The 114,217-nt window shown below is 49.0% G+C and overlaps 1 protein-coding gene and 1 long non-coding RNA gene across 7 annotated transcripts; both read right to left on the bottom strand.

The window, feature by feature from the left end:
- Positions 1–44,269: 44,269 nt before the first annotated feature.
- ST8SIA5 (ST8 alpha-N-acetyl-neuraminide alpha-2,8-sialyltransferase 5) lies at positions 44,270–94,515 on the bottom strand. 2 transcript variants are annotated; one of them, XM_045527640.1, is made up of 8 exons: positions 94,078–94,515; positions 74,300–74,407; positions 60,288–60,380; positions 53,012–53,098; positions 50,370–50,514; positions 47,987–48,099; positions 46,598–46,690; positions 44,270–45,474 (listed from the first exon to the last, which is right to left on the bottom strand). In XM_045527640.1, exons 1-8 carry the CDS (start codon positions 94,206–94,208, stop codon positions 45,006–45,008), a joined length of 1,239 nt encoding a protein of 412 aa, XP_045383596.1. In that variant the 5' UTR covers positions 94,209–94,515; the 3' UTR covers positions 44,270–45,005. The 2 variants fall into 2 exon arrangements, with proteins under 2 accessions (XP_045383596.1, XP_045383597.1); XM_045527641.1 differs by lacking the exon at positions 74,300–74,407.
- Positions 94,516–96,431: 1,916 nt separating this feature from the next.
- On the bottom strand, positions 96,432–113,372 carry LOC123621744. 5 transcript variants are annotated; one of them, XR_006729226.1, is made up of 9 exons: positions 113,044–113,372; positions 109,409–109,529; positions 107,902–108,052; positions 105,136–105,188; positions 105,006–105,055; positions 104,462–104,567; positions 103,589–103,667; positions 97,390–97,489; positions 96,432–97,060 (listed from the first exon to the last, which is right to left on the bottom strand). It is a non-coding gene; the product is annotated as an uncharacterized LOC123621744 (long non-coding RNA). The 5 variants fall into 5 exon arrangements; XR_006729225.1 differs by lacking the exon at positions 113,044–113,372 and adding an exon at positions 110,997–111,324; XR_006729228.1 differs by lacking the exon at positions 113,044–113,372 and adding an exon at positions 100,730–100,848 and having other exon boundaries at positions 109,409–110,318.
- Between the last annotated feature and the right edge of the window lie 845 nt (positions 113,373–114,217).

Here is a 114,217-nt window from a genome sequence, read left to right on the forward strand (position 1 = left end):
GGGAACCCCTGCTGCACTCTGCAACCCTCTGGGGCCAGGGCCAGACCCACACCACTGCTGCAAGATCAACACCTCACACTTAAACTGTGCACTCATTTTGCTGAAAAAGAGCCCAAGGACAGGGGGACAGGCCCAGGTCACACCAGAGCCTGGCCCAAAGCCTCCGGACACCCATTCTGTGATCAGCATAGCACACTGATGCCTCCTGGATGTGGCCTTCGGCAGAGCCTGCACCTGGCTCTCGGCTTCCTCCCACCCTCTACACAACGTAGCTGTGGCCAGCCCTCACCTCCTACACCCCTTGGGCACTGGCATTTCAGTCTCAGAATAAGCCACCCTAGGGCTGGGTATGCAGAGCTTTGCAGGGGGTCTCTCTTTGGCAGGGGAACTGATTTCCCTCTCTTGGACCCCTTGGAGCTTGTTCTGTTTACTGCGGACACCTTCCTTTGTCAGGGCATGAGTATAATTAGAGCCTTGTGCACTTCCCAGGGAGCGAGGCAAGACTGCCCTGGGTTCTTAGAGACAGCAGAACTCACTCCAGCCTGGCTAGGCGAGCAGGAGGCATTAGGAATCTCCCGAAGAAGCCTTCCAGAAGTGTTGGGAAGGCTGAAGACACGTGCCCTAGACCCACTTTCACACACAACTCCCAGAATCACAGCACAGAACTGGCCTGGGGAAAGTTGCTGCCACCAGCCACCCCAGGGCCGCGTCATCTCTGCCATGACCAAAACACAGTCACCATTGCCTCTCCCTCCTGCTGCTTCTCACGTCTCCAAAATAAATGCCTTGTCCTCAGCCCATTTCATTATGAGGCTCACTTCTGAGTCAGTCTTGCACTGCAACAGCTAATTCGGGGAACCTGAGGCACATGTCTGCAGCAGGGGAGGCCGAGCAAAGCAAAATCACCCCATGCTGGGAAGACGGATTTCACAACATGGGGGGCCGGCAAAATGTGGGGAGGGTATTTGAAATATTTGGGGCATATTACAGATGTCCACCACTTCATGGGATTGTATTAATACCAATAATTAATAACTACAGCAACAAACACTGTTGATTGATTGCTTACTTTTTACCCTGAGCTAAGGGCTTTATACATATGACTACACTTGATTATCAGAGCAAACCTATAGTTCCTAATTCCAGCCTTTTCAGGCAGGTCCCCAGCCAGTTACTGAGTATATTTGAGCTGCTCAAAGAGGCCCAGCTGATTAGGAAGATATTTTGAAGTTAGACATTTGTTATTCAAACATATCAATTCAGAATCCATTACATAGGTTTGTCCTGGGTGCAAATGGCCGCATAAGGTATGGGGGGCTGAGGAATATTAATAACTTTGAGCACCTCTTGTGTTCAAGGCATCATGGCAGGTGTTTTACAGCAGCACACCCAGGAGCCAGTAGGGGTTGGTGGAAAGTACTGGACCTCCGTGCTACAGAGATCTGGTACAGCCACTGTCTTCCTCCACTCAGAGCAGGTGACCCTTTTTTGACAAGTTCCCACCTCTCTGAAAAACTTGGACAATAATACCTGGTTTGCAGGGCATTCTGGGGATTAGAGATGATGTATATCTGGCATATAAAAGATTCAATAAATAATAGCCTGATTTTTAAACTATTGTTGTTTAAACAGAAGACCCGATTTCAGCTGTGGGAACTAAGAACTTGTTCCTTGGCAGATAGGCTGTTAGCTCAACTAACACGCACATGATGCACATATACTCCAGAAGCCCTGATTCTCATGTGCTCTGTCCAGGCCTGTGAGGCACCAGGAACAGGAATGGTTGGGCTGTGAGTGCACCTTGGGTTCTGATGAAGGTCCCTGTCGAGGCACCATGACGGGGAGAAAGGAAGCAGCACCTTTGCACAGCTCCTTGTCTCTTATGATGACCAGATCTTAATTCTTCACAGTCCATGTCACAGGGGAGCCTGATCCTCAACCAACCCCTGGAGCCCACCTCCTGGCGCTGCTGAGCACAGACCCGGGGCCTGAAGTGTTGCCACCGCACCTTGCACATACTCAGGGCATTTCCAAACCAAATGTCCACAGAAGAATGCCCAGCCTGGTGGAAATCCTAAAGCCACATCACATGCAAGGAGCCAAAGAGGCCTGGGATGCTTGGTTTAGAGAAAAGGAGAGCTGGGAGACAGGAGAGGGATGAGAAAACTACCTCAATAGTTGATTCAGGGTACACAGCTACTTCTTCAGTAGGACAATAACCGTGAAAACCCTGAGAAATCAGACTTAATTAAAATTAAGACCATAAGAGTGACGTGGCAACCCACAGACTGGGAAAGATATGTGGAATGCATATGTCCAATAAAGGACTTATAGCCAGAAAAATACAAAAAATTCACGTAAATCAATAAGAGAAAGAGGGACCACACGATTTTTTCTATGGGCAACAGGTTTGTTTGTTTTTTTTAAAGATAAGCATATATTTAATATAATACCCAGAAATTTCACTTTTAAGTATTCTATTTCCAAGAGAAATAAAAACATGTCCACACAAAGACCTGCACACAAATGTTCATAGCAGCTTTATTCCTAACAGACCCACACTGCAAACAACCGGGATGTTCACCCACAGGTGAATGGATAAACAAACTGTATTATATTCATATAACGGAGTACTACTCACAAGTAACAAGGAATGAACTACTGACATGTACAATACAAACAGAACTCAACTATGTTATTCTAAGCAAAAGTCAGACACAAAATTCTACATCCTTTGTAATGCCATTTCTATGAAACTCTAGAAAAGACAAATCTAATCTATCATAATAGGAAGCAGAAAAGTGGTTGCCTGGGGTTGGGAGCAGGGGAAATTGACTGGCAAGGGACACAGAGAACCCTTTGGAGCTAATGTAAATGTTCTATATATTATTGGTATTGGCTAGTGATTACACAGACGTAACACTCATCAAATAGGACATTTAAAACAGATGCATTTTATTATAAGTAAATTATACTTTAATAAAGTTGAAAAATGAACAAAAGACTTAAACAGGCATGTCATCAAAGAGGATATTCAAATGGCCAACATACACAGGGAAAAGTTCTCAGCACCATTATTCATCAGGGAAGTGCAGCTTAAACACTGCCTCATACCCACCAGAATGGCTAAAATTAAGAAGACTGACAATGCCAAGTACTGGCAAGAATGTGGAGCCACTATCCCTCTCGTACATGACGGTGGGCATGCAAAGTGACACAGCACTGGTAGCTAAACATATGCTCACCCTGTGACCCACAACTCTACTTCCAACTATCAATCCAAGAGGAGTGCATGAGTCCAGCAGAATACGTGAACAAGATTTGTAGCAGCTATACATCTAACAGAAAAAAAAAAAAAACAGAAATAACCTAAATTTCATCAATAATAGAATGATTATGATAAATGGTGATGTATGTATGTATAAAATGCAATGGTACTCAACAGTAAAAAGGAACAAACTATATAATGTGTCACAACATGGATAAATCTCTCAGACATAATATTGAAAGAGAAGCTAGACACAAAAAAGTGTGCACTGTATGATTCCATTTATGCAAAGTTCAACAACAGGAAAAACTAATCTAGGGTGACAGAATCGGGAGAGTTGTTACCTCTGGGAAGGGGTGTGAAGGAGCTTTCCGGGAGCTGGAAATGTTCCATATTCTGATCTGAATGGTGGTTACACAAGCATGTACATACATAAAATTTCATCACTCTGTAGCTTCATGAGTTTTGTGCTGTATGTACATTCCTCAATTTAAAACTTCTACTTAAGAAAAAAAACTTAATTCAGATAGCTGAAGAACTATTAACAGCTTGTGGAAGACACAGAGTTCTGTTTGACCCCATAGAGGAGGATCCAGCTAATAAAGTCCCCCGGTCAACACAAAGTATGGCCAACGGCAACATAGCATCGCTCCCAGCACAGAGCTTGGTGCTGGGAGGGGCTCAGTAAATATTTACCTGGATGAATGAATGAGCGAACGTATGAATGCATGAAACAATCGATGAAATGAATATGGACTATGGAACTAAATTGACCAGGCTTTGAATCTCAATTCTGCCATGGCTGGCTATGTGATTTCAACTGGCTATTTTACTAAGCTTCAATTTCCTCATTTCTGAATCAGGGAGAGATTTTTCCTTGAAAGATTGCGGTAAGGATTAAATCAAATAAAACAGTGTTCTCAACATTCATACTCATTGGCCTGGCATTTCCACTTCTGAAAATTTATCTTACAGACACTATTCCACAGTTGCATGGAAAGATACCCATTCCATAAGTGGTTCCCATCGTAATCATTATCGTTGATATGGTTCGAATGTGTCCCCTCTAAAATCCAGGTGTTGCCAATGTGATAGTATTAAGGGGTGGGGCTTTTAAGAGGTGATTAAGCGAGGTCTCCTCCCTTGTGAGTGGGATCAGGTGCCCTTCTAAAGGGCTTGATGGCGGATTGGGTCCTCTCTTGATTTTTCTGCCTTCTGCCACGTGAGGACACAGCAAGAAGGCCCTCACAAGATGCTGGCACCTTGATCTTGGACTTCTCAGCCTCCAGAACTGTGAGAAATAAATTTCTTTTCTTTGTAAATCACCCAGTCTCTGGTATTCTGTATATATTAATAGCAGCACAAAACGGACTAAGACTGAAATCACTGCTATCATTTCCACTGACAACATCCCTAAGGGGGCTATCCTGGGAAACCGCATCCCAGCAGATGACTCCTGTCTGGGGTGCAGGCGAGGAGATGCCCCCAGGGCTAGCAGCCTGTGCAGGGTGGGCTCGGAGGTTCCTTCAACCCTCAGTTCTGGTTTGAGCCACTGTCTTCCCATCATGTCTTGGTGAGGAGACAGATGAGTGTGCCAGGCTCAGCCTGATCTCAAAGCCCTCCCCCTCCCCTCCTCTGCTTACTGGGGAGCTCCAGGGTAGCCAGGAGGTGGCCCAAGAAACAGAGAAGGAGCACATAGGCTTTTCCTCTCTTCCTCTTCCTCCTCATCATATTCACCAAGATTCTCCACATAACACTAGACCTAGAGCTCAAAGGAAGTGGGAGACCCACTGTTCTAGAACTGCGAGGGTGACAATCACAGTGCAGCAGGAGCTCAGCCTGTGACCACCGTTGGCATCATCCACATTTACCGCTGGTGCCCCGCATCAGACTGGGGAGTCAGCAGTTCTCTTAGAAATGTCAGCGGGGCACTCACCTCTGCTTGCTCTTCCCCAGCTGTTTTTACACAGTCAAGATTGGGCAGTGTAAGAGCAAGGACCCGCCAGACCAGCCAGATTTGAATTCAAATCCTAACTGTGCTACTTACTAGCTGTGTGATCTTGGGCAAGAGACTTAACCTCTCTGACCTCAGGTTTCTCACCTGAAAAAGGACATACTGACCCAACCTGTCTCACTGGGTTGTTGTGAAGATGAAATTGGTTAATGTGAGTAAAGCGCTTAGCTCAGCACCTGGTGCACAGTGCATTGTTTATTATATTTGGCAGCATTGTAAGATGAAATAGGGAACATGCCTTGGAAAGGGTGTTTGAAGTTCTTGTCCTCTATCCTGTCTCTGACCTTGCTCAAGTCACCTAATGTCCGGGAGCCTCAGTCCTTAACCCATGGAATGGGACTAATCCTGCCTTGGCTGGTCTCAGGGATCTTGAAGATTAAACGTGAGATTATAATTGAAAGGGCTTTGAAAAGGGTAAAAAAGAGAGGGGCTGTTATAGTCATGCTGAGGCAGGTGGAGCCCATGAACAAAGGTGGACAGGGTGCCGGTTATGAGAGGTTCTAGAATGTTCTCACCAGCAGCCATGGGGGCTGGGGAGGAGAATCCCACTGGAAGCTGGAAGCACTTGCCAGGGACGCTGCCCCATGTCACGCCTCACTGCCCCTCCCCTCACCAGATGGGCAGAGCTCCAGGAACACGTGTTGGGAGAGGGTAGCCCAGGCCTCCGTTGTTCTAGGCCCCCTTCCTTCTTCCACAGCCCCCACCCCCACCCCAGGGAGTGCCCAGGACACCACACCTGGGCCACAGCCTTCCTGGGACGGCAGCCGAGACCACCTTCTCTGAGCCCGGGTCACCCAAGGGTCTGGGTGATGGGGACCAGTGAAGCAAGGCCCCCCACCCAGGGAGTGCAGGTGGCTGCAGCTGCGACCCCCACACACCAGCCATGCAGGAAACAACGCAACAATTGAGAATTGGATATAACCAAGGAACCCACAGCAGACTGGAATCAAGGAGGGCTTCACAACAGAGGTGGGACCTGAGCTGGGCTTTCAAAGCTAGCATAGGAGGTGGGGGAAGGGGAGGATGAACAAACCCAATGCAGGCACAGAGCAGACATTCGATATTTGTTGAATGAGTGAATGAATACGGTATTCACGGGACTAGTGAGCCACTGACATGCCTTCAGGGACCAGGCAGGCAGCACCAGTGAATAAAACAGACCTAGTGTAAGATGATAAGGAGCGGTGGAGACCCTGACAAACTGGATGGCCCCTGGGCATTCACAAACAAAAAGATTTCAAAGCACTGAAAAGCAAAAAAAAAAAAAAAAAAAAAATTGAAACTCTGCAGGCCAAAATTGGCTCCTCAGTCCCAGGTCACCACTTCTCTGGTTTACCTGGCAAGGAGGCGGAGCAATTCAAAGCAGCTCCCACATGGCCCAGAGGAAGATGACACTGAAAGGACAAGGTCCTGGGGTCCAGAGCACCAGCTGCCCTCAACACACGGGCCAGGTATCTCCCCGCAGAGCCCCCGTCTCCGTCACCCATGGCGGGCAGCAGCCTCCAGCCCCTCTGGACACGAGACGAAGGGTCGGCCTCCTCCCTGACATCGCTCCACGACCCAAGCAGCTCAGGGCACTCTGCTGCCGACCGCATCTCTGGGGACCAGGCTGAAACGTGGCTCTGGGGACGCTCAGGAGCTGGAGAATGTTCTAGTCTATTCTCTACCATTAAGACTCTGTGACCAAGGGCAAGTCACCCCACCTCTCTGCACAGTGTGGACCCCAGCGTAATGCTGCCCTCCTCCTCTGAGGGGACGTGGTGTAGACTCGAGGGATAATTGGTGAGAAAGGGCTTGAGTCGGAATCCCGCAATGACACCCACGAAGCGAGGGACCAGTGCCCTGCGGCCACCCTGCCCCCGCACCTTTGGCCTTGTAGTACTCGTGCTGCAGCTCCTCCTCGTCGTCCCCCGAGGCGTAGTTCAGCAGCTCTGCCTCATACAGGGCTAGGAAGTCGATGTCCTTCTTCCGCTTCTTCTTCTTCTGGGGCATCATTTTGCCGGCTGCCCGTCCCTGGCGCTGGCGGGCTCACTGCGCCCACCTCCTCGAGCCTCCCAGGATTTGAGGCCCTCGTTCCCTGAGCTCCAGCGCCCCCAGGCCCTCCTGCCCCTCAGGTCTGGGTGGGCCGGTGAGCCCTGCCTTCCTCCGGTCCCCCGAGTCCAAGGCGCTTCTCCTCTCTCTCTTCTCTGGCCCCCGAGCTGGACCTCCGTGCGCTACCTCTGCCCTCCCTGGCCCTGTCCCCTTCCTCTCCCGGCCTCTCACCAGCCACCTCTCTTTCTGTCCCTGCCCTGGGGTTTCTCCTTGGGCCTCATCTCTTATTCATGGGGACTCAGGGCAGGCTGTCCTCCTTCCTCCCCGCCCCTCCCCGCCGGCCCCCTCTCCTCCCTCCGCGGAATCGGGTGACATAGAGCCCCGGACTTCCGCTTCCCACCTGGCCTCACAGCAAGGGGCCCACCTGACACCCCCTCTCCGGCCACCCCAGGGGCAGGTGTGGGCTCCCCCCAAGGAGATCCCCCAGGCTCACAGCCCACCAGGGCCCTTCTCGGCCAAGCTCCAGGACTCGGAGCCTCCGTTTCTCTTCATTATTCATGAACTCTGCTCGTCTTACGGAGCAGGCGGGGTTCTTGCTGGATCCTTCTCGCTCTCCCTCTCAGCTTCCATCTCCTCAAGACTTCTGGCTTCTGGAAGTATCCACTCGGCCAGGCGAGACCTGGGCGCTTCAGAGACGCTGCCCTAAAGAGAGTGCCTCCTCTGTCACCGCCCCACCCCAGTGCCACCATCTCGCTGCCCGGAACTCAGCTCACCCCCCGGGCCCTGAGCCCTGAGCCCCCAGCACCCAGGACCCCCGGCCAACCCCTCCCCTACTCTGTTCGAGACGTCTCCCCACTCCAGGCCGCTGTCTGTCTAGGCCAATGTTTCCTGAAGTGCGAGTCCAGGATTGGCCTCTCCAGAGGAACTCATCAAACTGCCGATTTCGGGGCCCCTCCCCCAGACCCGCTGATCAAAGTCTCTGAAGGTGAAACAGGAATGTACATTCTCGACAACCCCTTCTCCCCCCACGTGATTTTTATATGCACTAAAATTTGGCAAGCGTACGAACCTGTGCCCTCCGAGGTGATCTCGCTAACTCTATCAGCTCACCTGGACCAGGTGGCGAGCATCCGCAAGCTTCTGTCCTGGGGCGCACAGCCCTGACTGCACACGGGAATCACCTGTAGAGATTTCAAATGCTGATGCCTGAGTCCCATCCCAGGCTTGCTTGGTCTGGGCTGCAGCCGGGGCACCAGTTTTGTGCAGCCATGTTGAGGATCGCTGCAGCCCTTCTCAGGTAATTCAGGTGTGCTAACAGGAGCCTTCTAGAGGCATCACCTGTGCTTTGTGCTCTAAGCCAAAGGAGTGCCTTCAAAGGGGGAATTTCAGATGGAAAGGAAGAGAGGGTTCGGAGGGGGCATCTGAGCCCCAAGCCTGGGGCAGCTTTGTTCCTGCACTGTTCCTTGGAGCCATCCAAATGCCCCACTGGAGGGGCATCTCTGACCCCAAACATCCTCACCCAGGAAAGATCATCCTCATTTCTTGCCCTGTTCTGCTGGGGGATGTCCTAGAGTCAGCTGGGTCTGACTGAGGAGCAGGAGTGAGGTTTACTGGTGGGGGACGCGCGCCCTCTGCTGGCAGCATGTGGGGTGACCTCTGTTGTTAATTTACGCACTTGGCTTCCTTAGGAAGGGACCTTAAGAATCACTAGGAAATTACTAGGAAAAATCATTTTACATAAGGATCTCAAAGAACTAAAGGTAGAACTATCATTTGATCCAGCAATCCCACTATTGAGTATTTACCCAAAGGAAAAAAAGACATTCTATAAAAAAGACACCTGCACTCGAATGTTTATAGCAGCACAATTCACAATTGCAAAGATGTGGAAACAACCGAAGTGCCCATGAATACATGAGTGGATTAATCAAATGTGGTATATGTATACCATGGAGCCATAAAAAAATGGTGAACTAATACCTCTTGTATTCATCTGGATGGAACTGGAGACCATTCTTCTAAGTGAAGTATGACAAGAATGGAAAAACAAACACCACATGTACTCACCATTAGACTGGAACTAATCCATCAACACTTATGTGCACATATGGAAGTAACATTCATTGGAAATCAAGCAGGGGGGGAGGAGGAGATGGGTAAATTCACACCTAATGGATACAGTGCACACTATCTGGTGATGGGCACACTCATAACTTTGACTCAAACTGTACAAAAGCAATTTATGTAACCAAAACATTTGTACCCCCATAATATTCTGAAATAAAAAAAACAAGAGACAAAAGAACTGCTCTAAAAAATAAAGTCTATTAATTGTTTTTAAAAGTATGGATCTGGAAAAGTGGAGGTCAGAGAAAGAGAGGAATCATCTCGGTAAATATTTGTCACATAACGTACCATTCTTATGTTAAATAATGCAAAATCAAGATGGGAAGAGTTTTTTGTCGTGCTTCTATCCTCATCTTGCACTGTGAACAAAGAGGAAAATTCAGATAGCACGACAATGAGAAATAACACTGCTCTTATAGCAATAAACCCTTCAAGGTAAATGTAACCTGTCAAAACCAAGCAGCATGACTTAGAGGCTGGAAAGCAATTTCAAGTCTCTAAGGATATATAAAGTTGTTTTCCGTTGTTATTTTCTTCTTAACGCTGCCTTCTCAATTGTAAACTTAAGGGACAATGATTTGAATTAGGATTGCACTTTATTAGTTGCACCTGTTACTGCCAAGCCACTTGGCCTTTTATTGCTTATTACCATGAAAAAACAAATACACACCCTCTTAGTTATTTGGACCAGGTTAAGGAAAGTGATTAGAAAAAGATAATCAGCTGTGAGCCAGAAATCAGCTGTGACAACACAGGCACTACTGTATCTTTAATTCACTCAGAGTCCCACCCAGTCCCTGTACGAAGACAGAGCTGAGTTCCCATAAACCATTCAGGGGTGACTGCACAGCCGAGCATTTAGAATAGCCACTGAGAACAGCAGAGGCCATGATAGGACAATCCCTGCATAATACGGTCCTTATTCAAGCTGGATGAATCTGTATGTTTATTCACAGTGTTCATGTGCCACATGTAGGAATCTGGTATCTCAAATTCCCCCACAATGTATTCACGAAATACTCATAGTCAATAATACTTTCCTTATCTGAAAATAACTTATATATCTTTATCTAGGGAAAACACAGGTAAGAACTGGATAAAAGCAAATAAGACCCCTGTGGGGCCCAAATGATGTCATAAAATCTAGGCACAAACATTTATATTTATGACACATATGAACAATTTTCAAGCACTCCTCCAGAGCTTTCTAAAAATTAATGTTGTAATAAATTAAAACATCCATATACTTAGTTAAAAATCAAATATAACTATACATTTTTCCTTTTTAATTTGCTTTTTATCATGGAAAAATATATAATACATAACATAAAATTTACCATTTTAACCATTTTTCAGTGTGCACTCCTATGGCATTAAGAACATTCACATTGTTGGACAACCATCACCACCACCTGTCCCCAGAACTTTTTCATCTTCCCCAACTGAAATTTGTCCCCTAATTGGGCACTAAATCTGAATTCTCTCTGCCCCTAGCCCCTGACAGCCACCTTTCTACTTCCTGTCTTTATGAATTTGCCTATTCTAGGTCCCTCCTGTAAATGGAACCATACAGGATTTGTCCTTTTGTGACAGGCTCGTTTCACTTAGCATAATGTCTTCAAGGTTCATCCACATGGTAGCATGTGTCCAAACTTCCTTCCCCTTAAGGCTGAAAATAGTAATATATAACAATATACTATCAAATATTAAAGAAAAACAATATTCTTCTGCCCCATTCCACTACCCTGCCCCTCAATCTCACTCCCTAGAGTCAACAACCTTAATTACTAATATTTTAGCTGTTTCTTCTGATATTTATATCCATGTTTCTAAATAACATAGCACTGTTTCATGCACTTCCTGTTAAGGTAGAGAATCAAGCTGTCCTATACCCTCTTCACCCTATCCTTTCCTTACAGTTAGTTCAATATTCATTAATTACATTATTAGGACCATGTGAATATTGTTCACTACTGAGTCAAAAAGTATTGCAGTTACTTTTCCATTTCTGTATAACATTATTTTTCCTGGAATGAATAATTATCTTTTATTAGTTTACTTTTCAACACACTTATTGCTAATTATCAAACACCAACACATTTCGTATCACTCCTCACAACATCAAATACGTTACAATACATTAGATTATGTGTCATTATGTACATTGCTTTCCCCCTGTAGACTCCATCCTCCTGTTCCACTCGGGAAGGCTGACTCTTCTGGATTTCCTTTCGAAGTTTCCCTGCACTGGATCCCCTAGAAACTGAGTTTTTCTGTTTTCTGGTTCCTCTCTTGTGTTAAAAGAACATTCTCTTGAGTAAAGGTATTATATATGGGAGATAAATATTATTGAGAATTTGCAGGCCTCAAAGTGTCTTTATTCTACTTTAAGCCTGATAGTTTGAAAAGGCATAACGTTAGCATTCTTACTCCTGATCCTTTGCATGTGATTTCTCTTCCTGGGAAACTTTTAGGGTCTCATTTTTAACTTTGGTGTCCTGAAATTACACAATTTCTTTGGTGTAGGTCTTTTTCCATGCACTGTGCTAGCCATTGTCAAGCTGGAAATTCCCGTATTTCTATTGTCGGAAATTTTCTGTTATTATTTCTTTGATAAATGACTCTCCTATGTTTTCTCTAGTTTATTTTTAAGAATACCTATTAACTGGATAGGAGATATACCAAATTGATCTTTTAAGATTTTTTTTTCTATAGTGTTCCATTTCTTTTTCACTTTGTTTCTATCTTCTGGGCAATTTTTCTCTGCAAAAAATACATGAAATTAGCTGGGTGTGGTGGCCTATGCCCGTAGACCTAACTACTCGGGAGACAGAGGCAGGAGGATTGCTTGTGCCCAGGAATTTGAGGTTGCAGTGATCTACGATGATGCCACTGCACTCTAGCCCAGGAACAGAGCAAGACCCTGTCTCCAAAAAAAAAAAAAAAAAAAAAGTTTTCAATTTTTTAAAATGTAGTGACTAATTTTTAAACAATAATGTCAGACCTAATGTATTTAAATGGATGTTTACCCCTTGGCAGACAGGTCATGTTCTTATTCCATTGCTCAAAACATTTCTGAAACTCCTATTTTAAAGTTGTCTTCAATATAGATTAATGACCACAATCTTCCCCAAGTCCTCATTTACAAAAATAATATGTGGCCATTGTAGAAAACTGGGACAATGCATAAAAGCACAAGAAAAAAAGAAAATATTTTGTTCACATTATTTTTTAATTTTTATTTTATTTTATTTTTTTAGAAATGGAGTCTCACTATAATGCCTAGGCCGAAGTGCAGTGGCATGATCATAGCTCTCTGTAGCCTTGAACTCCTGGGCTTAAGTGATCCTCCCACTTCAGCCTCCCAAGTATTAACAGCTGGGACTACTGGCCTGTGCCACTCCACCTGGGCTACATTTTGTAAGTCTTCTTACAAAGTAGGACTCTCATGTGGTTTAATAACCTGATTTTTTTCTTAAAAATATTTTGTAAATATTTTCCAAAGTCCTTAAAAATTTTCCTAAAACTTGATTTTCAATAACTGCAGAAAATGTGCTATAACTTAATCAACCCACTACTGTAGGATAATCCTATTACTTGAAGGTTTGCCTCTTCCAATTTAAGAACACATTTTATTAGATTTGACTATTTCTAAAATTCAAATTCATCCTCAAGGACAGATATGACAACATTAAGGAGAGTTTTAAAAGCGTTTAACAGTCCATACCAAAACAATGTCACTGGGTACATTTCTACCTCTGTCCCTGAAGAGACCCTTTGGTCCGGGAGGGTTAACAAACTCCCCAAAAAATTACCAAGAAGAGATAAAGAATCAAGAAGGCAATTACAATAATCTTCTTTGCTATTTTTGTTATGAAATACATATTTCATACAGAAGAATGTATATAACATTCACTCATTTTTAATAATATTAATAATATAAACACCACCCTGATTAAGAACCAGAACACCTTCAGTATCTTATGAGCCTGGGTGTTCCTTTCAGATGGTTTCCCTCCCTCCCTCCCTCCCACCTAAAGTAAAAACCACCCTGAAAATTGTGCTAATCATCACCTTTTTCTTTATGGTTTTGACAACTATGTATGCATCCTTAAAAAATATTTTTTTTTAGCTTTCTCATTTTTGAACTTTATATGAATGGAATATGCATTTATTTTTGCTACTACTTTTTCTTTTTCTTTTTTTCTTTCTTTCTTTTTTTTTTTTTTTCTCTGAGACAAGGTCTCCCTCTGTTGCCCAGACTGGAGTGCAGTGGCATGATCATAGCTCACTGCAGCCTCAAATTCCTGAGCTCAAGAGATCCACCTGCCTCAGTCTCCTGAGTAGCTGGAACTACAGGCACCCGCCACCATGCCCAGCTAATTTTTTTTACTATTTTGTAGAGATAAGGTCTCGCTATATTGCCCAGGCTGGCATCCAACTCCTGACCTCAAGTGATCCTCCCACCTGCACCTCCCAAAGTGCTAGGATTATAGATCTGAGCCACCACACCCAGCCATGACTACTTTTGTTCAACAGCATGTAATTTTCCCAATAAAAATTCATATGAAAGTAAAGGGTTAGATACTATCCAGCTTTCCATAAAATTTTCATTTAAATTATGCTTCCACAGTTTTATGATCTGTCGGCATAATTTCACAGTGTCTTACAGGTTTGCCTTCTAATGTCTCTCAAAGTAACTCTTCTTTTTCCCAGAAAAGGGAAATATTATATGCTTCAAGTTGCCCGCAGTACCTGCCACAGTACCAAGTGCTAAGTAGAGACTGATATTTCTTTTTCCCCATTAAAATGTTTATTTAATTATCTTTTTTTATTTCCCCCAGCTTTATTAAGGTATAAATAATAAAAATTATACATATTTATTCACATATTTATTTCTGGTGAGAAGACTGATAGTTCTTGCTGGGTTCGCTAGATAACTGTTTTTATATTCAAACTGTAGATCATAAAATCAACTTAAAAGTTTATAAACAGCATAGTTTAATGAAATAGAATTATCACAGAATGCATAACAGGCAGCAAGGCTTAGTATTGTTTCAAGAAACGTTTGGTGTGTGGGTGCCTCCGCGTGTGTGTGTGTGTGTGTGTGTGTGTGTGTGTGAGCGCTTGTGTGTGTGCATTACTGGATCACAGGCTAAGATGTCTTATAGTTAGTCATTGTTGTCCAAAAAGTCTGAAAGTCTTTACATAAAATGGCTTTATCTTATCATCTTTCTATCTTTCTGAAGATGTTGACGCATCTCTTGGTGAAGACTGAAAACTTCGTTTTGTTTTGTTTTTGAGACAGAGTCTCTCTCTGTCACCCAGGTGAGCATGCCCTGGCGTCAGCCTACCTCACAGCGGCTTCAAACTCCTGGGCTCAAGAGATCCTCCTGCCTCAGCCTACCCAGTGGCTGGGACTTCAGGTGGGCACCACCATGCCTGGCTAATTTTTTTTCCATTTTTAGTAAAGACAGGGTCTCGCACTTGCACAGGCTGGTCTCGAACTCCTCACCTCAAATGATCCTCCCTCTTCTGCCTCCCAGAGTGCTAGCATTACAGGCCTGAGCCACCATGCCCGGCCTGAACCCTTTCTAATCTGCCAAAATTAGCATCGGCCATCATGTCTTTCCCTCCCAGCCTCCCCGTTTTTTTCTTTCTTTGTGATTTGATTTGCCTCCCTTATAGTGCCATCTAGTGTATTAGGAGGGGAAGCACTTCATGAAATTTAGGTAGTTCCAAACTGACAGTTTCCAAAGTGCCTATTGTCAAAGATGACAATCATCACAGAATTCAGGCCAAATCAAGTTTGCAAAATAAAAATATAACTGCATATCAAACAGGCAGAAATAGGATTCATGGGATATGTTTCTAAATGTATAAGTTCTCAAACCCATGCTTGGGGTTTTGGTTCAGAATTTTAAGTTTAAAAGGGCCTGGGCCCAGTGGCTCAACCCTGTAATCTCAGCACTTTGGGAGCCTGAGACAGGAGCATTGCTTGAGGCCAAGAGTTCGAGACCACCCTGGGCAACATAGCAACACCACTGGTCTTTACAAAAAATAAATAAAAAATAGCCAGGCATGGTGGTGCTTGCCTATAGTCCTAGCCACTCGGAAGGCTGAGGCAGGAGGATACTTGAGCCCAGGAATTCAAGGCTGCAGTGAGCTGTGATCACACCACTGCACTCCAGCCTGGGTGCCAGAAACCTTGTCTCAAAAAAAAAAAAAAAAAAAGACTCTAAAAGGTACCTGGAGATCATTGAATCTCAGGAACCTGAGGTTTAAAGGAGTTAAGGAATTTGCTCAAAAACCAGCAAAAAAGTTGAGAGGAATCCTGGCTCCTGGGTCAATGCTTTTCCCTCCATCAACTCCTCCTCCTCATTCTCTACTCCCACCCACCCACATTCACCCCAAACCAGACACAAGCCACTATCTTAATTTACCAGAAACGAACTGTGTGCCAAATCTGCCAAAGACAACCAACCACGGTTCCCAGTCTTTCTTAGCTGACCTGACATAATAACAAATCAATGGTGTTTCTCACAAGTCTTCAAATTTAATTTCCCATGACATTACTGGCTATTTCAAAGCAACTACTGACTAGACCTCCTTCAAAAAGATAGTCATCCTTCTGCACCAGGAGTAGCATATCTTATAGATTATGCCTTTTAATTGCTGAAAAGTCACAGGCCTGCTATAAATAAAGCTAAATCATCTCATATCCATGGAAAAGCCTTTGAGAATACACAGATTGGAATAGTGTGGAGAGACATGAAAACTATCTACATTATCAGAGAGACTGTGTTGGACACTGACTTGTCCCATTTCTAATGATTTCCATATCCCTCCACAGTTAGAGGATCTAATGCAGTGTTCTGTACAACACATGGGACAAAGCCTGGAAAGACTTTGCAAACTGCTGGGTGCTGTGCCAATATGAGGGACAGTGATTGGTGGTTGCACAGCAGCTGTTAGTTGCTTTGTTCATGTATTTCCACGTCTCCCTTTCCTTCATTCCGGAAGCATTTGCTTCTTCCAGACCTGCACATGTACTTATACACATGTTCTATACCACTAGGACACTGAGAAAAAACAGCCAGGGAGTGTTTTGTGTGTACTCCTCAGTACTGCACACACGACACTGGGTTTGCCTGGACATCCTAAAGGAGAGGAGGATCTGGGTAGATCTCAGAAAAAAAGATTCTAGAAGAAATGTTTGAAAAGGGGGAGAGGAGGGCCGGGGAGGATGTCAAAATTGGGGAAGTGATAGTTAAAGGGTCTGGGTTTCTTTTCGGACACATGGATATGTTCTAAAATTGATCCTGGCAATGGAAGCATAACTCTGGGAATATACGAAAAGCCATAATATTGTACACTTTATTTTCTTCTTTTAGCATTATTTTTAATTGTTTTTTTTTTTTTTTTTTTGAGTCAGAGTCTCGCTTTGTTGCCCAGGCTAGAGTGCCGTGGCATCAGCCTAGCTCACAGCAACCTCAAACTCCTGGGCTCAAGCAATCTTCCTGCCTCAGCCTCCTGAGTAGCTGGGACTACAGGCATGCACCACTATGCCCGGCTAATATTTCTATATATATTTTTAGCTGTCCATATAATTTCTTTCTATTTTTAGTAGAGGCGGGGTCTCGCTCTTACTCAGGCTGGTCTCAACTCCTGAGCTCAAACAATCTGCCTGCCTCGGCCTCCCAGAGTCCTAGGATTACAGGTGTGAGCCACCGCGCCGAGCCATATTGTACACTTTAAATGGATGAGTTGCATGGCATGAGAATTATAGCTCAAAAAAGCTATAATTTTAAAATGCACAAAGGACAGCATGAGGTGGCTCACACACGTAATCCTAGAATTTTGAGAGGCTGAGGCAGGCAGACTGCTTGAGGTCAAAAGTTCAAAACCACCCTGAACAAGAGGGAGATCCCATTTCTACAAAAAAATAGAAAACATTGGCCAGGCGTGGTAGCCCATGCCTGTAGTTCCAGCTATTGGGAGGCTGAGGCTGGAGGATCCCTTGAGCCCAGGAGTGTGAGGTTGCAGTGAGCTATAATGACCCCACTGAACTCAAACCACCACAAGAAATCCAGACCCTATCTCAAAACAAAACAAAACAAAACAAACGTTATCAGTCTTTTTAACTAAAGCCTGAGTTCGTGTTCAAGAAGACCGGAACTACTCCAAAATGAAACAAAAAAAAAATCATGTTTAGTACTTTATTTATTTATTTATTTATTTTTTTTTTTTGAGACAGAGTCTCACTTTGTTGCCCAGGCTAGAGTGAGTGCCGTGGCATCAGCCTAGCTCACAGCAACCTCAAACTCCTGGGCTTTTAAGCGATCCTACTGCCTCAGCCTCCCGAGTAGCTGAGATTACAAGCATGCGCCACCATGCCCGGCTAATTTTTTCTATATATATTTTAGTTGGCCAGATAATTTATTTCTATTTTTAGTAGAGACGGGGTCTCGCTCAGGCTGGTCTTGAACTCCTGACCTCGAGCGATCCACCCGCCTCGGCCTCCCAGAGGGCTAGGATTACAGGCGTGAGCCACCGCGCCCGGCCTCATGTTTAGTACTTTATTTATTAACTTAAATACAATCTATTAATAAAGATAACATTAATTAAACTACATCTTTATTTACAAAGAGATGATTTAACAACAAAAGTATAATTGATCTTACAATCCTCAGTGACACTGAGGCTTCACATCCTCCGATTCTCAGCTGTCCTCCAAGCAGGGAGGCAGCGGCTGTGCCACCCGGGACACAGGTGCAACCCTTGCAGACTGCAGGGGTCAGAGTCCAAGAGTTTCCATAAAGCAAAAGATCCTGGGCTCCTTGGGCAGTTTCATCCTCCACCGGCATTGACCTTGTATTCCTCCACGAAGTCCCCAAATTCCACTTCCAAGGCAAGTCCTCAGTTTATCGTCGGGAGAATCTCCTCTGGAAATCTCGAACGGTCTTGGCCATCAGCGGGGCCATTTTCTTCGGAGCCGGTTTCCCGGTGCCCACCCCGGGCGCCCCGCGAGCCCTGCCGCCGCCCACGCAGCCAGAGGCCGGGTTCGGGGTCCCGGGGCTGGGGTGAGAGCTGCTGCTGGCGCTGCCCAGGGGAGCCTGGCTGCTTCCCGCGGGCGGCGGGGCTGCCCCGGCCTTGGCATTGGCGGGGTCAGCTGCTCCTCCCGTTGCAAACCTCTCCTGGCCCCTCCAAACATCATGACGCCTTTTGGTCACAGCGTTGAAAACGATCATCTTTGCTTGTCGGCCTGTGGACTTACTGTCCTGGGCAGATCGGATATTCAGTGTCACCTGTCGCAGCCGCTGCTCTCGGGCATCCTGAAGCCGCAGGTACAGCTCCCGCCAGGACTCACGCTCCTCCGGCTTCTCTTCCTTAAAGTCTCGGTGACAGTGAATTTTCCATAACTCATCTGTCTCTCCAACGAGGGCGTGATTGTACCTCTCTACGCGATACAGCTGACCGGGCGTGCAGACCTCCAAAACCGGCTCGAGGACAGAATACGGGACCCCTCCCACTTCACGGATGGCATCCACGTACTTCCTAAAGACCCGGACACACTGCTCCTGCAGGGTCGCCGTCTGGGGGAGACGGGCGCTCCTGGAACCGGAATACACCTGCATCTTAGAATTCGCTCTGCGTCCGGCAAATGCAGCTGCATCTTCCTCTGCTCCTGGCTCTGGCTGGGAGGGCATCCCTTCAAGGGCACTGAGTGCACGGTAAAGGTCCTCCAGCGTGGGCAGCGGCAGGTCTGGCGACTCTGGCCACTCAGCAGTGGGGGCCGCCCCCAGCACGGCTGGATCGGCTCCAGTCGCCTGCCACTTCTCAGACTGGTTTTCCGTCGCCTTCGGGAATCTCTGAACCGAGTCCCAGTTTTCAGTAGTGCATCTGGAGTCCTTGTTTGCAAGTTCCTTTTCTCCGAGTGCAGCGGTTGCCGTTTTCACGGTCCTCTTCCTTTTCTGCGGAATCTGGTCATAGTCGAGGTATTGTTCAAAGGACGGGGTAGGCTGCTCGAATGCATCGCCCACATCTGCGCCTTCAACTCCAGGGAGGGAGCCCCCGGACTTTCTAGGCCAAGCAGGAGTTTTGAGTTTCCCTTCCGCAGTCTGCAGGTTGTTAGAAACCTGCTTGACCTCGGGCGACGGGGCTCCTGCCCCCTTTCCTACGTCCAGACTTGGCTTGTGTCTGTCGCACGCGGATTTCTCCAGGCCGGCCTGCGGACGCTTTCCAAGGGGGCTCCGTGTGGCCGGTGGCGGCTGGCGGCGGCGGTGCCCTCCGTCCGCCTCCCGGCCTGCTCCGGTAGAGGGCGGTTTGTCCTGGGCGCCTTCCCCGGGGCGCGGCCTTCGGATTTCCTCCTTGGAGGGGGCCTCGTGGGGGTCCCCGCCGACCCAGGCGGGGCCCGTCTCGCCGCCCTTGGCGCCCACCGGGCGTCTGCCCTGCTGGGAGGACTTGTGCGCCTCGCCCCGGCTCCCAGCCCCTTTCCCCCGGGGGGCGCCCGGGGGACCCTCCTGGCCGAGCCCCGGCCTGGCCCGGGCGGCCTCAGTGCGGCCTTGTGCAGGCTCCTCTGCGGGCACGGCGGGCGCGGGGGCCTCCCCCGCGGATCCGTAGGGGGCCTCGCTCAGCCGGGGGGCCCTGGCAGCCGCCCGGGGGGCCCGGACGTGGCGGGAGGCAGAAGGTTCCCGACCGGAAGAGCAGCCCGGTGCAGGCCCCGGGCCCTGCTTTGTCGCGTCTGTCCGCCCACGGCCGGGAGACCTTTTGTGAGGTCTCTGCAGCTCCCCGACTTCCCTGTGCTTTGCCCGACGTGGGGGCTCAGCGCTGGCGGCGGGGCCCCGGGAGCCCCCGCGCGTTTCCTGCTCCCGAAGAGCAGTTCTGGGGCGCTTTCGGGAAGGGCTCTCCTCTCCGCGCCCTGCGTCGGGCCTGGCGTTTCGCGCCTCAAGAACCAGCTTCTTCCAGTCGGTCGCCAGGTCCCTGGCAAAGTCGCCGACGTGCTGGTGTTTCCTCAGGCTCTTGACGGTTTTCCTGATTCCGGTCTGCGCCAGGATGTCTGCCGTCACCGGCAAGGCGCAAAGTTTCCACAGATACTTCTCTAGCTTCTCAGGGTCGGTCTGGGTGGCCAGACGCGCCTGCAGCTTCCCCACTGCCTGCACTGTCCACCCCGTCGCCGTCGCCATCGCCGTCCCTCCCCACCGGGGCTGAGCAGGCCGCAGCTCGGTGCTCGGTGCAGCGGGGGCTCGGTCTGGGCACGAGGGTCCCCGCCGAGCAGGCCCCGCTCCTGGGCCTCGGGTGTGGAGCCACAGCCCGGGGCGACCTCTGCAGTGCGCTGCCTGACACGGAATGAAGCTCCAGCGCCAGGTCCTCGCCTTATATAGCCCCCGGGGCACCCACCCTTCCCCGGGGCCACGACCACGCCCTGAGCTGGCATCTGAGCTGCTCCTGTCCTGCTACTGATTGAGTTAGCCGGGCTCCATCAATCCATTGATCAATCAAGAGGACCCAGCCCAGGCTGAGCTCTGTGCCACAGTGGGTTGGCTCTCTTAACTTCAGCCTCAGCCCAACCCAAAGAGTTATACCGTTGGCCTCCATATCAGGGGGCTCCAAATCGGTGGATTCAACCAACTACGGATTGAAAATATTTGGGAAAAAAATTAAAAACAATACAATGAAAAATAATACAAATAAAATATACTATAATATGACAGCTATTTGTGTAGCATTTACATTGTGCAAGGGGACTTCAAAAAGTGTGTGAAAATGGAATTAAAAGATAAAACTGTAAAATATATAAACTGTTCTTTCTCAACATGAGAACCATCAAGTTCAGAAAACTTTTCTAATCTGTGATACTAGCCATTTAGTCCATCGCTGAAGCACTGAGTGTCCTGGAAATGGAACTGTGCCAATGCAGTCCTTTTTACATCATTAACTGAAGAAAATATGGGTGCCCTGTACAGGTATTTTTTCAGATTGGGAAGCAAAATGAAGCCAGAAGGAGCCAGATGAGGACTGTAAGCTGGATGCCTACAAGCCTTGCAGAATTGCCCTTGTCTGATGAAAGGAATGAGCAGGAGCATATTGGTGGTGGCTAAGGTCTCTCTGGTGAAGCTTTCCCTGGTGTTTTTCAGCTAAAGCTTTGGCTAGCTTTCTCCAGACACTCTCAGAACGAGCAGATGTTATTGTTTTCTGGCCCTCCAGAAAGTTAACAAGCAAAATGCCTTGAGCATCGCCCAAAATTGCTGCAGTGACCTTTGCTCTCTCTTGACCAGTCTGCTTGTGCTTTGACTGGACCTCTTTCACTTCTCGGTAGCCACCGCTTTGATTGTGCTTTGCCTTCAGGAGCCTACTGGTAAAGCCATGTTTCATCTCCTCTTACCAACCTTCCAGGAGATGCTACAGGATCTCGATCCCACTCATTTAAAATTTCCCTTGAGAGCTCTGTTCTGGTCTACAGATGACATGGGCGCAATGGGCTTGGTGCCCATGGAGTGGAAAGTTTGCTCGACTTAATTCTTCAGTCAGAATTGTGTAAGCTGAACCAATGGAGATGTCTGTGGTGTTGGCTAATTTTGTGCTGTAAATCATTAGTCATCTTCAGTTAGGCCACAAGCAAGAGTTATCCATTGGTAAACTGCTGATTTCTTTGGGGCATTGTCCTCACAACTTTTCATAGAACATCAGTGATTTCACCATTCTCCCACCCAAGCTTCACCATAAATCTGATGTTTGTTCCTGCTTTAATTGTAGCAGAATTCATGTTGCTCTCCTAGGGGCTCTTTTCAAACTAATATCTTATCCTTTTTAACGACTCCAGCTATTACAGATCCTATCCCGACATGCTATAACAAGTTGGTATGAATTTATTTTGGTCCAAAAAAATTTTGAAATCCATGCAGAGTTTTTTCACAATAAGCACTTTCCATGAACTTTAGGTACTGTAAGTAATCTAGAGATTGAAAGTATATGAGAGGGTGTGTGTAGGTTATATGCAAATCCGATGCCATTTGATATCAAGGACTTGAGCATCTGAGGATTTTGGGATGGCGTGAGGCAGCCTGGAACCAATCCTCAATTTGTAGAACAAATTTACAAAATCGGTTAAAAAGAAAATTCAATGTTTTCCCTCAATTTTTCACTTGTCTCAACTTTATTTATTGAGTCTATATTTTTTATCTCAGTTTACATTTTAAAGATAACCCAGGTTTTAGAATTTATTAGATTCAAAAGTTTCTGACAGTTATTATTGCTTTCAATATTTTCGTTAGTATAAGTTGGCAGGTCCAGTATTGCATGATTACTTAGATAATCATTAATCAAGTTTGCATAAATCAATTTGAAAGAAATGACAGATAAGAATATAAAAAATAAAATAAAAACACCACAAGCCAGATACACTAAGGTGTTAACCAAGTTGTATATCCTTATATCCTTTCAGATCCTTTACTGTGTGTGCATATGCACATACATGCACACACTTGCATGTTTTAGCAAACTGAAATCACGTGCTTACCACTTGTTCTCTAACCTACTGGTTCTCTAACCAGGATCCAAGCCTGGATTATTACTTGTTATATTCTTCAAGTGTCTTTGAACGCAGCACAACTGCCCCCACCTCTCACCTTTTTCTATTTTTATTTTAATGTATTTATTTATTTTATTTTTAATGATATTGCCCCGTTTAAGAAACCATGCCAATCGTTCTGCAGAACATTCACCTTTCTAGATTTGTCTGGATGTGTCCTCACACTTTCTCCAGCTGCTGTCTCCCCTGTGAGCTGGATGGTGGTCCTAAAGGCTTGATGGATTTAAGCGATGCCTTTTAATTTCCCTCCTAAGTGATGTGGGGAACTTCACACTGCATCACACGAGCAGACTGTGATATTGTCTTACCATAATGGCAGTCTGAGCTCTTCATTGCAAAGTTCTACTGCAACTAGAAAGTAGTCTGTGAAAACATGGACTTTGGAAAACAAAATATCATAATTTCATAATCTTTTTCAGTGTTTAAGAACAATGCCACAGTATGGAAAGTCCCTTGTGTTTCAATAGACTTTATACGTTCCCTCTGAAATCCCAACTTCTATAACTAGTTCCTACTCATGATTAAACACAAATGCCACTCATTATGGAGCATTTGATCCTGTGTTCCTGCACATAGTTGACCAAGTCTGACTTTGTATTAAATACAACAAATATTTTTCCTGGATCTGTAGATACTCCTTTTGATAGTTCTAGTTGTTTGTCAGTTTGTGTAGCATTTGAAATTTAGCAAGTTTCCTACGAGAATTGTTATGTGAATAGTTAGGCTCTCTGGCTCTTCTTGGGACAAGGGTTCCCGTGCTTTGGTGCTATTTGGAACAATTACTCTCCTGGGAAGAAGGACAAGGGCAGGCACTTCATTTGATGGTGCCCCACCCTTAATCCTCTTCTGAGCAACTGCTACACCTGGGTAAGGAGGAAGTGCTCTATCAATCTGGGAATTCCGCAGCCTGGGCATAACAGGATTTAGGAAGTGACCTTGAGTAACCTAAGGGTAATGATTATGCCATTAGCTTGAATCTACATCGTTGTTCAACCCCAGCTGGGATTTCGGAGAGGGAGATCATATAGGAGTATGGAATATTGAGGACACCTGTTGATCACTTGGTAACATCCCATGTTTCCTGAGAGCCCTCTCCCAGACTGGGCTAATAAAAGGAAATAATCCAAAAATTAAGAGAGTGGGTGGGTGGGTCAGTCAGTCAGAGAGAGCGTCACTCTATCTCCACTCTTGGAGACAGACCCTTTTTGTTGAACAATAAAGAGCTGTTCTTGTGAAACTGCTTCCTCTCTGGGGTTACTCCATCATATTGGCCCTGCTGGTGATTTTTCCAAGATAATAGTCTGGACTTGAAACTTTGCTGTGTCTGGTCATTCTTGGCCAAGAGGACACAAGGAACCGAGAGGAAACTGCCACCCTGACAGGGTCAGGAGGTAAAGGAAACAAACAAAACACAAATTAAAACCTACAGGTGTATATATTTAAGCTTTTAAGTGACTATTAGATGCAGGGACTGTAAAATAGAACTAGAATAAAAACATTTGAAGGAAGAGATGTGTCCTTTTTAACTGTTTCTGGGATGGAAAACTTAATGCAAAATTTAGGTCTCATTACAGAAATTGAAACGAGCTCATGCAAATTAATCTCCATTGCACCCGTCAAAAGGAAATTAAAAGCATTAATGTTGCAGGTAGTGTATATACAGTAACATCTCTTAAATATCTTCTGAGTCTAAAACTGGAAATGATATTCAATGTTTCTCTTCCCTCAGGCTACAGTATCATAGGATTCAATTTTGAATCTGATAATGGAGGCATTTTGGGGGCACAATGGCCCACAGAGGGAATGAAGGAAGAAGAAAACAGCCATATTATTGAAACAGGCAAGTGAGACACTCAGATTAGATGTTCATTTGTGGGCTTCCTTTCTTTGTAGACAGAAATTAAATGAGTACGTAATTCTGCCCGATTCAGGAACACACCATCTCTTCCAGTTTAAATTGACCATTTGTTGGTGACCCACTCTTAGTGTTTTAATTCAGAAGAGGATTTTTCATGCTAATTTGAATGGCATGAGCAGAAAGATGTCATAGATCTGGCACACTTTACACCTTTAATTAACAAATCTGTAAGACCACATTCTGTGATTCTAGTAACAAAAGCTCATCTTAAATATTTAACACTATGTATTTGAATAGTGTTTTCTTATCTCTATCACTTTTCTACTCTTACTAAGTCCTGAATTTCCATCAACTTGTCCCGTACTAAAAATCACATTATTTCAAAGCCTCACCACCACAAGTACAAGCTGCTTCACAGTCTGTGTAATAGGAAAGCCATTTTTCATGTAGCCTCATTACCAAACAGAATGCTAAATGATTCAACCCCCACAACCTACCATAGTGATTGGGACTCTTTGGCAAACTCTATGATTCTAGTAAATAAACCATGGAAATACTTTTGATTGGGGTTGGGACAGCTGCCATTTTGCAGAAAATGTAATAAAAACCCAGAGGAATCTTCTGTAATGGGCTATTTATATTCTTTCAAGAATATGGTCAACACTGCTGAGATCCATTTAGGATCTGGAGATCCCCTGTGCCAAGAATTAGACCTTGTGCCTTCCTATTCATCCCAATCAAATGTCTTTACAAGGTCACTGGTTCACTGTGTAAACTACTCCCCAGAGATTCTAAAGACTAGTTTGAAGGAGATAATTCTGACAAATATTTTAACTCAGGGTTTGTTTGGGCTGTTACTAACCCACTATGCCACCTATGGACACTGGACAATAAAATTCACATATTTCTCTCCTTCTCTGTACATGTGTGTGTGTGTGTGTGTGTGCACATACTGAATATTTCTATAATGAAGTCTAAAATCTCTATAGTATAAGTTGATGAGAATGAAGTTGCTGGGTCAAGACGTGTATTTTCTTTTTGATGGATTTCTAAATTTATTCTACAAATTGAGGATTGGTTCCAGGCTGCCTCACGCCATCCCAAAATCCTCAGATGCTCAAGTCCTTGATATCAAATGGCATCGGATTTGCATATAACCTACACACACCCTCTCATATACTTTCAATCTCTAGATTACTTACAGTACCTAAAGTTCAAGGAAAGTGCTTATTGTGAAAAAACTCTGCATGGATTTCAAAATTTTTTTGGACCAAAATAAATTCATACCAACTTGTTATAGCATGTCGGGATAGGATCTGTAATAGCTGGAGTCGTTAAAAAGGATAAGATATTAGTTTGAAAAGAGCCCCTAGGAGAGCAACATGAATTCTGCTACAATTAAAGCAGGAACAAACATCAGATTTATGGTGAAGCTTGGGTGGGAGAATGGTGAAATCACTGATGTTCTATGAAAAGTTGTGAGGACAATGCCCCAAAGAAATCAGCAGTTTACCAATGGATAACTCTTGCTTGTGGCCTAACTGAAGATGACTAATGATTTACAGCACAAAATTAGCCAACACCACAGACATCTCCATTGGTTCAGCTTACACAATTCTGACTGAAGAATTAAGTCGAGCAAACTTTCCACTCCATGGGCACCAAGCCCATTGCGCCCATGTCATCTGTAGACCAGAACAGAGCTCTCAAGGGAAATTTTAAATGAGTGGGATCGAGATCCTGTAGCATCTCCTGGAAGGTTGGTAAGAGGAGATGAAACATGGCTTTACCAGTAGGCTCCTGAAGGCAAAGCACAATCAAAGCGGTGGCTACCGAGAAGTGAAAGAGGTCCAGTCAAAGCACAAGCAGACTGGTCAAGAGAGAGCAAAGGTCACTGCAGCAATTTTGGGCGATGCTCAAGGCATTTTGCTTGTTAACTTTCTGGAGGGCCAGAAAACAATAACATCTGCTCGTTCTGAGAGTGTCTGGAGAAAGCTAGCCAAAGCTTTAGCTGAAAAACACCAGGGAAAGCTTCACCAGAGAGACCTTAGCCACCACCAATATGCTCCTGCTCATTCCTTTCATCAGACAAGGGCAATTCTGCAAGGCTTGTAGGCATCCAGCTTACAGTCCTCATCTGGCTCCTTCTGGCTTCATTTTGCTTCCCAATCTGAAAAAATACCTGTACAGGGCACCCATATTTTCTTCAGTTAATGATGTAAAAAGGACTGCATTGGCACAGTTCCATTTCCAGGACACTCAGTGCTTCAGCGATGGACTAAATGGCTAGTATCACAGATTAGAAAAGTTTTCTGAACTTGATGGTTCTCATGTTGAGAAAGAACAGTTTATATATTTTACAGTTTTATCTTTTAATTCCATTTTCACACACTTTTTGAAGTCCCCTTGCACAATGTAAATGCTACACAAATAGCTGTCATATTATAGTATATTTTATTTGTATTATTTTTCATTGTATTGTTTTTAATTTTTTTCCCAAATATTTTCAATCCGTAGTTGGTTGAATCCACCGATTTGGAGCCCCCTGATATGGAGGCCAACGGTATAACTCTTTGGGTTGGGCTGAGGCTGAAGTTAAGAGAGCCAACCCACTGTGGCACAGAGCTCAGCCTGGGCTGGGTCCTCTTGATTGATCAATGGATTGATGGAGCCCGGCTAACTCAATCAGTAGCAGGACAGGAGCAGCTCAGATGCCAGCTCAGGGCGTGGTCGTGGCCCCGGGGAAGGGTGGGTGCCCCGGGGGCTATATAAGGCGAGGACCTGGCGCTGGAGCTTCATTCCGTGTCAGGCAGCGCACTGCAGAGGTCCCTCCGGGCTGTGGCTCCACACCCGAGGCCCAGGAGCGGGGCCTGCTCGGCGGGGACCCTCGTGCCCAGACCGAGCCCCCGCTGCACCGAGCACCGAGCTGCGGCCTGCTCAGCCCCGGCGGGGAGGGACGGCGATGGCGACGGCGACGGGGTGGACAGTGCAGGCAGTGGGGAAGCTGCAGGCGCGTCTGGCCACCCAGACCGACCCTGAGAAGCTAGAGAAGTATCTGTGGAAACTTTGCGCCTTGCCGGTGACGGCAGACATCCTGGCGCAGACCGGAATCAGGAAAACCGTCAAGAGCCTGAGGAAACACCAGCACGTCGGCGACTTTGCCAGGGACCTGGCGACCGACTGGAAGAAGCTGGTTCTTGAGGCGCGAAACGCCACGCCCGACGCAGGGCGCGGAGAGGAGAGCCCTTCCCGAAAGCGCCCCAGAACTGCTCTTCGGGAGCAGGAAACGCGCGGGGGCTCCCGGGGCCCCGCCGCCAGCGCTGAGCCCCCACGTCGGGCAAAGCACAGGGAAGTCGGGGAGCTGCAGAGACCTCACAAAAGGTCTCCCGGCCGTGGGCGGACAGACGCGACAAAGCAGGGCCCGGGGCCTGCACCGGGCTGCTCTTCCGGTCGGGAACCTTCTGCCTCCCGCCACGTCCGGGCCCCCCGGGCGGCTGCCAGGGCCCCCCGGCTGAGCGAGGCCCCCTACGGATCCGCGGGGGAGGCCCCCGCGCCCGCCGTGCCCGCAGAGGAGCCTGCACAAGGCCGCACTGAGGCCGCCCGGGCCAGGCCGGGGCTCGGCCAGGAGGGTCCCCCGGGCGCCCCCCGGGGGAAAGGGGCTGGGAGCCGGGGCGAGGCGCACAAGTCCTCCCAGCAGGGCAGACGCCCGGTGGGCGCCAAGGGCGGCGAGACGGGCCCCGCCTGGGTCGGCGGGGACCCCCACGAGGCCCCCTCCAAGGAGGAAATCCGAAGGCCGCGCCCCGGGGAAGGCGCCCAGGACAAACCGCCCTCTACCGGAGCAGGCCGGGAGGCGGACGGAGGGCACCGCCGCCGCCAGCCGCCACCGGCCACACGGAGCCCCCTTGGAAAGCGTCCGCAGGCCGGCCTGGAGAAATCCGCGTGCGACAGACACAAGCCAAGTCTGGACGTAGGAAAGGGGGCAGGAGCCCCGTCGCCCGAGGTCAAGCAGGTTTCTAACAACCTGCAGACTGCGGAAGGGAAACTCAAAACTCCTGCTTGGCCTAGAAAGTCCGGGGGCTCCCTCCCTGGAGTTGAAGACGCCGATGTGGGCGATGCATTCGAGCAGCCTACCCCGTCCTTTGAACAATACCTCGACTATGACCAGATTCCGCAGAAAAGGAAGAGGACCGTGAAAACGGCAACCGCTGCACTCGGAGAAAAGGAACTTGCAAACAAGGACTCCAGATGCACTACTGAAAACTGGGACTCGGTTCAGAGATTCCCGAAGGCGACGGAAAACCAGTCTGAGAAGTGGCAGGCGACTGGAGCCGATCCAGCCGTGCTGGGGGCGGCCCCCACTGCTGAGTGGCCAGAGTCGCCAGACCTGCCGCTGCCCACGCTGGAGGACCTTTACCGTGCACTCAGTGCCCTTGAAGGGATGCCCTCCCAGCCAGAGCCAGGAGCAGAGGAAGATGCAGCTGCATTTGCCGGACGCAGAGCGAATTCTAAGATGCAGGTGTATTCCGGTTCCAGGAGCGCCCGTCTCCCCCAGACGGCGACCCTGCAGGAGCAGTGCGTCCGGGTCCTTAGGAAGTACGTGGATGCCATCCGTGAAGTGGGAGGGGTCCCGTATTCTGTCCTCGAGCCGGTTTTGGAGGTCTGCACGCCCGGTCAGCTGTATCGCGTAGAGAGGTACAATCACGCCCTCGCTGGAGAGACAGATGAGTTATGGAAAATTCACTGTCACCGAGACTTTAAGGAAGAGAAGCCGGAGGAGCGTGAGTCCTGGCGGGAGCTGTACCTGCGGCTTCAGGATGCCCGAGAGCAGCGGCTGCGACAGGTGACACTGAATATCCGATCTGCCCAGGACAGTAAGTCCACAGGCCGACAAGCAAAGATGATCGTTTTAAACTCTGTGACCAAAAGGCGTCATGATGTTTGGAGGGGCCGGGAGAGGTTTGCAACGGGAGGAGCAGCTGACCCCGCCAATGCCAAGGCCGGGGCAGCCCCGCCGCCCGCGGGAAGCAGCCAGGCTCCCCTGGGCAGCGCCAGCAGCAGCTCTCACCCCAGCCCCGAGACCCCGAACCCGGCCTCTGGCTGCGTGGGCGGCGGCAGGGCTCGCGGGGCGCCCGGGGTGGGCACCGGGAAACCGGCTCCGAAGAAAATGGCCCCGCTGATGGCCAAGACCGTTCGAGATTTCCAGAGGAGATTCTCCCGTCGATAAACTGAGGACTTGCCTTGGAAGTGGAATTTGGGGACTTCGTGGAGGAATACAAGGTCAATGCCCGTGGAGGATGAAACTGCCCAAGGAGCCCAGGGTCTTTTGCTTTATGGAAACTCTTGGACTCTGACCCCTGCAGTCTGCAAGGGTTGCACCTGTGTCCCGGGTGGCACAGCCGCTGCCTCCCTGCTTGGAGGACACCTGGGAATCGGAGGATGTGAAGCCTCAGTGTCACTGAGGATTGTAAGATCAATTATACTTTTGTTGTTAAATCATCTCTTTGTAAATAAAGATGTAGTTTAATTAATCTTATCTCTATTAAGAGATTGTATTTAAGTTAATAAAGAAAGTACTAGACATGGGTGTGTTTGTCTTTTTTTTTTTTTTTTTTTAAATCTAGGAGTAGATCCGGTCTTGTTTAACAGGAACTCAGGCTTTAGTTAAAAAGACTGATAAGGTTTGTTTTGTTTTGAGGTAGGGTCTGCCTTTGTTGCACTGGCTAGAGTTCAGCGTGCTCATCATACTCCTGGGCTCAAGGGATCCTCGAGCCTCAGCTTCTCAAGTAGTAGGGACTACAGCCGTGCACCACCACATCTGGACTATTTTTCTATTGTTTCTAGGATGGGCGTCTCCCTCTTGTTCAGGCTGGCCTCGAACTCCTGACCTCAAGGAATCCTTCTGCTTCAGTCTCTCAAAATGCTAGGATTACATGCATGAGCCACCTCACCTGGCTCCTTTTGCATTTTAGAACAGCTTCATTGAGCTATAATTCTCAATTGAAACATTAAGCGATGGTGTGCCCCTGAAACGGACACAATTACATGCTCAATTAATTTCTGTCTACAAAGAAAGGAAGCCCACAAGTGAACATCTAATCTGGGTGTCTCACTTGGCTGTTTCAATAATCTAGCTGTTTTCTTCTTTCTTCATTTCCTCTGTGGGCCATTGTGCCCCCAAAATGCCTCCATCATCAGATTCAAAATTGAATCCTATGATACTGTAGCCTGAGGGAAGGGAAGCATTGAATATCATTTCCAATTTTAGGCCCAGAAGATATTTAGGAAATGTTACTGTATATGTACTACATGCAATATTAGTGCTTTTAATTTCCTTTTGACGAGTGCAATGGAAATTAATTTGCATGAGTTCGTTTCAATTTCTGTAATGAGGCCCAAATTTTGCATTAAGTTTTCCATCTCAAAAACAAACAGTTAAAAAGGACACATCTCTTCTTTCACATGTTTTTATTCCAGTTGTTTTACAGTCCCTGCATCTAATATTCATTTAAAAGCTTGAATATATATACCCGTAGGTTCTAATTTGTGTTTTGTTTGTTTCCTGATTACCTCCTGATTGTAGCAGGAACCTTCCTAACTTTCAAATGCTACACAAGCTGACAAACCACTGAGCTATCAAAGGGACAGTCTACAGATCCAGGAAAGATATTTGTTGTATTTAATACAAAGAGTTGGTCAACTATGCGCAGGAACAAAGGATCAAGTGCTCCATGATAAGTTGCATTTGTTTTTCATCATGAGTATGAACTAGTTGTAGATGTTGGGATTTCAGACAGGAAGTATAAAATATATTGAAACACAGGGGAGTTTCCATACCATGGCATTGTTATTAAACACTGAACTAGATTATGAAATTATGATATTTATTTTGTTTTCAAAAGCCCATGCTTTCACAGACTACTTTCTAGTTGCAGTAGAAGTTTGCAGTGAAGAGCTTAGACTGCCATTACGGTAAGACAATATCACAGTCTGCTCATGTGATGCAGTGTGAAGTTCTTCACATCATTTACGAGGGAAATTAAAAGGCTTCACTTAAATCCATCAAGCCTTTAGAACCACCATCCAGCTCACAGGGGAAAGAGGAGCTGGAGAAAGTGTGAGGACACATCCAGACAAATCTAGAAAGGTGAACGTTCTGCAGAACGATTGGCATGGTTTCTTGAACAGGGTGGTATCATTAAAATAAAATAAATAAATACATAAAAATAAAAATAAAAATAGAAAAAGATGAGAGGTGGGGGGCAGTTGTGCTGCATTCAAAGACACTTGAAGGATATAACAAGTAAGAATCCTGGCTTGGATCCTGGTTAGAGAACCAGTAGGTTAGAGAACAAGTGCTAACCACGTGATTTCAGTTTGCTAAAACATGCATGTGTGTGCATGTAATGTGCATATGCACACATAGAAAAGGATCTGAAATAAGCAAAAAAAGAAAAAGGATCTGAAATAAATAAATAAGGATGTGAAAATTAAAAAAAGAATCAATATCGGTTACAGGCCACCTCTCCCCACAGGGTTTCACCTCTGTCCAGCCCTCTAGCTTTATTTCCCACCAGGTTTCAGGAAGGAGCCACACAGGCCTTCTGTGGGGACCCCAGTTCTCTCCCCACACAGGGCCTGGCACTGTGGTTTCAGCCTGGAATTCCTCCCCCAGTCCACTCAGCTAACCCTCCCTCTGCAGGGGAGCTCTCCTTGGTGCTCAACCCAGTTCAGCATGTGTATGCTCCTTTCTAGCAGGTTTATAATTAAACATTTAGCTGTGAAAGTGTTTTGGTTTTTTTTTTTTTTTGATTACCTGTGTTTCTCTGGCCAGACTCGACACTTCATGAGTGTAGCAGCTGCATGTGCATTTGCTCAGTCCTGTATTCCTAAATCCTCAAGTAGGCTGGTCCAAAGCAGGCACTCAAAAAATACATGTTGAATAAATGAATGAAGTGACAAATAGCATGCATTTGATAAATATTTATTAAATAAATAAATGAACTACAATCACCTGCGGTCCTCCAGCTCATTCATACATTCACTCATTCATGGATTCCAAAATATTTATTGAAGTCCCACTTGGCTGATTGACAGCTCTTTTTCTTGCTATGATATATTATAGTAGAAGTCAATGCCCAGGATGACCCTCAGATAGTATCCTTTGACGCCATCATTGTTTGCTTGAGTGGTTGACAGTTTACAATTATAATAATGAAGCATTTAAGCATCTTACAACTGTCACCAAAATTCATCTTAGAGAGGAAATGGTCTTTCTTTGAGAATACATCTTTGGAAGCTATAGGTGGAAGGTGAGCTGAGACCTAGGCTCAGCAGGAGAGCAAGTGTGGGGCGAATGACAAAAAGCTGCAATGAGAAAATGGCAGAAGTGTGTTTTGCCATTGAGAAGAAGTTGGGGAGATGAGAACAGGGAAGCCACGAGGGAAGAGGTGGAAGAGAAGGGCCAGGGAGTGGGGTGAGGCCAGGGTCACTTTAGAGCTTGGCCAGTGGGTGGGCTGTCTGTGTTTGTAGCTGTTTGTTTGGAAGTGGTTTCCACCCCTTTTCCATTCCCTCCCACCACACTGAGGAACACATTACATGATCACAGATATCAAGGAAAGGGCTGCATCTAATACTTGAATGGGCAACAGACAAGAAACAGAAACATGCCCAAAAGCAGGAATCTGAAGGCAGAGGATTCATAAAGACACCAGCCCCTGGGAGCTTGCAGAAATCCTGGGGAAGGCTTTGGACTTTCTCAAGATGCAGATTTGGGGACTCCAAGCAATGTGGCTACATCTCATGGGACAGACAGGTCCCAGGCAGGCAGTTTGCACATGAATTCAAAATTTTTTTGATATAATACTATTTTAAATATACTCAAGAAGATTGGCACTGAAAGAAGTTTTTATTTTTGTTTTCTGTAAGAGGGTAATTAGTGCTCAAATGCCTGTGATGTGACTCTGGACCTGGACAGAGATGCTGTGCTTAGAGGGAGGCAGGTCTCCTTAGCCATGGGGTCTGTTTCCAATTGTGAGCGCATCTTAAACCCAGCTGCTGCAGGCAGCTGCAGCCCTCAGGGGCCCTGCCCCAGGGTCCTCTCTCCACGCCCTCACTCGCCCTTGTATACCAGCTCAGTTCGACTCCATCTTGATCTGGGCTTCTGAGCCCTTCCTGTGGGCCCACCTACTCCTCGAGTTAGGTGGCTACTCCTGCCACCACCAACAGGCATCCTGATTCTCATGTGTCCCTGACACCACCCAAAGGTGTGCCAGGGTGGGGTCTTCAGAATACCTGGCAACCCCCCCATGCTGGGCTGTGCTGCTGTCAGCCCAATGAGCCCCGTCCCCAAACACACACACAGCCATGGCCAAAGAGTCTTTGCTAGATGAACCATTCAGCTGGCTTTATTAGATAGAAATTGAGGGCCTTTCAAACACAGTGACAGATACAAAGTACCCTGATTATGTTTTCAGGCATAGCGTCACAGTCATCACTTCAGAATCGCTGCTCAAGGACAGTCACACACAAGTTAGAATTATGCTGCAGGAGTTGGTATGAACCACTGCTCCCAGAACAAAATTTGCATCAAAATAAGACCAGGGCGGCAGCCCTACCTCCCTGAACTCTCAGAATGGCGCAGCCTTTCTGTCCAGGGCAGGGGACGGAGTTAATCAGCAGAGCAAGGAGGGCCTTTTGAGACAGATCCCAGCAAAGGACATCGTGGGCCTCCCTTTCTCCTCCAGTGGAAAGGCTCCAGGGGGCGTGCTGCGGTGACTCGGCTCCTGCAGAAGGTGCTAGGGAGGGACGGGCCAAGGAACTGACAGAGGCCACATGGTATTTTGTCTTCACACGCAGGAGGCCACCCCGGGGTGAGTCAGTGCCACCAACCCCTCAGGGACAGACTCCTCTGTCTGCCTTCATGTGAGCCCCTGAGCAGGACTTTCGCTCTGGGAAACTGATGTCACACCTGGGCCGAAGCCGCACCCCGGAGCAGGCAGTGGGCACCTGGCTCCGGGGCAAGAGGTGTCCACAGCTCCTCTGCTGACCCCCAGTGTCTGTCCTAGTGTTATTTGGGGCAGGAGGTGGCAGGGGACTGACTCCAAACTGCACCACCGAACAGCCCATTGTATGCTTGCTGAGATAAAGTGTTAATCTTTAGAAAATGCATAGACACATACGTGTATTTCACAGTTCAGGCAATTCAGCATTGAAGAAAGGTTATGGCTCCCTGAAGGGAGGCCGGCCCAGTCCAGAAAGGGAATCTGCAGGCCTCCCAGCCCCTGCCCCACACCTACATCACGTGTGCAGCGTGTGGCAGCCCCCGGGGGACCAGCTGTCCCACAGGGCAACCTGGAGCACAGGGACTTGCTCAGCCAGCTGCAGGTAAGGCCAAGTGTCCCATTGGGGATGAGTATAGGAGACTGGGCTCCAGGGGCACTGGCAGGGCTGCCACTTGGGACCCCAACAGCCACCTCCCAAATGGTGACAGCAGCAGGGTTAACCCCACCCCCTCGCTCCTGCTCTGCTCAGGCCTTGTGGCCTTGGATGACTCTGCCAAATACCACGGCCTCCCCTCCTGCCCGACTTGGCCTCCTGCCCAAGGCTACTGCTCTGGGTGCCCTGGGTTTGGCCCCAACCAGGCCCCTCCACACAGACGTCGGGCAGGGCATGGGGCCAGGGTTAAGCCTAGGCCTACAGCAGACTCCACGCCAGCCTGACAACCTCAGAGGGGAGAGGAAAGTGCCTCGGGTGGCAAGAGAGGGACACTGGCCATTGCCCCACCCTCTAGCCCTTCTGCCTGGGGGAAGTTTGGGCACCCAACATGGGCCCTCCACCACCCATCCTTCGCTGGGGACCCGGGGCACATTACTGCCATCTTTCTGGGCCAAGGAGGGTGGCTGCTATCTGCCCTGTCCTCCTTGCAGGGACAGAGCAAAGTCCCATGAGGAAATGGATGGTGACGGTGTTTAGAAAGTAGAGTAGAAACATTCACCTGTGGGGGGAATAAAAGGTCATGTTCTTAAATTCACCAATAAACCCAGGCCTGAGTCCCTGCAGAGCCAGCCCGGCCCAGCCAAGGTCCCAACCCCTCCCCCCGTGCACAAGGACAGAATCAGGGTGAGAAGGAGGGTGGCCTGGCCATGCCATCAGCCACACTGTGAGGCCCCTTTGAGGTGGGAAGGGGGAAGGGGCTTGTCACCCCCGCCACACACTGTCCTTTTTTCTTAGGAGAGAGGCAGCAGGAGAATGTTGCCAATGTCAGAGGGAAAACGTTAAGTCCAAAAGAGTGAGTTTACCCACCTCGCACCTCGTCCGTCCTGCATCGTCAGATAATGAACTACGTCACTTGCACAAATGTCAACATAACTGAGGGTTTATCTCTTAAGCACCAAGTCTTTTGCCAATGGGTTTTAAGTGTTTGGGGATGGAAATAATTCTAAAGTGGATATGATGCTTCCCCGCCTGCTTAAAGATAGTCTATGGAAGGTTGTTTGAACATTCCTGTACCCCTGCACACTGCGGATGTCACAGGGTGATCTGAGCTGAAAGCCTTGTTGCCCTCGGGGTTATTATGACATATTTGCCCCATCCCACCTCCCAAATGACCTCAGGCCTTTTGAGGTTTTCTGAGATATATATTATAGTTTTGGTCTTCTTAATACCAGCTTGATCAGGCTATTAGCTGCCACTTCTGCTCTACCTAGCACCTGTTCTCATTCTCTTACTTTGCTTTATTATTAGAAACCGAAGTCAAGTTCACTAGAACTGAATTTAAAATGAAAGCCAATGCCGGGAGGTATTTGCTGTTAGTGAAGTGTTTGGCCTTTCATACACAGCTTTATATAGCATCTATTTCAGGGGCCCAAAACTAGTTAATTTTCCCTCACCTGAGTCCTTGGCTACCTGGGGGCCGTGTGAACTTGTTGGGTTCAGTCCTAGGAAGTAAGGTGTGTTTTCACCTTGATTCAATAAAATGGTAACCATTTGCACCTTTAATAAGTCTTCAAGATCTTCAGGGGTTCTTGTCAACTTTGTGGGTGAATGTGGAATTCTGAGCTGCCACGGGGTTGAGGTTCTCACTAGGGACCTCACTGCTGGGAACCCCTTGGAGGAGGAAGAAGAGATTGAGGCAGATACCAGGTACTAACTAGCTGGTTTCAACTCAAGCCTTTTCCCAAGGACAGCAGAAAAGGAAGAGTATGATGAAGTGGGCGTGAACCCTAGCCCTTGGGGTCACAGCAGCCCCTGTTGCTGGGGGATGTTTCCTCAATGCCACCTTCTGTGTTTCGTGTGCACAGGTGTGGTGGGTGGGCAGAGCACTGCACCTGTGTCAGAAGGCCAGGCGTTCACCCAGGTGGTCCAGGTCGGTCCTTCCTGTGCTAGAGGGTGTGGGTGTGGCACTCAGATCCTACCCCATCACCAGTCACAGAGTGACACTCCCCTGGCACAGGTTGGTCCCAAACCCCAAAGACACCAACCCCTTAGCTCAGATCACAAAATGCATCCTAGTCCTAGGCACAGATAAATTCTTAATTCTTAAATTAATAATCCAGGCATATTCTGAGCCTCCTAACCCTGGAAGAAGAAATCTATGTGACTTTGCTTTAAAAGTATTTCATAATGTTTATTTAAAATGTTCAGAAAAAGAAGAGCTGGTACCTTTAAGAAGTCTCAGGCCTGAAGCAGATTGGAGGAGGGAGGGATCCACCAACCCACATCAGGAAGCAGAATGCGCGGGCAGGTCTAGTTAAAAGGCCATCCAGAGCAGTGATCCTCCAAGCACAGACCCTGGACCAGCAGCGGCAGCACCTGGGAACTTGTTAAAAGAGGCTCTGCCCAGCCCTCACCGAATCAGAAACCCTGGGGTAGGGCCCATAACCAAGGAGCTCTCCCGGTGATCCTGACGCAGGCCCGAATTTGAGAGCTGAAGATCTAGGATGGTCCATCTCAACCTGGGCTGCATATCAGAAACATCTGGAGAGTGTGAAACCCTGATAACCCAGGTCACGTCTCAGACCAGCTGACTCAGTGACTAGGGGTGGGGGTCCCATGAGAATGACTGCCTCGTGCAGCCAAGGCACAGACTGTCTGCCTCAGGGTGACAGCTCCCAGCTACGGTGTGACAGAACCACTTAAGATGACCTTTTAAAATGAGGACACTGGGCCCTATGCCCAGGCCAGCTGAAGCCTATTGTCTGGGAAGGTGGGGACCTTGCTTGGGATTAGTTTACAAAGACCTCCAGGTGATCCTAATGTACACACAGGGTTGAGAACCACAATTTTAGAAGAAATAAAACTTTTACCCCAAAGCTGAGCAGATCGTTTAGTTGAAGGAAATGAGAGACTTTGTTGCCAAGGGAACCATCTCCCAACGAAAGAAAGAGTCACTGATTTCTGGCTTCTGTGGCTAAGAGCTAAGTCATGGTAGTGTATATTTTTTTTCTTTGAAATGAAAAATAAACGTTTAACGAAGAGACTGTGCAGGAGAAAATATCTAAAGATTTATAAAAGATTGCCAAGGCCATTATCTATGAGGACACGGCTAGCTAGGACAGCTAAGCCCAGCTGGCAAAACAAAGCGAGGTCTGCACTCACCCTCGCCAAACAGCCAGGATCTCCAGAAGTCAGGCCCCAACTGAGGGCCCGGAGCAACTGCTCAAGGCAAAAGTGAAAATCATTATTCTGCTATAGGGATGCTGAACACTGTTAATGTCATTTGAAAACAGCTTGTACCTGAGTGGTGCATTATGCTATGTGAAATAAGCCAGCCACAAAAAGACAAATATTGTATGATTCCACTTCTATGAGAGACCTAGAGACAGAAAGCAGAACTGTGGTTGCCAGAGGCTGGGGAAGGGAGAAATAAGAAATTGTCGTTTAATGGGTTTAAAGTTTTTGTTTTGCAAGATGAAAATAGTTCCAGAGACTGGATGCACAACAATAGGAATGTACTTAACACTCCTGAACTGTACACCTAAAGGTGGTTAAGATGGTAAATTTTATGTTATGTATAATTTAGCATAATTAAAAATAAAAAAGAGAGAAATCTTTGTGAGTGCTGGAGCAAAACAGATTTTGTAAATGTTACGGATTCCTGAGCATTTGATTCTTGTTGCCAGTTTAATAGTGGGTTCTATTTGATATTTATATTTATAGACAGCACAGAAGTTGGGTTGTATGCCAAATTCCTGTTTCCATTCTCTTCCACTCAAGACTCTGGTCTGAATTTCAAGCCAGACATTGCCACTCAACTGGCAGCAAAGGCGGAACTGCAAGCAGCTGTACACTCGGGGGCCAGCTGGGGACCTCACACATGCTGATTCCCAGGCACCATGACCCCTCTCCCGGGTTCTGAGGCCATACCCAGGTGACTCAGATGCACGTGATCCACAGGCTGCCCTTTGAAGAAGAGCACAGCTTTATTAGGATGCCTTGTAGGATGTAATCAGCCTCTCCACAGACTGGCCTCCTCCAGAGGGGTGTCCCTGCTGCAGGGAGACCAGGCCGGGGTGTGTGTTGAATTCAAAACAGCACCATCACCTCCCCAGAAGGAAATAACCCCAAGCTCCTGCCTTCCACTGGGCATCTAGAGCAGACACTCTGCTAAGTTCAGCTCCTCTGTTTTCTAGCCAAAAAGTAAAGCATTTTCCTGTAGTTTTTGAGACACTGTTGATGAATCCCTTGTATGTTGCTACCCAGCCTGCTCCGCAGCGACAGCAATATAAGACCATGACATATCTGAAAGGTTTTGGGGAAGAGAGGAAGGGGAAAAGAAAACAAACAGAAAATCTTTCCCTTCTTTTGTTTAAACTAGAGAAAGAGGATCGGTTAGGCAGCAAAAAGCAGATGAGCAAGAAGATTATAATGAGGGAAAACAAAAAGAGGATAGCAGAGACTGGGTGACGGAACCAACATGGCACCACGATGCAGACAAGCCCCCCCAGGGAAGGCAGGAGGAGTCTTTGCCGGCCTAGAATGTGCTGTTAGGCAAAAAAATAATCAATAAGAGGTTCTCCTGGATCGACAATTTCCCCACGGTGTTACTCAGTTTATTAACAGAGTCTCCCGAACAGCCAGAGACCTTGTTACTGTAGCAAACGTGTGTTGAGTGGCCACCACATGCAGTTCTATGTCAGTGCTGGGTGCACAGAGATGGTCTGGGTACTGTGTCTTCCTTCCCTGGGGCAAAAGATCGACCCTCCACCAAGGACACAGGGGCACTGATGCCGTGGGCTGTGAGGAAGTCCTAATGGAAGTCAGTGAAGGTCACAGCAGAAGCACAGAGGAAAGAGTACTCAGCCCAGGTTCCCAGAAGGGAGGATGCAGAGGCCATAACCTGACATTATCTGCAAAAAGTGGCCAGATAAGAGGCAGGAGGGAGGGAAGGAGGAGTGTGGGGGGCATTCCAGCCGTGTCAAACAACTTGTGCAAAGGCACAATGCCTGGAATAGCATGGAGGCACAGGGAGGTGGCAGGAGGGTCTCTGGGAAGGTAAGTGAGCCAGCCTGGCACATGCCCTGCATGACTTGGCAAAGAATCTGAACTTTAGGGTTACAGGCAGGCCATGGGCCCCACAAAGGTGTTTTCAGTGTGTAATTCTCTGAAACCAGAGAGATCAGTCAGAAGGGCCTGGGTTAGGGCAGTGGCAGAGGGGACGCAGGAAGAGAATGAATCGAGGGATGTGATTATGAGCTGGAATTGACAAGATTTGCTAAACAAATAGGCATAAAGAGTGAAGGAAAAGGAAGAGGCAAGGGTGACCCAGGTTTTGGGCAGAGGCACCCTGCGCTGAGTGTCTAGCAACACTGTTTCCTTTAGCCCTTGCAGCAGCTGGTGAGGTTGGTGTCCTGTCCTCATTTCAGAGGATGAATCAGAGCCTCCAGGGGCTTTGGGAGCTTGCCCAAGGTCACACAGATACTAAGTAGTGGGAGGAGACTCTGAGCCCAGATCGTTCTTTAAACTAGTCCAGTTGAGGACACGTTGAGGTTTGAGGTGCCGTGGAGATACAGGCGGCCACGCTTCTGATGCCCCTAGGAAGAACTGGCTTGCAGGTAAGGGGTTTAAGGTGCCAGGACAGGAGATGCTTAAGGCTGTGAACAGATGAAATTTCTGCAGGAATGCTCCTAGCGAGAGAAGAGAACCCTGAGGAAGCTTCACGGAACAGGAATCAACAAAGGAGCCTGAGAAGGAGCATTCAGAGAGACTGGAGGAAAGTGAGGGACGATGGCTTGTTGGAAAACAAAGGAGGTGAGGCCTCCAAAAAGACCAGAGGCCAATCCTGGCAAAGGTCACGCCGATGTCAAGGATGAGACCTGAGAAGTACCCACGGCTTTGCCGGTTACCCTCTTTACGCCGCCAACCTTCAGAATTCAGGACTGACTTCGGTCATCCCCTGCCCCAGCCATACCTGTCCCTGAGCCGGGACTCCACAGCACTCAGCACAGCCAGCTCCTGTGTGTGTCGTGGGATTCTTCACTTTACATCTGTCCACACACCAGACCGTAAGCTCCAGGAGGGCAGGGACTGCATTTTGTTCGTCATAGTTCCCTGGAACCTAGCACAGGGCCTGGCACCAAATGAGCACTCAGTAACTATAACATATTCACCAATTCACTCCAGAAATCGGGAGTGACGGGCTGCAGCCAGCACTCTGCTCCCCCTCAGCGTGGGAAGCTGCTCTGCATCCTCCCCGCACCAGCACAGTCAAGGGCGTGAGCGCGGGGCTGTCTCTGGCACCAGGTGACTAGCGGGCAGAGCTGCCGCCCAGCGTTGTGAAATGGTCTCAGAGGCTGCATCTGACCTTGAGCCACCTTTTTTTTTCTGCTTGGCTAAGCACCGAGTCATTCGCTTGTTCCTGCTGCCGTTCAAGCCTGAAGCAGTGGACTTAGCATAAACAAAGACGTGATGGTTATTTTGTTTGTGGGGAATCGATTTCCCTTAGATAATAATTTAACAGGCTGTCTGCACTGCCCGGTGGGGTGGCGGCAGGGCTGTGGAGGAACATGGCAGGGGGCTTCCAGCATCAGTGCCAGGTCTCTCTGGGCCTTTGAAGAAATGTTTTCCTACAAACACTGGCTGCAGGAGACAGATCATAGTCCAAAAGCCAGGAGACTGGGTGAGTCCCAGCTGAGCCTCTCGCTGGCCATGTGGCACTGGGTAAGTCACTCATGTCACTTAACATGTACCCTGTCTGGGCATCTCTCCTCTCCTGAAAAACGTGGAAATGGCCTCCAGTTCCCCTCCAGTGTCACTGTGGGCATGTCGGCACTGCTGCAGGGGCAGGGCTGGGGCGAGGCACCTGCAATCAGAGACTGCCTGTGGGACCCAGGACAGCCTCAGAGCATTTGTCCCTAGAGCAGGGCCCAGCATGACCCTGCAGTGGCATCGTGGTCAGGATCCCTATTGTTCCAGCCCTGGTGACACTGGCTGGGAAGCTAAGACAGAGGTGTGGAGCACAGGCTTTGGGGCTCTACAGACCTGGTGCAGCTCCCTCCGCTGGGTGCCTGAGCACGGGCAAGTCCCTGATTTGCTCTGAGCCTCAGCCTCCTCACCTGTACAACGGGAGCCTCCTTACCTAAGGGGCTCTCCTGACAGTTACAGGAGATAGAGCAGGGCCTGGCACAGAACAAGAGCATGGTAAATCCTAGTGATTATAATAGTAAATGTTATTTATGGCTTAGATCCATACATAATGAACATCTCCGAAAACAAATGGAGGTTGCAGAGACCCTAGAGTCTTTACTAATCTTCTAGTTGTAGACGTGAGTACACCAAGACCCTGAGGAAGAGGAGGGAATTGCCCTAAGACCCACAGGCAGAAATACAGCCACAAGCCAGGTGTCCCAGCCCCTACATGGGACGGATCCCGATGCTCCATGCCCAGCTCCTGTGAGGGCCCTGGCCAGAGCCGATTCCACTCAACCCACTCGGCTGTGAAAACCCTGCTGTCTGACTCACCAAGCCTCCTGCCCCATCTGGAACATAAATATTACCCAGAGCGCTTCCAGTAGAGAGTTTTGTCCAGAGCAGGCACCTGGTAGAGCCCCAGGCATGACTTTACCCAGGTCACATCCCTGTTCTGGGCCTGTTTCCTTAGGTGGGACCCGGTGGTCTTTAAGAGCCTCTCAGTTTTGACATTCTGTGGTTTCGAGAACTGGGTGCAATTAACCATGAACAGTGGCTGGAAATCTCAGTGAACTGGAATCTTTCCCAGAAGTTCCTTCCTGGGGAGAAACAGGCAGAGCTCAAGAAAGCAACAACCACCCACTGTCCTGGTGTCGTCTTTCCTGGATGACCACGTGTTTGGGCCCACTTCGTCTTCTTGGCTACTCTCCTACCTTACAGACCAGCAGACTGAGGCTCAGAGCAGCCTGAGGTTTTCCCAGTCAGGACCAGAGCTCAGGGTGCAGGTGAAAGTCGGCATCTAGAACAGTGCTGTGCAGGGTGCACGAGCTCCACAACAACCCACCAATGGGAAACACAAGCAAGACAAAGAGGTCTGGCCAAGAAAGCAGCCCTGGACCAGGAGCCTGGAGGCCTGGGACAGAGCCTGTGCTCTCCTCTGCCCCTCACCACTGCGCCCATGGCTTTGCCTGTAAACTGGGGTGATCCGATGGAAGGTTCTGCCCCCTACCATGTTCTCCCCACTCCTAATCCTCAGAGCACCCAGCCTGTAGGAATGGGTCTGCCCTCCACCCCAAAAGACGGAGGTAATGCCTTTCTTTGTCATCGTATCTTCCCAAACCCAACCACACACCAAAGAAGAAATGGCTTTCCAGAAATGTTTAAGGGAGGGAGGGAAGAAGGAAGAGGAGAAGAAAGGGAGGGAGGGAAGGAAGAAGAGGCCAGGCAGGTGGGCTGAAATCCTCCCAGCACTAACATTTATAATTCCACGAAGCTAAGCCCTAAGGCAATTCACCAACAGTGTCTCTCAGACACAGTCGCATTAATGGTGGAAACACCATAGGGGGAAGCAAAGCGAATGAATTTCAGATGTGAAATGACTTGTGAACCCCTCTCAGCCTAGGGCCAGCTGACTTCCCCAAGCTCAGGCCCTGGGGGTCCTTGTGTGTGAAGGCCCCGGGCGTGCACCGTGGGAAATCCTGCCTCCCCAGCAGAAACCTCAGTGATGCTGGTGTTGAAGGTCACGATTCGCTTCCATTCGCTAAGCTCACCGCGTGACATGCAGAACTTTCCAGCCCAGAGCCTCATGGTTCCAACGGAGGAACACGATACAGCAGGATTCTGCAGTATTCAGGGACATAAGAGGAACAGATCTTTATAAATAACTCCTGGTTTAAATGGAGCTGAAAATAGACAGAAGAGGAAGCAAATTGCTAAGCACTTATCAAGTCGATAACACTGGCTTGGAAACCGTAGTGCAAATGGCTGGTCTAGTTTATTTCCTTCTCATCGAAAGATCAAATGCAGGATTGAACCTGGAGGCACCAAGACTGTGGGTGAGTGTCTGAGGATGTGTTTGAAAGGTTGTGGGGTCCTCAGAAGAGATCCTAACATAAGCCTTGCGTTGGATCTCTCAGTGTCACTTGACAAATACGTCGGGTGGTGTGGCTTGTCTGTTAAGTCCCTGGACCTCTGAGACCTTCCTTCTTCACTGGAAGTTCTGGCCGAAGGGTTGGCCTCTAACCTCTGAGATTCTAGATAGCAATTCATAGCTAAGTCTTTTATATAAAACTCAGGATCCCAAAAGTCTGAATGAAATCTTGATTGTGCTCAAGTGTCCTGTCACATGTCCTGTGTCCTCCCTCTGTTCCATTCTCTGGAGGGCTTCCTTTAGCTGCAACGAGGGCCTACAGTTTGTGCTCTCTCCGATGACAAAATTGGGTGGAAATGTGCTTTATTCACTTGCAGTCCCCAGGGCCCCGATCTTGGGGTGTGGCCCCGCAGCATGCTAGCTCTGGGAAGGTGGAGGCACAGCGTGGAGGCCAGGTCTCGGAGGCTGAGTACAGAGCTGCCTCTGCCCAGGCCCCTGTCCCTGCCTCCCCACCCCAGGACCCAAGCACAAAGCTGAACTACTGAGGGGTGACAGCCCTAATGCCAGGCCCCCACACTGCCCGGCTCGGGGCACCCAGTTTGCCCAGCAGCCTGGCGGGCATCAGCAGCAGCTGCAGGTGCCCGTGTGCACACGGAGGATGCCGCGGCTGTGCAGGTGCAGGAAGGTGAAGATCTCGGAGGGCATGGCGTGGAAGCCGGGGCGCGGCTTGACGTTGTCGTAGTAGTGGTGGGTGATGTAGAGGCCCGAGGGGTTCATGGGGAAGGCCCAGAAGCCGAACAGGTGCACCTCCTCGCAGAGCTCGAGCGCTGCGGTGGCCAGGATGAGGCCGGTGCTGATGCGCTTGGCGCGCACGCCCAGGCTGAGCCAGTAGCGCGACACGTTGACCAGGTACTGCGGGTGGAAGTAGTAGACGGCCTGCGGCGACTCGAAGTCGTCCAGCACGTACTTGACGCGGATGGACACGTCGGTGTTGCGCGTGTTGTAGAAGGCGGGCAGCAGCACGGACGCGTTCTCGTACACCTGCAGCACGCGGTAGAAGGGCCGCCGCCACTTCTCCAGCTTGTGGAACCTGCACAGGGGGCGCCAGAGCCAGAGGGTCAGCGCCCACCCCTCGGTGCTCCCACGCCCCCTCGCTTCCCCACCTCGAGGGGACTCCTGAGGCCACCCTGCCTCCTTGCACTTCACACGCTTGAGCAGGTAAAGGTATCATGTTTCTCAGGGACAGTTGTGTTTTTATCAGTGGGTGCAAGAGAGGGCAATTGGGACCCAAAGGGACAAATATCAAGTGTGTGGCTGCAGGGTTGAAGGCAATGCTGAACCCAAAAGGATGAGGGTGGCCCAGGATGGGCTAGTTGGAGCAGAGGCTTGACCTAGAGGCCTCAGATCACCCACCGGTGCTGTCTTCCCCAAGATCCCAGGGCTGGCCCCCACAGGCCGCTGCCGAATCTGACTCTGCCTTGCAGCGGTGGCTTATCTCCTGCAGTTCCTCCGCATGAAGCCGCCTTCCCTCTTGGGCACTCTCTCGCCGCTCTGAGCACTCCTTTACACGGTCACTCTGCCAACCCTGCTGCCTTTGCCTGACACCTTAAAGAGGTGTTCCTTGGGCATCTGGTCCAATTTAACACCCCCTCATCTCCCACCATCCCTTTCTCTCACCCTTCCTCTGACCTGGATGGTCAGACTATGCCCAGGGTTGGGGTCTCAGCACCTCCCCTGAAACCTCCCCTCCAGGAGGGGAGCGGGGGGGGGGTGTTGAGATCTTTGCGTGAGCTTCTCCCTGAAGCCACACAGCCAGGGAGGGAGCTGCCTGACCCATCACAGGCTGGGAAGCTCTCCGACCTCCAGGTGAAGGTGGTCCTAGACCAGGGCTACCCAAGAGAAATAATACAGCCTACGTATATAATGTAGCCTGTTCTAGGAAGCACATTTTTAAAAGTAGAAATAAAAAGTTAATTTTTATATTTTGTTTAATCTACTATATTGAAAATACTATCATTTCAAAATATAATTAATATAAAAATTAATGAGATGTGTCACGTCGTTTCTTTGTATTGAGTCTTTGAAACCTGCTCTGTGTTTTACACACACAACTGGCATATCTCAGACTGGACTAGCCACACATCTGTGCCCAGTAGCTGCATGTTGGACAGCACCATCTTGGACAGCACAGTTCCAGAAAGAGGGCCACTGACCTCTCAGTGATGATGCTGGGGTTCACGGTGACCACGTCCGTCTTCACCCCCACATCCACAGTGTACTTCTCTGAGATGGGGGGCAGGTTGCACCTGCAGAGGAGACAAGGCAGCCAGACTGCAGATGGCCAGTCATTCGACAGGTCGAGCCGCAGAGTGGGGGAGGGGAAGGATGGGAAGGCAATCACGTGGGCAGGGTTCTTTGTGGCTGGGTAATAAGATAGTGGTCCTTCTGCTCTATGTCAGGCATGGGGACAGCAAACAGGCCCAGCCCTGGTCTTGCTGAAGTTCCAGTCATAGGGGACAGGAAAACCACAGCCAACATACGCAGTTACAAGCTTGAGTAGCCTCTGGACTGCTGGAGGTCTAGCAATGGTGGAGTCTGCACTGAAGTTCAAGAAGACCCCAGAGACCCAGGCTTCTCCCTGCAAGACCATCTTTATAGAGGAGGTTTTCTCTGCCTCCCGTGGCAGAAACGTGGCTCTGCAAGGGCCAGTGGCTGTGGTGTGTGAGGAATCTTAACCCCAGATCCTGGACTCAACTGGCTGTCCACAGGGACCATGCAGGCTGACTCTCTGCAGCAGAGGGAGGTGACCCCTGACAGCAGGTGATGCTACTTCCAAGCCTAGAGCAGGGTGTTCAGGGGCTCACTTCTCCTAGAGACAAAAGGCTGGGGTTGCCTGGCCAGGAACCCAAAATATATAGGAGTTGCCTTTATTTCAGGACTTCCAGTCACACTGAACCTACTCTACCCTCCCTGCCACCAACTCTGAGTGGCCCAGTGATCGTGCATCCCTGACCCATGAGACCCTCCTGCAGACTCAACCTGAGTTTCTCTGCTTTAAGCTCTTATTTTCAACATGTCTCCTTTGCCCAGGCTAAAGATGTAAGTGAGGATCCCCAGAGAGATAAGGGAGGTGGGATTCCACATAAGGAAGAAGAAATACAAGGACCAGTCTCTGCCTTAGTTAAAGCCAAGCTAAAGCCAATATTGGTGTCCACAACAAGGCTGCCTTGGTTCCAACCAGTGCTTCTGGAAGGATGGCATCCACCCAGGGAGACGGCCGCCCAGAGCACCTCACTGACACATCTACATGGCCCCTGAGTCCTCAGCGCCTTCACGTTGGTTATGCCCTTTGCTCCTTACCCACTTCCCATTGTGCAGATGTGGAAACTGAGGACCTGAGAATTCAACGACTTCCCCAAAGGGATGGGGCTGGGGAGAGGAAGGGATACCCCAGGGCATGACGGCCTGCAGGGGAGGGGAGCAGGGGTTAATCACTTGAAGGGGCATTAGGGCACTGGGAGGTGGGCCACACATGGGGAGGAGCACAGAGGAGGAGGGCTGGGGGTCCACGTGGCAGGAGCAGACCGAGGGCGACTCTTTACCGGAAGACAAAATCGGCGCTGTTGATCTCCCTCCCGCAGCGGCTGTTCTTTAGGATGCCTCCGTTGCCCACCACCGCACACTTCTTAAACTGTGATCGGTAGTAGGGCATGTCCTGGGGGAGGCACAGGCACAGCGGTCAGAGCCAAGGCCACCCCCTGCCGTCAGCTGGTGCTCTGCAGCCACATCTACCGCTATCAGCTCATGGCCCCATGACACAGCATTGTGGGAATGTGGGAGGAAAGTGGTTTTCCACTTTAGAGAGGAGAAAAGCAGTCAAGAGACTTGTTGCTATGAGAAGGCCCCAAAAGTCCCTTCCATCTTTGGCACCCAGGGGCCTGCTGGGCGGCTTTCCTTCCAGCACACACCACTGGCCAGCCCTGCGTGAGAGGGGCCGGCTCCAGGCGGGGTCTCCCAGAGAACCACACCCCACTGGGATCATCAGGAATTAGGCTAAAGCTGAAGGAGACTGTCACGTTCATGGCCCACTTTCCCTGGAGGGACCAGCCCAGGGGTCCAGGACAGGGAAAACCAGGGTGTCTCCCAGCCAGTGGGGGAAACTGCGCTATCTGACTTTTACCAGAGAAAGGAAAATAAAGTCCTCTTTGGAAAAATCACCAAATGCGTATTATGTTCTGTATGGGTGTTTCCCAAACATGTTTAAATCAAGAACTACCCGGGCTACTTGCTGAAAATATAAACTCTGGCCTCTATCTCAGCATCATGACATCAGAATCCACGGCGGGGATAAAAGGCTGAGAAGCTGAATTTTTTATAAACCCAACGAAATACTTATTTTAGGGAAGTTTGAGAAATGCTGTTCTGTGTCACGTGCCCTCATTCGGGAACCAGCAAACTACAGCCCATGGGCCACATCTGGCCGACCACTTGTTTTTGCATGGCCTGCGAGCTGAGAATGCACTTTATATTTTTAAATGATTGGAAACAACCCAAAGAAGAATATTTTGTGACATGTGAAAATTATAAAAAATTCCGATTTCAGTGTCTAATAGCACCTGAAGGGGAACACAGCCACTCTCGTTTGTTCACTCGGGTCAGCCTGTGGCTGCTTTTGCGCTGGAATGACAGAGATGAGTAGTAGTGACAGAGAGAATCTGACCTGCAAAGCCTCAGTTACAATCTGCCCCTTTCCAGAAAATGTTTGGTGACCTCTGCTCTATGTCCCTGCGCCTCAGCGGTCCACACCCCTGGCTCTCCCATATGTCACACCAGGCTCTGCTGCACCCACTGGCATTAGCTGCATGAGAGGCAAGTTTACCTGCTGTCACCAGCCTCATGTTCCAGGCCTTGCAAGACCCAGCCTGTGAAGGTGGCTCAACGCCACCCTCCGCTAGCACTGTGAGGGAGGAGAATGCTTCTGACACTCCTCACCTCCAGCTCCACTCCTCCTCCCCAGAATGCCCAAGTCTTACCAGTGCACTCTGGGACCAGGACAGAAGGCAGGGAAACTCTGGGCTGTTTTAATAGCACTCCCCCGAGAAGCAGGGCAGCCCAGGCCCCCAGATTTCTTCCAGAAAAACATGCACACGCCCCCCGCCCCCACTCAGCATCTCTACAAATTGGACCCACTAAGTGCTGCCCTGGGCCCTGAGTTCTCCAGGCTGTGGATGTGAACATGCCTCATGCAACCTTCCTCCTCTTCAGAGGTAGTGCCAGCACCGCACCTGGGTAACTGTAAGACTCACCTGTAACTGCAGGGTCTAGGGCCCCTTCTCTGGGAGTGGTCCGCCCAGGTGAGCTCAGGCACCAAGTGTCAGTGATCTGAACAGTTTACGTCTGTGGATCATTCATTCTGTGGTCCCCACGACCAGGGAGTCACCATGCCAGCCCTGAACAGCCTACCCCCAGAATTCTTTTAGGTGAAAGGAAAAAATAAATGCCTACCTTCTTTAAGTCTCTGATATTTTAGATATTCTGTTAGAAGCAGCCAAACCTATTCCTCATGCAAACCCCGGTGTTACAGACAAGGAAACTGAGGCTTTGAAAGACAAAATAACCGCCCAAGTTCATCCGTATGATCTAAATCTTTCAGTGCCTTGATTTGTATCAGGTGTGCTTTCTCGTGCACACAACCTTTGCGTGCATGTTTCTGCTCTTGTGCCTACCTCGGGTGGGGACGGATGCTTAGTCATTCTCCCAGGCACCTGCAGGATGTCCTCTGCAAGCAGTGCAAGTACCCAGAATTTTATAACCATTTTCTTGCCAAAAGTCACTCAAATAATAGCCAGCTGGCATTCATCGGGCCCAGACAGAACCCCCAAGGAAATCTAGAGGGAGGTCTACTGGGCCAAGCAGGACCAAGAACACCGGGTGCAGGGGCAGAGTGTGGGTCATGCACCCAGACCACCCTGCCCAAAGCGGCACCTTGGGAAACATGCGGAAGATCTCCTGGTTGATGTGGTAGATGCCACTCGTGTCCACCTCATACTTGAGCTTCGTCCCCAGGGGAGTGTTCTTCTGGGTGGTGAAGAGAAAGGCGGGGGCGTTGCAGCACCTGGACAGAGTGGACCTGCCGGGCAGGGGGACAAGCGGAGAGACCGTGACACAGGGCAGAGCAAGGTCTCACGCAGAACAGAGGGGCCGAGGAGCTGCAGCCTCGCCTGCCCATCCCCAGGCTCATACCTCCCCCTGCACCTGTGCTCCACTGTCCCCTCCCCCTTCACCTCCCCTCCCCAGGCCCGGGCCTTTCTGCCTCTCCTGATGCTGTCCCTTGGCCAGGTTTCTCTCCATGAACCCCCGCCGCCCCCGTCCCCACTGACCACACTCGCCTCTAAACACCAGGACTCCCTCTCACATGTGAATGACAGCCCTGGATGGCAGGGACCCTGCCTTGCCGGAGCCCGCACAATGTTAGTCACACAAGTGTCGGCAGCCAGGTGCCTGCCAATTGTAGGACTTGTCATTCCCCATTCGAGCTTTCACCAAGATCGGCAAGCATTCTACCACTTCCTGAAACATGCTACTTCTGCTTCATTTATCCAGCCCCACATGAACACCCAGAGGGGCAGAGCTCTGCCTTTGGTTCCTGGCCCCATGGCAGACTCTAGACAAGGTGCTTACCTTGTCTGGTGGGGTCACAAAGCCAAGACACGCATAGTTAACAGAAATGGGTAATTTCAATCATTTAGAAACTGATTTAAGAACGGGGAGGGTCGGAAATTGGGATAGTGGGTTGATACTGCCTTGTTTCCTATAGAAAGTACAACCTGATTCCCAAAAGAAGTTTTCCGGAGTTCGTTATTTAAAATCTATATATATCCCACTGGGTTTTAACACAAAAATATTCAAACATGAGCTACAGAAGAGTTAAACCTCAGATGCAGGCTTTAAAACAAAAACAACCTCCAAGGGAGAGTGTGGCTGACGTGGCAGGCTGGGGAGTCGGCCAGGCCAGAGCAGCCTGTTTCTTCTCCTCCCTGCAGCTGCTGTTCCACCTCGGCAGTGATTTCTCCAAGGAGTGCCTGCGAGGCTCGGGATAGGGTCAGGTCCTGGGCACACCTTGCTCCCGCTGCCCTGGCAGCCCACAGCCCTCTGCCCCGGCCACAGAGGATTCAGGACCCACCAAAGGGCACAGGTTGCTGCCCCCTTCATGTCAGGGGCTTTGGGCCCACAAGGATCCACTTCCTCCAAAAATAGTAGCAGCGACCTGAGCACACACTGGTCACCTTCCCTCGACATGGGCTCCAGGCACTGTCATGTCCAGTGTCCAGCGAGCCCTAAGAGGAATGGAACTCCCTCCCCTTGGAGCCCATGCAATGACCACTAACAAAGGATGAGGAGGAACTTTCTGAAAAGCTCCCTCCAAGGTCTGGGATGGAAACTTTGGTTCCTAACCTGGAGTCAAGAGACCTGGATTCTAGTTTCTCCTCTGCCCCCACCAGCTATGGGGCTCCGGAAGGTCTCTCCATCTCAGCCTCAGTTTCCTTATATATAAACTGCAGGGCTGGCTCTTCCACCTCTAACCCCCTGTAACTCTGCGACTCCAGCTTGCCAGCACCAGGAAAGCATATGGATTATTTTTTAAGATTTTCTCTCTTGCAGGGACTTCACATTTCTAAAAATGTGCCTCTTAAAACTACTATTCTACCTCTAGACTTGGCCTAGAACTGAAGCAAACTGGAACAAATGATTTATAAAGGAAATACAAAATGCTCAGTAATATTTGCTTTTCACAACCTCCTGTGTAGCGCAAATTTGGGGCTGGGTGTGGCAGTGGCTCACGCCTGTAATCCTAGCCCTCTGGGAGGCAAGGTAGGAGGATCGCTTGTGCTCAAGAGTTCAACATCAGCCTGAACAAGAGCGAGACCCCATCTCTACTAAAAATAGAAAACAATTAGCTGGGCATCGCAGTGCACACCTATAGTCCCAGCTACTTGGGAAGCTGAGACAGGAGGATTGCTTGAGCCCAGGAGTTTGAGGCTGCAGTGAGCTACAATGACACCACAGCACCCTACCCAGGATGACAGAGTAAGACTCTGTCTAAAAAAAAAAAAAAAAGAATTTTTGGACACCTGCTACCTGTTTTGTTAGCTCCCACGGAAGAACTTTAAGCTATAGCTCTGGCCTCCCTGGGAGTTTATATCTGTTAATTTTGGCTAGTTAGAGAGCAGTTACAAAATAATCTACAGCAGGGCTCACACATCTGGTGTCAGCTGGAAGAACCCCAGTGCTGGGTGAGAGCAGCTGCCCCAGGACAGGGGAGGTGAGGACGACGAGGCCACAGAGGATGTGTCCTGTGCCTTCACACAGGCCTGCCCTGCCCTCAGCCACAGTTAACCTCAGCTGTGTCCTGGAGATGACACCACCGACCTCGCAGGGCTGCCACAAGCACTGAGCGAGAGAACGTGGAGGACAGCACCTGGCAAGGTGCCCACTCAGCCACATCCTCCCCACCGCCCGGATTCCTGAGCCCAGTCCACGCCCGCTCTGGGCAACATGGCCACCGAGAGCCGGGGCTTGCAGGCTGAGCCACGCGAAGAGAAGGGAGGAAGACGAGTCATAGATACTTGAACTGGTTGGCCTCGGAGATGTTCATCGCCCATTTGCACATCTGGAGGCTCTTCCACCTGTCGAACAGCTCCGACTGCTTCACCCTTGGGAGGGGAGGACAGAAGGGCACGTGAGGGGGCCGGGCAGGACAAAGCGTGATCATTCCCAGAAACGCTCCCTTCCTGCTCTTCCATGGCCAAGTCTGGGGCTGGCCCTTGGCAGTAACTATATTTTCATATTTTCTGTATTCTTGATGCTCTGGCACCTGGAGCATTGATAATTCCTAGAGATACGAACACCTCTCCTGCAAACATGCCTTTCATGCACAAACCAACCCGCCCAGAGCCCACACCCTCAACCACCTCCTTTATCGGCAGAACACCAGTCCCTATGCTTCAGACCCTGCTGAAATTATTCAAACTAGACAACCCTAAACCTGTCCATCCTACTTACCCTGCTTTGTCTGTCCTTCCCAAGCAAACCTCATGGAGGCTCTTGCCCAGGCCACCCCTCACTTCTGCCTCCGGGCCGACCCCGTGCTGCCCCGCGCCACCCTGCATGCCTCCTGTCCCGTGCAGTCATTTCCACACCTGCCATCACACAGCATCATCCTGGCTCACCCTCTGCTCCCCAGCCCCCTCCCCACTCCCTGCAAGCCACTGGCCCCTGAAGGAGCTCCCTACTCGGCCACTGCCTCAAACGCCTCCTGGAAACACAGCCCTGGCAATACTCCAGGAGGGGTCCCAAGCTCGACTGCTACCAGTGTCTGGGCCCTACTCTCTGTGCCTTCAGTGCCCTCATCAAATCCTGGACCAGAGTCAGGGCCTGGACACCCAGCCTGGACTCCTGGCTCCGTCCGCAACTTGCAGTGTGACCTCAGGCAAGTCATCCAATCTCTCCGAGACTCAGCTGCTTTATCTGTAAGATGGATATAGCAGCAGCTGCCCTGCTGACCTCAGAGGTTGTCAGAGAGTTCAAATGGAATAATGTGTGCAAAAATATTTTATAAATTGCTTTTCAAATGCAGACAACCCTTGCAGATGAAGGGTTGACCCCAGGCACTGCTCTCCCCAGGCACACATAACATTCCAGAAGAGGAATAAAAAAGGTATAATCCAACCAGATAAACAGAAGGACAGGGGCAGGAGGGCACCTCCGTGGAAGAGAGATGTCAACAAGTGTATGGAAGGAGGAAGGGGTGACGCAAGGATAGGATGGCACAGCCCAGAGGACCTAGAGTGGATCTGGGTGGAAAATTCTAAGAGGTGGGTGGAGGGTGGGAGGGAATGAGAGTCAACTGTCAGTCCATAGGCAGAACCATCAAGCCCACCCTCCACCCACCCCCGTGGCAGCCAAATATTGCATGTCCAGCAGAGGAGGAGGAGGATGGAATCAGACTGTCAGTTCCTCTCTGAAAAATATATCATTCCCAGTTAAAAGATCTGGCCAATCTAGCAGCAAAAAGGCCAGCAGCATTTTGAAAAACTTCAGACACAAAGCTCTTATCAGTTTTTAATTGTTTCAAGTTTAAATGTGAATAGATAACTGAGGATTTCATGGTCAACCTGAAGGCAACAGATCAAGATAAACCATCAGACAGAGTGATCACCAAAAAAACTATTGAAGGAACAAAGGAGAACTAAAAAATATCCTACTTCGTGTCCCCAGAAATACTCAAGAAGACATCATATCCTTAAAAACAAGAATAGACTTCTCTGAGGACAAAGAAAGAGCTCTTGGCAGGGACGGTTTCATCAGAAGAGCTGGAAGATGAAGTCAAGGGATTTTCCTAGAATGTGGAATTAAAGAGCAAAGAGAGAGAAAAGACGAGATTAAAAAGCATGCGTGCTAGAGGTACAGTCCGGAATGTCCAGTATCTGACTCTCAGACATACTAGAAAGAGGAAGGAGAGAAAAATGGAAAGGAGGAAGTGTAAAGAGATCCAAGAGAAAGTCTGAGGGTCTGGACAGGCCCAGATGAAGAGGCTCCACTGGGTGAGTCTGTCCTGAGGCTCACCACTGGGACATCTCGGAACTGTCACGATCTGAAGATCCCAGAGGAAAAGAAAAACAGATACCTCCAAAGGGACAACCATTCTCATACTTCTCGTGTAGCCCTGGATGCTAGAAGGTGGTGGAGAAGGTCTTAAACATCCTAACGGAAATGATTGCCACCTAAAATACCAACCCACCAACCCAACAACCGGACAACTCCCCAGACCAACAATCAAGTCACAGGGAAGAATCCAGCCACGGAGACACAGGACCCAGAACCTTACCTCTCAGCCACCACTTCTTGGGAATTTACGTGAGAATGAGTGGACATGAAAGGAAGGCGTAAGAAAGACCCAAAGAAGGAAGCTATGGGATCTAAGCAAAGGTGAATCCAGCCTAAGAAGGCAGAGAAGGGACGGCTGGGACAACAGCCACGTGACCCACGAAGAGAGCTGCCAAGCTGCAGCGAGAGCATCCAGGGAAGCCCTAAAGGGAATGCATGATTGACGGAGATGCGGGGAAAAAAAAGGGGCAGAATAGACAGGAAGAGAAACAAGGGGCAAAGATGGCTAGAAGCTCCAGAAAAAAGGGGGAAGAAAAGGCACAAGAGGGGAGCTGGAGCCCTGGTGCCTCCCCGGCCTTCGGTGAACAATGTCCACATTGTCCCAGGAATGGAAAACACTATTTGCTGATCTTCAAATTTTAGAGTCAACCTCTAGAGAAAGTCCCAAGACAGGTTTGCCATGGTTACAGATAGAATGTAAATGTTAGCAGCCTTGACATTTTAAAAGTAAACTCGTGGATGACCGAAGCCACAGGCTGGAGGGGGTAATTTTAACAGCCTCATCTTACATGGTGCGGGGTCAAGAGATACTGTCTATATTTGGTAGAACAAGAAATAGATTACTCAGGTCATCTGCAGATAGGAGAACTAAAAACAGCAATATCCCTCAACTGGGGAAACACGGGGAGGGGGCTGGGCACGGTGGAAGGGAGGGGGTCCTCGCCCACTCAGGCAGGACGTGTGAACCCGGGGAAAGTGTAAATCAGGAACCAGCAGCAGGCGCGTGTCATGGACATAATTACCAGAAGCAGCAGCAGAAAATCGACAGGAGTTGGGCTGGGGTGAGGCGTGGGGTAGAGACTGTAGCTTTTTTATTATTATAAGCTTTTGTGATCTACTTAATTTTTCTTGTGCAAGAGATGGTGATCACAGTGAGATGAGAGCAGCAATCATCTCATTACCCTTCTTTTTCCCACTTTTCCTCCACGGCCTCCTGTTTGCACCCGGGTCTCACCCACTCCCTCCATCTACTCATTCATTCACCATGTGTGTCCTGAGCCCGCACAGGGTCAGACTCAGAGACACCTGAGCCTGGGGCCTGGCCCTTAAGGAGCCCCTGACTGGCAAAGGACCCGGGATCATGAACACTGCAGTGGCACAAAGGGGCCTCCCAACCCCAGCAGCGGCGTCTGCCCAACTGGCCCCAGCTCCCACTTCCCCTGGGGCCTCGGTACTGGGCTCAGCGCGGAGTCCCAGCCCCAGAAAGATGGCGAAGGGGCAGTGGGGGAGGCTGGCGGGGGGTTCTCAGGCACGACCCCCAAGTGGGTGTGAGCACAGGCAGAAACCGAAGCTTCCTATTTAAAAATAAAGAGGCTCGGGAATGACTAAAAGCAAGTGTCCATACTTTCAACAAGAATTAGTGACACTGCGTTTTCATGGCAAACCATCACGGAGTAGTTCCTCACGTATCTGACATTGTCAGGCAGCGAGGCATTTTCCATGTGGGAATTTTCCGGCTGACTGATTTTTACCATTGATTTCAGCAGTTTTGGATCACAGTTGTTCCCAGATGAATCACACACCTCCCTGTCTGCTCAGGCAGAACACCAGCTGACATCTGTGTGCCTGAAGGGACGGAAGCTCTTTTGTCCAGCACCCACCACTCACAGATGGGGATTTAATCTTTTCCCGAGGACTCTGGGTCAGACCCACCGTGAGTCCTGCTCATGATGCTGGGCTGGAGCACAGTGAAGCCCCCGGGTCCCCAGATGGTGTCAGAACCACTCAGATCAGAGCTGGCCTCTGGGGCTCTCTGCTTTCAGTCCTGGAGGACACACTGACCCTCGGCGTGTCCTCAGGGAAGGAGCACAGAGCTTGCTGTCCCCAAATGTCACCAGGCTCATAGACTCATGCCCCATGAGCAGCCTGGCCTCTCCTTTCCCCTCGGGTCCCATGTGCTTGGGGACCACAGCATGGACAACAGGACAACTGGAAGAGACAAGGGTGCAAGGCCCTGCAGGACGGCTACTCAGCCCAGGAGCCCAGCCCTCGGGCACAGAGCAGGTGCCCACAGCAGAGATGAGAACACCCCAAACACCCCAACAGCAGTCCATGACAAGGGACAAGGGGTGGGCACAGAGCATGGGGAAATAGGATGCTGTCCATCACAGCTCACTGCATTTGTATCTCAGGCTCAAAACAACAGGCCCAGGGAACGTCTAATCTGGCCCTAAGAGGAAGCTGTGATAGGGGCTGTCATGGGCTGGATTGTGTCCCCAGTACTCATATGTTGGAGGCCTAAACCCCAGCACCGCAGAACGTGTCTATTTGGAGATAGGGTTAAAATGAGGTCCTTAGGGTGGGCCCTAATCCAATCTGACTGGTTTCCTTATGAGGACACAGACCAGACACAGAATGAGGGGCAACCACGTGAGGACACAGCAAAAGTGACCATCTGCAAGCCAAGGAGAGAGAACTCAAAAGAAGCTAGTCCTGCCCACACTTTGATCTCGGACCTGTAGCCTTCAGAATTGTGGAAAAATAAAATTCTGTTGTCTAATCCACCCGGTCTGTGGCACCTTGTTACGGCAGCCCTAGCAAACTGATACAGCGACTACACCAACATGTAGAAAATATACGGGTAGAGGGATGGGAAGTGACACGGAAGGAGGACCAACTCATGGGGTTTCTCAGATCTTCTTGTCCAGATCTTGAAATAGCCACAAAGGACTGTGTCTGTTTTATCATTTTTAAAAACTGGCCAGATGTGGTGGCTCATGCCTATAATCCCAGCACTTTGGGAGGCTGAGGCAGGAGGATCGCTTCACTTCAACCAGAGGGCTCTTGATTTGCACAAACATGCAAGGGCCTAAAATCTTTGGATTCAGAGAAAAGATCCAGGCTCTCTGCTAGGAGCTTATGAATTCGGCTCCTGACCACTGTCCTTGCCACTAAACCACAACTCCTCAGTGGAGCGTTTCAAACCACGAATCAGCTCATACGCCCCAGACCCTGCTTAAAACTGCTCCCATGGCTCCCACTGCCCCTGGGATAGAGATAAATCCAAGCCTGGGTCTGCACCATGAGGCCCCACGCCGTCTGGCCCTGCCTGACCCTCTGGCAACACAGCTTGCAGCTTCCGCATCACCCTCTCACGCCAGCACGCAAGCTGCCCTGACCCTGCAGGGCCTGGGACACAGCGGGCTCCCTCCTGGCACAGGGCCTCGGTACACACTGTTCCCTCCACCTGGAGTCCTCCTGGCCCAGTTAACTCCTGTCACCCTTCAGACTGGAGCTCCAGCGTCCCTTCCTCGGGGAAGCCTTGCCTGCCCACCCCAGCCTGGGTCAAGCCCCCCGTCACTGCCTTGGCTCCTCGGGGTGACTGGTTATTAACGTCTGTCCCCCCGATGGGCTGAGAGCTCCAGGAGAGCTCCATGAGGGCAGGCACATAGTGGCGTGCGTTCAACCAGGGCCGGGAGGAGCCGATGGGAGGTGAGCTACCTCACATGTTCCTCTCTAGGGAGGGTGCAGAGACCATTGCTTGGTGCAGGGGTCGTAAACTACGCAGCTAATCCCAGCAGCACGTTGGTCTCATCCTTGGAGTTTTCTAGCAGCTGCTAAGCTATGGAGTCTGTGCATGACAGCCCAGAAAAGCTGCTGCTCGTTCCAAAAAAGAAAGAAAGAAAGCGGTGGGAAGGAAAGGGAGAGACAGGCCCTGACATTTACTGAGCACCTATTACATGCGCTACTACGCATACGGACTTCTGGGCTGTCTACTTTCACGTGTTATTTCAGATTGTCTAGAACAACTCTTAAAAGGTAGGTAATAGTGTCCCCATTTTTATAGGTAAAGAAAGGCTCAGAGAGGTTCAGTAATTTACGTAAAGATTCAGCGCTGGCAAGGCTGAGGCAGCTTTGGATCTCAGGTCTGCCCACCCCCAGGCCCACGCCCTTCCCAGGGCCCAGGCTAGAATCATGTCAGAAGGCCAAAGGAGCAGGGGCCGAGGTCCCCGGGGTTATGTCAGGGGCCTATGAGTCCCTATGAGCACCCAATGTTTCCGCCTCTGAATACTATATTTTTTCCACATCCAGATATAACTGTTTCCAAATAAATATAGATCCTGTCATGACTAACACAGTATACGTTCCTCTAAATGGGTTTGCTGAATTCATGGCAGTTCTATGAGGGACGGAAACCCCGGGTGGGCACATGCCCGCTAAAACGCTCGGCCTCTGACGTGCTGTTCCTCCCGCAGGTTGTAACAGAGCCGCGGGTGGCATATTGTTGAGTGGGGACGGGGAGCTCTTTTACCATTTGTGCAAAAAAAAAAAAAAAAAATTAAAGAAGGTCCATACGCAGATGCCTGTTCGTGCACAGACTCTCTCTGGAAGGAGGGACAGCATGCATGGCTGCCTCTGGGGAGCAGAACCGTGCCAGGGGACTCTTCACCGAATAACCATCTGGACCCTTTGAATTTTGCATCATTTAAATAATCCAAAAAAATCAAATTTTTAATGAAATTAAAATTTTAAAAGGCCATAGCAAGTACTCTCACTTTCTCTGATCACAGAGTGCAGAGCATCCCTCTTCCTCCTCCCCTCTCCTTTGCAGAACTTCAAACCAAATCTGCTTCTGAATCTCCCTGTTTGCTGAGTACTTTCAGCCTACGGTGCAAAGTACTGAATTTCAGGTAAGACATTCCTGTGCTCGCTTCGATTTCTACACAAGAGCCCGGCAATGATAATCAAGAAGACTGGTAATTGAGCCGGGGACTTTAACACCCGAGTCATTGGCGGTGACCTTGCAAACTTGGCCTTCTGTCACAAAACAGGCACAATCATTGTTGTGCTCCAGGCCTCCAGGGCTTTCCAAATGCCAGTGGCCCAGGGAAGGAGACCTACTTTCTGCTCTCTGGGGATCTACTGTGTGTTTCCTGTTTCCTTCTGCCATGACCACCGCCCCCCCACACACCCCTACATGCACCGTGCGCCCACCCCCCAGCCCGCCACACTCACATGGACAGCACCTTCACTTCCAGGATTTCGTGCCTCAGCTCCAGGCATCTTGTGGAGTTGTATTCAAAAGGCCCCTCGTAAAAGTCAAAGTACCTGGGAACCAACAGGGACAGAGGTTACACAGACATGCAGGCCAGGTCTGGAGGCCTGCAGAGGCTCTTATTCAGGGGTGGGTGTCTGTTCCCATCAAATAAATAATGCAAACCAGCCCCACCCCAGCAGATGACCAGTGGGGGCTCCAGGCAGAGCATAGGGCCCTCTAGTTTGATTGCTGGGTGGTCAGTTACTCTCAGCACCCCAGCTCCAGAAGTGCTCCTCTCTAGAGAGGGTGCAGAGACCACTGCTCAGGACAGGGGCCGTGATCAATGCAGCCTGTACGGGAGCATGAACCCATCTCAGCAAACAGGCAGAGTCAGAGCAGATTTGGTTTCAAGTGCTGCAAAGGAGGGAGGAGGAGGAGGGATGCTCTGGGCTCTGTGATCAGAGAAAGGGAGAGACCTGAGTCCTGGAGGTGACAGCACCAGGAGTCCAGCAGTGAGCCTTCAGGCCCCCAGCCAGGCCTGCCCTTCCTTGCTTTCTCCTTCTCTTGGGAAAACGTCCTGAGATTTCTCCTGTTTTTTTCTACTTTGCAAAGCATTTCCATTTCCATCGGTTCACTTGATCCTCGTGCTCACACTGAGAGATGACCTTTCTTCCTCCCCATTTGACAGCTGAGAAAACTGAGGCTGCCCAGTCAGGGCTCCAAGCCACAGTGTCATGCAGAGCAGGATGGGGGCTTGGTCTAGGCCCAACTGGGGAAGAGCCCAAGCCCTTTCCAGCACCCGCTGGCTCCAGGCATGCCACAGCCACCTCGGGGTCCCTCTGCCAGCTTCATGCAGAACATCAACACCAATTTCAGCCAACACCCACTGAGCCCTTACCGTAAACAGGCCAAGCACCAGGCCAGGCATTTGACGTGGATGGATGCATCCACTTTTAATCTTTCTAACCAGCCTATGAGGAAAGTGCCCATCACCAGCATCCTGAACAGGCTCTGGGAGTTAACTGACTTGCCCTGAGCCCCACAGCTGGAAGATGGCAGAGCCGTGACAGGAGCCTCTGTGCTGATGAAGCTGCTCCTGCTGCCACTTGGGTATGAGGACAGCCGATGTCCCCTGAAAAGGGCCCTCTGGCCTCCTGGGGCAGAGGCCAGGTGAGCCCTCTCCTCATGGCCTCTCCTCCTGGTGGCCAGAGGCTGGGCCGGATGGAGCTGGGAGGGTTGGATCCCAGGACAGCCTCGACACCACGAATCAAGGAGCTTGCAGGGCCTGAACCCTGTAAATGTGGGGACAGTGGCCTCACCACAGGCAGCCTGTGAGAATCAGAAGCGAGGGTATCCCAGGGGCTGCTGCTGGGCTCTGCGAGCCAGAATCAGGCATCCCTCGAGTCGTTCCCGGAACCCCTCCCCACCCCAGGCAGCAGGCATTTCCCAAGCACCCTTACACACCAAAATCATGTGTGCAAACTTATGTACGTACCGTTTAGAAATCCTGAAACATTCTGGCTTCTTTTTAAAATACTTGTATTTTTATTATTGCTGTTATTATTGTATTTTTATCATCACTTTATCATTAAAAATAATGTATTTTTAAGTATAATTTCATATTTAATACTTTTTAAATTATATTTGTATTTGTCCTTAATAATTTCAATGTCATTCAATATGTAATTTTTAAGTAGTATAATTACATATTTAAATAATTTCAAAATATTAAAACATCTTACACACCAAATTGGCCCCTATTTGCAAAATAAATTGGTTCCTGTTCTCGTGGCATGAAAGAATTTAGGCAGAGTTAATAAGAATGAGGTATGAAATATTCCCAAAATATCAAAGTCATCTTTTTCTGTTATCCTGGTGTTTGGGGATTCCTTTCTCTGCCTTTCTCATCTGGCAAACTCAAATTGATCCTTCCACCCAGCTCAAGTGCCCACGCTTCTGGGAAGCCTTCTCTGACCCCTAACCTGGGCACCCCCTATACACTGTCTCTTAATTAGAGTCAATGACATTGTATTATAATAGTCTGTTCATATTATCTGTGCTCCCTTCCAAACTGCAAGCATCTCAAACACAGGGACTATGTCTTTATTATCCTTATATCTTCCGTACTACAGAGTCAAGAAAGCTAAAAATGACATTTCCAGGCTCCTTTGCAGCTAGGGTTCTAGCTAGGTTAGAACAGTTCGGTTCGGTCAATCGAAAGCATTTGCACGAGACTGTCAGGGCTGTTACAGGAGAAGAATGGCAGGGCTCGAGGCACAGTTTTGCCGGTGCAGAATGTGGCAGAGGTGGCATGGCTCTCGGAAACTGCAGGAGTGGCAGCACCTTTGTGATTGTATCAGAGGCAGCAGCTTTCACGGTGGCACCATTTCGCTGCAGTTTGGGGACGCCCTCCTGGAAGCCCAGCCATTGCTTCAGCTTTCCCAAAGCAGCCAGCCATGCCCTTCATAAATTCCTTTCGGCTTTAACTAGCTAACATGGATTCTGTTATCTACAACTAAGAACAAGGGGTCAGCCTAGGGCCACAAGATAAGTCCATGACCTTGGCTCTAACTCACGTAGTTTTCCAGTCACACAGCTGCTGTGAGGTCCTGTGTCTTATCACAAAGATCATTGTTTGCAACCAGAGCCTGTGTCACTAAGCCCTTTGGAATCCAGCAGGTCAGGTGAAGCCAGGACCCCAGGCTGTTGCTAAGAAAAGCTCTGGATTCAAGCAGACAAATGATCATTAGGAAGAGACTTATCCTAGAGTCCTCAGGGAGGTGGAGACTTGCAGACACATCTCGGATACGGCTATAAACCAGCTGTGTGATCTTGGGTAAGTCACTTCTCCTCTCTGAGTCTCATTTTTCTCCTCCTTAAAACAATCTGTTTAAACTAGGGCAGCATCTCCCCTTTGATCAGCCAACACTTCCATTCCCTCCACAAAGCCGCCTCTGCCTTGCCTCACCTCCTCCTTGGTCCCCCTTCCCCCGCGTCCCTAACATCACTCAAATGCTAAGCTAAGCAGTGTAATAATCCCAGTGGTCTTGTGCTGTGCAGTGGCTTTTGGGTGCAGAGGCTTTCAGAACGGGGTTCACATCCCTCCGCCCCTCACTAGCCATTGCTATGGTCTGAATGTTTGTGTGTCCCCAAAATTCATATGTTCAAATCCCAACCCCTAAGGTGATGGTATGGGAAGTGGGGCCTTTGGGAGGTGATGGGGACAGATCCCTCATGAATGGGATCAGAGCCATTATAAAAGAGGCCCGAGAGAGACCCCTCACCACCTGCGCTATGTAAAGACACAGCAAGAGGTTGATATCTATAAACCAGGAAGTGGGTCCTCACCTGAAACTTAAACTGCCTTGATCTTGGACTTCTGGGCCTCCAAAACTGTGAGAAATAGATTTCTGTTTAAAAGCCACCTGGCCTATGGTATTTTGTTACAGCAGCCTGAACAGACTCAGACAGCCACTTTAGGCCTGTCACTTCTCTGAGCCTTAGTTTCCTTGTCTGTAAAATCAGCAGAAAAAAATGCAATGCATGGGACAGGGTTGAGAAAAGACATCGACGAGCATTTCAGGGAAAGCACTGGCACACAGGAAGTGCCCAAGAAATGCTCATTCCCTTCTGTCCCCTCTCTCCTGCCACGAAAAGGCACATGCTGCCAGCGGATGCCACACGGAGGCAGAGACTTGCTTACAGTCCCTCAGCTGGTTGACGGCAGGGCTGAGTCAGGGATGAACAACTCAGGAAGTGTTTCCACCATCTGCACTGGTGACATCCTCCTTCTGCTGTGATTAGTAAACCTCTCCCCTGCCACTCTGCGGATAAAGCCCACACGAAGTTCTGCTTGGACATGGGCATGTCCTTGATCACCCATCTCTGCTGCAGACTCTATGCATTAGCCATGTGTTTCTGATGCTTTGACCCCTGGCCCTTTCTGACCCTGGCGGCACTGCCCCTCCCAGGGATGGCCAGCTCCTGGAGACAGCCAAGGACTAGCCTGTGAGCGCACTTTTCATGTGCAAACCGACCCAGGGCCATGCCCCAAACACCTGCTCTATCAGGCTGCCACAGTCTGGGCCTCCAGAAGAGCCCCTGCCCTGATCACCCTAGGGCCAGGTCCTAGGCAACTGGGACAGCCCCTACTCACCAGAGCCGACTGAAATTATTCAAACTAGCCAGTCCCAAGCTGCAAGCCCTGCCTCACCAGCTCCTTCTCATGGAAATCCTAATAAAAGCTCTTGCTCACATTCTCCCCCGGCTCGCGCTGCCTGACCCTGGGGCTTGCCCACGTGGCCCTGCACGGTGCACCCTGCCTCCTGCTTCCAGGGATCTGTGAGTGTGAAAACCTCTTCCTTTGTGACAATCACTTCTGTATCTGTATGTCTTCCTATAACCGATTAAAACAAATCCCAGATACCCTGAAAACACTCCATGTGGTACCTCAGCCGACTCACCAAAACTGCCCCATGCCTGTTTCTAAAGCTTGTTTTCTCATCTGGACAATGTGGCTAATAGCCCTGCTTCCTTCTCCATCCTACCTGGGCTTTGCTTTTGGGGGGCTGCATCGCTCTAGCTTGGTCTGTAAAGATGATTGACTTGAGGAGCCACGGTCTGAATGTGCATGTCCCCCTGAAATTCATACATTGAAACTGAATCCCTCATGTGATGATATGAAGAGGTGGGGACTTTGGAGGTGATTAAGTCATGAGAACTCTGTCCTCAAGAACGGAGCTAGAAGCTGGGCGCGGTGGCTCACGCCTGTAATCCTAGCACTCTGGGAAGCCAAGGCAGGAGGATTGCTTGAGGTCAGAAGTTTGAGACCAGCATGAGCAAGAGTGAGACCCTGGCTCTACTAAAAATAGAAAAATTAGCCAGGCATGGTGGCCTGCACCTGTAGTCCCAGCTACTCAGGAGGCTGAGGCAGGAGGATTGCTTGAGCCCAGGGGTTTGAGGTTACAGTGATCTATAATGAGGCCACTGCACTCCAGCCAGACTCTGTCTCAAAAAAAAAAAAAAAAAGGATGGAGCTAGACCCTTTCAAACGAAGCTTGAAAGAGCCCTTCATCCTTCCACCACGCCAGGACACAGTAAGAAGGTACCATCTATGAGGGTCCCACATCAAATCTGCTGGGGCTTTCAACTTAGACTTCTCAGACTTCAGAACTGTGAGCAATAACTTTCTATTGTTTATAAATTACCCAGTCTAAGGTATTTTGTTACAGCAGCCCAAACAGATGAAGGCAGGAAGCAAGACTTTGAGAAGCACGGCCACACTGGGTCACCCTACATCTGCTTCGGACAGGACGCTCAGGGACTGCACTCTGGAGGAAGCTACGGAAATCCCTGTTTGGTCTGAATGCAGACATCAAATGTGATGCAATTAAAAAAAAATTATCTAATTTTTTTAATCTAATGACATAGGAAGATGCTCACATGCTAACGTGGAATGAAAAATGCAAGTTACAAAACTATGTTTTGCAAAAAAAATTATATATGCATCTGTGAATGCATGGGGAAAGGGAAGAATTGTAACAAAATATTAATGGGAGTGTCTCAGAGTAGTGGGAATATAAGTGTTCTTTAAAATAATTTTCTGTATTTTTATAAGTTTTCTATAATGGGGTTATGATTCTTTTATTATTGGAGATGACTAACAAATGCCGTTTTCTTTTTAAGTCATGGACCTCTCTCCAACCATCTCGAGCTTCTCCTGACCCTGCTAGAAGACTGAGAGAAGCATTCTCCAGCCTTCTTAAACTCCATTAGCCTCTCAAGGTGAGTTCATCACTGTCTCTTCTTTCAGTTCTGGAAAGACAATCTCTCCCGATGTCAAAGGGGAGGGGACCCTGGCAACACGCTGGAGCATCTCGCAGGTATGCATAGCCCCAGCCAGTCACATCAGGAGCCCAGCTCCTCTCGGGGGCTGCGTGGCTGCCAATGCCTGCGCCCGGCTGCGTCCAGCCTGCCCCATCTCTGTGTGCTCAGGGCTGCGGGGTCAGGGCTGCCTGGTCAGCAGTGACAACCTCCATAGGGGGGAAGACAAATGCAGAAGGCCTAAAAGAGGTGATCATGGGGGTCCCGGACATGAGTTCTCCTCCTCCCGTTGTGCTCCAGCTTCGCAGGCTGAGAAGGTCATGTCTCACCACACTCAGGGGCTGGGCCCAGAGAGAATCCGGCTCTACCAGCCTTTCCCCATGAGTCTGTCCCTCAGAGGCTCCCCTGGTGACCAGGTCCCCTCTCTGGAGCTTCTCCAGGGCCAGTGTGCCTTGCTTGCGGGCCACAGCACTCTGGGTCCCGGCACCCATTGGCTGGTACGAGACGAGGCCCATGCATGCTGCCTTCTATCTAACACCTCCCCGCAACCCTCAGATGCTGATGACATTCCAGACACTAGCAGCCCAAGGAGCTCTCTGTGTCATGCAGAGCACACCTGTTAGGCCTCCACCAACCTCAGAGAAGCAGGGAAGCTGCCCTGGCTCAGCAATTTAAGCCCCTGGGCCCCTGTCAAGCCTGGTACAGAGTCTTGGAGAGGTACAAAGGGGTTTATTTATTCCACATTGGGTAGGAGCACCATTAGCCCATACGGTACCTATGTGCAATTTAGGAAAAAAAGCACCTTTTTCCCAGATAAATCAAGCCACATGCCAGGCACATGACTAGCCAAAGGAGAACAAGCTGGATTTCAGCCCCACCTGACTCCTTGGCTGAGTATCTTTGTGCAGTACCCACCCTGTGTAACTGTATGTGGCAGCCTGATACCAGATCCTTTAACTTGTCTGGTTTAATCCTCCCAACAGCTTTATGAGGCAGGCATTATTTCCCCATTTTATACCTGAGACTTGAACTACAAGACGTAAAGTATAATAACTTGCCCAAGGTCATCCAGCTAGTAAATGGTGGCACTGGAAAAGAGACCTCAGGTTTGTGAGAGCCTGGAACCCATGCTCTTAATCACTTCAGTGCACTCCCTTGCCCTGACTCTGACAGCCACTGTTCCCTGGGGGTATTCTCAGTAAGCAGCCCCTCCCCCTCCCAAGGGCGACAGCCCTTCAGTGAGCTCAGTGCTATTTCTAGAGCCAGAACAGCTGCTGTCTCGAGATAGCACACTACCCATCAGAGCGAACGCACAGAAATCAGAGTCTGAAAATTGCAGCCTGACAACTCAAAGGACGGGAGTGTCTTCCCAAGTAGGCTGGAGAGAGGCAAGGAGGGCCCCACTGTTCATAACTGCAGGTCACAGCTGGCAGGAGACACTGCCACGGCGTGGAGAGCCCTGGCTCTGACCCTGGCTGGACCACAGCCGGCTCGGCAGCCTTGGACTTCACCTGCCCTCTCTGGGCCACAGTTCCCTCATCTGTCTCCAGGAATCACCAGAGCTGTTTCGAGCTACCAGAACTGAAAGCCAAAGAGCCTGATGTCCTCAGCGCCACCCTAGACAATCCTGTGGTTAATGTGCTCCAGGTGTGCACCTTGCGCCAAGCCTGACGGTCATTCCTGGCATGGGGTGGGGACAGGGAGGTCAGAGGCAAAGCCTGAAGCCTAGACTCACTTCTCCTTCCCCTCCTAGCAGTTCTGCAGGGCCCCGGATAAGTGTCCAGCACACTCCCTACGAGAGTGCGTCTGTGATGACGTTATTTTCCAGGCCAGACCAGGGGGCCCTGAAAAGCTCCCTTTGGTAAAGTTTGGCTCAACAGCTCAGACTGTCCACACCAGCACCGGTCAGGTCCCTACTGCTCCTGAGGGGCCTCGATCACCATCCCCCCAGGTGCCCAAGCCAAGCGCTGCCTCCTAGTTGCCTCTTTCTCCTTCTTTGACCAACTGTCCCCACTTCCACCTCCCAAGCAGTCCTCTCCACCCCAGTGCCAGGGACACGATTCCGCCTTCTTCTCCCACCCGGATCAGTGTCTCTGTCTGGACACACCTCGGCTGTGTCTCCCTTGTTCCCACGTCTTCATCCGCCGGAGTCAGCCCAGGGTCAGCTTCCTTGGCTGCCCTCCCGCCCTCCCTCCCCTGTGCCCGCAGAGCCGGGCACCCCTCCAGCCCGGCCCTCATCACAGCTGCTCCACGGCCTGTCTGTGCCCTCGGCAAGTGCGGAGGGCTTTCCTTCTCTTTCACTCATGGAAGATTTGCTGATCCTCTGCTGTGTGCCAGCCACCGTTTTAGGTCAGAATACGGTGACGGACAAGCCAGACAAAACCCCCACCCTTGTGGAGTCTCCGTGAGGACAGGCAGTAAAGTATTCATTCAACATGGTGCCAGGTAGCCATGAGCATGACAAAAAAAAAAGAAAGAAAGAAAAGAAAAAAAACGGGCCAGGGGATTGGAGGGTCCCCGGAAGAGTGGTGGGGGGTCAAGGAAGGCCACTCTGGACAGGGAACAAGAATGGTGGTACAGAGCCCTACGCAGACGTGTAGGAAGAACTTTCCGGAGAGGAAACTGTAAGTAAATACAAACGCTCTGAGGACAGCAGCTGCCAGTGTGGCAGAGCCTCACCTGCCCACAGCCCGGCTTCTGCCAGGCCCTGAGCGCCCACACTGGGTGCGTGGACCACAGGGGAAGCCACCAGGTTTGCTTTAGCATTTGTTTTTCCAGCCCCCAGCCCAGTACATCCTGCAAAACCTGTCTCTCCAAATTCTTCCCAGACGGATGAAGCCCAAGAGCTCCAGCCCTTTGTCCCTTTTCTGCAGAAGTGAAAATTGACCAGAAAGGCCTGCTTGGAATTTGGGATTGCCCGGGTCGCAGCACCCCAAGGGCTCCTCTCTGAGACACAGAATCCCGGGAGCAGGTGGAGGGAAGCTTTTTCCAGGAATAACAAGCAGGAAAGCCCTAAGCACAGTGCGGGAGGGGCAGGGGGAAGTAGGAGGCCACAGAAGATAAAAAGTGGGGAAGAGGGCAGCAGGAGATGAGAGACCCTAAAGATCATCCTGTCTGAGACCAACTGTGCAGCTCTGACAACAATAATATGCACAGAAGAAATCTACCTAAATCCACAGGGCCTTTTTATCACGGTCTAAGGCCAGGAGCAGAGGCAGGAATGGAAGGTCGACAGCACTTGGAGAGGAAAGTCGAGGAGACCTCCCCCCACCTTGGATGAGCTGCACAAAGGAAGATTCGCTCTAACCCCACCATGAGTGCCAAGACCCCGGAGTCACACTACATGGGGTGCTCCAGCTCCACCACACACCACCTGGACATGACCTAGCCTTTCAGGGCCTCAGTTTTCTCATCTGTAAAATGGGGGTAAAGATAGCAGTCACCTCAAAGGTTTGAGGCTGAGGGTTAAAGGGGACAGCACAGGTAAGGCGCCCAACACAGCGCCTGGCACACAGCTGGCCCCCGTGATGCCCAGCGAGGGGCATCGCCATTGACATCCAAGCTGAGGCTTCCCTTCCCGGAAGCACCTCGGACTTCTACATTAACCTTATGGAGCATTCGCCATCTGCACCTCGCGATTTATTATGTCATTACATACTGTCTTGAAACAATGAGGGAACAATTCACTACAGCATGATAAAGTGCTACGCTGAATTCAGACAAGTTCCTTCCAGCTCTAAAATGTGACAATTCCAAGTCCAGTGTGACATGGTACAGGCCAGACACACACACAGCTGTCACCCACGGGGCAGGGCGTGGGCCCAGGCCCTCCACACTCACTCAGCTCGTTCTTCCGCAGAGGGGGCTCTCTTGTGTCGTTGCTTTGGGGCTTTCTCTTTTCTCCTGTAGCTGGTGCTACGCACCCCCCAGCTTGGGAAGTCTTCGGCACTCCAACCCGGAAGCCCAGTGGCACAGGGAGAAGACTGCCCCAGCCACAGGCACCCTGGGCCAGCCCTGCCCTGGACCTCAGAGAGGTGTTCCTCGGGCTGCCTTTCCACACATCCTCTTGCCAGCCCATCCCAGTGGGAAGTAAGACCAGGGGCCAAGGCTAGCATGGAGTCTGGAAGAAGGGGCCGATGAGGCCAGACAGCCAAGGGGCCTGCGGGCTGTACCTGGAGCTGGAGGGTCCACAGGGCTCAGGAGGTGCACAGACAGGGCGTCCAGCCCAGTTCTCCAAGGCGAGAGGCTCCTAGGGACGTGGGGCATGCCTGAGCAAACATGGAGGAGCTTACGTGCATTGCCAGAGAGTTCTCTGAGTGTGTAATGACAGAAATTGCCCTGAGGGCGATGTATCTTACAGAAGGTGGAGTTAAAAGGGAGTCAGGTGAGCAGAGGCCATCAGGGAAGGCTTCAAGGAGGAGGTGGATACTGGCAGGAAGACAAGGACTTGGATGTGGAGCAGGGCCCAGCTGGCAGAGGCTGAGTGAAGCCCTTCGTGCTGCGGCTACAGGCCAGGCTGAGAGGCAGCTCTGGCTGCTGGGACTGTGCCTGGGGGACTCCTGCCTCCCTGCCCTCAGAGCAGTCGCCCTGGCAGCTGGGCCAGGCCAGAGGGGTCAAGGTTCTGAGCTGGCCAGGGAGGATAAGTACTCTTCCCCTCCCTCGCTCTCCCCCTCGCAGAAGGGCCATGCTCGGTGTGGGGTGTTCGGGGCAGTTTCTAGTCAGGCATGGGGGAGTATGAAATCTGCTTCCGCTGCCCCTCTCTGCTTTTTATACATCCCCCCACCCCATCCCACCCACCAGCACTCTGCTTTCCTCTTTCCAGCCAGCAGCCCAGAACTCTCCAGCTGCCCCTCGATCTGCTCTTCTCAAGAGAAAATTCTTGGGCCGAGTGCAGTGGCTCACACCTGTAATCCTAGCACTCTGGGAGGCCAAGGTGGGAGGATTGTTCGAGGTCAGGAGTTCGAGACCAGCCTGAGCAAGAGTGAGATCCTATCTCAACTGAAAATAGAAAGAAATTATCTGGACAACTAAAAATATATATAGAAAAAAATTAGCTCTGCATGGCGGCACATGCCTGTAGTCCCAGCTACTCGGGAGGCTGAGGCAGGAGGATCACTTGAGCCCAGGAATTTGAGGTTGCTGTGAGCTAGGCTTATGCCATGGCACTCTAGCCTGGGCAACAGAGTGAGACTCTGTCTCAAAAAAAAGAGAAAATTCTCTGTTAATTCCAACCTGTGAAAGAGTTTAGGATTATAAAGTGTTTCCCCATCCTGGGGATAACTTTTCAAAGACAGTGCCAGGAGATAAGGTTGAATCCAAAGGAATAAATCTCTAAGTGGAGATTCAGGAACACTGAAATTAAAGTTGGCTTTCGTACCAATAGCCTTTGCTGTCTCCGTGCTTCATTCATTCTTTTATTCAATTCTCATTTACTGAGCACCTACTACATGGCAGGGGGCCTCCTGGGGGCTGAGAATTCAGAAATGAAGAAGCACATCACTGCCTCGCTGGAAAGATGGAAGTGGAAACACACAATTTGAACAATATGATGAGAAATGTCTTCAAAGATCATCCTACTTGTTCAGAGCACCCACTTAAATGGAAACAGTTGCCGATTAAAAATTATCCCCTACCCTCTAATTAAAGCAGTTCCCCTAGAGGTGCTTACTAGACAACACTTTATAGACCTAGACTTGAAATTAAAGCTACATGTCAATGTATATTTTATAGATCACACCTTCCCAGTGCAGCCTGGACTTCCCCCAGCCTCTGTGCAATGAGATCTGACCACAGCCTCCATGAGCACTATCTGGCCTGGATTTTCTTTGTGGTCTTGTTTGGAGTTTTCCAGACTAATATTTGGACTGGCTCCTTCTCCTTGTGGCTGCTGCTTGAGTATACAACATATGAGTCATTTGCTTTTTAGCCCCTCTCCGTCCCCTGCTTACATTTGGTACTTCCTGACTTCCCTTCCAACCCTGTGAATAATAAATGATAGCAGGTCACACCACACTTCCACACACCACACAACTATACATAGCAAAATACGGCACGCGCTGAATTATTCAATAGCTGAATAATACCACGGAGCTCATCCCACATTCCAGACTTGGAGAGTCGTTAACTGGGACAATGTGCACGGCGTCCTCGTTAGGTCCTCCCCCAAGCCCTGCAAATCTGCATTTTGAAGACGGCAGAAGCTGCTCATTTTTATTATACCAAGGTAAAAACTCTCCAACCTCCGGTTCAGTTCTAATTACATTAACCGTTATCTCTCACATATGGGAAGTATACACATCGCAGTCTTTCACAGAGGTGGGTATTTCAGGGGTCAACTAGAAATTGAGATTTGAAAATGGAATTGTTCCAGAACAACTGGGGGTGTGTGGTCATGACATGTATTCTGTGACTAGGGAATTCGTGGTCCACTCCCCGGAAGGGAAATGGACTCAGCCGGCAGCGAGGCTGCATACAGGGCATCTGATTCCAAAGTCGGATTGGCAGAGGCCAGAGGAGCGTCAGACCCTGAGGGGTCCCAGCTGGCAGGAAAGGGGAGGCTGGCCCGGACCACTGGGGTGGGGGGAGGAAGAGAAAATCCCGGGTAAGGGAGATGAGAAAGGGGGCAGGAGAGAGGGACGCGGAGGAGAGAGGAAGGAAATGGGGAAAGGAGAAAGGAAGGTGACCCAGAAAGGGTGGCAGGAAGAAAGTAAGAGAAGAATGCAGGGACGGCGGGAGGGGCAGAGAAGCGAGAGATAAAACTGCGGAAAGAGGAAGGGAAGACAAAAGATGCTGGCAGCCCAGAAAGTCAGGGATGAAGCCCATGTGATAATTTTGGCGGCTGCTGGGGACGTCTGCCCACAGCTTCCCAGGGCCTGTCTGCCCTGCTCACTTGACTTGCATTTTCCAGCCAGAACCCCTCAATGAACTCTTCCAGGAGTCCTTAGCAGGGGGGCAGACACTCGCTGACTTACCTAGACCCTCCTCCCCCCGTGGGAGGGTCACAGAGCAGACAGGCCATCTCTGGAGGCTCAACCTCTGAAGGGCCACCGGGGACCACTCACACAGCCCCCCTCCCCGCGACCTCCCAGGGCCCAGCAGCTGGCCAGGGCTCCCCCTGCACTTGCACGGAAAGAACTGTGGTCCCAAAGGCCAGCATGAGACCCTCGAGCCCAGGTCATGGCACATGGCCATCCCGATATCCTCAGGCCTGTCTGTGGACATTTGCCCCACTGGTTTCTGACTTAAGAGCCACATCTTTAATTTCTCAAAGTATTGAACAAAACCACATATTAGAGGTCCCTAAAAAACCCATTACTTCTCTGCAGGGTCAATTTAAATCTCTTCCCCAGAAGAGATGAAAATGCCTCTCTTCTAGGGAAGTGGATCTAAGAGTTAGTCCCTACTTAGAAAAACAAAAATTAAGGAACCAAACAGCTTCATCAGCCCTTGGGAACCCTTAGCTGGCGGGTTCCAGCCACGCTCAGCTCCTAGCAGATGGAGCATCCTGCCTTGTCTGCGAAAATTCCCCACAATGCCCCCCCTGCAACGAGTGTGCCCTGCCTGAGAATATCCCATTTGTATTCATTCAACAAATAGTACTGAACTTCTACTCATGAATATATAGAGTGCCCTTAGTTACTGATTTGAGCTCCAAACACTACAACAGGTCAAGAGGAAATAACCACGTGATGATGCGAATGTCAAGTGTCAGGGCCACCTTGATGAAAGTGGTTCTGCCCCAGCCAAGGGTGGCCTCGCCTGTGGGCACAGCAGGGACTGCGTGGGCAGTGGACTTCAGAGGAGCAGGGACCCCTGCCTGACACCCACCCCCTGCTGCCACCCACTCCCACATACACCTACACACTCTTGCCGGCTGATATCTGAAATCCCTGCAGCGGGGACAGAGCTTTGGCCCCCACCCTCAAATGGAGGCTTGAGACCAAGACTCCCCCCATCACTGCTAGAAGGGGCAGGGCATCCCTACTTTATTGTGCTTGGGTCCTACCCCTCATCTTTCAAATCCGTTCACCCCTCAGGTTATAGGAGACAGGTGGAGATACCAAAATGCATTGAGCTTTGAGCACATAGTTCACCTGAGGGGCAAGAGGCTGCAGGGTCACTACAGGGCCGGCTTCCCCCCTCCCTGGCCATTCACCGAGTTCTGTACCTGGAGCTGGAGTCACTGCCGCTCTGCACTGCTGGGTCGTCCGTGACATTAAAGAGCCCCGTCCAATTGGCCAGCTGGTCACCACTCTGCCAACCAAACTGGAGGCCTCTGGCAAGAAAACGAGGCAGTCGGTACTCAAGCTCATTTGCTGGGTTAAGCCTGTCTACCAGAGAGCCACATCCTGTCATTGTGCCCCAGTGACACATCACCTTGGCCATGCACGTAATGGAGACGCTGGTAATGACTCCAACCGTGAGGATGACGCAATGAACCACAGTCTTTCCCCTGCTATGTGCTCTTCCACATCCGTCCCCCCACTTCACCTTCCCCAGCAGGGCTGAGACGACACAGTTCACACACAGGGAAACTGCGGCTTAGTGAGATTAAGGTCACAGAGCTCTTCTAACTCCTATGTGGCACCACCCCCCAATTCCTGCCCATGGAGACGTAAGCCAGAAGAAGCCCAGCTCACCAGCGCTTTGTCCTCAGAAGCCAGAGGCACTTCAGAGCTTTCAATGAAATCTATAGTTTTCCAACGTGTAAGGACACACGATGATGCACCCAACACGTCTGTCTGCACTCCCTCCCCAAACCTCACTAAAATGACAGCAACGGAATAAACACAGACATGGCATGCTGAGGCCACAGCAACACCATGCTGGACACTGAAAAGCAAAGGGGCGATGGGTAAAGGCCAGCGCATGTGGCAGCCTGACCACCTACAAGAACCTGATCTCCTCACTGGGGACAACTCAGGAAGGCTCAGAATGGAAGGTGCCCAGGGCACAGAAGGTGGGAGTGCAAACGGGGCTGGGAGCAGCAGGAATGTTCTAAGTCTGCACGAGGAACAGTCAGACAACTCTTCCCCACCTCCTGGCACTCTCACGCCAGATCCCCTTCCTGAGCCCAAGCGGTCTGGTCACTCCATCTGCCCGCCCCACAGGTGGCAGGGGGGTTTGCTCTCTGGGGAAGCTGAGCCAGAGAAGACCTGCACTGGTTTCCTCGTGTTTGGAGACTCAATGAAAGCAGCTAGGTGTGCCTGAAGTCTGCTTACCGACTGCACCTGGCTGCAGATGCAGGGGCCACCCACCCTGCCCCACCGGTGTGACCAGGGATGGGTTTTTCAGGGGGGAACTGATCCCGGCTCAAACAGAGGCAGATATGGAGGAAAGGGCTGGTGCCCACCAGCTCACCCCGGACAGGCTTTCTCAAGCTGGCACTCTAGGCCTCTGGGGCTGGATGGTTCTTTGCCTCTGGGGCAGTCCTGTGCTGTAGCATGTTGAGCAACGTCCCTGGTCTCTACCACAAAATGCCAGTAGCACTTCACCCCCGACTCTCCTGTTGTACTGATCAAAAATGTCTCCGGACGTTGCCAAATGTCCCCTGGGGTCAAAACCGCCCTGGTTGAGAACTACTGTCTATAACAATGCACAGAACTTCCCAGGAACCTTCTAGTGACCGGCTGGCCCTTAAATGTGAAAAGGCTATCAGAGACCACTGACATGCGAAGAAAGCTTTAACTTGAAAGTCAGAGAACAAAACAAACAAATAATAAAAAGAAACTCAAGGGAAAAGAAACAAGTGGGAAAAAAAATTTAATGAAACCCTCAATAATAAACAGCCTCCAGGCACAGAGGATGGGACGGCAGAGGGCTGGGAGCTGATCACCCTCATCCCCACAGACAGGCGCAGTGCCTGGCTCTCTGCACCTCCCCGGGCCTCTGTTCCCATCCTTCAAGTGAGGAGGACCATCTCAGATGTCTCCAAAGTCCTTGACCGAAAGTGTCACTGAGCTGAGCCATCTCCTCCAATGCCCCCAACTCCCTCCTCACAAGTCCAGCTCTCCTCCCCCCTGAGCAAGTTAGCTTCGCGCAGCCAGGCTCTGGGCCCTGCCTACAGAGAGCTGCACAGATGAGGTGCTCAATGGATGCTCTGCTGGGTGATGCTGATTCCCTCCTCACACTCTCCAGTCTCCATGGCACAGGGGAACTCGGCCTAGGGGAGGAACAGGAGCAACTTGCAGGGCAGAGCCTGAACCCAAAGCAAAAGGCCTGTGCAGTTCTTAGTCCCTTCAGAAAACAGCAGGATTCCACTTTTGTTCTGATTTAATAGTTATTTATTTATTTATTTCAGAAAAGGGTCTCACTCTGTTGCCCAGGCTGGAGTGCAGTGCAGTCATCATAGTTTAGCGCAGCCTCAAAGTCCTGGGCTCAGGCGATCCTCCTGCCTCAGCCTCCCGAGTAGCTGGGACTACAGGTGCTTCTACCATGCCCAGCTAATTTTTTTTTTTCTATTTTTATTAGACAGGGGGTCTTGCTCTTGTTCAGGCTGGTCTTGAATTTCTGACCTCAAGCGATCCTCCTGCCTCAGCCTCTATTTTATTTTAAAAGAAGAAAAAGATTTGAAATAAATATGGCAGAATGCTAACATTCGTTAACATTGTTCATTCTCAGTCATGGCTACAGGTATGTTATATTGTTCTCCATCTTCTTTTGTATTCCATCCTTTCACAGTAAAAGTGCATGTTAAAATAATTTTTAAAAATTGAGTGCTTAACTGTGCTAAACCTGTAATCACTAACAAGGCATTGGAGTAGCCAAGCACAGCTTCCTGGACTTGGTCAGTCTTGCAGAATCTTGCGCCTTGCAGGTTAAGCTAACACAGAACCCTGTCTTGAACCTAAGCAACCCTAACATATAACGATTTACGTAAACTGATTTATTGAAGACTGGATTCGGATATGCAGAGGCCCCAAGCACTGGAAAGTATATGGTGCCGCCTCACACCCACACATCCTCAAAAGTCACGTGCCTGTCAAGATTTAAATAGCTCTGTCTGGATTTTCTGATTATGAACTTGGGATATGTTCCTGGAGGCTCAGCTTTTCTCTGTTGTGGTGGTTATTGTTGACAACCTGGCTCGGCCAGGTCCCCTGTTGTGTAATCCACAGCTGTGTAACTTCACCCCTGCTCGCAGGGCAGTGAACCCCACAGCCGTCTGAGGGTGGTAAAAGCTGCCTGGGCTTCCCAGAGTCAACTAGCAGGGGAATTTCAGGGCAAAAGGAAAAATCACATCTCGAGAGAAGCTATTGAAAAACAGGTGGAGTTGCCCATTAGAGTGGAATTACCTCCATTAATAATATACTCTAAAAATTGTGAGGCATTATCTTACTAAAATTCATGCCAGAGGATTAAAACACATATGTTCCAAGCACCATGATAGGTTTATATGTTTTTTCAAATCTTCCCAAAAGCTTGGAGGTCGGTATTACTACTCCCATTTCTCAGATGAGGACACTGAAGTCCAGGGAGATTAGATTTACAACCTGCCAGGGATATTACTCGGAGCAGAGAAAGTATTCGAGCCAGAGTCCTACTCCAGGGACTGTGTTTCTTGCTTTTCTCTTTTAACCCCATGTTCTCCATGCTCTTTGGGGAGGAAAAAGACTTTTCCATTATCCTATACTTTAATATGATTACAGCTGCTGCTGTCTTTATATGAAATAGCTATATTGGCGGGGTGCAGTGGCTCTCGCCTATAATCCTAGCACTCTGGGAGGAAGAGGTGGGTGGATTGTTTGAGCTCAAGAGTTTGAGACCAGCCTGAGCAAGAGTGAGACCCCATTTCTACTAAAAAAAAAAAATAGAAAGAAACTAGCTGGACATCTAAAAATATATATAGAAAAAATTAGCTGGGCATGGTGGCACATGCCTGTAGTACCAGCTACTTGGGAGGCTGAGGCCTCCTGAGGATCGCTTGAGCCCAGGAGTTTGAGGTTGCTGTGAGCTAGGCTGACGCCATGGCACTCTAGGCTGGGCAACAGAGTGAGACTCTGTCTCAAAAAAAAAAAAAGAAAGAAAAAAGAAAAGAAATAGCTATATTGTTTCATATAAAGACAATGAAGTCTTTATATGAAACAAACCATAGAGTATGTATTATAAAATGGAGAGGCTGAACTAAATCATCCCTGAGATCCTCTCCCATTTTGACTGAAGACCCAAAGTCACAAGATTTTTAACATGGAACTTCGGGCACTGGAGGCCGATGGAGGCAGTTTTATGGGACGCATGATGGGAGAAGGAAATGGCGTGTCTGTAGCGCTCCACTCACGGCATGTGGGCACCCGCACAATCTGCCTGTACATATGGTGGGCACACATGGTGGGCCCGGGGCCAAGCATCCACGAGTGGCCACTCGTTCATCCACTCAGTGGCCACTCACAAAAGGCTGAACCTGTGAGGCCCAGGGCAGTGGGCACTGATGCGGGAGCCCAGGACCCCGCGTGCTGAGTGCTCAGCCCAGCAGAGCACGGCACACAGCCCAGGCCACCAAAAGGCTGGTCAGGTGCCTTGAGACAAAATGCAACCAAACCCATCCTGTCAAACCACCTCCGAAGACCTCCTGCTTCAGCCCCCCACAGGCGTTGGAGGGCAAGACTGAAGCCACTGTCGTCATGATATTTTTCAGGTCAATAGAGGACAGGAAGGCAGCTGCTTCCTAGCTGGTCTCCTGGCCTTCATGCCTTCTCTGCCCAGTGGCCTGCACACAGCCATCAGAGTGTGCTTCCTAAGGAGCATGCCGATAGCACCTCTCCTCTGCTCCAGAACCTTCTGAGAATCCCCACGACCCAAAGTATGAGATCCCAGGCTCTTAGCTCAGCACCCTCCAGCAGTGCCCCCCATGCAAACCTCAGCTTCCTGAGCTGCTGCCACGCTCCTGCCCTCACCTCTGCCCCTCCTTCCTAAACCTCCCCCATCTCCGAGGTCCAGCCCAAGCACCACCCGTTCCCTGCGACCCTCTGTGCCCACGCTGGTCCAGCCTGCTGGGCCATGCTGCCTCGGAACCAAGTCAGCACTTACTCCCAAACCCCTTCAGAGCCTCCCGGCCTGCCTGACTGGGTGGTCACTTCTGCCCGTCTCTGTGAGTTCTGTCACCCCCTCCGTGATTATAGTCCTTACTAGGAAAGAAACTAGGTCTTATGCCTAAACCTGAGCCCCAGATTGTCTTTGCCAAGGTCCCTTAAGCCAAGTGGGAAAAGGGGCTGACAAGGGTACCTCGAGGTTCTGGAACTGCAGGATCCTGAATTCCACCTTCCCCAGAGTCCAGCTTGAGGAAAATTTGAACAGGAGGTTTTTATCAGTCCCAGGAAAGAGGAAGCAAGACTAACACACAAGTTAGTCACAAGACTAACGAGTAGCCAAGCTAAGATTTAAACCCAGGGCGGTCTGATTTTCAAAGCTTTTACTCCTAAAAGCGTTTATTTATTTATTTATTTTTTTGAGACAGAGTCTCGCTCTGTTGCCCGGGCTAGAGTGAGTGCCGTGGCGTCAGCCTAGCTCACAGCAACCTCAAACTCCTGGGCTTAAGCGATCCTCCTGCCTCAGCCTCCCGAGTAGCTGGGACTACAAGCATGTGCCACCATGCCCAGCTAATTTTTTCTATATATATGTTTTTAGTTGGCCAGATCATTTCTTTCTATTTTTCTGGGGTCTCACTCTTGCTCAGGCTGGTCTCAAACTCCTGATCTCGAGCGATCCACCCGCCTCGGCCTCCCAGTGTGCTAGGATTACAGGCGTGAGCCACTGCACCCGTCAGAGGGTGTCTATTTTCAATCTCCCAATTCTTAAGTGCTGTCAATTGAAACTTGAAACATTGTGCAGACCTAACATGGCATGCTGTAGGCTGGGGACCACCCGATGGCAGCCCTGACTTAACATCTTGCTGAATCCTGACCCCTGTCCTGTGTATGTCAGCCATCACAGCTGAGGAAACTGCGGCATAGCGGGCAAAGTTAGCTCCCGGTCAGCTGGTGGCAAAGATAGGCCTGGAACCCAGGAGTCCTGACTCCCAGTTCAGGCCTCTCAACACCCGAGTCTGGATCCTGTCCCAGGAGTCAGCTACACACAGCGCACCTTGGGGTCTTCCCACCTTGGAGCACTGGGTCAGCCACCTCAGCCTTCTGGCCTCATGCACAACAGACCTGCTCGCCACTGCAACAGGTGCCCACGCTGGACGCCCAGGTGATTGCAATCGAGGGCCCTGCCTGTCACCAGCCCATTCCCTCCCACTTGCCAGGGTACATAATAGGGATGCAAATGACTGTGCTCACTATTGTTATAAGGCTAACCTTGAGTAGGCTCTACTTGAAAAAAATAATAAAAGGAGAAAATCATTCACAAACGTCGCTACTTTTGTGGGAGGATCATCTATTGAATTACTCATTTGTATTTTCCCTCCCTGTTCCAGAAAGGTAGCTTGGCTTTTTGTCTTCTCACTTTAGGGCCACCTGGGTTGTGGGGACTGAACGGCTTCAAAGCTCGAGAAAGCAATTTGCTAGACCGTGGCCCTGCAGGGAGGAGGGAGGCCAGCCCTTTGGGTCTGGGCAGGCTGCAGTGGAGGTGGTGAGACCGCAGCCCAGGGAAGATTCCTCAAGACCAGGAAGCCCACGAGAGCCGTTTGGGGTCCCTCTCTCCACAAACACCTCAGAAGGGAGGGCAGGGCCTCAGAAAGACAGCTGCTTGAGGCAGCTCAGGAGGCTGCATCTAAGGCTCTAGAAGCCTCCACAAAGCCGTGGGTGGATCAGCGGAGGCCAGTGTGGCCCACGGAGTGCCCTGACTGCTTTGCTCCACACAAGACCTCTAGGGTCTTCACAAACTCTTGGGGGGTGGAGGGAAGGCATCTCAACAATGGTAGATTAAGTTTCCCACCAGCTGGTGAATAAGGTTGAGTCATATTTTTTTTAATTAAAAGAAAGGTAAAAAGGGAGGCATTTCTTTTACACCAAGCCAAGCCTATGAAATAAAATATATAAGCACTCTTCTATTATTAATCAGCAAATCGCTGGCACTGTACCTCACAGCTGATGGAGAGCAACTTTCTTTTACCCATTCATTCTATTTTTATCTTGCCATATTATATATACATCATATTTATTTTATTATAGGATTCTACATTTGTCAAACAGCCACACCAGGCTGGGTGCTGAGGTTCAGCCCTGAACAAACCGTCACAGGCCCTGCCCCAGTGACACTTAATTTCTATTAGGGGGAGACAGATATGATGACAATAAACTAATAGGTGACAAACTGTGTACTTTGCCAGAGGGTGACAGGTGCTGTGGGAAAACAAAGGGAGGAAAGGGCATAAGGCGTTCAGGGTGGGAGAGGGATGCTCTTCCCACAGCGTGGTTGGAGGCAGGACAGGAAGTGGCTGGTGAAGGGCCCCGTGGTTAATGGGTGCCGGTGCCACAGGAATGCGCCAGCACCTGTGAAGGCCAAGGGGCCACATGAGCCAGGGGCAGGGAGGCAGGTGACGTGGCATCAGTTTACAGAAGCAACACCACCTTTTCGTGGTCCTGAAAGCCATCTAAGAGGCAGGTGGGCCCAATTTCATCTTCTGGGGAGCAAAGAGCTCAGCTGGACCACCCAGGAGACTGAGGGCTGAGCCTGGACTGTGGGGGCCTCTCTCCCCCTCGGGGTGCTCAGATTGCCCTGCCCCCACCCCTGCAGCCCTGCACCCTCCCCAGGTCAAGGTGAGGATCCCAGGCCCAGGTGAGGAGCTGGGGCTCTCGGAGAAGGCAACCGGGACCTTCCCACTCGGATCAAAGTGGAGGTGCTGCCAGGGCAAAGGTATTCAGGAGGATTAATGGGCATAATCACCAGGTTCCTCTCCCCCTTGCCTGTGCTCGCTCCTGACTCACTAGTGACTCACGTTACCTTCCTGTGAAGCTCCAGGCACCAATATTCCCCCCAGAAGAACCTCAGGAGAAAGAGAAGTGGTTTCATTCCCCAGGGTTCACCTGGAGGGCCTTTCATTTGGGGCAAAAGAAAAGATGCTGCAGGGTGGGAGTGTCTTGAGAGAGGAGCGTAGGGGCCCCGCCCCCGAGATCTCCAGGCCAGGGGACCCCCCCACCCCATGCTCTCCAACCCCTCGAAGGGAAAGGAGGGAACTGGCGGAGCTAGAACAGGCACAGAAGCAGATGGGGACTCCAGAGGGATGGCCCTGGGCCCCGGGGTTTGGTGAGCAGGTGGGCCTTCTGCACTCTGAAGCCATGCTGGTTCCGCAGGTCCCAGAGGAGTGCAAGTCCTTATGGTGCCAAGGCAGGGAGAGGGGCGGGCCACCCAGCCATGGAGAGGTCCAGAGAGAGAGGCAGAACAAGCTCCAGGCAGAGCCCTGGGACCACCCCCAGCCTCGGTGCCGCAACAGCTGAGCTGGGCCCCCAAGGCCAGCCTCAGTCAACATGGTCCTGCCCCTGGCCTGGAGTCCCAGACCTCCATTGCCTGCCCACCGCCTCCCTGCTCATCACAACTCACCTCGGGGCCAGACCCACACAAGTGGGCACCCAGGGCCATCCAATGTCCCCAGCCCTCTTCCAATTGCTCCTTGTTAGATGTTACATTGACATTCATTTCAGGGAGGGGCTCCTACAGGAGGAAAGGGGAGGCGGTGCACCAGCCTTCCAGCTCTCTGCTGCACGCAGGCAGCAAGCACGGTGCGGACCCCTCCGTCCTCCTTGCAGGGCCGTGGACTGATGTGGACATGGGGGGAGAGTCCTCAAACACCGTCCCAAGCATTCATCATAACCACTCTCTCTGTCAAGAACTCGCACAGCTACTGTTTCTCCGCTTTATCCCATGGCCTGGATTCTGTGCACGTGTGTGCACGTTGTGTTTGTGTGTGTGTGTGTGTGTGTGTGTGTGTGTGTGTGCGCGCGCGCGCGCGCGCACCTCCCAGGCTAGCACTCACACTCTTCCCCAAGCCTGTGGGACTCAGTCCAGCCAAATTTCTCCAACCATTATATTCCTGCCCCAAGCCCTTTGCTCCTGCTGGCTCCTCTGTCACGGGTTGAACTGTGCCTCCCCAGAATTCATATGTTGAAGTCCTACCCCCCAGAACCTGTGAATTTGACCTTAGTTGGAAATAGGGTCCTTACAGGTGTAGTTAGTTAAGTAAGATAAGGTCATATTGGAGTAGGGTGGGCCCCTAATCCAACATTATTGGTGCTTCTATAAAAAGGGGAAATTGGGACACAGAGACACACACAAAGGAGAAGGCCACGTGAAGATGGGGACAGAGATCCGCAAGCCAAGAAACACCAAAGATCATCACCAAACCACCAGGTGCAAGCGGAGAAGCATGGAACTGAGTCTCTCCCAAAGTCCTAAGAAGAACCAACTCTGCTGATGTTGGACTTCCAGCCTCCGGAACTGTGAGATAACTTTCTATTGCTTAAGCCTCCCAGTTTGTGGTCCTTGTTACAGCAGTCCTAGCAAACTAACACGCCTGGGGTTGCCCCTCTGATCCTCCAGGACAATCTTACTGTTCCTTCCAGGCTCCACTCAAATCCTAAACCTTGTCCAGTGGTTCCCAAACTTGACTCTGTGGAGCAACTGGGGCACCCTTCGAGCCTCTGCAGAGGAGGGAGCCGGAATGGTGGAGGGTGGGGTTAATGGGGGCAGGACTGGAGCCCCCACTCTGTTTCAGGCAGAGCAGCATCCCATCTAAGGTGAAAAAGGCACAGGCTCCTACACAGCCCTAGGCCGGGGGGTCTCCCTGTTCCCCAACTCCAGCAGCACTGAACAAGAGTTGATATCATCCACTTGGCACTTGGCATCCAACACAGTCTGTAAACTTTCCATGTGTGTTTGACCCCTCCTTGCCTCCCTGCAAGAATTCCTTGAGAGCAACCTGATTCGTCCATCTTGGTAACCAATGTCCACAGCAGCCCTGTCCAGTACAAATTTCAGGGGCCACATATGTAATTTAGAATTTTCTAGTAGCCACATTATAAAAAAGTAAAAACACATGTAATAAAATGCCTTAGAGCTAAATACACATAGACACACAAATGAGTGCATGTAAAACCAGTGCAATCTGAATTGATGGATTGTACTAACGTTAATTGGCTGGTTGTGATATTGTACTACGTTGTTTTGCAAGATGGAACCTTTGGGGGAAACAAGGAAAGTGTGTACAGGTTCTCTCCATGTTATTTCTTATAGCTGTATGTGAATCCAACATATCTCAAAAAGATTTTTAAAAAGTAAAAGAAAAAATAGGTAAGATTAATTTTAATTATATACTTTCTTGAACCTAATATAGCCAAAATATTATCATTTCAACATGTAAACAATATAAAACATTCATGAGATATGTCATGTCCTTTTTTTTGTCTCATGTCTTTGAAATCCAGTGTGTATGTTACACTTACAGATGAGCCACATCTTCAGTGCTCAGTAGGCACATGGGGCTGGTGGCTGTCATATCCGGTCAGTGCAGTGGGGTTAGTGCATAAAGGGCACTGCATTTATGCTTGCTGCCGGAATGAATGAATGAATGAATGAATCAGTTAATCAACCTGCACCAAGAGGGCCTGAGATTGGACCTGCAGAACAGTGCCACCCACAGCCAGGGGGCAGTGGGTAAAGGGTCATAGGTGTGGGGATGTCGGCCGAACTCAGATTAGAAGGAGGACAGCAACCCATGGAAGAAAGCCCTTGGGGACTTGCTGTCTCCTTTAAGCCTTCTTTTGGGGGTTTGTGGTTTATTGCCAGGAAATGGCAATGGTTGTCCCAGGAAGTATTGATCCTTTGATCTGCTAGGGAAAAGTAGGAGCTGGGATGCTGGAAGGGAGGGAGGCTTGGGCTTCCTTTGCCCAGGGACTCGACTCAGCAAAAGCAACACAAATCAGATGCGATCTCAGGCTGGAGTGGGCGTGGATGCATTATGTTCTACCAGTAAGCCCCAGCCCCCTCCAAGCATTGGCACCCACACACATCTCATCCCTCCCCAGACAGTCCAAGGGCTCTGCAGGACCTCTGGGCCCCTCCCAGAAGGAGCCCTTCTCCTGAAGGTCTCCTTTGTGACCCACATCGTCCTAGGGGGATGACAGAACAGCCACCCTCCCCCCCACTCACACAGTATAAGAGGCCAAACTGAGGTCAGAAAGGCCATCATCGGCCTCAGAGCACTGGGGTATAAAAAGGAATCTACAACCCTTCAATAGTTTCCATCACCTGCTCCTCCTACTTCAACACCACAGCTTGTCCCCCAGAATCCCCCAGATCCAGTCTTTGAAACCCACCAGTGCTTCGAAGCCTCTACCAGGTCCCACCCAGCTACCCTCACCACCCCAATTGCCATCTCCTCTGAAACCTACAAGAATTACAGTCTGTGCCACAAAATTACAAGTTTATTTATACACTGTCTTACATGTTTTTCATGTTGGTCTCTTTAAGTGTTCTGTAAGTTTCCTAAGGATGTATATCACACCTAATAATTCTTTAGGAACATCCCTTCTCCTCTAGCACAAAGCTGAGGAGTGGGCCTTTAATGAATGTTTCTTGATTATCAGGAAAAGGTTTTGGGATTTCCTTTGTATGCACTCATTCATTCAACAATTAATATCAGGCACTGTGCCAGGTCCTGAGAATTCAGGGATGAATAAAACATCTCTTATATCTCTTACAAGGGTCTTACGAGCTGTGTGACCTTATACATGTTACTTACACTCTCTGCATGAGTATTAAATGAAGAAGACTGTATCCATTTAACAAGACTATGGTGAGGATTAAATGAAATAATCCTCATTTAGGATTAGCTGCTTAGATTAGAGCCTAGCTCCTGAACCCTTAGTGGATGTTACTAATTAATATTATTACCTGATGGGTCCTTTACCTGTGTGTGTGTTGGAGGGAGGGTGTCCCTAGGATAACAGGTAGAGTTAAGAGTTAAATTAGAGAATTACTAGATAAGAAGCGAATGGACCCAGATAAATCAAAGAGGAGAAGCTAAACCCTCTAAGAGGTAAAAATTTCCCTGGGAAATACAAATGTCAAAAAGAAAAGGACTGGAGAGGCAGACAGGCAAGGAAGAAATGACAGGACCGGAGTGAGAGAGCATCTCTGCGTCCCCGAGGGACTTTGGGGGAAGGGACAGGAAACTAACATCCATTGCCTAGAACAGGACTACAGAGAGGCCGGCAAGGTGTAGAGGTGACACCTGAAAGTGGGGCCCTCCTTAAATGTTGTGCCCTGGTTCCCTCGCTGGCCTCACCCTCATCCCAGCCCTGCAGCAGGTGCTCAACAGAAACTTGCTCTGTTGCAAGTTGAACAACTATAAAGTTGGCTGCAGTCAGATCAGCATCCTTTCTCCTTTCTAGGGCACCCTCGCACCCTCCCCTCAAGAACCACACTCTGTAGACCCTCCCATCCCCAAGGTCCTAGCCTCCTGGGGCTGTGCCTGTCCCCTGGGTGGGGGAGAGCGGCTCCATGATGAGGGCCTTGGAGCACACACGTGTAGGCAGCACAAAGTCTGGCTGTACTTTTCCTCGACCCAGTTTTGTGTCCTCAAGTCTCAGGCCTGCACCAGCCACATGCCGGCAGCCCAGCTGTGTCCTCGAGGTGCAGGAGAGCGGAAGGCTGGAGGGAAGACGGAGTATATAGGAAAATCCTCTATACTTGAGGCCCAGCCTCAGCTCCTGTCTGCTGTGCATCACATAGACAGCAACACGGTGGCGCTGGGCAGGATGTGCTAAGTACAGACAGTACGAGTGCTATGAATTCAGAGACGAGAAAGAACACTGTGGGCTGAAAACAGAAAGAGAAGAAGGATTTGGCCTGAAAGACAGCCAGGAAGGGAAAGCAAGTGCGGACATGGCGTGGGTAAAGGCCCACTGTTAGGACAGATGTCATGTGCGTCAAAGACCCTTGGCTGATAAGAGAAATGCTCAACTTCAGAGTGGGCTTCAGGCACAGATTGACCACTGGGGGTAAGATTTTTGTTTGGGGAGAGGCTTCCATTTCTGGCAGAATGGCAGGCTGAGAAACCCTCTGGGGCAGGCGCTGTGATACACCCCCTAGATCCCCTTTCCGGAATGAAGGACTTCTTCCCCACCTGGTGGGGGTGCCACAAGCTGACAGCCCCCAGCTCTCAGCCCTCTCTGGGCATTGCATCAGGTGAGCAGAGCCACCTTGCTCAAGGTTATGCCCCCTTCCAGAGACAGCCCTCACCCAATGACTGGTCAACAATGAGGCATAAATATCTGGCCCCCTCAACCCAACTCTGGGCAAGCCTGAAGGGCCATCCTTGCTCCAGGGCTGCCTATGGGGTCAGCTGAAGCTTTCTCTGGGACTGTGTTGCAGCCCAGTTTCTCCCTCTGCCCAGCCATATTTCCTCCTTCTTCCTCTCTTGAGTATTGATCCCAAGAGCACTCCTTAATAAACATCCTGCACTCTAGTGTCTGGCTCAGAGTCTCCTTTCCAAGGAACCCAATCTGCAACATCCTCCCACTACAAAGCACTAAAATAACAATTAAAACATCTTTAAAATGCCTTCTTAAATGGATGAATAATCTGGCAAGAAAAGAAGCAGCAGATGAGTTCTAAAGCCAGAAGCTGCTCTAGACAGACACATCAGCCAATCCCAGTGAGTCATGTTTTCCCTATAATAGCCACAGGGCTCACCCAGGCCAGAAGGTCACACTAGAAACCTCCTCCTAAAGCCAGGAAAACACAGATAATCCAAAAGGCAAGAAAGGAGAAAAGGCAAGATACATAAAACACACAAAATATGATGGTAGAAATAAATCCTTAGGCATCAATAATCACAATAAATATAAATATACTAAACTTTCTAGGTAAAAGACAGAGATTGTCAGACTAGATATAAAAACTATAACTATTACACATGCTGTTTATAATAGACATAGAGTGAAAGACATGAAAATGTTGGAAAAAGGGAAACAACATTATAAATATCATGTTCTCTCACCACAGTACCTTTGAGTTAAAAAATCTAAAAGTTAAGTAAAAAAAGAAGGTATCTGCAAAATTTTAAGTGTTTCTAAATTTATAAGCAGAGTGGCACAGAGGGAGTGTACTGGGCCCATAAAATATATTTCTAAATTTGTGAGAGAAAAAATAAATTATGATAGAAATTAGAAAATGCTTGGAATTAAAGATAATGAAAATATCTTTGGTATTTACTAGCTGTATGACCCTGAACAAATTACTTAACCTCACTATGCCTCAGTAAAATGAGCATATTAATAGTATCTATTACTATTGTTTAAGAATTCAGTATATTAATATATAAAGCACTTGGACTAATATCTGCCACACAGTAAGTACAATACAATTCTGAGTTGTCATCATTATTATTCTTCCCCAAACTGAAGGGATATAATTAAAGAAGTATTTGCAGAAAATTTTGTAACCTTAAAAGTTTACATTAGAGAATAAGAGAGACTGAAAATTAAAGAGATAAGCATCCAACTTAGGAAATCAGAAAAATGACAGAATTAGACCAAAGCGTAAAAATTAATGAAATAGAAAGCAAACATCTAAGAGAAAAACAACAAAGCCAAAATCTGGTCATTTAACATAGACAATTCAAAAAATAGAAAATGAAACAAGTATGATAAAAAAAATCATATGCCAATATTATTCAAAAACAGGAAACACAGCATTCTAAAAAAATTATAGTCAACAAAATCTCACACATATAAAACAAATAATACACCATGAATAAGCAGTGTTTAACCCTAACATTTTAACACTAAAATTATAGATTTGGTCACTAACAAAGGAGATTTGGGGCAGTAGGGGACCTAAAGGAAGAGGGGACAATTTCCATGCCCCTCATTATAGAATATCCTTCCTTCAACTCTTTCTTCTTTCAGCACAGACACCCAGAAAGGCTGAGCTGTGCTCTCTGTTTCCACATTCCCTTTCCCCACTCACTCGTTTACCACTGAAAGGAGGGTCCTGTCCCCACTGTTCTTCCCCAGACTGTCCTTGCCTGTATTGCCACCCAGTGGACACATCAGCCCCACTCCAACAGAGCCGTCTGCAGGGTATGACACAGCCCACCTCTCCCTCCCTTGGTTTCACTTCACACCTCCGTCTCCTCAACTCCCCCCCACCTCTCTCCAGCCTCAGTTTCCAGAGCCAGCTCCCCACTCTCGACCCTGTAGGTGCAGACATCCTCCAAGGCTCTCCTTTGTGCCCCGACCCATTGTCATTTTCCACCCTGCTCTCTCCCTGGGGAGTTCATCCGACCCCATCACACAGACCAGTGTTTTTCTAACTAAGAGTTTCAACCCAAGGGGTTGTAAAATCAAATTGAGTGGGTTGCCGCCAAATTTTTTAAAACCTTTTTTTTGTTGTTGTGGCAAAATACGCATCCCATAAAATTTACCATTTTAACCACTTTTAAGTATACAGTTCAGTGGCATTAAGTATATTCACATTGTTGTGCTACCAGCACCAGCATCCATCTCCAGAACTTTGTCATTTTCCCAAACTGAAGCTCTTTACCCATTAAGTGATAACTGCCCATCCCCACACCCAGCCCCTGGTAACCACCATTCTCCTTCCTATCTTTATGAACTTGACTATTCTGGGCCCCTCATAGAAGTAGCACCATAGAGTATTTGTCCTTTTGTGCCTGGCTGATTTCATTTCGGACAAGGTCCTCAAAGTTCATCCACATTATAACATGTTTCAGAATTTCCTTCCTTTTAAAGGCTAACAGTCCATGTATTTTTTTAAATGAAGTAGAATAGATTTTTTATAATGAAACAGAATAGAAAATACTAGAGCACGTTTCTCGTAATAAGGCGGAGCATCATTTCAGAAAATGTTTCAGTTGGGGGTGTATGTGAGTGTGTTCGAAATCCCCAGATATAACATATTTCTAACCGTGCATTACAACCATGAAAGTTTGTAAAACACTGATCTCGATGGTTGGTGACTCCAAGGTCTACATTGCTCGCATGACTCTTCTCTGCCCACAGTTCTGGATAGCTCCACGAGATCGCCTTCCAGGATCTGAGCAGATCCAGACCCTAACTTGTTGCCTTCTCTCCCTTAGACATGCTCCTTCTCACATATGCCCTACTTTGTTCTCCAGAATCTGGCCCTGCCTGTCACCCCCTACCCCCAGCTACACAGCCCTGACATCTGAGAAATGCAGATCACTCAACTCTTTCCAGCACCTTTCAATCCTTGCTCAAACTGGGTTTCATCCTCCCTCCCTCCACCTCTGCCTGTGTCTGTGGGTCAGTCCCCTTTCTTGAAGACCCCCTCAAATGCCTGCATGTGCCTGGAAGCACACCGATTGGCCACGGATCCCTCCTTCCCATCCTAGAGACCCTCGTCCGTTCCTCCAGGCGTGGTTTATGTATGAGCTGGGTGCCTTTCTGTTTTCCGGGGGAGGGGGCCTGAACTGTGTCTGTCTTCCACACCACTGTGTCCTCGGCACCTAGAGCAGTGCTCAGCATTTAGTAATTCTTTGTTAAGTATCTGTTCAATCAAAAACAGACACAGGGAAGCCAAGGAGATCAAGGGCAAACCGCATAGCTCTGTTTCCTGTCTGTCTCTCCTCACCCATAGTGTGCACCTTCTCCAACAGAGATCTGAGCCCCTCAGCCATCGCGCTGCCCGGCCTTCCCCACTCCTGCCCAGCACAGGTGTTCACCAGAGGGATCCCCAGAGCTCTTACTGCTCCCGGTGGGTCTTTCCAAAGCTCCCACTGCACACACAGCACAGGGAGAGGCTAAGGCTCCAAAGAAATAAGTGCACGACGACTCATATCCCCTGCTTCCATTTAGTGTAATCTGACCGTAAATTCTCACTGAAAGAGCCAGAGCTGGCCATTTTTGTGGCCCTGAGCTCTTTGGGAGATGGCATTGTGCCAGCTCAGCATAGAAGCAGAGAATGGCAGCCTTCGGGCATCCCCTGGCACTAACAATACCTCCCAGCCTCTTCTCCTCTTTAACCCTTCCTGTGCAAAGCCCAGACAACCTTCCTTCCTAGTGGCCTATCATGTCATTACCCTGCTCAAGGACCAATTGTGGCTCCCTATGGCCCAATGAACCAAATTCAAATTGTCCCTCTCAATCTTCAAAGCACTTCACCAAGGCTAGTGACCCACCCTTAAATCTGCCCTCTTCTTCCGTGCGTTCCCCCTTCCACCAGGTGGACCCCGTTCTCCACTGTGTCTCTTCCAGTTACAACCCCTGCATACACACACGTAGCCCCATCAGTCATTTATTCAGTAGCCACTACTTACTGAGAATGTACTATGTGCCAGCACCTTATCGGGTGCTCGGGGTGCAGCTGGGTACAAAACAGAGTGAATCCCTGCCTCACGGAGCTTCCGGTCTACAGCAGAGTTTCTCAGCCTCAGCACTACTGACACTTGCGACTGAACAATTCTTTGTTGTGGGGGCAAACTATGCACTGCAGGATCTTTAGAGGATCTCTGGCCTCTTTTCACTGGATGCCAGTAGCACTCTCCTCTCCCCAGCGTGACAACCAAAAATGGCTCTGACGCTTGCCTAGGGGGTGGACGGTGATTGAGAATCACTGTTCCTGAGCAGCAGAAGGAGCTTGTTACAGATCACCTGGGGAGCTTGTTTCAAAGGCAGGGTGCTAGGTGCTACCCCCGGAGAGTCTGGTGTCAATGCTCTCCAGGTGATTCTGATGCAGGCCCTCCCAGGACCTCTGCTTGAGGAACACTGGTCGCATGTTTCTAGACAGGAGACAGAATCACATCGAGTCAGTTTATCACAATTACGATAGGTGTAGGAAACAAAACAGGTAAGCAGGTGCTAGGGGTGCAATTGATGTGGCAGCCATAACCTTGTTAGGGATAAGGGCCACCACCCTGGTGAACTGACCAATGATTAAGCCAAGCGCTACAGCATAGGCAGGGTCAGCAGTTGGACAGGTGAGAGGAGACAGTGCCACCTGTACCTCTGCCCCTGTGTTCCTGCCCTTTTTCTAGGTATGCATGTTCCCTTCCCTCTCCAAATCCTACCCTTCCTTCAAGGCCCTCTCAAGTTCAACTTCCTCTGAGCAGTCTTCTCTAACTCCTTCTGCCCATCCGTGCCTCTCTTCTCGGACAGTTTAACACTGACTTCCTAGCTCATTCACAGCCATTTTGTTTCCCCAAATAGACTTCAAGCCCCTGAGCACCAGGACCACCCCCTCTCCTTCTTTGCAGACCCCAAGGCATCCTTTCAGACAAGTTTTTGCTTGCTTGATTGGATTAACCCCAGTTCCTGGAATGAGGCCTGCAAGGCAGCGTCTGTGCGATTTAGGGGGTCGGGGTCTCTGTGTGAGGGAGGATGGGAAGCACCTTGCATGCCTGCTGAACTCTGGGCAGTGAGCCCATCCTCCCAAGACCAGGGAGCGCTTGCCAGGTGGCGAGCAGGTAGTAGTTCAGTTGGCACTTGCCATGGGCACTGATACTCTCCCCCTGTTGACAAGGAAGAAGGAATCCCAGCAGCCCCAGCAACTCTGGGGAGGTGACAGCAGGGGACAGGAACCCAGCTGAAGAGCAATGGGTCTGCAAGGCTGCAGCAGGCCGTTTGGGGACCCAGCTGTCCTTGCACAGGTTCATCTTAAGGGTTACAATAAACAAAAGAGGATTCGGGGGACATCAGCGCCATACAGAGCTCATGAGCTGCCACCAACCAAGGAAGAATGCTCTCTGGGAAGGTCTGGAGCAGTGACTGGCTGGAAACAAATGTTTGGGACAGGGTCCCTCACCGTCCTAGCTCTGGGGGAGTTCCAAGGCGGGGAACAGCCTAACTGCTTGGCTTTCCTCCTGGAGCCAGACACCAAGCAGCAACTCACCCTCCCACCCTCGTGGGCAGCCCAGATTGGGAGCACACATGACTGATGTAGAAACCAAAGGATGAGAAGAGAACAACTGTGTCAGTATTTGGAAGTTGAAGATGGCATGCTTACACAGCTAGAGAGGCATTTATTTTCCTATCAGTCGGGGCGGGGGGCAGAGGTGGGAAGTGGAGGGGTGGGAGAGGGTGCCCTGAGCGCAGGGAGTCACTGGCAGCAAAGGAAAAAGGCTCCAGCAGAAAGGAGCTGGGGCCCTTTCCAAGAGAGGCTCTGATACGGGAGTACCGGGGAGCAGATCTCCCCCCAGCCTCTCAAACCACGCACCGTAACCTGAAGCGTTTCCCCTAAGCCGGCAGAGCCTTCGGAATAAAGCGGTTGGCGTTTCGGTGTTTCTTCCGCAAACAGAGATACTGAGACTGTGCCCAAATTGAATTTCCGAGTGACACCTCCTACAGCTCTTTCTCTTAAAGGAGTTTGCCCTGGCTGGGGGTAGGGTAGGGGTTAACTTCTGCTGCAGCTCTGACCTTTCGCGCTAAGGATGAGGAAAAAAAAACAAAACATCCGATTCAGAAGGAATCAGGTTGTGAGTTTCACAGATCCAGTGGCTATGGGATTGTAAGAATTCACTATCCCTAGCGCATCGCCACAGCCCGCTACCACCTCCACCTAACCCGACGCTCCTGGGGGAAAAAACGCTTTTCCTCCTAAGGGTCCCTACAAAAGTTCGGGACTCGCGAGTCAAAAAAAAAAAAAAAATCTATCCGATTTTGAGCCCTCCACGTCCCCGGAGGCCAACCCAATGGCCACAGGACTGCAGGTTGGGGCACGGAGACTCATGCGGCCTCTCCGGGCATTCCAGTGGATTTATTGCCAGGCCAGCTGCTTGGAATTCCAACCTGCCCCCCATTTCCACAGCAGAACAAAGTTGCCAGGGCCTTCCCGCCGGCGCTGGGCAGGCGCTCTCCTCCGCTGGGAGCAGAGGTGCGCTTCGAAGCGCCACGACCCAAGCCTAAGGCGGCAGTGCCCGGGGATAAGTGCAGACCCCACTGTCACTCACCCTGGAGACGCAGCGACCGCCCCCTGGGGGCTCGCCCACCGGCTCCGCGCATCCCACCCTCTCTCGGACTTTCTTACCTCTTGATGTAGTTCCTGCCATAGAGGATCTGTTGCAGCAAGGTCACCAAGGCGAAGGCGCAGATGAAGATGAAGAGCAAAGTTCGGTTCCCCAACAAATCGCGATTGGCCGAGGGGTCCGCATAGCGCATCCTGGCGGCGGGGCGCCGCGGGCGCGTGGAACGGGGCAGCCCGGCAATCACGCGCGGAGTTCGGGGCCCCGGAGGGCACGCGGCCGACTAGGCGCCGCGCGGCGCGGTCAGGCAGGCGGGGGACTTTGCGGGGCAAAGTTTCCGGCTGGTGCGGCCGGAGTGACCGGAGCTGGAGGCATCTGAGCGTCGCAGGCGCTGGGGCCGGCGAGCAGGACCGGGCTGGCCGCACAGAGCTCTGCCGCGGCCCCGGGCCTTCCCTCCGGACGCCTTTACCTCTGGGCGCCCATGCCCGGCAACCGCCGATTTCCCCGCGGAGGGGCGACGCCAGGTGCCACGAGCCGGAGGCCGCCCCACCCGCCGAGGTGGCGGCCAATGGGGAGCGGGGCCCGGGCTCCGTCCGCCGGTGCGCCCCAGCGCGGCGCACCGCCCCCTCTCGTCCGGCTCCGGTCGCGGTCGCCCGGCGCGCGGTGCCCTGCCGGGGGCGGGCCACGTCTGATGCCCGGGCCCGCAGGGAGGGATCGTGAAGGTTGGCCTTCGGTTCTGCGGCTGGGGGTGGGGGGCGACAAAGCACCCGTACAGTCTGGCTAATGACAGGCGGGCCGTGGAGACGGGGAGGGGTGGAGCGGAAAACGCCGGGTTGGAATCGCGGAATTAAAAAGAGGGCAGGAAGGGGAAGCCGCGGCTGCGGAGCCGGGCTCTCTGGAGGGGAACATTTGCATGCGGCGCGCAGGGCACTGAGTCACCGCGGTGGCCGCGTCCTCGCGCTCTCCTAGAGATTTCTCCGGAGAAAGCGGAGCAAGGTCAGTGGGCAGCCCTTCAAGGACGGCGCGCGCGGCGCCTGCATGCTGATGGCCTGCGGGGCAACTCCTGCAGGGATGAAATTCAGGGGCTGCCCGCCCCCGCCACAGGCCTTTTCCCCCTCCCCAGCGGCAGTTCGTGGCCCTTGGTCAAAGACCCTGTTGTCACCGAGACACTGGGACTTTGTTTCATCCTTGGAACCACTCGTAAATCTTAGGTCAGGCAGCCGGCAGCCTTCGAGTACCACGGTCCCCGAAAGCTTTAGTAAGTCACTACATCCGGAAAGATTTGTGCTTGAGTGCACGCCAGGGAAAATAATCACAGAAATGCAATGCGAATGTCGTGCCTCTTCAGAAATACTTGCCCTGAAATGCCATCCCTACTCCCCACCCCCAGCCCGCATGCCAGGCGACAGCCCTGTCATCCTGGCACCGCAGTCTCCAGGCGCCTGGGATTCACGTGCCCCCGGCGTTCACCACTGAGTCCCGGCTGGATGATTCTAGGGCGCCCCTTCCCAGGACCTTGCAGACACTCCGGAAGGTTCTAGAGTCAGGTCAGGGATTCAACTTGGAACTCGATTGAAATTCAAATCTCATCTCAGCAAGAAAAAGGACTTTGATCGGGATGTGCCTAGACTCCAATATCCTCGACGTTGGCATTTAGTAGCTTTCTCTTTGAACTGGAAAGATCAAGGCATGCACAGTAAAATCTCATGATGAGGATTCCACCAATAATCTGGGATTTGTGTTATTTCAGAAGGCAGAAGTGAACTGTACTATCTATGAAGAGTTTATGTAATTTATCTGCAAGATCACAGGTAGGCTTTTTAACCAATTAAAAACTCAAAAATTTAAAGCGTCCACCATTACAATAATCTCAGCGTTTGTCTGGTCCTACACATCAAAAAGTGCTTCATGAGCATAAATTAATGAATTTTCACCTCCTAGACTCTGGCTAACCCATTTTACAGTTAAAGGAGCACTGGTTGCCCAAGGTAACTCACCTAGCTAGAAGTCTTTGAATTCTGAGATGTGGCTCTTTCTCCCATACATACAGGCAGGCTGGCTTCATGGGAGTGGGACCTGTTCATTTGTCCCCACCACCACCATCATTTTTGGCTTAAATGCTTCACTCTTGCTGTCTTCAAATTTCTGAACAAGGGGGCCTACATTTCACTTTGCCCTTGGGTGCATAAATTATGTTGCAGGTCCTGCACACAGGTTCCAAGTTGACAGCACTAATATTTCACCTAGTTGGCACTCAAGTGTTTGTGAGGTACTATCATCTTCCAAGCAAGGCACTCTCACTTCCTTTCTATTTCTACATACTCTCCACCCCATCAGGGACTCACTCTGATAGTTGCCTTTGGATTAATGCTGCCTTGGAAAAACAAATCAATTTTCAAGTAATAAATACAAATTATCTTAAAAACTTTTAATTGCAGCATAACACATTTACAGAAAAGTACACGAATCCTAAATGTTCGGCTCACTGAGTTTTCACAAGCTGAACACGTTCATGCAACCGGCACACAGATCAAGAAAGTAAAACACTGTCAGCCCCCCAGGAACCCCCTCATCCTCCTTTCCAGTTACTATGCACTCAAGAGTAATCACTTCCTGTTCACTTGTTTTATATAAATGGATTTATATATTCGTTGTGTCTGCCTTCTTTCGCTCAACGTGTTGTGAGATCCATCCATGCTGTTGTGTGTGGTGGACAGGATTACAAGATGACCCCCAAGATTCCTTTCCCTGTCTTGTATACACATTCTCTCAGGTATTCAACTAAATGTAAATCTAGGTGCTGCTGTGAAGGGATTTTGCAGATGATAATTAGTCCTAAATCAGCTGGCTTAAAATAAGGAAGTTGTCCTCAGTGGGCATTACCCACTGAGCCCTTACAAGGAATGGGGCTCTTCCTGGTGAAAGATGTGAATCATGACAGGGATGGATATGAGGCGAATTCTTTGTTGTTGGCTTTGCAGACAGAAGGGGCCACAAGGCAAAGATTGCAGAGGCCTCTAGTTGCTGAGACTGGCTCCTGGCTGGCAGCTAGCAAAGAAATGGAGGACATTGGTCCTTCAATTGCAAAAAGACTTTGAATTCTGCCAACAACCTTAATGAACTTCAAGGAAGATTCTGAGCTACAGCTCCCCACACCTTGATTTCAGCTGTTGGGACCCTCAGCAGAGAACCCAGCTATGCCATGCCCAGATTTAAGACCTACACGACTGTGAGCTCATAAGTGTGTATTGCTTTAAGCACATAAATTTGTGGTAATGTGCTTACAGCAATAGAACACTAATACCTTGGGTGTAGTTATAGTTTGTTCAATTGTATTGCTGTATAGTATGCCACCATATGACTGTAGCACAACTTACCTATCCATTCCACAGCCGACAGACATCTGGGTAGCCGCCGCCATGATCCTTCCGGTGCATAGTTTTTTGGTGAATACGTGCATGCATCTCTGCTAGGTATCTGTATTTAGGAGTGAAATTGCTGGGTCAGACAGCATACATGTGTTCAGCTCTAGCGACTATGCCCAAATAGTTTTCCATAGAGGCAAATGATTTTTTAAAATTTTTTATTTTTAATTATTATGGGTACATAATAGGTGTATATATTTATAGGGTACAGGTGATGTTTTCATATAGGCATAAATGTGTAATAATCAAATCAGGGTAATTGGGGTATCCATCACCTCAAGCATTTATCATTGCTCTGTATTAGGAACATTCCAATTCTACTCTTTTAGTTATTTTAAAGTATGCCATAACTTATTGTTGACTATAGTCACTTTGTTGTGCTATCAAATATTGTTCATTGTATCTAACCAAATATATTTTTGCACCCATTAACTAGCCCCACTTTATCCACCCCGCTCCCCACATCCCTTCCCAGCGTCTGCTAACCATCATTCTACTATCTCCATGAGATCAATTACTTTAATATTTAGCTCCCACATATGAGTAAGGATATGTGAGATTTGTCTTTCTATACTTGGCTTATTTCACTTAATATAATGTTCTCCGGTTCCATCCATGTTGCTGCAAATGACAGGATTTAGAGTTTTTTATGCTGAATAATATTCCATTGTATATATGTACCACAGTTTCTTTATCCATTTATCCATTGATGGACACTGAGGTTAATTCCAAATCTTGACTCTTGTGAATAGTGCTGCAATAAACATGGGAGTGCAGGTTTTGTCCTTCGTTCTGTTGATACGATGTATCACATTCATTGATTTGTATATGTTGAACCATTATTGCATCTGTGGGATGAATCCCACTTGATCATGAAGAATAACCTTTTTAATGTGTTGAATTTGGTTTGCTAGTATTTTATTGAGGATTTTTGCATCTATGTTCATCAGCGATATTGTCCTATAGTTTTCTTTCTTTGTTGTGTCTGTGTGGTTTTGGTATCAGGGTAATACAGGCCTTGTAGAATGAGTTTGGGAGTATTCCCTCCTCCTCTATTTTGTGGAATAGTTTAAGGAGGGTTGGTATTAGTTCTTCTTTGCACTTTAGGTAGAACTCAGCAGTGAAGCCATCAGGTCCTGGGCTTTTCTTTGATGAGAAGCTTTTTATCATTGTTTCTATCTCATTGCTTATTATTGGTTATTCAGGTTTTAGATTTCTTCCTGGTTCAATCTTCGTAGGTTGTACGTGCCTAGGAATTTATCCATTTATTCTAGGTTTTCCAATTTATTGGCATATAACTGCTCATAGTAGTCTCTAATAATCCTTTGAATTTCTGCAGTATCTGTGGTAATATCTCCTTTTTTCATCTCTGATTTTATTTATTTACCTCTCTTTTTCTTAGTCTCGCTAAAAGTATGTCAATTTTATCTTTTCAAAAAAACCAACTTTCTGTTTTATTGATCTTTTGTATTTTTTGTTTCATTTATTTCTCCTCTGATCTTTATTATTTCTTTTCTTCTACTAATTTTGTGTTTGGTTTGCTTTTGTTTTTCTAGTTATTTAAGATACATTGTTAGATGTAGGCATTTATTGCTATAAATTTTCATCTTAGTACTGCTTTTTCTTTATCCCATAAGTTTTAGTATGTTATGTTTTCATTTTTATTTGCTTCAAGAAAGTTTTTAATATCCTTCTTAATCTCTTCATTGACCCACTAGTCATTCAGGAGCATATTGCTTGATTTCCATATGTTTGTATAGTTTCCAATGTTCCTGTTGTTATTGATTTCTAGTTTTATTCCATTGTGGTCACAGAAAATAGTTGATATGATTTCAATTTTTTTGAAATTTTTAAGACTTGTTTTGTGGCCCAACATATGGTCTGTCCTTGAGAATGAGCCATAAGCTGAGGAGGAGAAGGTGTATTTTGCAAATGTTGGATGAAACATTCTGTAAATATCTATTAGGTCCATTTGATTTATAGTGCAGATGAAGTCCAGCATTTCTTTGTTGATTTTCTATCTGGATGATCTGTCCAATACTGAAAGTGGGTGTTCAAGTCTCCAACTATTATTATATTGGAACTTACTTTCTTTTTAGCTCTGATAATATTTGCTTTATATTGGTGCTCCTGTGTTGGGTGCATATATATTTACAATGGTTATATCCCCTTGCTGAAGTGACCCCTTTATCATTATATAATTACCTTCTTTGTCTCTTATTACAGTTTCTGTCTTGAAATCTATTTTCTCTGGTAGAAGTATAGCTACTCTGCTCTTTTTTGGTATCCACTGTGTGGAATATATTTTTCCATCCCTTTATTTTCAGTCTATGTGTGTCTTTATAGATGAAGTGAGTTTCTTGTAGACAACATATAGTTGGGTTTTTTATCCATTCAGCCACTCTATGTCTTTTGATTGGAGAGTTTAGTCTATTTACATTAAATATTATTGTTAATAGGGAAGGATTTACTACTGCCATGTTATTTGATTTCTGGTGGTTTTGTAGTCTTTTTTTTTTTTTTTTTTGAGACAGGGTCTTGCTCTGTCAACCCAGCTAGAGTGTCGTGGCATGCTCATATGATCATAGCTCACTGCAAACTCAAACTCCTGGGCTCAAGAGATCTTCCTGCCTCAGCCTCCCAAGTATCTGGGACTACAGGCATGTACCACTATGCCTGGCTAATTTTTCTATTTTTAGTAGAGATGGAGTCTCGCTCTTGCTTAGGCTGGTCTCAAACTCCTGACCTCAAGCAATCCTCCTGTCTGAGCCTCCCAAAGTGCTAGGATTCCAGGCATGAGCCACTGCACCTGGTCAGTCCTCTCTTTCTAAATGATTTTTAATAGGTATTTGATTCAGATTTGTCATGACCTAATAAGGAATTGGTCCCTACCCTGGCTGACACTAACATTAACTGGCTAACCCAATAGCAAAAAGCCCACCAACCCAAGAGCCAAAATAGTTGAGGTATAATAACAGCTCCAAAGGTATGTACTCCCCACTGTGGAGGTACACTCTCCTCAGCAGCCGGGTCACCTACATGAATTAGCAGTTAATGAGATTGATGCTGACACTAGGCACAGCTAGAACTTTGCAGCAACACTCTATGTAGGATGTTATTTTGGTTGCTTGATACTCTGCAAATGATCAACAGTAGTCCAGTGCATCTCTGCTGCTGCTGCTCTTCTAATCCCAATGGCATTTTAAATCCGACTATCTTCATATTAAGTCAAAGAGGTATCTTTAACACACATATAAACAGCTCGCAAAGCATCTGTAGTGGAGTCAGAGACCTAAGATCTTGAAGTACGGAGGTCTGAAATCTCTGTTGTTGCTATCAATATGGAGCTAGATTCCATTTTAAGCCGAATTTGTATTCTGATTGAAGAATTGCAGCAAACACTCAGAAGGCCTTGCAAACAAAAGAGTAAACACATGGATAACTGATCACCATGCCAGATTCAGTGAACACCATTTTTATATTCTAATTGCCAGGAATGGGGACAGCTGCATCATTGTTTAAAGCACACACTCATGCACAATTAAGCCAAGAACAAATGTCAACACTGGCACAATCTGCTAAATTACTGATAACTGATGGGCATTACTCATGCCATGAGAATTGTCTTCAATATAAAACAGAAAGATTTCTTAAAAAAAGAACATAGAGGTTTTTACCAGTTTAAGAAAGCTAGTTTTTATATCATACAGCACAACTGCAACCTGCCAGATTATGTAAGTAACATTTCACCCATGTGTTCAAGGAGTATGTGGTAAGTACATGCTGTTTTTGTGTCTCTTTACTTACTTTTGTGCTAACAAGTCAGGCCTTCAAGAGGCTGATTCCTGGCTTTGGGACACTTTGTGATGATGGTATCTTGTTGACAGGTGAGCAGAAATGTCTCAGTTATAACCTCATAATCCAGAAAGCCAGAGTTTGCCACTGCAGGGTCAACTGCAGACACTAGACTCTACTTCATCAGTCTTGTTTTTAATAAATCATTAATATATAATAGAACTATAAACCCCTTGTTCAGTTCCCTTATGTGGTATGAATTGTGTTCAACATAACTTATGATAAATCAATTGTAATCTTGAACATGGATATAAAGTCACTTCTCAGCCTTCATATCTCCAGCTTGAGAAGCATCCTCCTTCTGTTTTAGCGCCACTCCGAGATATTCCTCTCCTACACTTGCTCTAATTTATCCAGTTTGTTTCAAAGGGTAGAGACATTATTGGTGGTGTTATTATTAATCCCTAAGCCAACCAAAACATCTCAGTGCAGAAAGATGCCATTTTACCTCAGGCATGTTACACTCCCACAGATTGCCCTAAACAGCATCACTGTTTGTAATACGGATACTCAGACCACATTTACATGGCATCGTGGCCAAAATGGACCCTGAGTCTCCTTTTCTCATCTTAAAGGCCAGGCCCCGAGATAGAAATACTCGGATCAGGTTCTCCTCTTTGAGAAAGAGCACTGATAAATTCAGCTAAGAGAATGTTTTAATTTCCAAGCCAGTGAAGGACTCTAGGCATATTTTGTTGGTGGTCTGTAAAATTCTGAGACTTTCAAAAGAATGCCCTATAAATGTAACTACTTAACAATGTTTAATTTTCCTTGGGTACCTGAGAAGAGAAAGGGGATGAGTGTTCCCCCATGATGGTCCACTTCTAAAGCACTGAGGGATGTTTCCAGCAATAATGCCATGGCCAAGCAAAGTGTGTCATTTAAAAATAGTCCTAAGTTCTAAAAGTTCCATGTATTTGGTAGACATGGGTGGAATGTCTACTATGTGCTAGACATTGCGTGACATGCTAGGGAAACAAGGTTCAGTCACTCACATTCTGTGCCCTTAAAGGGGTCTACAGTCCCGTGAGAAAGACTGATAGAAAATACCCTATAGTAGGATAAGGATCCCTTTGACCCAAATTGGGAGTGACAGGGAGGGCAGTGGGCAGCAGACAGAGTGGCAAGAAAGGTTTCCAGAGGAGGCAGTGTTTGACCTGAACTGTGATGGGTAGGGACGGTCAGCCAGGTAAAGAAGGTGGGACGAGGTGTTCTGGGCAGAGGGAACAATGTGGTCAAAGGCTGGCAGTGGGAGGGGGGGACACAGTCGGTTCAGTGGCTGGAGAGATGCGCTGGGTGGATGGGCAGGAGCACAGAAATTTGGGACTTCATCCATGGAATCCCTGCAAGATTTTAAGTAGGGGAATGATATGATCAGATTTGCATTTTAGATAATCAGTCTGCAGGCTGGTGGAGCACGGTTTGGGGAAGCAATGACTGAGAAGGCATGGCTATGCCAGCTTATCCTTCTTTTCTCTGACAGCATCAGACCTCACCCTCTGACCCGCTCCTCCCCCGACACACCCCATTGGCAGGCAGCCCCACTACTGAGCTCTCATTATTGTACCAACTTGAGAATTAATTCTCTGCCTCCCTCCAGGACAGCAGCAAAGGACTAGAGAAATATGATTCCTACTTTATAAAAGCTGTCACCATATTAAGTGCCTCATCATTCAATTCATCTGAGAGTCATGGAAGTAGGTTAAACACGGTTAGGGCTGATCCGCTCCAAATTGTGCAGTTGGCAGAGTTTGTTTTTGGCACTCCCTTTTAGCCACCCTCCGGGGCCCCCTCTGCTCCACAAATTCCTAGTGCAATAACACTCTCTTTCCCTTCCCTTTAAAAATCTCTGCTCTTGGAAAAGGCTTTGGTAGCTTTCACTTAAATCATAGTGTTCCTGATGGAGAGAAATTTGACCTGAAGTATCATCTGTGACTGTCATAATGGTGATGTCCCATTAGAACTGCACTCAGAGCACTGTGAAGACATATACAAGTAGCCATCATCTTCACCACATCCTCAACTGTTTCCAGTGCAATCTCGTGGAGAATGGCTTTCTGAAGGAATACATAGCTGATTTTATAACAGAAATTAGTGAAAATAGTATTTGTTTTACAGAAGATTTCTTGCCATCTATGTCAATATTTATATATGAACTACCACAAGAACAACTGCGACGAGATTGATGTATTCTGCCTGAACACTCTGAAAACAGACCATCGTCCACCAGTATAGTCACTGATATGACAGCCTAGCCTTGCTATGTTGTGGGTTTACCTAAATTGCCATTACTTACAGGCCAAGTAGACAGTGGTGAACTTGTGTTGCTTGGTGAGATGCCACCTCCACTTCTGGAGACAACAGATTCTTGTGTCCTAAAGGTAAATGTGTCAATTACGATCTTTTGACTAAAGTCACAGGAACCATAGAGAAATTGATTATCTCACATGTCAGGAAATCTGGAGGAGGGGTGGGCCCCACAATGGGCTGATCAGTATTCTAGGGCTCAAGTTCTTTCCATCCTCTGCTCTGCCATCTATAGTACAGTCCCCTTCCTGTGATGGCTGCCAGCAGTAACTGGGACAACTGCCTGAGAGACACACACACACACACACAGACTGACTCTCCTTCAACCTGGGCCCAGTAATCCAGAGGGATGCCACACACTGACCAGCTCCCACCTGGGTTCGAAGCCAATCACTGACAAGGGGCTGGTGCCATCCTAACTGGCTTAGCCTGCTCAGAGCCCTCCCCGGGGGCTGGGGGTAAATCCAGAAACCACGTGGCCGCTACACAGGTGGAGATGGATTGAATGTTGCAGAGTCAGCCCCAGAGTCCTCCACCACCAGGAGCAGCAGTTTCTTCCACTTATTTTCCCTTCTCCTCCTTTCAGTGGAGCATTGTCGCTGTGATTAAGAGTAGTGTTGAGAGCAGAGGAACAGGAGGGTGAGGAGATGTGCTCCTCTGACACCTCAGAAACGTCGTTTCAGCACCATGTACAGCACCATGTACAGTACTGGCTGTGGCCTGTCTCCTGCCCACCCCCACCCCCACCCCCGCCAAACACACTCTCTCTCTCTCTCTCTCTCTACTGGTGCAAGCACCTATGACCATAATCACCAAGTTCATAGTAAAAGAAAGAAGCCAGGCAACAGGGCAACCAACTTACAAGGGTTTTTGTGAGGTTTTTTGCCCGAGCATCTTGGCGTCTGGCTGCAAAGGCTGTGACAAGGCTGGAGAGAGTGGCTGGCAGGTGTCCTAGAGCGTGGGAGGAGCTGGAGGACAGTGGGAAAGAGCTCAGGAAGGGGTTTCAGCAGGAGACATGCTTTATGCTGCGGCTCTGTGAACTCAGGGAAGATACCTGCCTTCTCTAATGCACTGGTTTTCTCACGTGCAAACTGAAAATATAATACCAGTCCCTCAGAGCAGGAGTTTGTGAGGATCAAAGTAAACCTGTAAGGGCATTTTGTACACTATGAAGCTATACAGCCCTAAGGCAAGCAGCATTATTTACTATGGCCTTAAAGAGGGGAAGAAATGTCACAAATGTTGAGTCTCAACAAATTTGTGGTATAGGTCAGGTGTCCTTGGTGGTCTCCCTCTCCCCCCATCAACACCCGGCTACTCCGAGTGCCCAGGACTGCCTGCTGGCCACTCCCCACTGAAGCCCAGACCCCAGTCCACCCCCTCCCCCTCTGTCCACCAACACTTACCTGGCCTGAGTCTCATGATCTCATCTCCTTAATACAGGTGTGGCGCTAACCTAAAGAAGTGTGCAATTATGGAAAGGGCACAGGCCCAGGAGTCAGAAACTTAACTTCTAAGTCTGGCTCTGCCACTCACCAGCTGTCTGAATTCCGGCTTGGTTAACCTGTTGGCAACCTTGGATTTTTAGCCTATAAAATAAAAGAGAGCTATGTTCTTTTAAACCTTCCAACAGCAACATCCTGGCTTCAAAGCAAAAGGGTGCCCTGTGCCCTCCCTTCTCCCTGCGTTCCCCTCTCATAAATGGCAGCCCCTAGGGCACCATCATGGAAAAGGGCTTCCTGAAGCACAGTCTGCAAACGATTGGGCTAAATGATTCCCCAAGTTCCTATTCATCTGGACAATTCTCTAACCCAGTCTCTAATTCTAAGAGAAATTAGAATTTCTCTCTATGGCTTCATGCATATGTGAGAGGTAATAATATAGTACCCCTATCTAGGATCACTTGTATTTAAGTAGGAATTCTCACAGCTGTATAATCTTATTCGTTAATATATAAAGATGGAATTTCAGGCACCATGTACATGAAAGAGGTAGTTGGGAGACTTCCTGGATCCCTTAAAACCATACCACTTGGGTCATCCACTCATTTTTCATGTAGCAATGGTGTTTTCCCAGGTGCTGGGCCCATCACAGGGTAGGTTAGGTTCCTGTCAGATCGTTGGTTGACCATGAGGCCCAAGGAGGTCAAGGGAAGGCTATTTTGTCTTTCACGGGGCATGTATGAGCTAGAATCAGGTTCAGCTCTGAGAGACAGAAATCCCCCAAATGACAAGACTTAATAAAGATACACATTTTGTTCTTTTTCTCTACCATGTAATAGATGTTCAGAGGTAAGCCATCCAAGGCTGGGGGAGAGGCTCCATTCTAAAAAGTCTTTGAAAATCCAGGCTTCTTGTAGCTCATTACTCTAATATCCCAAAGATGTACCCATGTCCTCACGTTCCAAGGTGGACATTAAAGCTCCAGCCATCACATCCAATGTCCAGTTAGCAAGACAGAGAAAGAGATGAAGAAGGGCAGGCTTTTCTCCCTTTAAGAACATTCCCCAAAGTCTCACATAACTCTTCTGCTCGCATCTCATTAACTAACCTGAGTCATATCGTGCACCTAGATACAAGGGAGGCTGAAGAAAACAGTCATCTAGCTGGCCAGGAGAAGAAAGAAAGAAGGACTATGGCCAATGGTGGGTTCCAGGTTGGGACCTAGTCAATCACAAGAAAGGGTCTGAAATTCCCAGAATTTCAGTTCTGAAATCTATACATTGACCCAGACTCTTGAGAATTTTACCTGGACATTTTCAGGTTCTTACACATAACTTTTAATGTCATTTAAATAGATGCAGATGACAGCTGCATAAGTAACTCTTATGAATATGAAATTTTAAAATACACAGGACTCAGCAACTGTATGCTACAAAGTTCCTATCTTTCTCTTTAACCTTTTAAGAAGAGTATAACATATGTATGGAAAATTGCACTAATCATGGCGTACAGCTCTCCACGAATTATCACAAAGTGAAGACACCCAAGTAACCACCACTAAGAAAAAAAGAAAGAAAGAAACCACCAGCCCCCAGAACCCACCCTGTGCTCCTCCCAGTCTCATGTGCCCATCTGGAATCCTTTCCTCTTCTCCACTTTTCTCCCCAACTCTGTCTTAGCCCCATCGTCTCCTCTGCCCACCCCACTCCCCAAGACTCCCAGGTACCCCAACGGGGGTGTGCTTTTCTGAGGCTGATTTGCCTTCTGGTGCAGCGGAAATAGCATGTGATTTGGAGCCAGACTCTCCAAGATCTAGCTCTCAGCCGCCTACTCACTAGCTTTGGAAATCTGGGCAAGAGACGCAACCTCTCCAGCACCCCCTGCCCCACCCCAAGCACTGTCCTGGGGTTCAAATGTGCTGCTCCTGTATTTCCCACAGTGCCCGAGGTGTGACTTGTGCTCTGCATGTGGTGCACACATACAGTCACTGCATTTTCATTTATGCCTTTTGCGTAGGCCATTTCTAAAGCCCTGTGAGGGCTTATTTCCATTTCGCAGATTGCCACCATGGTGCCCAGAGAGGTGACGTGCCCTGCCCAGCATCACACAGTGGGGCAGTGGCAGAGCGAAGACCAGACCCTGGGCTCTGAGGCTGGGCCAGCCTGTGACTTGGAGGCACTGAGACTGGGGAGGGTATTCAGACCTGCCCACCCACGGTCCCAGGGCCACTCAGACACTTGCTTGGCCCAGAGGCGCCTGGTTCTTTAAAAGATTCACTGCTGTCCTCACCAATACTTATCTCAGCCTCCCCGAAACATTTCCTAAACAGACACACAAATGCCAACCTTATGACACTTGCTAATAAAAATAAACTCGTTCAGCAGGATTGGGTTCCAGTGGTGCCTAATAATAGCTGCAGACATGAGTGAGTAAATAGCTGGCCATGCAGAGTGTGCGGGACCCTCCACAGCCAGACAGAATGGGGAGCAGCCAGTGCCAAAAGCAGCCTCTACAGCCAGGGCAGGCAGCAGGCAGGGCCCGGGGCTGGCCAGCAGGGCACCTGGCAGGATGAGGAGGGCAGTGGATAAAAGCCAGGCCCTGTCTTGGCCACCTAGGCAAAGCTGGGGCAGCTCATGCCATCGGCCAACAAATGCAATTGGACCGTGAGCCTGGTACATGTGCCGGGTAATATATGGGCATGTGGAGTTTGGGGGTTCAGAAGAAAATTCCTCACCCTTTCCCAAGATGCTCAGACATTTATTTAGAGGGGGGTCAGGTCTTCCCTTATGTTAGAAACATAAGACTACTGTGCAAATAACTCGACGAGAGGAGGCCCAGGGACATGTCCAGAGTGACGTACCGAAGTCAGAGGCTTCCTTGAAAGGGGCTTTGGCTAAGGGAAGAGAGGCATGGCCTGTGGATTCTCCTGTCCACTCTGAGCACCTCCTCCATCATCCATCCTCCTCTTCTTGTTCCACCCTGTCCCAGCTCCTTAGTGTCACCACGAAGCTCTGAGAAGCAACACAGCTATGACGACGACGTCACCGAGCACTTCCCTGGTGTTAGTTCACTTAGTCTTCACAGTCTTATGAGGTAGGAGCTATTATTATACCATACACATGAGGAAACTGAGGCACAAAGGTTAAGTAACTTGTCCGAGGTGACACAGCCAGGAAGAGGTGGAATCGCCCTGAACCCCGGCCGTCTGGTCCCAGAGCCCACCCTTCCTCTGCTTTAGTCAAAGTTTAACTCACCCGGCAGGTGCAGGGTCTTCCAAGCCCTCACAACCCCAGGGTCTGGGGCAGGGTCAGTGTGCTCCTGGGGACCAGACCTCCTCTCTTTCCTCCCTTTCAAGGCTCTGTGGCCCAGCTGTGCCACGCCTCCTTGCCCCGGTCTGTACTGGTCTGTCCTGTCGGAGTCTGGTCCAAGGGGTCTCTGTCTCTCCCTCCACCTCAGCCCCGCCACCATTCTGGGCCCTGAATGTCTGCCCAGGCAGAGGGGCAGGTGTGGTTAAGAGCTTCGGCTCTGGATCCCACTGCCCGGGTTCTAATGCCAGCCCAGCCAGGGGCCAGTTTTGTCCCTTCAGATAAGCTTCTTGATCTCTCTGAGCCTTAGTTTATTTATGAAATAGGCCAAAAAAAGTAACTGCCTTCCAGAATTCCATGAGGAGTGGGATGGAGAGTGAGATTATTACTTTAGAGGGAGCTGGCTGCATAGGAAGTATTTGGGGAATATTAGCATATATGACCACATCTAGTCAAGCAAATCTGATGTTATAAAATCAGAAATTCCACTTTCTGACCACAACTTCCTGTTTTCCACTTTTAAAGATCTCTTCCCCCCATGAGCCTACTCTGCTATATCAGTACCCCAAGGGCTGGAGTCCCCATTCTCCATAAGCCACTTCCTGGCTTCTCTTCCTTTCCCACTTTGTTAAGACCCCATGGTCAGTCACTTCACTGACATCCTTATAATTACCCACAGTTCCCTCCCCCACCACTTGGTCTGTTTGTATTAGGATTAGGTTCTGCAGCACATAACAGAAAACCCAAATAACAGTTCTTAAAATCATGGGAGTTAACCCAGAGATAATAGGGCAGCTCTAAGTGCCTCGGGGATCCATGCACCTCCTCTCTTGCTGTTCTCCCCCTCTCAGCATACTGCCTCGGGTCCCAGATGGCTGCTTAAGCTCCAGCCACGATGTTCACATTCCAGGGAGCACAGTGGAGGACAGAACAGTGGGGAAGAACAAAATGCAGAGTCCCAGCAGTCCACCCTCCTCTTCAGGACCCTTCCCATCCAGTGCCTTCCCCTCCCATCTCCTTGGCCAGAACTCAATCACACTGCCACATCTAGTTGCTGCTTACTTGCTGTCCCAAATAAAAGAAGAAAAAGTGGAGGCTGGCTGTACTGCTGGGTGCCTGCCTGGTCAATCCACAGCCAGTGATAACTTCGTCCTCCACTTCTGTTTCCAGGCTGTCCCCACTGCTAGAGAAAATAACACAATCATGCTGACAGGCAGCTCTGCAGACTCGGCTTCCAGCCCAACCAAGCACCCCCACACGCCTAGAGAAAGCTGTTCTCTCTTTTGCATGCCTCGTGCAATCACCCCAAGCAGTCAATCACTTTCTTGAATCCCTCTTCCCACACCTTGCTCTTGGCAGAGGGTCTTGCCTCTCACCCTCCCTCTCATCCTTCCTCCGATGCTGTTTCAGCTCCACCCAGGGGGCGACTTCCTCCCTGGCAAGATTAGGCCTTCTCCTTCCCCTGAACCCCACAGTGAGACTGAGCACAGAGCTGAGCATACAATCAACAGAAATAAGCTGATGAGAGCCAAGGTGCGAATAACTAACAACTTAATCTATACACTCTCCCACGGTGGTTTGGCTTTTTAATCAGAGCCTTCAATGCTTCACTCCAAAGCAGGCACCTAGTGGAAATCGGAGGCCACAAGCAGGCTGATTTGGGATTATTCCCGAGACAGTGGTCCCCCCCTGCCCCAGCAGCCCTCAAATCCTTCCTTGAAGCCATGGATAGGCCTCCCTGGAGAAGGCTCAGAATCGTCCAGCTCCCCTAGGCTCCATGACAGGCCAGGCTCCACGCTCAGGCCCTAGCGGCACACGGGCACTGGGCACACCATCTGCCTCCAGAGAGAGGAAGAATGACTCGAGAGAGAAAGCCAGCATTTTCCCACAGTAAGGGGAAGGGTCCGTGTTCTTACAGAAAGCACCCCCTTGCATGCTCGCTGCTGTGAGGAACACCCTGGGTGCAGGTGTCCCTGGGTTTAGGGACTGGCTGAGGTAGGCCACCTGTCCTTCAATAAAGGGAAGGGAAGTGGAAGCGAGGGAAGAGCTGGCATTCTAAGCCCACCAAACTCCTCCTGCACATAGCCTCCAGTTCCTGCCATCTTGGAAGGAACTGGGGCAGGGGCTGCTCTCTGAGGGCTCGTGCTGGCTCTCAGCGCCTGGCACCCTCCATCCTCTGCTCCCCCTAGGAGGATGAGGACTGTGGTCAGGGAGGGAATTGCTCAGGAGCTAAAGGCTTCCTGCCTAGTGTGAAAAGTCAGACGTAGAGGTTGCTATAAAAAGGAACAAAAATAACAGATGTGTCTCTTGGTCTGTTTTTATGTTCCCTGTTTCATTTATCACACACATCTTGCAATAGCTACTCATTTTCACATTTTCTTCCATAACTTCCTCCCTCCAACGTGAATTACTTAAAATAACAACTGCCACTCAGGGTCAGCCTCATAGCCATGCAGAGCAGGCAGCTGCTCCAGGACAAGGACTGAGCCCAGAGGAAGAGGCTTCCCCACCACAGTCCCACTGACTCTCAAGACTGCCAGCAGCAGTCAGAGGTGACACTCAGTGAGGAGGCCCGGGACTCGGCCTCGATGACATTGGCAACTTCTGCAGACAAGTTTGGCTAGAAGAGCAAAAGAAGAACACAGTCCACCTGGTGGAGAAAGAGCACGGGACCAGGCAGGACCTGGATTCTGGTCTAGTATATGCTGTCAGCACGCTGTGTGGCCACGGGCAAGCTGCTTCCCCTCTCTGGAGCTCAGATTCCTCATCTGTACAATAAGAGAGTATGAAGGCCTTTCCAGTGTGGGGTCCATGCCTGGAGCCTCTCCTACATTCAGTCCTGTCTCCAAAATCTCTCTCCTCTCCATCCCTCACCAATTAGTCTCCCCAGTGCAGTAGTTAGCTGCCTACTTGTGTCATGCCTGGTCTAATGTAGTAGAAACTGGACTGATCTTCCAGCCTCCAGAGTCAACCCCCTGCAGTCTGTTCTCCAGCCTACCTCTAGACCACTCCTCAATGCTGAGCTCATGTCCTGTTTAAAATCTGAGTCCCTTTCCATTGCATGCAACTTCTTAGTCAGGCATGCAAGGATCCACACCACCTTACTCTACCTCCCCTTCTACAGCTTACAACTTCATTCATAAATATTTATTGAGCACCTCCTATGTGCCAAGCACTATTCTAAGAGCTCAGAATACAGCAATAAACCTTCAAGACTCAGTTCAACTGTTACCTCCCTGGAAAGCCTTCCCTCAGTCTACCCTCTCGTGCCCTCCTGCAGGGCAAGCTCACTGTCTCCTCCTCAATGTGCAAGCTGCTATATACCTGGCTAGCCTGTGAGATAGGCAGGACAGGGACCTTTCTGTCTTTCACTGCTCTCTTAGTGACAGATGCACTTAGGGAAAGCAGGTTTGGTTAACGTTTGCTGAGAGTGACAGTTAATTTTATGTGTCAAAGTGGCTGGGCCATGGTACCATGATATTTGGTTAAACACTATTCTAGGTTTTTCAGTAAAGGTATTTTTTAGATGATAATAACATTTAAACTAGTAGACTTTGAGTAAAGCAGATTATCCTTTATAACATGGGTGGGACTCATCTAATCAGTTGAAGGCCCTAAGAGAAAAAAGATTGACCTCCCCCAAAGAAGAGGGAATTCTGTCTCTAGACCCCCTTCAGATGTGAGCTGCAACATCAACTCCTCCCTGGATCTCCAACCTGCCCACCTGCCCTGCAGATTTTGGACTTGCCAGCCTCTACAATCACATGAGCCAATTTCCTAAAACAAATCAATTTCTCCATCCTTCTCTCTTTGCGCGCGTGTGCGCACACACACACACACCCCTATTGGTTCTGTTTGGCTGCAGAACCCTAATACACTAAGTAATTCAATCCCCTGTCCACACCCCACACACACTTACCTGATACCTGTGGCTAAAATGGTATAAGAGGAAGAAGAGAAATCGGTAGCCTTTTCATATGCTTATTAGCCATTTTATACCTTTCTTGGTAAGGAGCTTTCCTTTGTGAAGAGGCATAATGCTGTTATTTGTCTTTTATTATTGAACTGTAGGAGTTTTAGATATAAACATACATATGTATGTATATGTGTGTGTGTATACTGGATATATGCCCTGTCAGATATACATGGCTTGTGAATATTTCTCCCCCACGATGTGGTTTTTGTTTTCATATCTTAACATTGTCTTTTGATTAGCAGAATTTTTTAGTTTTGATGAAGTCAAATTTATTACTTCTTTTGTGTCCTAAGAAATTTTTTCCTACGTTTTCTTCTAAAGCCTTATAGACTTATCTTTCATGTTCAAATTATGATCCATTTCAAATTAATTTTGGCGTATGCTGTGAGATAGGGGTCAAGGTTCATTTCTTTTCCATAAGGACATCCAGTTGTTCCTATACCATAGACTGAAAATAGATTCCTTTCCCCCACTGAAATGCACTGCTGTTTTTGTTGAAAAATCAAGTTACATTGTATGTATGGGTTTACTTCTGAATTTTATATTCCATTGCACTGATCCATTTAATTACCCATATACAATAACATATTACCTTAACTCTTGTAGGTTTATATTATGTCCTGAAATTTGACAGTATAAATCCTCCAACTTCAATCTTTGAGATTGTTTTGCTTATTCTAGGTCCTTTTGAAATTTCATATAAATTTTAGAAGCAACTTACCAATTTTTACAAAAAGTCTGATGGGATTAAAACTGAGATGTCATTTAACAATATTACACCTTAACTAAGTCTTCCAATCTACAAACATAGAATAAATCTCCATGTATTCATATCTTCTTGACTTTCTCCCAGAAACGTTTTCATTGCTCTCTCAGTTTGCAGCACAGAGGCCTTCCACATCTTTTGTTCAGTTTCTTCCTGAGTGTATTATGGTTTTTTACGCCAGTGCAAATGGAATTTAAAAATAAATATTTTTAGAATAGTTTTAAAGAAAAATTCTGAGGAACAGAGACCTCCCACACACCCCACAATCAGTTTCCCCCATTGTCAACAAATTACATTAGTAAGGTACATGTATCACAATTAATGACCCAATATTGATACATTGTTATTAACTAGAGTCCAGAGTTTATTCAGATTTCCTTAGTTTTTACCCCAAATCCTTTTTATGTTCTAGGATCCCATCCAAGACATCACATTATGTTTAGTCGTCATGACTCCTTAGGCGCCTCTTGGCAGTGACAGTTTCTCAAACTCTCCTTATTTGTGATGACCTTGACAGTTGTATTACTCGTCAGTTGCTAGAAATTTTAAAGAATGTCCCTCAATTGCGATCTGTTTTTCTCTTCATTAGACTGGAGTTAGGGTTTTTGGGCAGGAAAACCACAGAGATAAAGTGCCATTTGCATCATATCATACCAAGGGTACTGCTAAGGTTTGAATGTCCCCTCCAAAACTCATGTTGAAATTTAATTGCCAATATAACTGTATTGGGAGGTGGGGCCTTTAAGAGATGATTAGGTTATGTGGGATCTGCCCTTATGAATGGATTAGTGCCATTATTGCAGGAGTGGGTTCCTGATTAAAAGGATGAGTTTGGCCAGATTTCCTCTCTCTGTCTCGCACACTCTCTTGCCCTTCCACCATGGGATAATGTAGCACAAGGCTCTCCCCAGATGCTGGCACCAGATGCTCTTGGACTTTCCAGCCTCCAGAACTGTGAGAATTAAATTTCTTTTCTTTATAAATTACCTAGTCTGTGGTATCTGTCATAGCAGCAGAAAATGGACTGAGATACACTATGACAAAGTTTTTAATTACAAATTCAATTTCTTAAAGAGATCTGGGGATATCAGATCTTTTATTTCTTATCAATTTTGATAAGAAGTTTGCC

Source organism: Lemur catta, chromosome 16 (assembly GCF_020740605.2).
Source record: "Lemur catta isolate mLemCat1 chromosome 16, mLemCat1.pri, whole genome shotgun sequence".
In the NCBI taxonomy this organism is placed as follows: Eukaryota; Metazoa; Chordata; class Mammalia; order Primates; family Lemuridae; genus Lemur; species Lemur catta.

Excerpts from the sequence above, each read along its gene's own strand:
- ST8SIA5 (XM_045527640.1), bottom strand. The coding sequence starts at position 94,208 with ATGCGCTATGCGGACCCCTCGGCCAATCGCGATTTGTTGGGGAACCGA. Across the intron at positions 74,408-94,077 it reads GGCAGGAACTACATCAAGAG|AGGCCTCCAGTTTGGTTGGC; the intron begins GTAAGAAAGTCC and ends TTTTCTTGCCAG. Across the intron at positions 45,475-46,597 it reads CCCAGCATCATCACTGAGAG|GTTCCACAAGCTGGAGAAGT; the intron begins GTCAGTGGCCCT and ends CCCCCTGTGCAG.